General features: G+C 36.7%; 3 protein-coding genes across 6 annotated transcripts; 2 read left to right on the plus strand and 1 right to left on the minus strand.

The window, feature by feature from the left end:
• Positions 1–698: 698 nt before the first annotated feature.
• On the minus strand, positions 699–29,523 carry LOC117328177. The gene is made up of 7 exons (XM_033885588.1): positions 29,290–29,523; positions 26,248–26,382; positions 24,629–24,704; positions 21,051–21,099; positions 18,360–18,444; positions 16,793–16,851; positions 699–1,121 (listed from the first exon to the last, which is right to left on the minus strand). Exons 1-7 carry the CDS (start codon positions 29,468–29,470, stop codon positions 732–734), a joined length of 975 nt encoding a protein of 324 aa, XP_033741479.1. The 5' UTR covers positions 29,471–29,523; the 3' UTR covers positions 699–731.
• A 40-nt stretch (positions 29,524–29,563) lies between these two features.
• LOC117328178 (parkin coregulated gene protein homolog) lies at positions 29,564–34,978 on the plus strand. The gene is made up of 5 exons (XM_033885589.1): positions 29,564–29,810; positions 31,920–32,063; positions 32,218–32,389; positions 33,005–33,154; positions 33,926–34,978. Exons 1-5 carry the CDS (start codon positions 29,718–29,720, stop codon positions 34,084–34,086), a joined length of 720 nt encoding a protein of 239 aa, XP_033741480.1. The 5' UTR covers positions 29,564–29,717; the 3' UTR covers positions 34,087–34,978.
• A 15,928-nt stretch (positions 34,979–50,906) lies between these two features.
• Positions 50,907–71,031, plus strand: LOC117328179 (cathepsin L1-like). Of its 4 annotated transcripts, none has more exons than XM_033885590.1 (10): positions 50,907–51,012; positions 56,954–57,170; positions 61,737–61,876; positions 62,224–62,382; positions 64,240–64,272; positions 64,493–64,684; positions 65,143–65,311; positions 67,197–67,302; positions 68,595–68,710; positions 69,721–71,031. In XM_033885590.1, exons 2-9 carry the CDS (start codon positions 56,978–56,980, stop codon positions 68,692–68,694), a joined length of 1,092 nt encoding a protein of 363 aa, XP_033741481.1. In that variant the 5' UTR covers positions 50,907–51,012; positions 56,954–56,977; the 3' UTR covers positions 68,695–68,710; positions 69,721–71,031. The 4 variants fall into 4 exon arrangements, with proteins under 4 accessions (XP_033741481.1, XP_033741484.1, XP_033741483.1 ...); XM_033885593.1 differs by lacking the exon at positions 50,907–51,012 and adding an exon at positions 51,027–51,232; XM_033885592.1 differs by lacking the exon at positions 50,907–51,012 and adding an exon at positions 52,825–52,846.
• The last annotated feature ends 44,646 nt before the right edge of the window (positions 71,032–115,677 follow it).

Below are 115,677 nucleotides of genomic sequence, written 5' to 3' on the forward strand. Positions count from 1 at the left end.
TCAAAATTGTACCTTCTAACCAAAGTACCCACCAAAGCTGTACCTACTAACCAAAGTACACATCAAAGTTGTACCTTCTAACCAAAGTACACATCAAAATTGTACCTTTTTACCAAAGTACCCACCAAAGTTGTACCTTCTAACCAAAGTACACATCAAAGTTGTACCTTCTTACCAAAGTACCCACCAAAGTTGTACCTTCTAACCAAAGTACACATCAAAGTTGTACCTTTTTACCAAAGTATCCACCAAAATTGTACCTTTTTACCAAAAGTACCAACCAAAATTGTACCTCTTTACCAAATTATCCACCAAAGTTGTACCTTCTTACCAAAGTACCCACCAAAATTGTACCTTCTTACCAAAGTACCCATCAAAGTTGTACCTTCTTACCAAAGTACACATCAAAGTTGTATCTTTTTACCAAAGTACTCACCAAAATTGTACCTTCTTACCAAAGTACCCATCAAAGTTGTACCTTCTTACCAAAGTACACATCAAAGTTATATCTTTTTACCAAAGTACACACCAAAATTGTACCTTCTTACCAAAGTACCAACCAAAGTTGTACCTTCTAACAGAACCAACCAAAGTTGTACCTTCTAACAGAACCAACCAAAGTTTTACCTTCTAACAAAGTACCAACCAAAGTTGTACCTTCTAACCAACATTTTTCCTTCCGACAAGAATATTCTATAAACAGTTTCTTAGTCTTTATTTTCATTCAAGGCTTACATTTTATCTAGACCAAGCTTAGAACGTCTTTTTACTTCAACCATTTTCAACAATTCTTCCCTGTTAATATCAAACTTTGTCAAATCCTTTTCAATTTCTTGCATTGTTTTTGCCTTTTCTTCCAAAAATAGTATTTTCTCTGCATCCAATCTTGCCTTCAGTTCATCCAGTTTTTGGGCCTTCATTTTGAAAGCCTCTTCTCTAGCCAATCTTTTTCTGCGGCCATACTTTGTCTCCTTAAAATTATACATAGATGGTGGTACATATTTGATTTCCAGTTCCTTCATTAGCCACAAAAACCTTTCATAATCTTCTGAACGCAGTCGTCTCAATTCCCGTTTCCTTTTTGCAATTTTTTCCACAACAAATCTCTTGGCTTGCATATCCTATAAGAAAAGAAAATAACCCTGGTGTTATCCTTTGATGTTCCAACATAGCATCTTATCAAGTACTACCTAAACTTGCCTACGCTTCTTATTAGTACATAAAATAAACACAAACATTTATAACAACAGGTATCTGTATACAACACTGACTATGGTTTTACTGTATATAATACAGACTATGGTTTTACTGTATATAACACTGACTATGGTTTTACTGTATATAAAACAGACTATGGTTTTACTGTATATAACACTGACTATGGTTTTACTGTATATAATACTGACTATGGTTTTACTGTATATAACACTATGGTTTTACTGTATATAACACTGACTATACTTTTACTGTATACAACACTTACTATGGTTTTACTGTATATAACACTGACTATGGTTTTACTGTATATAACACTGACTATGGTTTTACTGTATACAACACTGACTATGGTTTTACTGTATATAACACTGACTATGGTTTTACTGTATACAACACTGACTAAGGTTTTACTGTATATAACACTGACTATGGGTTTACTGTATATAACACTGACTATGGTTTTACTGTATACAACACTGACTAAGGTTTTACTGTATATAACACTGACTATGGGTTTACTGTATATAACACTGACTATGGTTTTACTGTATACAACAATGACTATGGTTTTACTGTATATAACACTGACTATGGTTTTACTGTATATAACACTGACTATGGTTTTACTGTATACAACAATGACTATAGTTTTACTGTATATAACACTGACCATGGTTTTACTGTATATAACACTGACTATAGTTTTACTGTATACAACACTGACTATGGTTTTACTGTATATAACACTGACCATGGTTTTACTGTATATAACACTGACTATAGTTTTACTGTATATAACACTGACTATGGTTTTACTGTATATAACACTGACCATGGTTTTACTGTATATAACACTGACTATGGTTTTACTGTATACAACACTGACCATGGTTTTACTGTATACAACACTGACTATGGTTTTACTGTATATAACACTGACTATAGTTTTACTGTATATAACACTGACTATGGTTTTACTGTATATAACACTGACTATGGTTTTACTGTATACAACACTGACTAAGGTTTTACTGTATATAACACTGACTATGGGTTTACTGTATATAACACTGACTATGGTTTTACTGTATACAACAATGACTATGGTTTTACTGTATATAACACTGACTATGGTTTTACTGTATACAACACTGACTATGGTTTTACTGTATACAACACTGACTATGGTTTTACTGTATATAACACTGACTATGGTTTTACTGTATACAACACTGACTATGGTTTTACTATATACAACACTGACTATGGTTTTACTGTATATAACACTGACTATGGTTTAACTGTATATAACACTATAGTTTTACTATATATAACACTGACTATGGTTTTACTGTATACAACACTGACTATGGTTTTACTGTATACAACACTGGTTTTACTGTATACAACACTGTTTATACACAACACACCAAAACAGTATGAAAGTCAAAAATTTATTGAATGGAACCAAAAACTTGTTCAGGCTCATATTAAATATTATCTAAAGGTTTTGGCATTCTTAGGGGCTGCTCATTCTTACAACTAAATAACATCAACTAACAATATTACATAATAAATTTTTACTCGCTACTCAAAAGATACACCTAAACAATTAAGATACTAATTATACTATAGGGGCATGCAACCCCCAAGCTAGAGCGATCATAGCTTAGCTAGCTATGACTAATAGAGAGGAGAGAAACCTAGCTTGAGCGACCTCAAGCCACAGAGTAAGCAGTTGGTAGCTAAAAAGCAGGCAGTTCTGCTAAGACTGTTTCAGATGGGGCGACCCCCGAGCTTGGGCGATCCCAAGCATATCATCTACATAAGAAATAAATACACAAAATATGATATAATGAATTGGGGGCAAGAAATTCCCCGAATTTAAAAGCGCTAATATCACGGCGTGATAAATTCATTACTGTGAGTGATATCCTCTAACTATTCCTTACTAAGAAGAGCAGCCCAAAATAAAAATAAAAATGTGACAGCTTGCATTGTAACAAAATAAAGCTTATAATTAACCAACACAGATGTACAAAAAGGTGCTGCGAGCCGGCTGCCCCAACCTGAATCAGGGAGGTAGGTTTATCCAATGCTCAGACCAGCTTGCCAGGTGTTGTCTCACCATGAGGCCTTACTTACCCCTAAACAAATGAGCCCGAAACAAGTAAAAAAGACATGTAATAAATATAAATATTATAAGTAAACACATATAATAAAAACAACATATACACATGAAAAGTACAGGCAATCAAAACAAAACAACAGTATATAAATATTAAAAGGTAATTATAATATAATATAAACAATTATACACAAACCACAGTAAAGAAAACTGCAAATTATCAAAGGTGGAGGTGGGGCGGATGGTGGATGATGAATAAAACACTGCTGCTACAAATAATCACGCTGCTTGAAAATGAATGCAGGTGGCGCTATCCCCTGACGTATTTCCATTGGTCAAGAACATCACGTGATCAAAGGCGCGAGGTTAGAAATAGATATTTACTAACATGAAGACTGTGACGGGGTTTTTAAATGTTGTGTACAAACAACTATTTAGTAAACAAAATATCATTTTATACACAACACACCAAAACAGTATGAAAGTCAAAAATTTATTGAATGGAACCAAAAACTTGTTCAGGCTCATATTAAATATTATCTAAAGGTTTTGGCATTCTTAGGGGCTGCTCATTCTTACAACTAAATAACATCAACTAACAATATTACATAATAAATTTTTACTCGCTACTCAAAAGATACACCTAAACAATTAAGATACTAATTATACTATAGGGGCATGCAACCCCCAAGCTAGAGCGATCATAGCTTAGCTAGCTATGACTAATAGAGAGGAGAGAAACCTAGCTTGAGCGACCTCAAGCCACAGAGTAAGCAGTTGGTAGCTAAAAAGCAGGCAGTTCTGCTAAGACTGTTTCAGATGGGGCGACCCCCGAGCTTGGGCGATCCCAAGCATATCATCTACATAAGAAATAAATACACAAAATATGATATAATGAATTGGGGGCAAGAAATTCCCCGAATTTAAAAGCCAAATCGAAGAGGTTACAATAAAGTAACCGAATGAGAGCCCCCAAGAAAGAAATTATGTGCAAGAAGGATATGACAATGTAATATTTTTAAGAATGTAGATAAAGTGAATCGATGATGAACTAGAAAATTATTGATTATAATCAGTACAACTAAGCACAAATTTGCCTATAGAAATTAATGCACCGTATTACATATATACACACATAATTATCATATGCTCTAAAATGAGACATTAAGAAGTTAAATGTGGTCAGTGGCACAGTAACTGGTATAAAGCTTGCAGATAAACCAAGTAATGACAAGAGTTCAAATGATTGAAAGGTTATATCACGTATGGAATAAAGCTGAAAAAGAGAGGAAAAACATACCTAATACTATAAAGTGAGATAGTATTTAAAGGAGCACTAGATTCTGCGTCTGTGAATGAGACAGATGCAAGAACTACATCCTTCTGATGGAGGTCTAATTAAGGAAACAGTGCCAATGATAAAGTGTTAAGGATGATAATTAGGTACTGGGAACGCACCCTGAAGATGTAAGAGGATAACAAGCTCCGTATGTCAACTATATCTACTAATAATAGACAAAGAAAGGGTTGCAGATGTCCTAAGAAAGTCAACAAACTGGTTGCCAAGACTAAGGAACTTACATACACAGAACAGGTAGTTATAATGAACCTGCCAACACTCAAACTGATTACGATGCATAAAAGGAGATACGATTAAAGTTATAAGTACTTAATGCAATAAGGATACTGAATGTAGTACAGGGCTTATACAGCTAACTTAAATAAACAAGATGTGAGTATTCCGAGAAACACCCAGAGAAGAGACTTGACTCTGTCGGACTCCAGAGAAGCAGCTTGACTCCAGGTATTTCACAGTGAAGAAAGAATTGAGTACTCAAAACTAAAGAAGGGGCTTGACTCTACTGAACAGCAGAAATACAATAAGGATACTGAATGGTGTACAGGGCTTAAACAGCTAACTTAAATTAACAAGACTTGAGTATTTGGAGAAACACCCAGAGAAGAAACTTGGCTCTGATGAACTCCAGAGAAGCAACTTGACTCCAGGTATTTCACGGTGAAGAAAGAAAATGGAGTACTCGAAACTTATAGAAGGAGCTTGACTCTACTGAACCGCAGAGAAGCAACTTGACTCTAAAATGCCTGACTTAGAGAAGAAGCTTGACTCTACTTGACAGCAGAGAAGCAACTTGACTCTAAAATGCTTGACTTAGAGAAGAAGCTTGACTCTACTTGACAGCAGAGAAGCAACTTGACTCTAAAATGCCTGACTTAGAGAAGAAGCTTGACTCTACTTGACAGCAGAGAAGCAACTTGACTCTAAATCATTCATACTGAAAGGTCCTACTAGAGAAGAAGCTTGACCCTACTGAGCCATAGAGAAGCGACTTGACTCTAGTACCCCTGTAGTGACAAACTTGACTCCTATGTGCTACTGAGAATACCCTTGGCTCAGAGTCGCAGTGACTCATGAGAAGAGACTTGACTCGCAGACACAGCTGAGAAGACCCTTGACTCTTGAGTTGTGATTACTCATGAGAAGAGTTTTGACTCATGATTGGAGAAGCGATGACATGACTGCATAAACTAACGAATCAAAACACAGCGAAGTAGTAGCTGGTGGCATGACAAACTTGACTCCTAAGTGCTACTGAGAAGACCCTTGGCTCTGAGGCTCAGTGACTCGTGAGAAGAGACTTGACTCGCAGACACAGCTGAGAAGAGTTTTGATTCTGAGTGTGATTACTCATGAGAAGAGTTTTGACTCATGATTGGAGAAGCAAAGACCTGACTACGTAAGCTAACGAATCAAAACACAGCGAAGTAGTAGGTAGCTAGTGCGGGACACTCTTGACTAAGTGCTACTGAGAAGACTACATACTTGAGTCGCAGTGACTCATGAGAAGAGACTTGACTCGCAGACACAGCTGAGAAAACCCTTGACTCTTGAGTTGTGATTACTCATGAGAAGAGTTTTGACTCATGATTGGAGAAGCGATGACATGACTGCATAAACTAACGAATCAAAACACAGCGAAGTAGTAGCTGGTGGCATGACAAACTTGACTCCTAAGTGCTACTGAGACGACCCTTGGCTCTGAGTCTCAGTGACTCGTGAGAAGAGACTTGACTCGCAGACACAGCTGAGAAGAGTTTTGACTCTGAGTGTGATTACTCATGAGAAGAGTTTTGACTCATGATTGGAGAAGCAAGACCTGACTACGTAAGCTAACGAATCAAAACACAGCGAAGTAGTAGGTAGCTAGTGCGGGACACTCTTGAATAAGTGCTACTGAGAAGACTACATACTTTGAGTCGCAGTGACTCATGAGAAGAGACTTGACTCGCAGACACAGCTGAGAAAACCCTTGACTCTTGAGTTGTGATTACTCATGAGAAGAGTTTTGACTCATGATTGGAGAAGCGATGACATGACTGCATAAACTAACGAATCAAAACACAGCGAAGTAGTAGCTGGTGGCATGACAAACTTGACTCCTAAGTGCTACTGAGAAGACCCTTGGCTCTGAGTCTCAGTGACTCGTGAGAAGAAACTTGACTCGCAGACACAGCTGAGAAGACCCTTGACTTCGAGTTATGACAACTCAAGAGAAGAGTGACTTGATTGTGGTTGAAGACATGACCTGATTACCCACAAAATAAACAAATAAAACATGGCATAGGTTGGTGGCTATTGTAAGGAAAAACTTCACTTCTTATGGCTGCTGAGAAGATCCTAGACTTTAAGTTGTGATTACTCATGAGATGAGTGACTTGACTCGTAATAGAAGAGGCTTGATCTGACTGATAACTAATTAAACCTAGTACATGATAATAACAATCTAGTAACAGACTAAATAAAGTGAGGAAGAAACATCATCTCTATATATATCTATGACAAAGCTCTCCTTAACAGTTGCATAATATATTCCGCACAAGTATAAACAAGAATCTGTGACAAGTACAAGGAAAACAATAATGCTAGATACAGATAAAAGGTGTGACAGCTATGCCGTAAACCAATTATTTAGAAATATCTGTGACAAGTACATAGAAAACAGTAACGCTAGATACAGATAGAAGGTGTGAACGCGAAGATATAAATGTTTACTAGAGTAACAAGTATCGAGAATGCTCCTCTGATATCCACGCTGTAACCAAAGTCTGGTCAGGTACAACAAGTCAAAATAGACAGATTGATGAGTAATCTCACCGCTGAAAAGTCCAAGACAACTGAGTTGGAAGCATAGTAAGCTGATGCTACGATTTCCACTTTATCTGCATGTCGCTATCATCGGGAGATGGAAACGCATAATGTAGTTCGGTGAGTTTCCGAGTCGTCTGTATGTAGTTATCAAAGTTGTTCGTTGATTATCCGAGGAGTCTGCATGTCGTAATCGTCGGGAGATTGAAATTCCGACTAGTTAAGTTGTTCGGTTAGTTCCGAGTACACTGCATGTCGTAATATCGCGAGATGGAAATCTAGACTAATAATGTTGTACGTGTAGTTCCTTAATTATTTTTCCTTAAATCAGATAATTACCCCTACAAAATTAACCGTAAATGCCAAAGAAGACGATGCAATGCCCTACAGTGTTTGACAAGACATGGGCGCTGCCATCTTGAATCCCGCACGGAATCCTGGGATCGCGCACCAAGCTGCTGGTAGTGACGCGTTCCTGACCTGCTTGGCCGCCATGTTAGATGACCCGAGACGGTTTACAAACTGATGTCTTTCGATTTCCACTAGCACGAATAAGTCACACACAAAGTTAGATCCCGATAGCAAAGAAAACACATTGTGGTTGCATAAAGACTGTTAGGATCCAAATAGGAAAAACACAGCTCGATGACGAATGACATTCGTCAATGTAAACTAAAGGAAATGTCCTCGACACACGTCGATAAAAATGTAAACAAACACAACACACGTGTAAATACCGTTATTGGTGTGTACTACTGTCGTAGGAGACGACAACTCCAGGCAAAACACTCGTAAGTTCAAAAGTCAATAGGAGTTGTTGCGACGAAAGTAAACAATAGGAGAAAATAATGATGAATAAAACACTGCTGCTACAAATAATCACGCTGCTTGAAAATGAATGCAGGTGGCGCTATCCCCTGACGTATTTCCATTGGTCAAGAACATCACGTGATCAAAGGCGCAAGGTTAGAAATAGATATTTACTAACATGAAGACTGTGACGGGGTTTTTAAATGTTGTGTACAAACAACTATTTAGTAAACAAAATATCATACTATGGTTTTACTGTATATAACACTATAGTTTTACTATATACAACACTGACTATGGTTTTACTGTATACAACACTGACTATGGTTTTACTGTATACAACACTGGTTTTACTGTATACAACACTGACTATGGTTTTACTGTATACAACACTGACTATGGTTTTACTGAATATAACACTGACTATGGTTTTACTGTATATAACACTGACTAAGGTTTTACTGTATATAACACTGACTATGGGTTTACTGTATATAACACTGACTATGGTTTTACTGTATACAACACTGACTATGGTTTTACTGTATATAACACTGACTATGGTTTTACTGTATATAACACTGACTATGGTTTTACTGTATACAACACTGACTATGGTTTTACTGTATACAACACTGACTATGGTTTTACTGTATATAACATTGACTATGGTTTTACTGTATACAACACTGACTATGGTTTTACTGTATATAACACTGACTATGGTTTTACTGTATATAACACTGACTATGGTTTTACTGTATATAACACTGACTATGGTTTTACTGTATACAACACTAACTATGGTTTTACTGTATACAACACTGACTATGGTTTTACTGTATATAACACTGACTATGGTTTTACTGTATACAACAATGACTATAGTTTTACTGTATACAACACTGACTATAGTTTTACTGTATATAACACTATGGTTTTACTGTATATAACACTGACTATGGTTTTACCGTATACAACACTGACTATGGTTTTACTGTATATAACACTGACTATGGTTTTACCGTATACAACACTGACTATGGTTTTACTGTATACAACACTGACTATGGTTTTACTGTATATAACAATGACTATGGTTTTACTGTATACAACAATGACTATGGTTTTACTGTATACAACAATGACTATGGTTTTACTGTATATAACACTATGGTTTTACGGTATATAATACTGACTATGGTTTTACTGTATAAAATACTGACGATGGTTTTACTGTATATAACACTGACTATGGTTTTACTGTATATAATACTGACTATGGTTTTACTATATATAACACTGACTATGGTTTTACTATATATAACACTGACTATGGTTGTACTGTATATAACACTGACTATAGTTTTACTGTATACAACACTGACTATGATTTTACTGTATATAACAATGACTATGGTTTTAACTGTATATAACACTGACTATGGTTTTACTGTATACAACACTTACTATGGTTTTACTGTATACAACAATGACTATGGTTTTACTGTATACAACACTGACTATGGTTTTACTATATACAACACTGACTATGGTTTTACTGTATATAACACTGACTATGGTTTTACTGTATATAACACTGACTATAGTTTTACTATATACAACACTGACTATGGTTTTACTGTATATAACACTGACTATGGTTTTACTGTATATAACACTTTGGTTTTACTGTATACAACACTGACTATGGTTTTACTGTATATAACACTGACTATAGTTTTACTTATACAACACTGACTATGGTTTTACTGTATATAACACTGACTATGGTTTTACTGTATATAACACTGACTATAGTTTTACTGTATATAACATTGACTATGGTTTTACTATATACAACACTGACTATGGTTTTACTGTATATAACACTGACTATGGTTTTACTGTATACAACACTGACTATGGTTTTACTGTATATAACACTGACTATGGTTTTACTATATACAACACTGAGTATGGTTTTACTGTATATAACACTAACTATGGTTTTACTGTATATAACACTGACTATGGTTTTACTGTATACAACACTGACTATGGTTTTACTGTATATAACACTGACTATGGTTTTACTGTATATAACACTGACTATGGTTTTACTGTATACAACACTGACTAAGGTTTTACTGTATATAAACACTGACAATGGTTTTACTATATACAACAATGACTATAGTTTTTTTCTGTATACAACACTGACTATGGTTTTACTGTATACAACAATGACTATGGTTTTACTGTATACAACACTGACTATGGTTTTACTGTATATAACACTGACTATGGTTTTACTGTATATAACACTGACCATGGTTTTACTGTATATAAACACTGACAATGGTTTTACTATATACAACAATGACTATAGTTTTTTTCTGTATACAACACTGACTATGGCTTTACTGTATATAACACTGACTATGGTTTTATTGTATATAACACTGGTTTTACTGTATATAACACTGACTATGGTTTTACTGTATACAACACTGACTATGGTTTTACTGTATACAACACTGACTATGGTTTTACTGTATATAACACTGACTATGGTTTTACTGTATACAACACTGGTTTTACTGTATACAACACTGACTATGGTTTTACTGTATACAACACTGGTTTTACTGTATATAACATTGACTATGGTTTTACTGTATACAACACTGACTATGGTTTTACTGTATATAACACTGACTATAGTTTTACTGTATACAACACTGACTATGGTTTTACTGTATACAACACTGACTATGGTTTTACTGTATACAACACTGACTATGGTTTTACTGTATATAACACTGACTATGGTTTTACTGTATACAACACTGACTATGGTTTTACTGTATACAACACTGACTATGGTTTTACTGTATACAACACTGACTATGGTTTTACTGTATACAACACTGACTATGGTTTTACTGTATATAACACTGACTATGGTTTTACTGTATACAACACTGGTTTTACTGTATACAACACTGACTATGGTTTTACTGTATACAACACTGGTTTTACTGTATATAACATTGACTATGGTTTTACTGTATACAACACTGACTATGGTTTTACTGTATACAACACTGACTATGGTTTTACTGTATACAACACTTACTATGGTTTTACTGTATACAACACTGGTTTTACTGTATATAACACTGACTATGGTTTTACTGTATATAACACTGACTATGGTTTTACTGTATACAACACTGACTATGGTTTTATTGTATATAACACTGGTTTTACTGTATATAACACTGACTATGGTTTTACTGTATACAACACTGACTATGGTTTTATTGTATATAACACTGGTTTTACTGTATATAACACTGACTATGGTTTTACTGTATACAACACTGACTATGGTTTTACTGTATATAACAATGACTATGGTTTTACTGTATATAACACTGACTGGTTTTACTGTATATAACACTGACTATGGTTTTACCTTATATAACACTGACTATGGTTTTACTGTATACAACACTGACTATGGTTTTACTGTATATAACACTATAGTTTTACTGTATACAACACTGACTATGGTTTTACTGTATATAACACTGACTATGGTTTTACTGTATACAACACTGACTATGGTTTTACTGTATACAACACTGACTATGGTTTTACTGTATATAACACTAACTATGGTTTTACTGTATATAACACTGACTATGGTTTTACTGTATACAACACTGACTATGGTTTTACTGTATATAACACTGACTATGGTTTTACTGTATATAACACTGACTATGGTTTTACTGTATACAACACTGACTAAGGTTTTACTGTATATAAACACTGACAATGGTTTTACTATATACAACAATGACTATAGTTTTTTTCTGTATACAACACTGACTATGGTTTTACTGTATACAACAATGACTATGGTTTTACTGTATACAACACTGACTATGGTTTTACTGTATATAACACTGACTATGGTTTTACTGTATATAACACTGACCATGGTTTTACTGTATATAAACACTGACAATGGTTTTACTATATACAACAATGACTATAGTTTTTTTCTGTATACAACACTGACTATGGCTTTACTGTATATAACACTGACTATGGTTTTATTGTATATAACACTGGTTTTACTGTATATAACACTGACTATGGTTTTACTGTATACAACACTGACTATGGTTTTACTGTATACAACACTGACTATGGTTTTACTGTATATAACACTGACTATGGTTTTACTGTATACAACACTGGTTTTACTGTATACAACACTGACTATGGTTTTACTGTATACAACACTGGTTTTACTGTATATAACATTGACTATGGTTTTACTGTATACAACACTGACTATGGTTTTACTGTATATAACACTGACTATAGTTTTACTGTATACAACACTGACTATGGTTTTACTGTATACAACACTGACTATGGTTTTACTGTATACAACACTGACTATGGTTTTACTGTATATAACACTGACTATGGTTTTACTGTATACAACACTGACTATGGTTTTACTGTATACAACACTGACTATGGTTTTACTGTATACAACACTGACTATGGTTTTACTGTATACAACACTGACTATGGTTTTACTGTATATAACACTGACTATGGTTTTACTGTATACAACACTGGTTTTACTGTATACAACACTGACTATGGTTTTACTGTATACAACACTGACTATGGTTTTACTGTATACAACACTGACTATGGTTTTACTGTATACAACACTTACTATGGTTTTACTGTATACAACACTGGTTTTACTGTATATAACACTGACTATGGTTTTACTGTATATAACACTGACTATGGTTTTACTGTATACAACACTGACTATGGTTTTATTGTATATAACACTGGTTTTACTGTATATAACACTGACTATGGTTTTACTGTATACAACACTGACTATGGTTTTATTGTATATAACACTGGTTTTACTGTATATAACACTGACTATGGTGTTACTGTATACAACACTGACTATGGTTTTACTGTATATAACAATGACTATGGTTTTACTGTATATAACACTGACTGGTTTTACTGTATATAACACTGACTATGGTTTTACCTTATATAACACTGACTATGGTTTTACTGTATACAACACTGACTATGGTTTTACTGTATATAACACTATAGTTTTACTGTATACAACACTGACTATGGTTTTACTGTATATAACACTGACTATGGTTTTACTGTATACAACACTGACTATGGTTTTACTGTATACAACACTGACTATGGTTTTACTGTATATAACACTGACTATGGTTTTACTATATACAACACTGAGTATGGTTTTACTGTATATAACACTAACTATGGTTTTACTGTATATAACACTGACTATGGTTTTACTGTATACAACACTGACTATGGTTTTACTGTATATAACACTGACTATGGTTTTACTGTATATAACACTGACTATGGTTTTACTGTATACAACACTGACTATGGTTTTACTGTATATAAACACTGACAATGGTTTTACTATATACAACAATGACTATAGTTTTTTTCTGTATACAACACTGACTATGGTTTTACTGTATACAACAATGACTATGGTTTTACTGTATACAACACTGACTATGGTTTTACTGTATATAACACTGACTATGGTTTTACTGTATATAACACTGACCATGGTTTTACTGTATATAAACACTGACAATGGTTTTACTATATACAACAATGACTATAGTTTTTTTCTGTATACAACACTGACTATGGCTTTACTGTATATAACACTGACTATGGTTTTATTGTATATAACACTGGTTTTACTGTATATAACACTGACTATGGTTTTACTGTATACAACACTGACTATGGTTTTACTGTATACAACACTGACTATGGTTTTACTGTATATAACACTGACTATGGTTTTACTGTATACAACACTGGTTTTACTGTATACAACACTGACTATGGTTTTACTGTATACAACACTGGTTTTACTGTATATAACATTGACTATGGTTTTACTGTATACAACACTGACTATGGTTTTACTGTATATAACACTGACTATAGTTTTACTGTATACAACACTGACTATGGTTTTACTGTATACAACACTGACTATGGTTTTACTGTATACAACACTGACTATGGTTTTACTGTATATAACACTGACTATGGTTTTACTGTATACAACACTGACTATGGTTTTACTGTATACAACACTGACTATGGTTTTACTGTATACAACACTGACTATGGTTTTACTGTATACAACACTGACTATGGTTTTACTGTATATAACACTGACTATGGTTTTACTGTATACAACACTGGTTTTACTGTATACAACACTGACTATGGTTTTACTGTATACAACACTGGTTTTACTGTATATAACATTGACTATGGTTTTACTGTATACAACACTGACTATGGTTTTACTGTATACAACACTGACTATGGTTTTACTGTATACAACACTTACTATGGTTTTACTGTATACAACACTGGTTTTACTGTATATAACACTGACTATGGTTTTACTGTATATAACACTGACTATGGTTTTACTGTATACAACACTGACTATGGTTTTATTGTATATAACACTGGTTTTACTGTATATAACACTGACTATGGTTTTACTGTATACAACACTGACTATGGTTTTATTGTATATAACACTGGTTTTACTGTATATAACACTGACTATGGTTTTACTGTATACAACACTGACTATGGTTTTACTGTATATAACAATGACTATGGTTTTACTGTATATAACACTGACTGGTTTTACTGTATATAACACTGACTATGGTTTTACCTTATATAACACTGACTATGGTTTTACTGTATACAACACTGACTATGGTTTTACTGTATACAACACTGACAATGGTTTTACTGTATATAACACTGACTATGGTTTTACTGTATATAACAATGACTATGGTTTTACTGTATACAACACTGACTATGGTTTTAAATATCAACCATGATCATTTAGATTGTACAGGTTGGTGATAGACACTACCAGGTTGGTACCTTTAAGGGGACTGCATGAATCATTCTCGACACCTTATAATGCCATTTACTACAGCACAAATTAATTGGCTGCCTCCGAACATTTCAACAATTCAGCAGTCATTACAACTTTGTTTTGACACAGAGATACAATATCCGACAGGTTATTGCTCTTTGTACTTCTCTTGACCAGAGGAAAGCTAAGCTATTCTTTGACAAACAAGAGGCCCATGGGACCTGTATCGCTCACCTGGTTGGATTAGGCCAAATGTCAAAATAATGTTCATGTTCAATTCGTTTTATTTGTAAATCTCAACCAATGCTATATATGGTTATAGTGTGGGGGTCCCAACTGCTTTAAAGATTTATGAAGTTCAGACTCTCTAAGGTCTGAAAGACCTCATGACTTGTTTTTAGAACATGCATTCATTACTTTATGACTAGTGGAAATTTAGATGAATTACATTTATTTCCCTTGTTGGGCCCCGTCCCTTTGGCCCTTTGGGGGTCAGAGTCACCATTTATGCAAAATCTGTTCCCCTTTCCCAAAGGATGTTTCTGACCGAAATTGAGTTCAAATCCATTCATAACTTTATGACAAGTAGCGATTTAAAGGAATTACCTCTATTTCCCCTTTTGGACCCCACCCATTTGGCCCCTGGGGGTCAGAGTCACCATTTATTCAAAATCTGTTCCCCTTCCCCCAAGGATGCTTCTGACCAAATTGGGTTCAAATCCATTCATAACTTTATGACTAGTAGCGATTTAAAGGATTTACCTCTATTTCCCCTATTTGGCCCCGCCCCTTTGGCCCCTCAGGGGTCAGAGTCACCATTTATGCAAAATCTGTTCCCCTTCCCCCAAGGATGTTTGTGACTGAATTTGGTAAAAATCCAATAAGAACTTTTTGACTAGTAGCGATTTGAAACAAATGTTGACAGACGGACGACGCGCCATGACATAAGCTCACCGGACCTTTGGTCCAGGTGAGCTAATAAAAAATAAAATGTTGCTTTCCTGCCAGTTTACAGCTTATATACACAAACTTACTCCATTGCTTCATTTTAACACCAATTCGCATCCTTGGTTTGTGTAAGGACACACATAGCTGTATAGTTGTTTTGTGCTCTTCACAGCTCAACATACACTGTTGTCATAGTTAGGATATCAATGTATACTGGCACCAAGGTTCAATGTCGGACTTACTGCATGGTCTACATCAACACAAGTCAATCAAGAGAATCTATATATATCAAAATATTCTGTTCTTCATTATCAACCATACTTAATATGTTAGAAATTGCATACTTATGTGTATACATATATCTCTTAATGTAGGTACCCTAATATAAAACTCAGAAGAACAAATCAAGTCATATTCAAAGACAATAGTTTTCCAATGAAGAAAAAAGGAAACATACCCTTGGAAAGTTTTGTAGGTGGTGAATGGTTGCTCTAATCTGTAAAGTCATGTTAGCAACTGAAACAGACATATCAAAGTAGCCATCATATATCTACATACATGTATAATGTGTTAAATCTCAATCATTAAATTGATTCTGTTCTTTCTATTGCACTAAAAAGTTTGTGTCCAATATTGTGAGGACTTGATAATTTGTACTCCATGAAATTCTACTGTAACCTTTTATTAATTATGACTGTAATAGATTTGCTTGTGTGAAATTTAATAAATACCATAGTTGAGCTCTTTCTGTAGATTTCAACAGAAAACATGTGGTTTAAAATGCAGCCATCTTTGTGGCTAACCAATAATACAACAGTCCTATTGGACAAAATGCTCAGCTGAACGACAAATCAGAAAATTACCTAAAGTGAGACACATTGTATGTAGAGATTTTTCTTTAAACAACATGATACAGTAATGAGGTCAATCATCCTTTATTTTCTTGTCTTATCTTTGACACTGTGTGTGGCATGTGCTTTGTTTTATTCACTAATGTCACGTTGACACCTGTTCGTCTGTCCATGTCACTTTGACATCTGTCTTTCTGTTAACATCTCTTTGACATCTGTCTTTCTATTAATGTCTATTTAACACCAGTTCTTCTGTCAATGCCTCTTTGACATCTGTCCTTTTCTTGATATCTCATTGACACCTGTCCTTCTGTTGACATCTCTTTGACACCTGTCCATCTGTCCATGACTACTCTTTGACACCTATCCATCTGTCCATGACTACTCTTTGACATCAGTCTTTTTGTCAGTGTCTCTTTGACATCAGTCTTTTTGTCAGTGTCTCTTTGACATCAGTCTTTTTGTTAGTGTCTCTTTGACATCTGTCTTTCTGTCAGTGTCTCTTTGACACCTGTCCTTCTGTCAGTGTCTCTTTGACATCTGTCTTCCTGTCAGTGTCTCTTTGACATCTGTCTTTCTGTCAATGTCTCTTTGACACCTATCTTTCTGTCAATGTCTCTTTGACACCTGTCCTTCTGTCAGTGTCTCTTTGACATCTGTCTTTCTGTCAATGTCTCTTTGACATCTGTCTTTCTGTCAATGTCTCTTTGACACCTGTCCTTCTGTCAGTGTCTCTTTGACACCTGTCCTTCTGTCAGTGTCTCTTTGACATCTATCTTTCTGTCAGTGTCTCTTTGACACCTGTCCTTCTGTCACTGTCTCTTTGACATCTATCTTTCTGTCAGTGTCTCTTTGACACCTGTCTTTCTGTCAATGTTTTTTTGACATCTGTCCTGTCATTATCTCTTTGACATTTGTTCTTCTGTCAATTTCACTTTGACATCTGTCCTTTTGTTAATTTCTCAATGACACCTGTCCTGTTAATGTCCCTTTGACATCTGTCTGTCTGTCCATGACTCTTTGACATCTGTCTGTCTGTCCATGACTCTTTGACACATGTCCTTCTGTCAATGTCTCTTTGACACATGTCCTTCTGTCAATGTTTCTTTGACTTTGATTAATGTGATAGAATCAAACATGTGAAAGAGAAAAACCATGCATTACAGAACTTACCAATCATTTCTCGTCTATGCTCTACTCCACAGACTTTATGTATTGTATCTTTCATTGCAAATATTCTGTGAAACCTTTTCTGTAACTGTAAAAAGAAACATTCCTCTATAATGAAACCTCATCTGTAACTATGAAAAAAACATTCCTCTATAATGAAACCTCATCTAGACTGTAACTGTGAAAAAAACATTCCTCTATAACGAAACCTCTTCTGTAACTGTAAAAAAAACGCATTCCCCTATGGTGAAACCTCTTCTGTGACATAACCACATTCCCCTATGGTGAAACCTCTTCTGTGACATAACCACATTCCCCAATTGTGAAACCGCTTCTGTAACAACAAGAGGCCCAATGGGCCTGCATCGCTCACCTGGCTCTACAACAACTTTGTAGTTAATCTAGGAGATTTCTGCAGATACTATGCTGATTACCACTTTATTCAGATATCAGAATAGGCTAGGTTTATTCATTTCATACTATTGATTTAATATCAGGTTTGGAGTCTCTTGGCTATCGAGAAATCATTGTTTAAAGATCTAAACCTATTTGACCCCTGTGACCTTTACTGTAGGTCGAAGTTATTAATTTTACTTGGTAGCCCTTCACCTCAGCATGCTTCAGGCCTAATATCAAATCCCTGGGCCTCTTGGGTATTGAGGAGAAAATGTTTGAAGATTTTAGCCTATATGACCCTTGTGACCTTGAATGAAGGTCAAGGTTATCCATTTGAACAAACTTGGGAGCCCTTAACCCCAGCATGCTACAGACCTAATATCCAAGTCCCTCAGCCTCTTGGTTATTGAGAAGAAGTTGTTTAAATATTTTAGCTTATTTGACCTATGTGACCTTAAATGAAGGTCAAGGCTATTTATTTGACCAACCTTGGTAGCCCTTCATCCAAGCATGCTACTTGACCAATATCAGGTCTCTGGGCCAGTTGGTTATTTAGACAAGAGGCCCAGAGGGCCTGTATCGCTCACCTGGATTTCATGATATATGAAACAAGAATGATATTAAATATGTTTGTCACTGGTATTGCTATGTCAATATATCATAGGCATTTTATATGGGTATGTGAGGTATGCCAAAAAATGCATTAATTCATGAAATGAAATTGACTTTTGGCGCAACCCCTTAGGGATGATACCACACAAATGTGAGTGATATATATCCATTGTTTAGTTTCAGAAAAGAAGTTGTTTAAACCAATTGACCCCTTTTGACCCCGCCCTCTGTACCCGGGAGGTCAGTTCCTTCCTTTATAAAATTTTGAATCCTTACCAAAAAGAATGCTACCAGTCAAATATGAGCTGTTTCAGAGAAGAAGTTGTTCCTATCAATTTAGCCAAATTGACCCCTTTCGGCCCCACCCTCAGCCCCTTGGTGGGGTCAACCCTAAAATTTGTACAATTTTGAATCCCAACCCCATGACCATGCTACCATACAAATGTGAGTGATATCCATTGATTAGGTTCAGAGAAGTTGTTTATATCAATTTAACTAAATTGACCCCTTTTGGCCCCGCCCCTCAGCCCCAAGGGGGTGGGCCCCATCATTTGTTTCAGAGAAAAAGTTGTTTATGTCAAATCTGCCAAATTGACCCCTCTTGGCCCCACCCCTCAGGCCCCCTTGGGGTCAGCCTCACCATTTGTACAATTTTGAATCCCCACCCCATAGTGATGCTCACAGTCAAATATGAGCAATATCAATTGCTTGGTTTCAGAAGAAAAGTTGTTCATATCAATTTAGCTAAATTGACCCCTCTTGGCCCCACCCCTCAGGCCCCCTTGGGGTCAGCCTCACCATTTGTACAATTTTGAATCCCCACCCTATAGTGATGCTACCAGACAAATATGAGCAATATCCATTGCTCGCTTTCAGAGAAGAAGTTGTTTATATCAATATAGCCCAATTGACCTTATTTGGCCCCGCCCATCAGGCCCCCAGGGGGTCAGCCCCATCATTTGTACAATTTTGAATCCCCATCCTATAGTGATGCTACCAGGCAAATATGAGCGATATCAATTGCTTGGTTTCAGAGAAGAAGTCATTAATATTAATATAGGTATATTGACCCATTTTGGCCCCGCCCCTCAGGCCCCCAGGGTGTCAGCCAAACCATTTGTACAATTTTTAATCCTCACCCTATAGTGATGCTACCAGGCAAATAGGAGCGATATCCTTTGCTTGGTTTCAGAGAAGAAGTCGTTTATATTAATAGAGCCAAATTGACTCGGACCAGGTGAGTTAAAAAAGTTATTTGAAGATTTTAGCCTATTTGACCCATATGACCTTGAAGTAGGTCAAGGTCATCCGTTTGAACAAACTTGGTAACCTTTTATCCAAGCATGCTATAGGCCCAATATCAGTACCCTGTGCCTTCTGGTTATTGAGAAGAAGTCAATTGAATGAAAATTAAAGTTTACGCATGACAAGAGATAAGCATGATGATGGATCAGAGGACCTAAAACAATATGAGTAATGATCTATTACTAGGTACATAGTTTAAAAAATGTATAAGTCAGAAAGATATTGAGCATTAATATCTGGATTCTGACAAGTCAATTTTGTCCACTTCTGCCAAATCCTCCCTAAAAACTGGCCAATTATTCCTTTGTTAAACATGATTAGTTTGGAAAAAGTCCACTCTATATGACTGATTGAAGCTATAGTAATAAATCAGCTCCTTACCCGATCAGCAAACTCAATGGAACAGAGCTTCTGGACAACTTCAGGTGCACTGGAAACAAAAACAGTTAAAATAACAATGCAGATCTACAAAAATTCTAAAATACAAAAAAATACAATACAAACAAAATTCTTGAATACCTTCAAAGGAACTCTTTTGAGTGACAATTTGCATGTATTTTTAATGTATACGGAAATGTAATAATAGAAGACCAAGGATGCCTTCATTAGAAAGGGTGATGTAGTAAAGTAGGGATTGTACAATAATACAGAATATTATACAACACCTTTGGATCCTATACAATAATACAGAATATATACAATACCATTGGATCCTTATACAGAATACAGTGCACTCTGTCCAAACCGGACTCTGTCCAATCTGGATATTTGCCAAAACCGGCCAAATAATTTGGTCCTGAAAATTCCCTTCTTTATTTATAGTAAATAAACTCTGCATAATCCGGACTCTGTCTATTCTGTAATACGGCCATATATTTTGGTCCCTTTCCTTCTGTATACTAGTAAATCTACTCTGTATAAACCGGCGTCGGTCCCATTGATGTTTCCCTGGTAGCTTCAGGGGCTCCCGGTGAGTGTTTATACAGTTGTAATTGCCGCACAGGTATATTATTGATTGACCATCAAACGTCATTGTTCACAGGTAGCTACGGCTGGATAATCACCTAAACAGTTGTTAGGTACAATAAAGAATGCATTTTTGTCAATTTATGCCAATAATGTTACGTGTTTGTAAATGTATCGTAGTTAAGAAATGTTTCATGCTGGCTGGCTTCCCCTTCGCGGACCTCACTACACGAACGTACCCGGATGAGGAAGTCGGAGATGATGGTGACGACATTCCTTTTGTATTACTCCGTTTCTATTATCAACAAACATGGATCTCACGACAGCCGCCAACATTAAGGACCAATAAGAAATTGAAGCTAATTCCTCAAATTGGGAATCTGCACTTGTAGAAAGTGTCAGATCGGTTGATTGTTCGGACTCGGTCGAAGGCCTCTTATATATATTAAAACAAACAACAAACGTACACATAGTGTCATATTGCCAGTGTTGAATTATTCAATTTAAAGTTTGTATATATGCATGAATAATGCACAATAACATCTTCTTTGTAATATATCTTTTATTATTATTATTTTTATTTTTGCATTCAACGAAGATATCAAGTAGAATCTCTACAATCCAAAACTCTCTACAAACCGGCTTTATTTTGTGGTCCCAAAGGTGTCCGGTTTAGACAGAGTGCACTGTACATGTATATACAACACCATTGGATCCTATACAGAATATATACAACACCATTGGATCCTTATACAGAATATATACAACACCATTGGATCCTTATACAGAATATATACAACACCATATTGGATCCTATACAGAATATATACAACACCATTGGATCCTTATACAGAATATATACAACACCATTGGATCCTTATACAGAATATATACAACCCCATTGGATCCTTTACAGAATATATACAACACCATTGGATCCTTATACAGAATATATACAACACCATTGGATCCTTATACAGAATATATACAACACCATTGGATCCTTATACAGAATATATACAACACCATTGGATCCTTATACAGAATATATACAACACCATTGGATCCTTATACAGAATATATACAACACCATTGGATCCTTATACAGAATATATACAGTTATGTGATCGCACAACGTTCCACGATGTGCGCACGATGTGCGATATGTGCGATACGGATCGTGCAGGAAAATGTACACACGATGGCGATTGGAACGGTACATGTGCGATATGTATCGTGGTCGATATAAAATGAGGAACGCGTCATCTAATTATTTAAACGTGTGGAACGATTGTAAAAGATATACAACGATCAACATTTTACGAGGCAGCTAATTACCATATTTTTGGTGAAATATATGCAATAATTATTAGGAATGAAACTAAATACTGATGTATAGTTAAATAAGTTATCTAAATGATTATTAAAGGACTTTATATAATTTGCTCGGACGTCGTCGAGGACACCACTAGGCCTTGGCGAGTCGAAGAAATGTGTATTCAGCGAGATTATATACAGGCTATTTTATACATGTAGAACTAAACAACAGATAATTATATATAAAACGACTTGTTTTGAATAGAAACATTTCTGTTGTTTTTAAAAATACATAATATATGTAATTTATGTATTAAGTAAGATAAATAATATCGTAGTGATGTCCGTCTACCATTCTGGTACATGTACATGTAGATGTATCACCAGGCCGTCGAAAACATCACGAATACTTGCGAGACAAAATGACGGTACACTGCTTAAATGGCAAAAATTAACAGGTCATACATGTTCCATGAATGAAAACAATTGCTTGCAGCACGTATATATAAAAGCGTCCATCTTATATCATAATTTTAATTTTTTCTTATATCTTTTCGTATAACTAGTTATTCCATAATATTTATAACCCTATCGTTAGCTGTGCGGTTTACATCGCACAGTTGTACGGTTTGTATCGCACATTGCACATTTGTGCGCACGATGTCTGCACATTTGTGCGCACGATGTCTGCACGGTGTGCGCATGATGTTTTTGGAACTTTGTGCGATCACACAACTGTACAACACCATTGGATCCTATACAATAATACAGAATATACACAACACCACTGGGTCCTATACAATAATACAGAATATACATAATACCATTGGACGCTATACAACAAAAGGCCCAGAGGGCCTCCATTGCTTACCTGGATGTTTCAGTAATAATGGCAAAATAAACTAATTTAAGTTATACTAGGTATTTCAAATATTTCCTACTTTTAAACTGCCTCTGCCAACAATGATTCAAACAGGTGGACCAAATCCTGTTATTCTCATAAACATTCCCCTGGGTCTGCTTTGTCCCACCCTAACAGGGTCACATAGATTTTCTTTACCCAGTTAAGACAAGTAGGGATTAAGGGTTTACCTCAATTTCCCCTATTGGGTCATGCTCCACCAGCCCCAGGGTAGCTGCTATACCCTCCATTTATACAACCTTTGATTTCCTTTGCCAAATAATGCTCCCGACCAAATTTCATCAAAATCCATTCAGGCATTCAGGACAAGTAGGGATTTAAAGGAAATGTTGACGGAAGACGGATGCTGCATCACGGCCAGTTGAGTTAATTATAGAGAGGTTAAGCAATTCTATGTAAATAGGTGTGCATGACATCATCGATTTATGGCTTTGCATCTGCTACACATAGCAACAACATTTAGTATAGTGTTTACAAGCCCAAATGTGTAGACGATTGAGTTTGAACAACAGATTTTTCGCAATATGGTTTTTTCTTGGTTAAGTTACCAAATTGAATGTTCAAAATAGATGCTTATAACAAACCTTCATACACATACACGAATATGTCTTAACATTATTTTCCTAACTTCTTGATAATGTAAAAGTGCATGTGTAGCCTACACATGTACACCTACACATAACGTTGCTTAACCTCTCTACTACTGGACGCCATACAATAAATAGCCATGTCATGTTTGGTAGTTGTAACTTACTCTTTTAGTTCTTCAACACTATTGAACACAAACAGGGTATCTTTGGGGTTCAGTTTCCGTAGTGGGGCAAGCTCACCTGTATATCAAAACAAACATCTCAAAAGGTAAACAAACCTGGTTAAGGTACTTATGCAATGCAAAGAGTTAATAAAGGTGTATAAATAATAAGGGCACTTAATCTGAACAAAAATAGGTAAAAAATGTACTGTACGCCACTGATCTGACTGTACACCACTGATCTGACTGTACTGTACGCCACTGATCTGACTGTACTGTACACCACTGATCTGACTGTACTGTACACCACTGATCTGACTGTACTGTACACCACTGATCTGACTGTACTGTACACCACTGATCTGACTGTACTGTACACCACTGATCTGACTGTACTGTGCACCACTGATCTGACTGTACTGTACACAACTGATCTGACTGTAATGTACGCCACTGATCTGACTGTACTGTACACCACTGATCTGACTGTACTGTACACCATTGATCTGACTGTACTGTACACCACTGATCTGACTATACTGTACACCACTGATCTGACTATACTGTACACCACTGATCTGACTGTACTGTACACCACTGATCTGACTGTACTGTACACCACTGATCTGACTGTACTGTACACCACTGATCTGACTGTACTGTACACCACTGATCTGACTGTACTGTACACCACTGATCTGACTGTACTGTACACCACTGATCTGACTGTACTGTACACCACTGATCTGACTGTACTGTACACCACTGATCTGACTGTACACCATTGATCTGACTGTACTGTACACCATTGATCTGACTGTACTGTACACTAATGATCTGACTGTACTGTACACTAATGATCTGAATGTACTGTACACTATTGAAGGAACTTACACCAAAACTTTATGCTGATGCTATACCATCTTATTCTGATGGACATGAAATAAGGATATCTACAACTGTATATCAAACATACCAATCGAATGTCTGTGTCACTAAATTGTAGCAGATTTATAAACATTAAATAACTCTGGCCCATCAATAGGGGGCCTGAGGGATGGGGCCAAAAAGGGTCAAATTGACTAAAACTTCAAAAATCTTCTTCTTTACTCTCAGATATGGTTACCAAAATCGTGAATTTCATGACCCTTGGGTCTCACGTTTGCCCCTGGGGAGGGGGTAAACTTTACTATAGTTTATATTGGGAAATCAGATTTCGCCTATTATTTGTTGGATTTGTATTGGAATTCATTCTAACCTGGTTAACATTATCAGCATGGGATAACAGTTTGATGGTATGCACATGTTGGCCCTGACGGCCGGGCCAAAAAGGGTCAAAGTGACTGAAATTTCAAAAATCTTCTCCTCAAGACCCAAATAAGGTAGAATCAAATACTCTTTATAGATGGAAGGTAACTAATCATTATATTATGTGTATGTATTGCAGGTAGCAGTCATCCTTTGATTGAGTAGTAATAAAGCCATCTTGACAAAGGAAGGTGTTGATCTTCATTTAGAAGGGTCTTAAGGTGGTTTACTTAAATTGTGAATTTCATGACCCTGACATTAAATAACTCTGGCCCATCAATATGCATATATTTGAATCAATGAAACTGAATTACCAGAATAATCAAATTTGTCTATTTTTCCTTTGACAGTGTGTGGATCTCTGATAGGTTCATATTCAATCTTCTCTTGGCACTTTAACTTCCTGTCAATAGTAATGTTTCTTGCTTGTAGCATGGTGGGTATGTTGTCTGAAAATAAAACAAAAACAGACAATTACTTTTAGTAAGCATTGATAAATATTCTTGAGCGACACCAGAGTCGGAGAATTCCACGCATTCATATCGTAGTGCGCTCTGGCCATACACCTGACATGGTGTCAGGGCCAGAGGAAACTCCTGCTATGTGATCTAGTAAATGGTAGAATGTGAGACTTCAGTTATTGCTAGATGGTGTGAAAAGGGAGGTAATTGCAATGTCTAAATTCGCCATGACAGTTGGTAATATATTTGAAATAAGTCTTTATGCTTAGTGTCACAGTAAGGAAGGAGGCCACCAGTTCTCTATGACTTATAAGGTATTTTCTCATTTCTTAGGTTAAGTGAAATACTTGTTCTTTCATCTGTAAAACGTAATGATCGCCAATATCCCGTACCCGAGCGTGGTACGTTCGTTTGAGTTTTTGATTTTTTGAACCAGAAAATAAAAGTCTATGCTGAATTAAAGCTCATATATCAAGGTATTTTAAGTGAATTTTTCAAGCTTCTAAATGCCAGCAGAGAAAAGTGATTAATATTTTTATAAAATCACACAAACTTACCTCCCTTCGTGGTATAGCCTTTTCCAGAAAACTATATTTACATCTACGTTTATGTTGTTAATTAGCATGAAGTATTTTTAACAAACAAATCATGATATACAAACATATCTGATCATATTATGCTACCTTATGTACTTTGTTGACCGTAATTTTACCACATATAAGTAACGATAAAAAACAGTTTTAAGTTTATTTGATCAACACCAGAGAAACACACTATACTGTAGTAGTTATTTCCCTTCCGTTACTAAACACTCTATAAAAGCTTCGCGTAAATTGCAAATTGGGGTCTCACTAATATAATGACAAGAGCCGACAAGAAAGTTAGAATTACCGACAAGAAAGGAAATGAACGATAAAATAGTTTATTTTTATTGATTATCACAATGTTCAAAATTATTTATTATTTTCTATTTTGGATTGTTTTGTTGTCTGATGTAATGGTGGTGGCGGGAAATATTGTGCCAACAAGAAAAATAGATCTGCCGACAAGAGGCTGGAATTACTGACAAGAAGCCGATAAGAAAGAAAATTAAAGACAAAATAGTTGCTTTTTTATTTATTTATTAATACAATGTTTGATTTGCTTATTTTTTTCTATTTTGATTGTTTTGTTGGCTGGTGTAATGGTGGTGACAGGAAAAATTGAGCCGACTAGAAAAATAGATCTACCGACAAGAGGATGGAATTACTGACAAGAAGGAAAATAAAAGATAAAACACATTTTATTTATTAATACTTTGTTTGATTTGTTTATTTATTAGTAGAACGTCGTAGGTTGTAAAAATTCATTTAAATAAAACAATAAAGCAAAAGTATATTAACTCTCTATAAAAATAAAAGATCAAAAAAATAAAATAAAAATGGGCTCTAAAGTAGAACTGCGTCCACATTGCAGAGCCTGGTATACGTAACATTCTAACAGATTGGTGAATTGGCTAAAAGTTCTACAGGTATTTTTTTTTCCCTGTTCAAGTTATTTCCCTTGTATTAAAGAACTTGCATGTAGCTTGTGTTGTACATGTTTTTACATTCACATTTTGTTCAAAATGGCGTCCGTGAATTTCACCTAGGTTCATTCCGGCCACCACTTTTGCACCGAATTTGTAATGAATATTAATAAAAATTATATCAGCTTAAAGCCCACAAGATTATCTTGTCTAGAGTGTTTCCCGAACAGAAATCGGTAATAAAAGAGTTATGGGCCAATAAAGATGTGAAAGAGTACTAAATTCTCCGTTTGTTGGTGATTCCCGAACAAAATTCTGTTCAGTATCATTTTTATTTCATATGGGTTCATTCCGGCCACCAATTTTACTTCTAATTTTTGATACTGTTAAACTTAATGGTAGAGATGTCTCGGAAACCCCCCCCCTTTTCCCCCAATATACTTAGAGTTCAAAAACTTTCTCAGTAACCGGAAAAAGGAAGTCACGACAAGATCCAGTGTTGCGCAAGACTGTATTCAAAGTCACATTCTCGGGAGATTACAAAATATCAAGATTTTTAAAATATGCAAATGTTCGACTTCACACTAGTTAGAATTTGTTAATAAAATTTATCACGAACAAGTTCTTAATTTTTTATATTCAAAACGTAACGGTATAATTTTCGACGAAAATATTTCCGGTGTTTTACGACTGCAGCTCCGGTCCGTTCGAGTTGCATACAAGTTTACCAAATATAGCACATAAAATAAAGAGGACTTCTGGATTTTTTTTGTTGTCGTCTGCTGCTCATCTGCGAGATCTGCTGTCCAGTCACCTTGTCATCGCTTAATCAGTCTATTTTAAGACTTATTCTACGATTAGTTTTTGTAGTAAGTTATCTAAATCCTAATTCTTGTTGATATATACTTTATTACAAACCAGTGTATAGATCTGTTGGCAATATATTCATTTTGTAACGTGGGATTTACTATTCTAGTACACTAGATTATGTGTGCTTGTTTCTCGAATTCCATGGGCACCGGGATTGCTGCGCTCTCACATTGGCCATGCCTAAAATTATATTATCATTTTAAAGCTGATAATATAAATCAACCCTTTTACTGCTGGTGTCCGAACAAAAATCCATTCAGTAATAACGGAGATATGTCCTAATATATATAAAATATTATGAAAAATCTCTTCACGCCTGAGTGCATTCCGGGTTTTGTCCTCACCCGGATAATTAGTGCGACCGTGTTTCGATGTCAAAACAATGAAACATGATAAGAATCGTTACAGTGTTGCATTAAGTAGATTACAACGTATATATGAGCGGGGGAATTATAGTGATGTTTTCAAATGATTTGAGCAGCTTGATGAACATAGGTTATCGGTAGGGGCCTACTTACAGTTTGCTTTGGTGAGATGGAGGTCAAACCGCGCATTTTGGAAAGTTGAAAACGATAGTGAGTATTCATTAATACGCCAAAACTGACATCGATACGTCACAAAATGTTGTAACTCTATGTTTCGCACAGATGGTCTCAATATATTGGCAAAACATCTGGAAAGTATCTGAATATTCGTCATTCTTTCTTCTAATAGCACCAACACACATTACAGCGGAAGTGCCGACATTTTAAAACGGAAGCGGAAGCTGTAGTGTTACCCTAACAACACTGACGTTTCATCCGGGTCTGTGTTTGTTGCCTAACAACCACACATGCTGTGGAGTCTATGATCAACATTGGTTTTGCAAGTAGCTAACAGGCTATAAAGTGTTCAAGACATTGCTGTGAGTAAAACTTAAGCCGAGAGGCTCATCATTAATATAAAGATGTCACAAACAAAGATAATTGCGAAGCCACAAAAGGACAGGAAGGAAAGAAACGACGCTTTTACAACCAAGGCAATGAAAAAGGGATGCCAGGTAAGTTCAGGCATGGAAATGAAACGACGTAATAATAATGTGTGATTTAAGATTTTACATCATGTTGTTGATATTGTAATAAACTAAAACCAAATGTGGTGATAATTAACGTCATTATGCTTGTTATTATATCAAATAATGTATAAGTCTATAGAATAGATGCACATAGTTTTATCTAAAACAGACACAGGCTTACTTGCACATCATACTGAGAAAAAAAAAGAAGAAATATCAGTATTCCAAATATATTTTTTCATGTGGACTGGATAAAAACTATCATGTGTTGATGTAATATCAATAGATACAACTGTAGCTATAGATTGAGAAAAACAAATCCACAAAATTGGGTAACTATGCTGGTAAACAAACCATTTAACTCAATGTATCACTGTCAAAGCTAAGTCTTATATTGGATAACATTAATAAAAAGGACATCCATTAAGAAAGAAATTGTTAATCAAATGCAAACCTAACATGCAGTGTTATTTTCATATTCAAATTGGTGTTTATTTTCAGGAGGCAATATGTTTACATTCTATTAGTAAGCTAGTATTTTTAAAGACCATTTAAGGTTAAGTGTGTCACCAATAGTTCTAAGCTTACCTAATATTTGCCAAATAAGTAAAACCCTGGTTTGTAAAACTGTGTCCAGTAAGAAAAAACATGCATAATACGGGTAGAAATGTTTGACATTTTAATGTTATTTAAGGGTAAACCTTGAGTTATTTTAATTATGAATAAACGATATAGAGTAGTATTCAAAAAGGGCTGTTCAAGGGTTGTCTTCTGCTCTGAAAAGAAGAATATTACTTCCATGCTCGTGGAATCACTCAGAATCCATGACACCATATTTTACTGTGATGGTCACTGACCAGGGGACTAAAAATTGTTTTTCTTGTCCTACCATTTTTAGCTCACCTGGACCAAAGGTCCGGTGAGCTTATGCCATGGTGCGGCGTCCGTCGTCCGTCAACATTTGCTTCAAATCGCTACTAGTCAAAAAGTTCTTATTTGATTTTGACCAAATTTGGTCAGAAACATCCTTGGCGGAAGCGGATGAGATTTGCATAAATGGTGACTCTGACCCCCAAGGGGCCTGAGGGGCGGGGCCCAATAGGGGAAATTGAGGCTATTCCTTTAAATCGCTACTAGTCATACAGTTATGAATGGATTTAAACCCAATTTAGTCAGACACATCCTTGGGGGAAGGGGAACAGATTTTGCATAAACGGTGACTTTGACCCCCAAGGGGCCAAAGGGGCGGGGCCTACTAGGGAAACAGAGGTAATTCCTTTAAGTCGCTACTAGTCATACAGTTATGAATGGATTTAAACCCAATTTAGTCAGACACATCCTTGGGGGAAGGGGAACAGATTTTGAATAAATGGTGACTCTGACCCCCAAGGGGCCAAAGGGGCGGGGCCTAATAGGAAAATAGAGGTAAATTCCTTTAAATCACTATAAAGTTATGAAAGGATTTGAACACAATTTTGTCAGAAACATTCTTGGGGCAAGGGGAACAGATTTTGCATAAATGGTGACTCTGACACCCAAGGGGCCAAAATGGCGGGGCCCCATAGGGGAAATAGAGGTAATTCCTTTAAATCGCTACTAGTCATAAAGTTATGAATGAATTTAAACCCAATTTGGTCAGAAACATCGTTAGGGTAAGGGGAACAGATTTTGCATAAATGGTGACTCTGACCCCCGTGGGGCCAAAGAGGCGGGGCCCCATAGAGGAAATAGAGGTAATTCCTTCAAATCGCTACTAGTCATAAAGTTATGAATGGATGTTCTAAAAACAATTCTTGAGGTCTTCCAGACCCTTAGAGAGTCTGGACTTCGTTATTTCTTTAATGCAGTTGGGATCCCATACCATAACCATATATAGCGTTGTTTGAGATTGACAAATAAAACGAATTGAACATGAACATTATTTTGACATTTGGTCTAATCCAACCAGGTGAGCGATACAGGCCCCATGGGCCTCTTGTTTAATGATTTAAAAGTGGCATTTTCAGCTAAGGTGCTTAAAAGTTACAGTTTCTTAATTGTAGATGATTTCAATGTTAGTTGCTGTCAATTATCTATTTATTTCTCTTATTTCAGACAAATGTTGGCTTTCCTCCACCGGCTGGTGCTTTTTGGGAAAGACACAGCTCAAAACCTACTTCATTTCGTAAGTTCTATGAGAGAGGAGACTTCCCAATAGCATTAGAACATGACACAAAGGGCAATAAGATCGCGTGGAAGGTAAGTACTATTCATTTATATTGAAAATTATAACAAGTATGACCAGTGTAATACCGTTTGTGGAAATGACTATGACACAAATGGTGATGACATGATGTAATATTCCTGCAATCTTATCACAATACCTTATTGCATAATACTTATCTCTTTTCAGGTCGAGATTGAAAAACTAGACTATCACCATTACCTTCCCCTGTTTTTTGATGGATTACGTGAGACGTCTCATCCTCACGAGTTCTTTTCCAGACAAGGAGTTCATGATATGTTGGAGCATGGAGGCTCAAAAATACTGCCTGTTATTCCTCAGCTTATCATTCCTATCAAAAGTAAGAAGCTTAAGATTTTACTTAATGACACTTATTTTGTGAAGCAGCGATTCTTTTAAAGATATTTTTGCAAGTGAATCATGGACTTGATTTTTGAAGTATTATTACTCGTATAAATCATGTGAGACCTGAGACAGTATTTGACCAGTCATGCTGGAATTAAGAGCTACAAAATTTACTTAACTGAAAACCTGGCCTCCTCTTATATTTGAATAAAGTGGAAATCAGCTTAGCATCTATATAATATAAATGACATAAATCAACTTAAATCAACAAGCATTAAAAGCAGGTGAGCGATACAGGCACATTGGGTCTCTTGTTAGAATTTAGACAAGTCTCGCAGGTAAAGAGGATCATATTTTTTCTTGTAATCACACTTTACATTAACATAAGTTGTATATTTATTTGAAGTATGTCTGTAATGTGAAAACATTCAAACTTCATGTACTTTTGTAATATTCTTTGCCACATTTCTTATCATTACTGTTGTGAACAAAATTTGGTTAACTGTTTGATGGATTCACATAATATAATGAAAATTGCATACATAAGATTTATTGTACACTGAGTGTATGTAATCACTGTGTTTATTTAACACTGTCTCTTGTTTCACAGTGGCCTTGAACACAAGAGGTCCATCAGTTGTATGTACCACATTGAAAGTGCTACAGCATTTAGTTGTGTCAGCAGACATGGTCGGCGAAGCACTTGTGCCTTACTACAGACAGATCATGCCAATCCTCAATATATTCAAAAACAAAAATGGTAAGTCTTCATCTGGTAAGAAATTTATAGAGATTAAGAAAAAGATTTTACTTAAAGAGGCTTTACCAGCAGACGGACCGGTAAACGGCACATCTCCGATCACTAAATAAACTTCAGTACACGTTTCTATGTGACAAAATTAGAGGCTTTCCGACTTTATTTCTTGAAAACAATTACAGAATATGTATTTAAAAGACGTTTTAAAACTCAACCTGAGAGGGAAATGTATGGAATATAACGGCAAATCTTCTTTGTAAATTGCCGCTGCCTTTGAAGTTATCACTGTGCGGCACTGTGCACGTGCTTGTTTCTTTTATGTGTCAATCAAATTAGACTCCACTTGATAGCGGGGACTTATTGCGGGTTGCGATTAAATAAATAATATTTAAAAAATGAGGTTTTAATATCACTTTTCAGCGTTTTTTATAAGGAAAATAAAATGAAAAACTCAACAATTCCAACAATCTGTCATGTGTAAAAAATCTTTTTCTATTAGCCAATTTTTCTGATCTCTCTGCGGGCAAGCCTCTTTAACTTGAACATGGCATTGGTTTTTTGTTTTGTTTTACAAGATACATGACAGAAGATTTAGGTAATTGGTGGGAGATATACTCCATGTAATATGATAACTTTCAGTACGCAGACTACATGTTTAATCTAGCCACATAATGAAGCATATATTATAAAACTCAGGGTTTCTCAACTTTTTAGAACCTTTTATAGTCAAAGTTTGAAGAAAACTTAGCTTGAAAATGACTTTGTTCTTTGCAGTGAACTCTGGTGACGGTATTGACTACAGTCAACAGAAGAGGGAAAACGTGGGAGATCTTATCCAAGAAACACTGGAATCCTTTGAGAGACACGGTGGAGAGGATGCTTTTATTAATATCAAATACATGGTTCCAACATATGAATCCTGTATGCTAAATTGATTGGTTTCAACTGTACAAACATAAAATAAATACCTGTTATATATGGAAGACATTTGATAGCGTTGCAAACTTCTTACAAAGGCTTTTGAGTCTACTTGACTCAGTGAAGTTTACATGGATACTTTAACATACCAAGTGTCAAAGATCCTTCCAAGTTTCTACTCTACTGTTCAGGAAAAAGGCAAAACTTTTAAAGACAACTAGTCGTTAGGAATATGTTTGTGGAAAGATCTTACTGTGATATAACAAGCATCGTTTTGTTTGCCAGAGAAGTTTGTGCAAAATCTAAAATGGATGTTTTATGATGAACACTTAGCCAAAGTTTCGCCTTCACCCTGTGGTATTATTTGTGTTGATTCATAGACAGAGTATGTCCTCTTTGTTTTCAGTTCAGGGTTGTACAGTTAAACAGAATTGTATCATCATTCAGATCATGCTACTGTGAAGTCGAAGTCCTGCTTTATTTTGTATATAAAACTGTAAATATCTACAAGAGTTTCTTGTCATCAAATGCATTCAAATACTTTTGACAAGTAAGTTATGTACTTGAAAACATTTGTTGACAAATTATTTTGATAATAATTTAAAGTTTCATTGATCTTAAAGGCATCAGCACATGTTGTATAGAAGTTCATATATTTATATATATAACTTCAACCTCTTCTGTAAAGTTAATTAGATAATTCTGTACTTCTCTCTTTGTTCACACCTAGACGTTGAGCTCCCACTTACAAATCAGGAACACTTGGAGTGGTGTGAACAGATGCAATTGTTATGTCATGTTCATGTGTTGACACCGCCATACTCATCATAGGACATGAATGTATGATACTTAGTACAGACAAGCTTGCTGGTGATACAATTGATGGTATATTAAACATTTATTAATATGTCTCTGGTGTTCTGTATCATTCAGGTATTTGTCAACAACTGCTGCTATATCCAACCATTTGAAACTGGTGCACTGATCAGTAAATGACATGCCATTGATAATCATGTTAGAAGACATCTTAAGATAATGTCACTCTGTTAAAAGGCTTTTAATGGTAATGATATCCCTGTTAAAGGCTCTGATTGTAAATGGTATCCCCGTGTAAGACTTTGACTGGTAATGGTATCCCTGTGTAAGACTGACTGGTAATGGTATCCCTGTGTAAGACTGACTGGCAATGGTATCCCTGTGTAAGACTTTGAATAGTAATGGTATCCCTGTGTAAGACTGACTGGTAATGGTATCCCTGTGTAAGACTGACTGGTAATGATATCCCTGTGTAAGACTGACTGTTAATGGTATCCCTGTGTAAGACTTTGACTGGTAATGGTATCCCTGTGTAAGACTTTGACTGGTAATGGTATCCCCGTGTAAGACTTTGACTGGTAATGGTATCCCTGTGTAAGACTTTGACTGGTAATGGAATCCCTGTGTAAGACTGACTGGTAATGGTATCCCTGTGTAAGACTGACTGGTAATGGTATCCCTGTGTAAGACTTTGACTGGTAATGGTATCCCTGTGTAAGACTTTGACTGGTAATGGTATCCCCGTGTAAGACTTTGAATGGTAATGGTATCCCTGTGTAAGACTGACTGGTAATGGTATCCCTGTGTAAGACTTTGACTGGTAATGGTATCCCTGTGTAAGACTTTGAATGGTAATGGTATCCCTGTGTAAGACTTTGAATGGTAATGGTATCCCTGTGTAAGACTGAATGGTAATGGTATCCATGTGTAAGACTTTGACTGGTAATGGTATCCCTGTGTAAGACTTTGACTGGTAATGGTATCCCTGTGTAAGACTTTGACTGGTAATGGTATCCCTGTGTAAGACTTTGACTGGTAACGGTATCCCTGTGTAAGACTGACTGGTAATGGTATCCCTGTGTAAGACTTTGACTGGTAATGGTATCCCTGTGTAAGACTTTGACTGGTAACGGTATCCCTGTGTAAGACTTTGACTGGTAACGGTATCCCTGTGTAAGACTGACTGGTAACGGTATCCCTGTGTAAGGCTTTGACTGGTAATGGTATCCCTGTGTAAGACTTTGACTGGTAATGGTATCCCTGTGTAAGACTGACTGGTAATGGTATCCCTGTGTAAGACTTTGACTGGTAATGGTATCCCTGTGTAAGACTTTGACTGGTAACGGTATCCCTGTGTAAGACTTTGACTGGTAATGGTATCCCTGTGTAAGACTGAATGGTAATGGTATCCATGTGTAAGACTTTGACTAGTAATGGTATCCCTGTGTAAGACTTTGACTGGTAATGGTATCCCTGTGTAAGACTTTGACTGGTAACGGTATCCCTGTGTAAGACTTTGACTGGTAACGGTATCCCTGTGTAAGACTGACTGGTAACGGTATCCCTGTGTAAGGCTTTGACTGGTAATGGTATCCCTGTGTAAGACTTTGACTGGTAATGGTATCCCTGTGTAAGACTTTGACTGGTAATGGTATCCCTGTGTAAGACTTTGAATAGTAATGGTATCCCTGTGTAAGACTGACTGGTAATGGTATCCCTGTGTAAGACTGACTGGTAATGATATCCCTGTGTAAGACTGACTGTTAATGGTATCCCTGTGTAAGACTTTGACTGGTAATGGTATCCCTGTGTAAGACTTTGACTGGTAATGGTATCCCCGTGTAAGACTTTGAATGGTAATGGTATCCCTGTGTAAGACTTTGAATGGTAATGGTATCCCTGTGTAAGACTGACTGGTAATGGTATCCCTTTGTAAGACTGACTGTTAATGGTATCCCTGTGTAAGACTTTGACTGGTAATGGAATCCCTGTGTAAGACTGACTGGTAATGGTATCCCTGTGTAAGACTGTCTGGTAATGGTATCCCTGTGTAAGACTTTGACTGGTAATGGTATCCCTGTGTAAGACTTTGAATGGTAATGGTATCCCTGTGTAAGACTTTGAATGGTAATGGTATCCCTGTGTAAGACTGAATGGTAATGGTATCCATGTGTAAGACTTTGACTGGTAATGGTATCCCTGTGTAAGACTTTGACTGGTAATGTTATCCCTGTGTAAGACTTTGACTGGTAATGGTATCCCTGTGTAAGACTTTGACTGGTAACGGTATCCCTGTGTAAGACTGACTGGTAACGGTATCCCTGTGTAAGGCTTTGACTGGTAATGGTATCCCTGTGTAAGACTTTGACTGGTAATGGTATCCCTGTGTAAGACTTTGACTGGTAATGGTATCCCTGTGTAAGACTTTGACTGGTAATGGTATCCCTGTGTAAGACTGACTGGTAATGGTATCCCTGTGTAAGACTGACTGGTAATGGTATCCCTGTGTAAGACTTTGACTGGTAATGGTATCCCTGTGTAAGACTTTGACTGGTAACGGTATCCCTGTGTAAGACTTTGACTGGTAACGGTATCCCTGTGTAAGACTGACTGGTAACGGTATCCCTGTGTAAGGCTTTGACTGGTAATGGTATCCCTGTGTAAGACTTTGACTGGTAATGGTATCCCTGTGTAAGACTGACTGGTAATGGTATCCCTGTGTAAGACTTTGACTGGTAATGGTATCCCTGTGTAAGACTTTGACTGGTAACGGTATCCCTGTGTAAGACTTTGACTGGTAACGGTATCCCTGTGTAAGACTGACTGGTAACGGTATCCCTGTGTAAGGCTTTGACTGGTAACGGTATCCCTGTGTAAGACTTTGACTGGTAACGGTATCCCTGTGTAAGACTGACTGGTAATGGTATCCCTGTGTAAGACTTTGACTGGTAATGGTATCCCTGTGTAAGACTTTGACTGGTAATGGTATCCCTGTGTAAGACTTTGACTGGTAATGGTATCCCTGTGTAAGACTTTGAATAGTAATGGTATCCCTGTGTAAGACTGACTGGTAATGGTATCCCTGTGTAAGACTTGACTGGTAATGATATCCCTGTGTAAGACTGACTGTTAATGGTATCCCTGTGTAAGACTTTGACTGGTAACGGTATCCCTGTGTAAGACTTTGACTGGTAATGGTATCCCCGTGTAAGACTTTGAATGGTAATGGTATCCCTGTGTAAGACTTTGAATGGTAATGGTATCCCTGTGTAAGACTGACTGGTAATGGTATCCCTTTGTAAGACTGACTGTTAATGGTATCCCTGTGTAAGACTTTGACTGGTAATGGTATCCCTGTGTAAGACTTTGACTGGTAATGGTATCCCTGTGTAAGACTTTGACTGGTAATGGTATCCCTGTGTAAGACTGACTGGTAATGGTATCCCTGTGTAAGACTTTGATTGGTAATGGTATCCCTGTGTAAGACTTTGACTGGTAATGGTATCCCTGTGTAAGACTTTGAATCGTAATGGTATCCCTGTGTAAGACTTTGACTGGTAATGGTATCCCTGTGTAAGACTGACTGGTAATGGTATCCCTGTGTAAGACTTTGACTGGTAATGGTATCCCTGTGTAAGACTTTGACTGGTAATGGTATCCCTGTGTAAGACTTTGACTGGTAATGGTATCCCTGTGTAAGACTTTGACTGGTAATGGTATCCCTGTGTAAGACTTTGACTGGTAATGGTATCCCTGTGTAAGACTGACTGGTAATGGTATCCCTGTGTAAGACTGACTGGTAATGGTATCCCTGTGTAAGACTGACTGGTAATGGTATCCCTGTGTAAGACTTTGACTGGTAATGGTATCCCCGTGTAAGACTTTGACTGGTAATGGTATCCCTGTGTAAGACTTTGACTGGTAATGGTATCCCTGTGTAAGACTTTGACTGGTAATGGTATCCCCGTGTAAGACTTTGACTGGTAATGGTATCCCTGTGTAAGACTTTGACTGGTAATGGTATCCCAGTGTAAGACTTTCAATGATAATGGTATCCCTGTGTAAGACTTTGACTGGTAATGGTATCCCTGTGTAAGACTGACTGGTAATGGTATCCCTGTGTAAGACTTTGACTGGTAATGTTAATCCCTGTGTAAGACTTTGACTGGTAATGGTATCCCCGTGTAAGACTTTGACTGGTAATGGTATCCCTGTGTAAGACTGACTGGTAATGGTATCCCTGTGTAAGACTTTGACTGGTAATGGTATCCCTGTGTAAGACTTTGACTGGTAATGGTATCCCTGTGTAAGACTTTGACTGGTAATGGTATCCCTGTGTAAGACTTTGACTGGTAATGGTATCCCCGTGTAAGACTTTGACTGGTAATGGTATCCCTGTGTAAGACTTTGACTGGTAACGGTATCCCTGTGTAAGACTTTGACTGGTAACGGTATCCCTGTGTAAGACTTTGACTGGTAATGGTATCCCTGTGTAAGACTTTGACTGGTAATGGTATCCTAACTTTCATATAATTATACTTATAATTATAGATGGAATTAATACGTCATTACATTACATTACTTAACTTACATAATAATTATAGATGGTATTAATACGTTTCGTTACATTACTCCCCCACTTAAGATTATTATTTCATAAAGAATAATCCACAAAATATTAAGAATAACGAAACGTCAAACATCAAGTTCGTTTCCCTAATCATTATAACCAAATCACAAACATGGTTACAGTTTTTATAGTTAATGTCGCATGAAATTTTTCCGGTTCATTGTCCTTGAACTTGAACAGTTGTTTTTAGAATCTTCACAGGAAGTTTCACTTCATCAATGTTATATTTAGTCCAACAGAACAGTTCAACGTCCATAGTCGAATCAGTGTCCCCTCCCAATCACTGGTGGAAATCGAGTAACTGGTACTGTAATATCGACATTGCGCCAATTAAAGTGTACGTCCATGTCTGGGATAATTAATCGTTAATTGGAGACTTCTGTAAACTTTGATATAATAGTTACATTGTTAATTCACAAGGTCAATGTCAATCTTCAAGTTCCATGCCGTGGTAATAGTTACATAATATACACACAAATTGTTAATTCACAAGGTCAATGTCAATCTTCAAGTTCCATGCCGTGGTAATAGTTACATAATATACACACATTGTTAATTCACAAGGTCAATGTCAATCTTCAAGTTCCATGCCGTGGTAATAGTTACATAATATACACACATTGTTAATTCACAAAGTCAATGTCAATCTTCAAGTTCCATGCCGTGGTAATAGTTACATAATATACACACATTGTTAATTCACAAGGTCAATGTCAATCTTCAAGTTCCATGCCGTGGTAATAGTTACATAATATACACACATTGTTAATTCACAAGGTCAATGTCAATCTTCAAGTTCCATGCCGTGGTAATAGTTACATATTATACACACATTGTTAATTCACAAGGTCAATGTCAATCTTCAAGTTCCATGTCGTGGTAATAGTTACATAATATACACACATCGTTAATTCACAAGGTCAATGTCAATCTTCAAGTTCCATGCCGTGGTAATAGTTACATAATATACACACATCGTTAATTCACAAGGTCAATGTCAATCTTCAAGTTCCATGCCGTGGTAATAGTTACATAATACACACACACATTGTTAATTCACAAGGTCAATTTCAATCCCCAAGTTCCATGCCGTGGGTCGTTACCGGACCCCTGGTCTCGGATGCCCGGTGAAGGCGAAGGTTATCCATCCTAACCAGTTTCATCGGCGCGTAACAGGAACGTAGTTGGGTAGAGACGTCCACGGTCTGTCGTGGATGCCAAAGATGCAGAGGTCGCTGTAATAGGTGGTTCGATGATCGCTGCTGCATCAGGGGCAGTCGGTAATCTCGGCGACGAGTACAGGAGTGGTGACGTAGTAGACTCAGTGGCGGAATGTAGGGCCGTCATCTGGTGACCAGGTGAAGAGTCTGCTTTACTCCTGTTGATCCTTACTTTGGCTAACCAGTGTTTCTTATATTTTTGAATATGTTTCCCACATTGACAGTATATTAACAGAACCAATCCCAACCCTGCTAAGATTGCACCAATAGCAACTACTATCCAATTTGGGAAGGGTTGATCAATTTTAATCTGACGTAAACTACGCAATCGACTTATTAAATTGCCCATAGGTATCTGCTTTATGGCTTTTAAATCCCGGGGTAATTGAATACTAATAAAATTAGGCACAGCTCGATGAAAAGGTTCCCAAATAGCCCCACTCGACAGATTCGAATAGATTTGGAGCACTTCCCTGATAGGTTGTTTCGGGGTATACCGACTAGTTTGATGGTAGAACTCTAACAAAGTCAAATAGTCGCTATGAGCCGAACAAGAAACTTTCAAATTGATGATTCCCACGGGTGGTTGAACTATTACGGTTGCTTGATGAGTTACAGTGCTTGTCGCTGCTTTAAAGCAGGATATTGCCAAGCGTATCTCAAATTGTGTTGACACTACCTAGGTACCTTCAGCGAAGTACTCTGCCATTGGCAGTAAGGTATTTGGTTTCACAACCGCGTGACAGTTAGCTTTAATTTTCGTGGGGTCCCTCATAAATAAACTTATTACACATAAATTACTGAGATTAGTTGGGTAGACAGGACTCTTTATACTACAAAAACTCATTGCTGGGTTTGAACAGTGTTGTATGTCTTCTGGCTTTAATAGTGCTCGACATTCACAGCCAATGCCGAGTATTCTAAGTCAAAATGAGTCACCATGCCCATGCTCTCCCTAGTGGTCGCATTCATTGAAAGACTAGGCAAGGGTAAATTATGAGCATGATAAATTGAAAAACGTCCATTAATATCTAGGAGAGGTATGGATATAACCGTTAAGAGACGGCCAGCGTCGAGGATAGCTGTACAGGTAAAGAGTTTATAAAATGACCCGTGGAATATGGACCCCATTGAAAACTGACCCCATCACAATTACGATTTCGTAATTAAACCCGCCCTGTCTACGCGATTGATATGGCCGAACCGACCACACCAAATGTCAAGGGCACTAGGTCAACGTTCAAGGTCAAGCGATGAGTTATTCATTGATCGATTTCCCTTACGTGAGGCACCGTCAGGATGATATCACTAGCCAACGAGAGAACGTTTGAATGTCATGTAGCTCGACATATGACATTCAACATTCAATAATGTAATATTATACAGCTCGACATTCAACATTCAAATGTAATCGTTAGCAAACGAGGCGACATTTGAAGGTTAATCTAGTCCTCCGCCACCCACTAAGAAAAACCACAAAAAATCAAAATGCTCTAGACTAGGATATAGGGCAAACTACATATACAGTACTATAACTGATTCGTATGTGTCCCTGAATTCAGGGCTTTTCATGTTCAACTTGGTTGGAATCAGGTCATCACGAATCTACGCGTGCTTCACGCTCCACTCGGTGGAAATCACGTGATCACGCTTCATTCTTGTAGTCTGTGCCGCGGGAAACTGCATTTCCCTGCGATTACTATGAGAAGTAAGACGTACCTCAAACGGATAAAAACATCTAACGACAAACAACGAAACTTTAGAAGACTACGTATACACGTTAGGGAAAGGCTTGCTGTTTTTCAAGTCTTGAAAACATAGTCTGAGAGTTCTTAACCCGCAAACAGAAACGTAAGAACACGCACGACGAACGCCGTGGTAATAAAGTATCGCAAAACTACCAATCGTTCGAACGAGTATCAATTGGATTCGTATGAGTGTAACGTCCGCTCTCCATGAACACGGGACGTGAAAGTTCGTTTTGGGATGGTTGTGGTGCGATAAACATAATTCAACACAGGATATAAAGTTTACTTATATTTATTAATCCACACGAAAATCCCGAAGGTACAATATAATCCAATGAAGTTTCATCCATCTTCCACACTATCGCCGGCGCATTCACACTTAACAGTTCACACACATTTAAACAAATCTAAGTCTACATATTTACATCCTAAATATGTACATCCAAACGGAACTAAGTCCGTTTAGACTGAAAACTACTGGAGAACTGCTTATGCTGATTGATTGATTGATTGATGGGGCTTAACGTCTTTGTTCCGGTTATAACCGAGCCTAGGACACTCAACTGCTTATGCAAAACGCGCAAGTCTTTTTATATCCCCTGCGAGTTAATTAATATGTATTATTTTGACGATGTGGTCAATTGACCTTTACCCCGAAATATGGGCGTCTCTAAACCCCTATAACGTCATTTCTAATTAAAGCCCTAGGCACTGACCACTGGTCCCACGGACCGTGTGCAACATATCCGTGACTGACTTTCAGGTGCTACCGTTTGGTTAAACGGGTTGATTAACTACTAATCTAAGGGAAGCAACTCGCATAGATTTGGCTGACTATAGCGTACAGCTTTAACTACTCTAGGTAACTTTGAACGCATAACATATAAAACTTGTCTATTTCCTAGTTCACTACATGAGGAAGGTAGCACATGCATGCATGTTGCAACGGAATCTCCAAAACAACTGTTATTTGCACAGGTGGACAGAAAATGGCAAGCTGAGATGTATATACGCGCCCGGACGAAACGGCTCCGATGAGAAGCGACGGAAATTGTCTATTTAGGGATTCAGTTGCGTGTTATTTGGGGTAGTCATACCATGTGTTGAAAAGATATTAAATTATTGATTACATGAAACATACACACATACACCAACGAAACCCAAATAGGAAAACCACAGGCGCTTGCATAGAAAATGCGATTTTCAGAAAAAAAATAAAAATTATATGACAGTGGTATGTGTAATCTGTTGCATAGAAAATGCGATTTTCAAAAAAAAAAAAAAAAATATGACAGTGGTATGTGTAATCTGTTACGCTCAAGGTTGGCAACTCCGCCACGAGCGAAACGGCAGACCATCACACTTCAATCGACTAAAAAAACACTTTTATTCAAACTGACACGGCGCACACTATATGCGGGGTTCAAAGGTCGTGCGATTATATGATCGTCAGTCGTCAGGTGTACTTTTGGGGGTCATCTCGGCATACTTTATTTTACAGGTGCATGCACAGGACGTCGTTTGCGATATCACGGACTAATAAGATAAAATGTTTTCAATGCCATGCAGTGATGATATCGTCCTTTCCTTTTCTTCAACTGCATCATTTCGGTAGTTGTTGAACTTCGTTTTCAATCAAAAAGATTGCATATAACGGTGCTCAATAACTTGTTCAAGACAGGGCCGGGACATTATACGTAAACCATGAACAAGCAGTATCAGTTGAAATTTCTCGAAGGTTAAAATTTGGATGGGGTAATAGCTGATAGTTGTTTGATATTTTGATTTTTTATTGTACTTGCCATCTATTTAGGGCTATGCCTATCTTCAATTAAAAAAAAAATGGACCCCTACATGACTAGTTAAAAATATATAGACCACACACAATACCGATAAGAATAAGAGGTTGTTCTGGGTATTCTGGCGTTAGCCCTAAAATACTATAAAAGTCTGGCGTTGACACAAAATAACCACTACTGCCCCTCAAGTATTCTCTTTTCTTTCTCGTTTCAATTCAGTTTCATAATTCTGTAAGCACTTCAGCCAGCTTGATTATTATCAGAGTAGCGTTTGATGCTTACACACGCCTTGAGCTTAACAGATTACACATACCACTGTCATATCAATCTTTTTTTTTTTTTTTTTTTAAATCGCCTTTTCTATGCAAGCGCCTGTGGGAAAACTTTGCACTTAGAACACGAAAACTGAAATATTGGCCATGACAACAAAACTGAACACATATGTTTACATATATTGTGAATACGGAGAGGATGGCACATGTTCATGGTTTCTATATGATCCTCTTGGAGATCACTGCAATGCTGCTGAAGGTAAAAACCTTTACATTAAAAACATGCACGGACATTTTGAACACGTTATTTCTGTCGCTAGGCGTTACAAGTCTGAGGACCAATCATTTGCCTCAAAGGTCATAAACAACTGGAGTTTACCGCAAATAATACGGGAGCTGCGAGATTGTGAAAATGACGTAAAATTACGTGGGTTGAGTACGATCCGCCCAGATTGTCCCACCTTCCGGCGATTGTGACGTCATATTTTGGTGAAATATCGTACTCAAACCACGCAATTTTACGTCATTTTCACTTTATAAAAATTCCCGTATTAAACAACCAAGTCCGAATATCCTACGGCCTGAGAGCGCTTAAACAATATCAAAATTATCCATCGGAACAAAATGTGTGGACGAATGTACAAGACACTTATGTAATTCCAATACCTACCCAGAAGAGGGCGCTTACAGGGAGAGAAGCGATCAAAGAACATCTGTATTTTATGTGAAATGGAGTATATCGGTCAAGCTTGTGTTGAACAGTCAATCTGCCTTTTAACTTCAACGACACGATCCCTTTTCAACGGCATTCAGAGACTTTTAAGTAACGCCTTTTGTCCGCCGTCGTCCGTCGTGCACGGTCAATAAACAATTAACATTTTATGATTTTCAACACTTCATTTCCAAAACCGCTGAACCAAATTCAATGAAATTTGGCAGGAAATTTCCATGGCCGAAGGTCAACCAAATTGTGAATTAATAGAATCTTTCATCCCCTTGGGGGTGAGACAGGAGAATCTCAACACGAGGGGAAGATTCTTAAGTTGCCAAACACAAGCTTGCCGAGTGTTTGGCAGCTTAATTATCTTACCCCGAGGGTTGAGATTCCCCTGTCTCACTTCCATGGGGTGAATGATTATTTTTCTCTTATCCTGTTTACCCTCTTTTGTGTCTAATATTGATGTTACATCCATGCAAGGAAATGTTGACGTGACGTTTTTTTACGTGATTGAATTGTCATATGCGACGTGACGGCATTGTACTGTTATCGTGACGTCATGGTATTGTTGACGTGACGAAATACAATTGTTGAGAACGTGAAATATACAGCACGTGTAGCTTGTCTTTTCCCTAGGGTGAGATTAATAGATTCTCCCATACTTCACAGGGTTATCCGGCGGTTGCTAGGGAAAAGATTAATAGAATCTAAAACGCGGGAAATATGCACACATTTCCATTCATCCATTTCACGTGGGGTGACGTCACTCACTCATCACTGTCCGACTTAGTCCGAAGGGTTCTGATGTTAATATCGCCTTTCAAGCTGCCTTGTGGCGATTTAACATCAGAACTCGACCCACACAGAAAACGAGCAATTTTTCCGACCCACCCTCATGTCGGCGTTTGAACAATATTTCCCCTTATTCCCTTCAACCTGGCACATAAAATGTATACATCGATTAAAAGGTAAGATATTATTTTATTAGCTTACATACATATTTTACTCACTGGTCATCGTTCACTATATATATCCGTCAACAATCTTTTCAAACCTGTTTTCAGCATAGTTTTGAAAATGGCCGCCATCGTCAGGACACAAGATCTCGCGAGATTTCAATGTAAACAGATCGGACAAAAGTCCCTTGTGACGAGTTTGGGTCACGTGATTAGCTATGGTGGTAGCTTTGAAGTTCTCTGAAAACGAGATGGCAAAGTATGCGGACGGATATATTTAGTGAACAATGACCAGTGAGTAATATATGTATGCAAGCTAATAAAATTGTATCTTACCTTTTAATTGATGTATACATTTTATGTGTCAGATTGAGGGGAAATGGAGTAAATGTTGTTCAAACGCCGACCTGAGGGTAGGTCGGGAAAATTGCTCATTTTCTGTATGTAAGAAGTTCTGACGTACATTATCTACGTAGTAAGATCGTAAGAAAATTCGGACTATGTCCGACTCGGAGTAAATCACACGAGGTCGCTTTGAAATCGACTTTGTGTTGTCATTATGGCTGTGGAAATGGATGTTAAATGTTCTCCCACTGATTGTGGATCCATAAAACACCGATCTCGTGACATCGGACGGAGTTGGGCACAAGGAAATGCTGTTGTGGGATCTTTTTACTTGTGACAGTTGAACAATTTTGTCGCGATCGGTGCAGGTAGGTGCACTTGTGCTCTCAGTTTCAGTTGTAGGCCTACAGTTGGGGGATTCATTTGTATTTGAAAGAATGGCAGATATTTTTTGTTTTTGGAAACTGTTCAGTTGTCTGTAGTTGTTTAAAGACTGGGGATTTTTGTATTATTGTGTACACAATTTGTTTGTTGACGTAGCAGACGACGTAATGTAAACAAAAAAATTAGTTCCGGTAGTACTTCCGGTGAAGAAAGTGAGCGCGTGCAATCTGTCACACCCTAGGGTATGACAGATTGCACGCGCTAAAAAAGACAGAGAAATCTTGTACACTCAAAACGGGAGACAAATCAGTGAAAGGTGGGAGAAAAATCGATCCTACACAGGGTGGGTAAAGACAGTCGGCACGCGCTATATGACGCTGCTAACAATAACGTAACGTCATCATTTTACGTTGAGTAACCATGTCGTAAATGATGACGTCATCAATTTTGACGCACATTCCAAGGAGCATTGAAAATGACCCGATGAAAAACTTTCATAAAAACTTCTACAGTAAACTCCACATTTCACGAAGTCGGATTTAACGATATACCGCATTTCACGAAGTCTTTAAAAATCCCCTACTGAGCCTCTATATAAACCTTTGTAAATTAATCCTGTATTCACGAAGTCGCTATGTACGAACTATCGCTTTGTGCGATATGGTCTAGGGGTCCCCACAGGATAATTTACCTGTATGTACGAACTGTGAAAACAACTCATTAACCCTACCCGATATAAATCGCTGTAAAAACAAGTCACTGTTCATTTGTTTGTCACTTTATACACGAAGGAGGTGTCAAAATGGCTACTCCGAAAGTGTGACGATCAACGAGGATATTGTCACCACTGAACAAACAACACAGTGATGTTATTGAGGAAATAAAAAACAAAATGGATAACAAATCGGAAGACTCTGAGTCGGACAGCGATAGTGATACCGGGGTTGAATTGAAAATTCCTACTCTCGTAGAGTTCGTGGACAGTGTTGACAAAATAAAAATGTTCGTAGAGTCACGCGAGAATGTCGATGAAACAATGTTTGCGTGTATCACCAAACTTTCTGACTTTGCTGACAAGTGTCATTATTCTTCAAAACAGAAACAAATGACTGACTTTTTTACGAAAGTATGAAAAAAAAATGTTCGATGATCGCTCGCCGGTATATTTTCCTGTGTAACTGATACGTACACGTGTACTGTATATAGGCTAATGTACACATGATTCAATGCATGCGTTTAGCTTACGTTGTGCTAATAACAATTTGTAAATAATAATTAAAATGTAGCACAAGTTTAACAAAATGTCCAGTGATTGTTGTTTTTAAATACTGATCATACAGTTAGTGTTTACACATTTACGCTAGGCCTAGCTAGCCAGCTGGTGAACGGTATATATATCGAGACTAATTTTAGACAGGGAGGACTAGTCGTGTTTCACGAAGTCCGGTTTCTACGAAGTTGTTTTCATGGTCCGACTGACTTCTTGAAAACCGGAGTTTGTATTATCTTTCACCCCCTTGGGGGTGAGACAGGGAATCTCAACCCGAGGGGAAGATTCTTAAGTTGCTAAACACGAGTCTTGCACAATAAGAATTATATGCGAAGGCATTAGAAGACTACTTTAATTCTGAAAAGACTTTCTTTCAGTCCAAGTATCCAAACCAGCTTAGGTACATGTTTTCATTGTAAGATGAAACCCATCTCACTGTACGGCAGTGAATTATTGGAAGCCTTTAATCATTTTAGCAAAAGAATTATGTAATTAAGAACGATTCCGCTTTTGTGACAAATTGTGAATTAAATTCTACTAGAGGATATGTTTCTACAGGAGAAATGTTCCAGCTCATATCAGCGTTGATTTTAACACATCTTGAATACCTAGAAGCTTACAATGGCCTGCTGCTTGGTGCCTTTTCAGGTTAAAAGACATTTATTACATGCAGGTAAATCCTCTTGTAGGCAAATCAGAGACCTATATAACTAAAATAAGAGACCTATATATAGCTAGTATATAGGTCTCGGAGAAAAACTAAAATCAGAGACCTATATATAGCTAGTATAGGCCTCGGAGAAAAACTAAAATCAGAGATATATATGATAGCTAGTATATATATATAGGTCTCGGAGAAAAGCTAAAATCAGAGATATATATGATAGCTAGTATATATATATAGGCCTCGGAGAAAAACTAAAATCAGAGATATATGATAGCTAGTATATAGGTCTCGGAGAAAAAACTAAAATCAGAGATATATATGATAGCTAGTATATATATATATAGGTCTCGGAGAAAAACTAAAATCAGAGACCTATAAAGATAGTATAGGCCTCTGAGAAAAACTAAAATCAGAGATATATGATAGCTAGTATAGGCCTCGGAGATAAAATAAAACCAGATACCTATATAGCTAGTATATATAGGTCTCGGAGATAAACTAAAATCAGAGACCTATACTGCAGTATAGCTAGTATAGGTCTCGGAGAAAAACTAAAATCAGAGACCTATACTGCAGTATAGCTAGTATAGGTCTCGGAGAAAAACTAAAATCAGAGACCTATATAGCTAGTATATATAGGTCTCGGAGATAAACTAAAACCAGAGACCTATATATAGCTAGTATAGGTCTCGGAGAAAAACTAAAACCAGCCTCGCCTTGCTTCACTCCTTGGTAACTTTATTAATCAATCTAATGTTTAATACTAGGTAGCTTATTTCTGATTGGTCTGAAATCACTTCCTAGTAAACATATATAGTTCGACTGATAACCATGGCTTTGTAGTGGATTTAGTTGTAGAGCATGTCTATTGTGCGGAACACCATGATATGGAATGCAGGATTAGACCACAGGCGCTTGCATAGAAAATGAGAATTTAAAAAAAATGATATCAGTGGTATATGTACTGTGTAATACAGAAGTTGAGCTTAACAGATTACACATACCACTGTCAAATAAAAAAAATTGAAAATCACATTTTCTATGCAAGCGCCCCTGTGGATTAGACCTATATTATTTTATATATATAGCGATCCATTTAGTAGTTTAAGTGATATCAGCTACATGTATTTGTATGAATTAAATGACAAGTGGTATCACTCACAGGCCGTACTTGTGGTAGGAGTGTGATTTTACATTGAATATGGTGAGCAAGAAGAGAATAAATTGTTCTACAATGTATATGAATCAGGTGTTAAGGTCACAGGTCATGATCACTGCGTGAGTTGTTAATTCTATAAACTGTTAAACATCTGATTGCTATATGAAGCGATATTAATTCTCGTCTTCCTCATTCAATGAAAAAACAGTCCTGTCACATGGCCTTGGCACGAAGCCCATATTATATGTATTATGCGAGTAATATCAAAAATGTTTATTATTTATTTTGTCCTTTCTGTTTTTTCTTTTTTAGATTTTGTTTTATTTATGTCCTTATTCCACCTACCTATAATGAAACATCTAGTTTGGTTGAGTCAGAGACGTATATATCGTACATAAATGTATGTATACGTCTCTGGTTGAGGTTAAGTGTGGGTGTATTAATGTGAATGTTTGTTTTTATTCATGCATGATGATGCCTTCTATAAACAAAATTTGAAAATGAATAAAAAATAAATAAAAATATATACAGTAAATTCGTGCTTCCATTCAGAGACCTATATACTAAATTTAATGTAGATCTAGGTCTCTGTTCCATCCGATCATATATTTTTTTTACCGTTCTTAACAGGCCTAACGTTAGCTGCCTAATAAAAATACTGTCGCTACTATATTCTAATAGGAGTTGTTTCCCTTGACCTTGTGCTTTTTGTACAGGATTTAATCTAAACCTGTACTCATTTTAGAAAATCATAACATAATGTTTATTCACATAAATTGAAATGATAAAATAAAGGGGGGAGTCAATTTTCGTTTATATAGGCCTAAGTAGGCCACTGTGTGCATCAGAGGCATTGTTTTGTTTATCTGACGTCACTTCCGTGAAATCACATGATAAACAATCATATGACTTGCAACAGAGAACAGGAATTTCCACGAAAAACACGGTGAAGATAACAGGTAAGTAGATACACTAGATCTGGAAACAAACAAGTATATAGGTATATTTTGCTTTATTTGAAGGTTGTCTATTCGATGTTCAAATTTCTATACCTCAGTAGAAATCTAGGCTTAGTTTATAAAGAGTTCAAATTCAAGGCTTGTGTTTCGTAACTGACTCAAGTGACTGGGTACAGTTGGAAATACCACGGCGTCATTGTTCATCTCGCCCCATTGTAAGGTAACTGGTTGTTTTAAATAAACGAAATATACCTACAATTAACAATAGGTGCAGCTTTACTCTCCAAAAGATAAACTTGATAATAGCCTCAGTAATTTCAAATAATTTAGTCCAGGAACTACGTACACTACTTTAGTATTCAGATTTGTTTTCCTTTTGTTCATTTCAATTTACATGTAGGCCTAGCTTATTAAACGCCCAAAAGTTACTAGATTCTATATTTCTTTTAACTCTCGATAGGCTTATTGAACTGTCGTGATGCACGGAGAGCTTTTGTGTGGCCTGGGTTACCTCTGTCTGGTCTCGGGCTTGCCTGCGTGGTAAACACATCAGCATGCGCGCACCAGTTCAATCTTAGGAAACAAAGTTGAAGTTTTGTTACAACTTTTTAGCTACATGTGCATTCGCACAAGCTAACACTCTTTTCTCTAATTATCAAACTGTCGTATATATTGATGAGTTCATTGTCATAACAACTGATGTCATGGTCATGGGTCACTGACACTAATCATGATCATGTGTCATCATCACATAGATGTACTGTCTCTGTTCGATTGTGCATTAGTACGTACTAGGCCATAGAAAAAAAATTAGGCCATTGACTTAAGAGTCAAGAGTGACTAGTTATAGGATACTGCCATGTATTCCAGGCCAAATACTCCAAATTTCCTAATTTGAATGTTTTGTTAACAGATTTCCTTGACAGCTGGCTGTTCACTATATATGATAGAGTGAACTCAGAAAATCTTACTTTGGGGAGTACCATGGTTTTAATAGAAAACTTTTGAAACAAATCTCTACATTTCATATTAATTTCTCCTCGTCAGCTTAAGAAAAGTAAGGAGGATGCCTTTTGTCTAATATACTGTAGTGGGAATCTAAGAAAAGTCCTTAAATTGACAAATTGGTGGTAAATACCTATCCTAGTATATACATAAACTTCCTATTTGGAAAATAATAGGACCATATTAACATTTTCAAACAATCTGAAGAAAAAAAAACTAAACAATTATATATATATATATAGAGTTCTAAGCAAAAGTTAAAAGGCAATTTTTTTCCTTTTAGGCATGTGATTATTTATATTGTTGGTGTTTCATGCAATGTACATCACTTGCTAAGAGGATTTTATTTTAAATAATAGGTGTATAGTCATGACAGAAGTGTTCTGAATATCTTAAAGGATAAGCTGTGCTGTAATTTTGTCTAAGATTGAAAACACAAGAGCCATGTTACAACCAAACATTTATACAATCAGTATTATGCAATTTGTTGTACACAAATCTAGTCTGAAGGTTAATACCGCAATCAGACACTAGATTTGTGTTTGGAACTTTTTTTCAGTAATTCATTTATTTCCTCATATGACGGTTTGAAATCCCATTACCTTTTAAATGCCTCTGGCAGCAAGCACTGGAATAGGTAGTAGACAGGCTTTGTTCATTAGTCACGTGATTTCCCTAGTCATGTGAAGATATTATGTGACAGGTGTACCAAATCACGGGATTGCCTACACTCTTATGAGTCACTGTATATTAAGTACTTTGTATAAATAAAGTATCTGTAAAACTCCTTTTATATGTTTACAACTCTGGTTCCAGAGGAGACAGACTGGTGAGATTTTCATTGTTATGACATCATTAATAATTGTACCCCTGATATGATAATTTTCTCTGGTGTGAGCTGTTCGTACACAGTAGTATAATATTATGCTGCAACTAGGCTATTTATGTCTATATGGTACTGGCCAACTTCCACAATTTGAAGAAGAAATGCCAGAGAGGAGTACAAATGGAGATTTTCTTTTAAGATAATAGCTTGATAAAATAGTTGGCTCTACTTGATGATGTAAATGAGTCTGTGGTTAGTGATGGAGACAACGTCTGGTGGTAGTTTTGCTAGCCAGGGTTTTGGAATGGTGTACACTAGCTGTATTTGAAATATAGAGAGCTGGTGATCATACCTGGAATATCTGGAATATCAGATTTCATTATAGCAACTTTGTTGTAACTTGGTCTGATGTCTCGGCATCTCTTCATCTGTCTGCTAATTATACTGTCCTCGGACTGATGTACATTGTTATAAAACACAGTTGATGTAAATTATACTGTAATCAGGCTGATGTGCATTGTTATAAAACACCAGCTAATTATACTGTCCTCGGACTGATGTACCTTGTTATATATAAAACACCAGCTAATTATACTGTCCTCGGACTGATGTACATTGTTATAAAACACCAGCTAATTATACTGTCCTCGGACTGATGTACATTGTTATAAAACACCAACTAATTATACTGTCCTCGGACTGATGTACATTGTTATAAAACACCAGCTAATTATACTGTTCTCGGACTGATGTACATTGTTATAAAACACAGTTGATGTAAATTATAGTGTACCCATGATCAGACTGATGTATAAATCTCTGATGTAAACTTCGGTGTAGGAAAGAGATCGATCTAGACCTGTCTGTGTAAATCATTACTGACAGTGTACTGAGGTGTGGGTAGGGGTCCTGTCTGTGTAAATCATTACTGGCGATGTACTGGGGTGTGGGTAGGGGTCCTGTCTGTGTAAATCATTACTGGCGGTGTACTGAGGTGTGGGTAGGGGTCCTGTCTGTGTAAATCATTACTGGCGATGTACTGAGGTGTGGGTAGGGGACCTGTCTGTGTAAATCATTACTGGCAGTGTACTGGGGTGTGGGTAGGGGACCTGTCTATGTAACTCATTACTGGCGGTGTACTGAGGTGTGGGTAGGGGACCTGTCTGTGTAACTCATTACTGGCGATGTACTGAGGTGTGGGTAGGGGTCCTGTCTGTGTAAATCATTACTGGCGGTGTACTGGGATGTGGGTAGGGGTCCTGTCTGTGTAACTCATTACTGGCGGTGTACTGAGGTGTGGGTAGGGGACCTGTCTGTGTAAATCATTACTGGCGATGTACTGGGGTGTGGGTAGGGGACCTGTTTGTGTAAATCATTACTGGCGGTGTACTGGGGTGTGGGTAGGGGTCCTGTCTGTGTAACTCATTACTGGCGGTGTACTGAGGTGTGGGTAGGGGTCCTGTCAGTGTAAATCATTACTGGCGATGTACTGGGGTGTGGGTAGGGGTCCTGTCTGTGTAAATCATTACTGGCGATGTATTGGGGTGTGGGTAGGGGTCCTGTCTGTGTAAATCATTACTGGCGGTGTACTGGGGTGTGGGTAGGGGACCTGTCTGTGTAAATCATTACTGACAGTGAACTGAGGTGTGGGTAGGGGACCTGTCTGTGTAAATCATTACTGGCGGTGTACTGGGGTGGGTAGGGGACCTGTCTGTGTAAATCATTACTGGCGGTGTACTGGGGTGTGGGTAGGGGTCCTGTCTTTGTAAATCATTACTGGCAGTGTACTGGGGTGGCTAGGGGACCTGTCTGTGTAAATCATTACTGGCGGTGTACTGGGGTGGGTATACGTAGGGGACCTGTCTGTGTAAATTATTACTGGCGATGTACTGGGGTTTGGGTAGGGGACCTGTCTGTGTAAATCATTACTGGCGATGTACTGGGGTGTGGGTAGGGGTCCTGTCTGTGTAACTCATTACTGGCGGTGTACTGAGGTGTGGGTAGGGGACCTGTCTGTGTAAATCATTACTGGCGATGTACTGGGGTGTGGGTAGGGGACCTGTTTGTGTAAATCATTACTGGCGGTGTACTGGGGTGTGGGTAGGGGTCCTGTCTGTGTAACTCATTACTGGCGGTGTACTGAGGTGTGGGTAGGGGTCCTGTCAGTGTAAATCATTACTGGCGATGTACTGGGGTGTGGGTAGGGGACCTGTCTGTGTAAATCATTACTGGCAGTGTACTGGGGTGTGGGTAGGGGACCTGTCTGTGTAAATCATTACTGGCGATGTACTGAGGTGTGGGTAGGGATCCTGTCTGTTTAAATCATTACTGGATATGTACTGGGGTGTGGGTAGGGGTCCTGTCTGTAAATCATTACTGGCTGTGTACTGGGGTGGGTATAAGTAGGGGACCTGTCCGTGTAAATCATTACTGGCGGTGTACTGGGGTTTGGGTAGGGGGTCCTGTCTGTGTAAATCATTACTGGCGATGTACTGGGGTGTGGGTAGGGGACCTGTCTGTGTAAATCATTACTGACAGTGTACTGAGGTGTGGGTAGGGGACCTGTCTGTGTAAATCATTACTGGCGGTGTACTGGGGTGGGTAGGGGACCTGTCTGTGTAAACCATTACTGGCGGTGTACTGAGGTGTGGGTAGGGGTCCTGTCTGTGTAAATCATTACTGGCAGTGTACTGGGGTGGCTAGGGGACCTGTCTGTGTAAACCATTACTGGCGGTGTACTGGGGTGTGGGTAGGGGTCCTGTCTTTGTAAATCATTACTGGCAGTGTACTGAGGTGTGGGTAGGGGTCCTGTCTGTGTAAATCATTACTGGCGGTGTACTGGGGTGGGTATACGTAGGGGACCTGTTTGTGTAAATCATTACTGGCGGTGTACTGGGGTGTGGGTAGGGGTCCTGTCTGTGTAAATCATTACTGGCTGTGTACTGGGGTGTGGGTAGGGGACCTGTTTGTGTAAATCATTACTGGCGGTGTACTGGGGTGTGGGTAGGGGTCCTGTCTTTGTAAATCATTACTGGCAGTGTACTGAGGTGTGGGTAGGGGTCCTGTCTGTGTAAATCATTACTGGCGGTGTACTGGGGTGGGTATACGTATACGTAGGGGACCTGTTTGTGTAAATCATTACTGGCGGTGTACTGGGGTGTGGGTAGGGGTCCTGTCTGTGTAAATCATTACTGGCTGTGTACTGAGGTGTGGGTAGGGGACCTGTTTGTGTAAATCATTACTGGCGATGTACTGGGGTGTGGGTAGGGGTCCTGTCTGTGTAACTCATTACTGGCGGTGTACTGAGGTGTGGGTAGGGGTCCTGTCAGTGTAAATCATTACTGGCTGTGTACTGAGGTGTGGGTAGGGGTCCTGTCTGTGTAACTCATTACTGGCGATGTACTGGGGTGTGGGTAGGGGTCCTGTCTGTGTAACTCATTACTGGCGATGTACTGGGGTGTGGGTAGGGGTCCTGTCTGTGTAAATCATTACTGGCTGTGTACTGAGGTGTGGGTAGGGGTCCTGTCTGTGTAAATCATTACTGGCGATGTACTGGGGTGTGGGTAGGGGTCCTGTCTGTGTAACTCATTACTGGCGGTGTACTGGGGTGTGGGTAGGGGTCCTGTCTGTGTAAATCATTACTAGCTGTGTACTGGGGTGGGTAGGGGACCTGTCTGTGTAAATCATTACTAAATATGTACTGGGATGTGGGTAGGGGTCGGATAGCTTGGTGATGGCTCTTTAAACACCCAGTGCCTAGTACAAGTTTGGATTTATTATCAGTATAAAGCTCTGGTTTATAATAGTCAATTAGCATGTGTCCTAACAATGTCAGCTGACGAAGGATCATGGGGTTTGATGTCAAGTGACCACTCTCTATGGTAATAAGATGTATGTACTTGATGTGTGTGGTATATAAGTGATGGATCATTGTCAAACATTATTTTGGCCAGTAAAGATTTATGTAGGTATAGCTGTAAGTATTGGGTGTTATATACAGTAATTTCAGGATGTGTAAACTATATGTTTGTTGATTTTGTATATGTTGGACACATATTGATATTTTTGGATAAAATTGAAATACTTATACTTTTTGTTATGATTTTACAGAAAGCTTGAGTATACCTCCTAAGGATGATGTACACCTTTGTGTTAATGGCCTCCATGGCCGCAGTCAGCCTCGCTGCTCCAAACTATGTCCAATGGTTTGATATGGAACCTGCAAAGACCATTTACAAACCTAAACCCCACCTGTTGGGCCGTGAACAGGCCAGAGTTGAATTTGTAGATTATGTCACAGAATTCAGCAACTTCAAACAGTCTTTCGGTAAGTTTTCTTTTCTTATAAAATTTAAAAGCTTGTAGATATATACATTGCTTAAATCTTAGGACTTGTTAATTATTTTCAGTGATATTTAAATGCATTGAAGCCTAAATTTAAATGTTTGAGAAAAGCTTCAGTTGTCATTTATTATTTTTAGTGGTATTTATATGCGTTGAAGCCTACATTTAAATGTTTGAGAAAAGCTTCAGTTAATTGTCATTTATTATTTTCAGTGATATTTATATGCGTTGAAGCCTACATTTAAATGTTTGAGAAAAGCTTCAGTTTTCATTTATTATTTTTAATGGTATTTATATGCGTTGAAGCCTACATTTAAATGTTTGAGAAAAGCTTCAGTTGTCATTTATTATTTTCAGTGATATTTATATGCGTTGAAGCCTACATTTAAATGTTTGAGAAAAGCTTCAGTTGTCATTTATTATTTTTAATGGTATTTATATGCGTTGCTCGAAGCCTACATTTAAATGTTTGAGAAAAGCTTCAGTTGTCATTTATTATTTTTAGTGGTATTTATATGCGTTGCTCGAAGCCTACATTTAAATGTTTGAGAAAAGCTTCAGTTGTCATTTATTATTTTCAGTGATATTTATATGCGTTGAAGCCTACATTTAAATGTTTGAGAAAAGCTTCAGTTGTCATTTATTATTTTTAATGGTATTTATATGCGTTGAAGCCTACATTTAAATGTTTGAGAAAAGCTTCAGTTGTCATTTATTATTTTTAGTGATATTTATATGCGTTGAAGCCTACATTTAAATGTTTGAGAAAAGCTTCAATTGTCATTTATTATTTTCAGTGATATTTATATGCGTTGAAGCCTACATTTAAATGTTTGAGAAAAGCTTCAGTTGTCTGGTAATGACCAACCAAGGTGAACACAAAATATATTTTACACAGCATAATTCGCTAGTCACATGTTGTACGTGACATCATGGTCACATGTTCAGGTTGACATCATGGTCACATGTTCAGGTCGACATCAGGTGTCATATTTTAGTTGACATCACTTCATCAGGTAACATGTTTTAGTTGACATCAGGGTAGGGCACATATTTAGTTGACATCAGGTGACATGTTAGTTGACATCAGGTGACATATGTCTTAGTTGACATCAGGTCACATGTTTCTTCGACATCAGGTCACATGATCTAGTTTTATTGAATGACAGGATGTGGGTAGGGTGTACTGATGACTTGACATGGAATGCTACTGATGCGTCATAGCGCAGGAACACAAGCTTTAATTCTACACTCGAGTCTCAATTGGCGGATGTGATCATGTGTAATGTCAAGTGCTTTAGACTTCGTGTGCTCATTAAAGTTTTTCTAAAAAAATAGTTCAATTATAAAATTTCAGCACTATATACATGTATACATACATGTTCATTGGAATCAAAGATAAATTTTATGATGTAGCTGTATGGTCTTACATTTGATTATGTAGGATATTTACTGGGTGTGAAACGAACACTGATATATGTATTCTGTGGTGTTTGAGTTATAACAAAAATATTTTCCCACGGCTAACACAAATTGTGTTGCCTATAAATATACTACTGGTAAATGTTTTGTTGCAATTTTTAAGGAAGTACTGTAAAGCTATCATGTCTGCTCTCAATAACCTGGTAAAATGTAACAGACAAAAAGATTTTATTTGACTAAATGATTTCAACATGTACAGGAAGCAAAAGCAAGCTTAAGCTTATTCTTAACTGTTGGGTCTTATGCCTAAACTGAGTAGATACAGGACCAGACACGTCCTAAGCTGTATTGTCTTCCACCTACACTGTAGATAGGACCAGACACGTGCTAAGCTGTATTGTCTTCCACCTACACTCTGTAGATAGGACCAGACACGTGCTAAGCTGTACACCTACACTCTGTAGATAGGACCAGACACATGCTAAGCTGTACACCTACACTCTGTAGATAGGACCAGACACATGCTAAGCTGTACACCTACACTCAGTAGATAGGACCAGACACGTGCTAAGCTGTACACCTACACTCTGTAGATAGGACCAGACACGTGCTAAGATGTATTGTCTTACACCTACACTCTGTAGATAGGACCAGACACGTGCTAAGCTGTATTGTCTTACACCTACACTCAATAGATAGGACCAGACACGTGCTAAGTTGTATTTTCCTACACCTACACTCAGTAGATAGGACCAGACACGTGCTAAGCTGTATTGTCTTACACCTACACTCAGTAGATAGGACCAGACACGTGCTAAGCTGTATTGTCTTACACCTACACTCTGTAGATAGGACCAGACACGTGCTAAGCTGTATTGTCTTACACCTACACTCAATAGATAGGACCAGACACGTGCTAAGTTGTATTTTCCTACACCTACACTCAGTAGATAGGACCAGACACGTGCTAAGCTGTATTGTCTTACACCTACACTCTGTAGATAGGACAAGACACGTGCTAAGCTGTACACCTACACTCAGTAGATAGGACCAGACACGTGTTAAGTTGTATTTTCCTACACCTACACTCAGTAGATAGGACCAGACACGTGCTAAGCTGTACACCTACACTCAGTAGATAGGACCAGACACGTGCTAAGCTGTATTGTCTTACACCTACACTCAGTAGATAGGACCAGACACGTGTTAAGTTGTATTTTCCTACACCTACACTCTGTAGATAGGACCAGACACGTGCTAAGCTATACACCTACACTCAGTAGATAGGACCAGACACATGCTAAGCTGTATTGTTTTACGCCTACACTCAGTAGATAGGACCAGACACGTGCTAAGCTGTATTGTCTTACACCTACACTCAGTAGATAGGACCAGACACGTGCTAAGCTGTATTGTCTTCCACCTACACTCAGTAGATAGGACCAGACATGTGCTAAGCTGTACACCTACACTCAGTAGATAGGACCAGACATGTGCTAAGCTGTATTGTCTTACACCTACACTGTAGATAGGACCAGACACGTGCTAAGCTGTACACCTACACTCAGTAGATAGGACCAGACACGTGCTAAGCTGTACACCTACACTCAGTAGATAGGACCAGACACATGCTAAGCTGTATTGTCTTACACCTACACTCAGTAGATAGGACCAGACACGTGCTAAGCTGTATTGTCTTACACCTACACTCAGTAGATAGGACCAGACACGTGCTAAGCTGTACACCTACACTCTGTAGATAGGACCAGACACATGCTAAGCTGTATTGTCTTACACCTACACTGTAGATAGGACCAGACACGTGCTAAGCTGTATTGTCTTACACCTACACTCAGTAGATAGGACCAGACACGTGCTAAGCTGTATTGTCTTACACCTACACTCTGTAGATAGGACCAGACACATGCTAAGCTGTATTGTCTTACACCTACACTCAGTAGATAGGACCAGACACATGCTAAGCTGTATTGTCTTACACCTACACTCAGTAGATAGGACCAGACACGTGCTAAGCTGTACACCTACACTCAGTAGATAGGACCAGACACGTGCTAAGCTGTATTGTCTTACACCTACACTCAGTAGATAGGACCAGACACGTGCTAAGCTGTACACCTACACTCAGTAGATAGGACCAGACACGTGCTAAGCTGTACACCTACACTCAGTAGATAGGACCAGACACGTGCTAAGCTGTACACCTACACTCAGGACCAGACATGTGCTAAGTTGTATTGTCTTACACCTACACTCTGTAGATAGGACCAGACACGTGCTAAGCTGTATTGTCTTACACCTACACTCTGTAGATAGGACCAGACACGTGCTAAGCTGTACACCTACACTCAGGACCAGACACGTGCTAAGCTGTATTGTCTTACACCTACACTCTGTAGATAGGACCAGACACGTGCTAAGCTGTATTGTCTTACACCTACACTCTGTAGATAGGACCAGACACGTGCTAAGCTGTATTGTCTTACACCTACACTCAGTAGATAGGACCAGACACATGCTAAGCTGTATTGTCTTACACCTACACTCAGTAGATAGGACCAGACACGTGCTAAGCTGTACACCTACACTCAGTAGATAGGACCAGACACGTGCTAAGCTGTATTGTCTTACACCTACACTCAGTAGATAGGACCAGACACGTGCTAAGCTGTACACCTACACTCAGTAGATAGGACCAGACACGTGCTAAGCTGTACACCTACACTCAGTAGATAGGACCAGACACGTGCTAAGCTGTACACCTACACTCAGGACCAGACATGTGCTAAGTTGTATTGTCTTACACCTACACTCTGTAGATAGGACCAGACACGTGCTAAGCTGTACACCTACACTCAGTAGATAGGACCAGACATGTGCTAAGCTGTATTGTCTTACACCTACACTCAGTAGATAGGACCAGACACGTGCTAAGCTGTATTGTCTTACACCTACACTCTGTAGATAGGACCAGACACGTGCTAAGCTGTATTGTCTTACACCTACACTCTGTAGATAGGACCAGACAGTTAATAACTTCTGACTAGATTTGATGTGGATATGTAAGAAGTATTTCTGTCATTCTGATGCAGAATCATTGTTTTCACAGGTAGGATGTATGGAACAGAAGAGGAGAAGTCACGATACAATACCTTTGTCAAGAATCTTGATGTTATTCGTGAACACAACAAGAAATTCCACAGGGGAGAGAAGTCCTTCTATTTGGGTATCAACAACTTTACTGACATGGTATGTTCTGAGCATGCCTTCGAAATCTCTGGTGTACATATACTCTATACACTAGTTGGCCTATTTCACTTAGTTTTAATTCTCCTACTTTACTTCCTCAAAGTTTTTAATTTGTGTGTATATGTATTCATCCTCAAAAATATAAATTCATATCTTTTTTTTAACTGAGTAAGAGAAAAAGATATATCAAATAAGACTTGGTTTTCCAAGTAGGTATTTTAATGCTTCCTTCAAAAACAAAAAACAATAACGAAAAAAGAACGGAACAAAAAGCAATGAAATTGCTGTAAGCATGTAATTGCTTTATAAATGCAGGATACATGACTTGTTTAAATTTGTTATTTCAGGAACTTGAAGACTTTGTTAAGTACAATGGACTCTTAAAAAGGAAGCCTGAAAATGTAAAAACTTCTGACTGTGGAAAATTCATGGAGCCCCACTTCTTAACTTTGCCAGAAGAGGTTGACTGGAGGAAAGAAGGATATGTCACTGGGGTCAAAAACCAGGTTGGTATTTTATCAGGGTCATTTCAAGGTTAGATTTATATACAGTCAATACATGTGATTCACTAAAGCTACACATCAAACTCAAACACCAGTTCAGCAAATTAAAGCATACATCTCAAAGAGAGCGATATGAACTTCGGTATAAGGTGGTATACCACATGTCTCTGATATTTTAGAGTTGTATGTGTTGTACCCAGCATGTAATTTTTAGGTACTGTGAATTACACACAGCCACCATAGGCGATCTTCACCAAATTTCGCAAGAACAAATTAATTTGGAACTCTCGGGGGAATCAAAATGTTGCTTATATCTATGATCAAATTCCGATGAGTTCAGGATGGGACCAGAAATAATTCTTCCTAAAAAACGCTAACAACATACTAGACAGTAATATCTCCTTCTGCGAATTATTTGTTTGTGATTAAGTAATATAATTCATGCATTTATATGTTTGAAGACATTTGCTTAAGATAGATAAACTATAGAAAACCGTTTGAATTGTACATAAATGACCTGTTTATCCAAATTAATTATGCTTGCTTCCTGGTTTGTGTGATTGAAATTTCTGATTCTTTTTACATTAGACACCTAAAATGATTGGTTTGTCATTTCTTAGAAATAGGCCACACAAAAATGGCCGTGCTGGTTGAATGATTATGAGGCAAAAAATGTTAGCAACAGAGATGCTGATAGCAATTAATTATAGTATATATATATAATAAGTGGTTGCATGTTTTAAATCAGTCAATATTAAAATGTTTGTACAAAGTATATTACATGAACGTGTGATTTAACAAGTCACTGTAACAGATAAGGTAAGCCCATTCATCGGGAACAAATTAAATTTCTGAGACCAGTTTCTCGAAAGTTGTCAAATAACTAATATAATCATGATACAGATCAGTTGATACACAAAAGCAGTAAATTGGGTACGAAAATATACAGAGAGTATAATTCACTGGAATCTTGTACATAGGGAATTACAATTTGTTTTATCAAGAAACATGACAGTCATCATAGATTAATTGATCTAGGAATTTAACTTAATTATAGAATGCCAATTCAAGTGGGGTTTAAAAACGTAGTTCATCACTGTTCATCACAACTTTAATGCTTCCACAGCCTTTTAAAAGTAAATAAAATTACTTAAAACAGAGATGCATACATGTATATGATTTACTATATATATATGTGATATATACGTCTCTGCTTTAAATGACATATGATAATCATCAGTAAAACATTCAGGAATGCAATTAGCCTGTATAAAAAAGAATTTAGAAAGTCTTCATATTTCCTGCAATTTTAAATGTATATATATATATACTACTTGCTTTTCCCTTTTATTTCGATCCCTCAGGTATAGCATCTACATATGAGTGACCTTGGTACTTTGATTTAAGATGTGTTTTATGTACACTTTATTGAGCAACCTGAGGATTACTTAACACTGTGTATTATGTACACTGTATTATGTACATGGTATAATGTACACTGTATTATGTACACTGTGTATAATGTACACTGTATTATGTACACTGTGTATAATGTACACAGTGTATTATATGTATACATACATTATGTACACTGTGTATTACATACGTATACACTTTGTATTATGTTCACTGTATATTATATGTTCACTGTGTATAATGAACATTGTGTATTATGTTCACTGTGTATTATGTTCACTGTGTATAATGAACATTGTGTATTATGTACACTTTGCATTATGTTCACTGTGTATTATGTTCACTGTGAATTATGTATTTTGTGTAGTATGTACACTACATGTAATGTATTTTGGACACTGTATGTATACAACCAATATTGACGACTTGCTGAACATTTTACAGGGGCAGTGTGGTTCCTGTTGGTCCTTCAGTAGTGTGAGTATCTATTCCTTAATCCATTTACAGAGTCTCACAGTCACTGTAAAATATCTCGCTATAGTTCCAATATTTATTTCTGGAGATGATGGTACTTGATGTTTAGCACAAGTGTGATATATGTTTCTGTAGTGGTTGTACAAACAGATCTGACACAAATTTTTCACATTTATATGAGTGATATAACACACCATATAAATCTTTGTCTCTAAATTTTCAGACTGGTGCTCTTGAAGGTCAGCATTTCCGAAGCAGGAAAGATTTGGTGTCCCTCAGTGAACAACAGCTTGTAGACTGCTCTGATGACTATGGCAATAATGGATGTAATGGTGGCCTCATGGACCAGGCTTTTGACTATATCCGAGATATTGGTGGTCTAGAGTCAGAAGTAGAGTACCCATACAAGGCTAAGGTCAGTTTTTCTCAGTGGAGGTTGATTATTTGGAAACAGCATTTGTTTTCAAAAGGAAATTAACAACTATAAGGGACAAATTAACAACTTGACCATGCACGCGGTGGCCGAGTGGTTAAGGTGTCCCAACACTTTAACACTAGCCCTCCACCTATGGGTTGCGAGTTCGAAACCTACGTTCGGCAGTTGCCAGGTACTGACCGTAGGCTGGTGTTTTTTCTCCGGGTACTCCAGCTTTCCTTCATCTCCAAAACCTGGCACATCCTTAAATGACCCTGGCTGTTAATAGGACGTTAAACAAAAAAACAAACAATGCATGTAGTTCCCTCCTGACAGTATTACATCTCACAGATCCAATAAGATATAGCAATATGTCCTCTGAGTGTTTATCTCCGCTGACTGTTTACACTTTTATTTGGCCCTAGAGACCTAAGTTCTGCTTTGATCGGTTATTTCAGGATGAAAGGAAATGCCACTTCAACAAGACTGAGGTAAAGGCCAAATGCACTGGATGTATGGATATTGAAAGTGGAGATGAGGATCAACTAAAGAAGGCTGTTGCCTCCATTGGTCCAATTTCTGTTGCTATTGATGCCAGTCACCAGTCCTTCCAGCTTTATAAAGGAGGTACAATGATCACACACTCGCTTTCAATAAACAGTTTATTGGCTTCTGTTTCACCTGGGAGTATATGTCTTAGTAACACCTGGGAGTATATGTCTTAGTAACACCTGGGAGTATATGTCTTAGTAACACCTGGGAGTATATGTCTTAGTAACACCTGGGAGTATATGTCTTAGTAACACCTGGGAGTATATGTCTTAGTAACACCTGGGAGTATATGTCTTAGTAACACCTGAGTGTAAATGTTATCAGTCACAACTGAGTGTAAAGGTAACATTAACACCTGAGTGTGAACTATCAGTCATACCTACATGTAAAGTTATCAGTCACACCTGAGTGTAAAGCTATTAGTCATACCTTAGTGTAAAGCTATCAGTCATACCTGAGTGTAAAGCTATCAGTCATACCGTAGTGTAAAGCTATCAGTCATACCTACATGTAAAGCTATCGGTCATACCTTAGTGTAAAGTTATCAGTCATACCTACATGTAAAGCTATCAGTCATACCTACATGTAAAGCTATCAGTCATACCTTAGTGTAAAGTATCAGTCACACCTGAGTGTAAAGTTATCAGTCATACCTACATGTAAAGCTATCAGTCATACCTTAGTGTAAAGCTATCAGTCATACCTTAGTGTAAAGTTATCAGTCATACCTACATGTAAAGCTATCAGTCATACCTACATGTAAAGCTATCAGTCATACCTACATGTAAAGCTATCAGTCATACCTTAGTGTAATGTATCAGTCAGACCTTAGTGTAAAGCTATCAGTCACACCTTAGTGTAAAGCTATCAGTCATACCGTAGTGTAAAGCTATCAGTCATACAGTAGTGTAAAGCTATCAGTCGCACCTGAGTGTAAAGCTATCAGTCACACCTGAGTGTAAAGCTATCAGTCATACCGTAGTGTAAAGCTATCAGTCATACCTGAGTGTAAAGCTATCAGTCACACCGTAGTGTAAAGCTATCAGTCATACCTTAGTATAAAGCTATCAGTCATACCGTAGTATAAAGCTATCAGTCATACCGTAGTGTAAAGTTATCAGTCATACCCTAGTGTAAAGCTATCAGTCACACCTTAGTGTAAAGCTATTAGTCATACCTTAGTGTAAAGTATCAGTCACACCTTAGTGTAAAGCTATCAGTCATACCGTAGTGTAAAGCTATCAGTCATACCTTAGTGTAATGTTATCAGTCATACCTTAGTGTAAAGCTATCAGTCATAACTTAGTGTAAAGCTATCAGTCATACCTTAGTGTAAAGCTATCAGTCACACCTGAGTGTGAACTATCAGTCATACCTACATGTAAAGCTTTCAGTCATACCGTAGTGTAAAGCTATCAGTCATACCGTAGTGTAAAGCTATCAGTCATACCGTAGTGTAAAGCTATTAGTCATACCTTAGTGTGAAGTATCAGTCATACCTTAGTGTAAAGCTATCAGTCATACCGTAGTGTAAAGCTATCAGTCATACCTACATGTAAAGCTATCAGTCATACCTTAGTGTAAAGTTATCAGTCATACCTACATGTAAAGCTATCAGTCATACCGTAGTGTAAAGTTATCAGTCATACCGTAGTGTAAAGTTATCAGTCATACCTACATGTAAAGCTATCAGTCACACCTGAGTGTGAACTATCAGTCATAACTTAGTGTAAAGTTATCAGTCATACCTGAGTGTGAACTATCAGTCATAACTTAGTGTAAAGCTATCAGTCGCACCTGAGTGTAAAGCTATCAGTCACACCTGAGTGTAAAGTTATCAGTCATACCTGAGTGTGAACTATCAGTCATACCTGAGTGTGAACTATCAGTCATACCGTAGTGTAAAGCTATCAGTCATACCTACCTGTTGAGGTAATATATTGTTTTTTGTTGTGTACAGGTGTCTATACAGAGGCGGAATGCAGCAGTGACCAACTTGACCATGGTGTACTGACAGTGGGATATGGGAGTGAAGATGGCAATGACTTCTGGATTGTCAAGAACAGGTACAGTCATTATACCTACTCTAACTGTACCTAGTTACACTTGGCAACTTCGGTCTTGAATACGGATATTTTTGTCATCTTGATATAAAAAAAATTTCAAAGGTCTTTATGGTAATTAAGGGATAAAGATCTGTCAAAGGGCATATGTCAGTGTGAAAGGGTGAATATAACTGTCAAATAGTAAATGTTACTGTGTCAAGTGGTTAATGTTACTGTGTCAAATGGTAAATGTAATTGTGTCAAATGGTAATTGTTACTGTCAAATGGTAAATGAAACTGTCGAATGGTAAATGTTATTGTCAAATGGTAAATGTAACTGTCGAATGGTAAATGTTCCTGTCAAATGGTAAATGTCACTGTCAAATGGTAAATGTAATTGTGTCAAATGGTAATTGTTACTGTCAAATGGTAAATGAAACTGTCGAATGGTAAATGTTACTGTCAAATGGTAAATGTAACTGTCAAATAGTATATGTCACTGTGTCAAGTGGTTAATGTTACTGTGTCAAATGGTAAATGTAATTGTGTCAAATGGTTAATGTAATTGTGTCAAATGGTAATTGTAACTGTCGAATGGTAAATGTAACTGTCAAATGGTAAATGTTACTGTCAAATGGTAATTGTAACTGTCAAATGGTAAATGTAATTGTGTCGAATGGTAAATGTTACTGTCAAATGGTAAATGTAATTGTGTCGAATGGTAAATGTTACTGTCAAATGGTAAATGTCACCGTGTCAAATGGTAAATGTTACTGTCAAATGGTAAATGTAACTGTCAAATGGTATATGTCACTGTGTCAAATGGTAAATGTCATTGTGTCAAATGGTAAATGTCACTGTGTCAAATGGTAAATGTCACTGTGTCAAAGGGTAAATGTCACTGTGTCAAATGGTAAATGTCACTGTGTCAAAGGGTAAATGTCACTGTGTCAAATGGTAAATGTCACTGTGTCAAATGGTAAATGTCACTGTGTCAAATGGTAAATGTCATTGTGTCAAATGGTAAATGTCATTGTGTCAAATGGTAAATGTCATTGTGTCAAAGGGTAATTTTTACTGTGTTAAATGGTAAATGTCACTGTGTCAAATGGTAAATGTCACTGTGTCAAATGGTAAATGTCACTGTGTCAAATGGTAAATGTCACTGTGTCAAATGGTAAATGTCACTATGTTAAGTGGTAAATGCAATTGTGTCAAATGGTAAATGTAACTGTCAATAGGTACATGGCACTATTTGTAATGCTGTTTTGTAATTGGTGTTCCTGTGTTGAATCTGTCCTGTTGACTTACAGCTGGGATGTTGTGTGGGGAGATGAGGGCTACATCAAGATGGCAAGGAACCAGGACAACATGTGTGGTATAGCCACTCAGGCCAGCTACCCATTAGTGTGAACACCCTGCTGAACTGGTAGGTACCATTGTCATAGTCGCACATGTTTGAGGATAGTATTAACTGGTAGGTCCCATTGTCATTGTCACACGTGTTTGAGGATGGTATTAACTGGTAGGTAACTTCCCATTGTCATAGTCACACGTGTTTGAGGATGGTATGAACTGGTAGGTAACTTCCCATTGTCATAGTCACACGTGTTTGAGATGGTATGAACTGGTAGGTAACTTCCCATTGTCATAGTCACACGTGTTTGAGATGGTATGAACTGGTAGGTAACTTCCCATTGTCATAGTCACACGTGTTTGAGATGGTATGAACTGGTAGATAACTTCCCATTGTCATAGTCACACGTGTTTGAGGATGGTATGAACTGGTAGGTAACTTCCCATTGTCATAGTCACACGTGTTTGAGATGGTATGAACTGGTAGGTAACTTCCCATTGTCATAGTCACACGTGTTTGAGATAGTATGAACTGGTAGGTAACTTTTCATTGTCATAGTCACAAGTGATTTAGGATGGTATGAACTGGTAGGTAACTTTTCATTGTCATAGTCACAAGTGATTTAGGATGGTATGAACTGGTAGGTAACTTCCCATTGTCATAGTCACACGTGTTTGGGATGGTATGAACTGGTAGGTAACTTCCCATTGTCATAGTCACACGTGTTTGAGGATGGTATGAACTGGTAGGTAACTTCCCATTGTCATAGTCACACGTGTTTGAGGAGGGTAGACAAGGATGGTAGACACATGATTATTTTGCATTACAGGAAATAGACTCTTGAGGTCTGTGGCAAAACTTGCAATGTCTGCTATTTAATAGCTTAAAAAAGAAATATAGTTTCTCTAAGAGATTTCAAAAATTAGAAATGGTTCAATATCTTCCTGCAGAGTTAAATACATATTAGGCTTAATGCCAATCGTGTATTTTTTAAAGTGGGATAATTCCAGATTTCTGTACAAATCATTAATATTCCATTGTCTGTGTGGTTTTCTTTCAAATGTTGTATCTTCACATTTCAGATTGAACAACTTCTAGGACCCTTTAGACCAAGAGAGCTGTTGAAAAGGAGAGGGGACATAACTCTTACGAGAGTACTAAAATCAGAATAACTAAGTTTTAGAAATCATTAGAAGTCAATGATGATATTTGTTTAAGTGTTCTTAATCTTTGAAAATGTTATATTAATATCAAGCATCTAAAAATACAGAATCCTAGTAAGTGGAGATTATATGTATCTGTTATAACTCTTTGTGGGGTTTACATGGGGAACTTCAGGAAATATGTAGCCATTCCTTATTAGGAATGTCAAAAAGAACACCATTATATCTTAGAGGCAACTGTATTTATACACTTGTGACCACTCTCCTCAATATCAGCAATGTGTGACTATATTTGTGTCATAAATCAGCCTATGAGAGGACGTGTATGCAAGACAGTGTGAGTGTGGGGGATGTTCTGTATCAGAATTTGATGATTCAGGAATATTTCATATGTTGTTGGATCTGCAATATTATATTTTTTGTTTACATTTATTCTTTGAGAAGAAAACAAATATTGATCTGGATTATTTGCAAATTTTTATTGTCATGATCTGAAAATGTGTATAGTAGTTGTGTGGTACTACAATACAAAACACATTCCACGGTCTTCCTTTTGTGTATCATAATTTATACCTGTGGTAATTTATTGTAGTTTCAAAAATGATCCTATTTCGATTCAGGTGTTGAGAACATTATCTGTTGTGTCATTCAATAATCTATGTTTAATGTTTTAATAGCTTTGTGATACTTTGATATGTTTATGACAAGAGTAGTAGTAGTCCCTTTGTGTGTGCATATCATTGAGTGCCTTCAACAAGAAGGGGGACAACTCTGGTTCATGTAATTAACCACACTTGTTAAATGAGTTTGGTACCATCAATAAAGCTGGTGTAAAATAAGGAAACGTTTTGGAATCTTGGCCTGTTTTGGTATTCTATAATGCTTATTATAATTATAGTACTAAATGTATGAATACATGTTTTTACTTTGCATATATAATACATGCAGTAAAAGTTCAAAACAAAACTTATTTAAATATGAATTATTTAATCAGTGTGGACATTCCAACCAATTTACCTTTCTGAAACTCAGAACAACTCCCGGTGGTCCAGCTGTAGAAATGTTCAGTATTTATACTTGTAGATGAAATAAAAAAATGACTTAACTTGTATGAATGGCTAGGCTATAGCTGGGACCGGCCGGTGGGTCTTTGATTGTGAACTTATTTTTACATGAATATGATGGACAGTTAAATGATGTAAAATTAAATAAACTGTTTGTTTTTTTCTATGCATGTGTTAACTTGATTTATATACCTACCATAATGACTGAGGTATTTATATACCTACCATAAGGACTGAGGTATTTATATATCTACCATACAGACTGAGGTATTTATATATCTACCATACAGACCGAGGTATTTATATATCTACCATACAGACTGAGGTATTTATATATCTACCATACAGACCGAGGTATTTATATATCTACCATACAGACTGAGGTATTGATATATCTACCATACAGACTGAGGTATTTATATACCTACCATAAGGACTGAGGTATTTATATATCTACCATAAGGACTGAGGTATTTATATATCTACCATACAGACCGAGGTATTTATATACCTACCATCAGGACTGAGGTATTTATATATCTACCATACAGACCGAGGTATTTATATACCTACCATACAGACCGAGGTATTTATATATCTACCATAAGGACTGAGGTATTTATATATCTACCATACAGACCGAGGTATTTATATATCTACCATACAGACTGAGGTATTTATATATCTACCATACAGACCGAGGTATTTATATATCTACTATACAGACTGAGGTATTTATATATCTACCATACAGACTGAGGTATTTATATATCTACCATACAGACTGAGGTATTTATATATCTACCATAAGGACTGAGGTATTTATATATCTACCATAAGGACTGAGGTATTTATATATCTACCATATAGACCTGAGGTATTTATATATCTACCATACAGACCGAGGTATTTATATATCTACCATAAGGACTGAGGTATTTATATATCTACCATACAGACTGAGGTATTTATATATCTACCATACAGACTGAGGTATTTATATATCTACCATACAGACCGAGGTATTTATATATCTACCATAAGGACTGAGGTATTTATATATCTACCATACAGACCGAGGTATTTATATATCTACCATATAGACTGAGGTATTTATATACCTACCGTAAGGACTGAGGTATTTATATATCTACCATAAGGACTGAGGTATTTATATATCTACCATACAGACCGAGGTATTTATATACCTACCATACAGACCGAGGTATTTATATACGTACCATATAGACTGAGATATTTATATATCTACCATACAGACTAAGGTATTTATATATCTACCATACAGACTGAGGTATTTATATATCTACCGTAAGGACTGAGGTATTTATATATCTACCATACAGACTGAGGTATTTATATATCTACCATACAGACCGAGGTATTTATATACCTACCATACAGACTGAGGTATTTATATATCTACCATACAGACCGAGGTATTTATATACCTACCATACAGACCGAGGTATTTATATACGTACCATATAGACTGAGATATTTATATATCTACCATACAGACTAAGGTATTTATATATCTACCATACAGACTGAGGTATTTATATATCTACCGTAAGGACTGAGGTATTTATATATCTACCATACAGACTGAGGTATTTATATATCTACCATACAGACCGAGGTATTTATATACCTACCATACAGACTGAGGTATTTATATATCTACCATACAGACCGAGGTATTTATATATCTACCATAAGGACTGAGGTATTTATATATCTACCATAAGGACTGAGGTATTTATATACCTACCATACAGACTGAGGTATTTATATATCTACCATATAGACTGAGGTATTTATATATCTACCATACAGACTGAGGTATTTATATACCTACCATACAGACTGAGGTATTTATATACCTACCATACAGACTGAGGTATTTATATATCTACCATACAGACTGAGGTATTTATATATCTACCATAAGGACTGAGGTATTTATATATCTACCATACAGACTGAGGTATTTATATATCTACCATACAGACCGAGGTATTTATATATCTACCATAGAGACTGAGGTATTTATATATCTACCATACAGACCGAGGTATTTATATACCTACCATACAGACTGAGGTATTTATATATCTACCATACAGACTGAGGTATTTATATATCTACCATAATGACTGAGATATTTATATATCTACCATAAGGACTGAGGTATTTATATATCTACCATACAGACTGAGGTATTTATATATCTACCATACAGACTGAGGTATTTATATATCTACCATAGGGACTGAGGTATTTATATATCTACCATACAGACTGAGGTATTTATATATCTACCATAAGGACTGAGGTATTTATATATCTACCATAAGGACTGAGGTATTTATATATCTACCATAAGGACTGAGATATTTATATATCTACCATAAGGACTGAGGTATTTATATATCTACCATAAGGACTGAGGTATTTATATATCTACCATAAGGACTGAGGTATTTATATATCTACCATAAGGACTGAGGTATTTATATATCTACCATAAGGACTGAGGTATTTATATATCTACCATACAGACAGGTATTTATATACCTACCATAAGGACTGAGGTATTTATATACCTACCATACAGACTGAGATATTTATATATCTACCATAAGGACTGAGGTATTTATATATCTACCATACAGACTGAGGTATTTATATATCTACCATACAGACTGAGGTATTTATATATCTACCATAGGGACTGAGGTATTTATATATCTACCATACAGACTGAGGTATTTATATATCTACCATAAGGACTGAGGTATTTATATATCTACCATAAGGACTGAGGTATTTATATATCTACCATAAGGACTGAGATATTTATATATCTACCATAAGGACTGAGGTATTTATATATCTACCATAAGGACTGAGGTATTTATATATCTACCATAAGGACTGAGGTATTTATATATCTACCATAAGGACTGAGGTATTTATATATCTACCATAAGGACTGAGGTATTTATATATCTACCATACAGACAGGTATTTATATACCTACCATAAGGACTGAGGTATTTATATACCTACCGTAAGGACTGAGGTATTTATATACCTACCATACAGACTAAGGTATTTATATATCTACCATAAGGACTGAGGTATTTATATATATACCATAAGGACTGAGGTATTTATATATCTACCATAAGGACTGAGGTATTTATATATCTACCATACAGACCGAGGTATTTATATATCTACCATACAGACTGAGGTATTTATATATCTACCATAAGGACTGAGATATTTATATATCTACCATAAGGACTGAGGTATTTATATATCTACCATACAGACTGAGGTATTTATATATCTACCATACAGACTGAGGTATTTATATATCTACCATACAGACCGAGGTATTTATATATCTACCATACAGACTGAGGTATTTATATATCTACCATAAGGACTGAGATATTTATATATCTACCATAAGGACTGAGGTATTTATATATCTACCATACAGACTGAGGTATTTATATATCTACCATACAGACTGAGGTATTTATATACCTACCATACAGACCGAGGTATTTATATATCTACCATACAGACCGAGGTATTTATATATCTACCATAAGGACTGAGGTATTTATATATCTACCATAAGGACTGAGGTATTTATATATCTACCATAAGGACTGAGGTATTTATATATCTACCATAAGGACTGAGGTATTTATATATCTACCATACAGACTGAGGTATTTATATATCTACCATACAGACTGAGGTATTTATATATCTACCATACAGACCGAGGTATTTATATATCTACCATAAGGACTGAGGTATTTATATATCTACCATAAGGACTGAGGTATTTATATATCTACCATAAGGACTGAGGTATTTATATATCTACCATAAGGACTGAGGTATTTATATATCTACCATACAGACCGAGGTATTTATATATCTACCATAAGGACTGAGGTATTTATATATCTACCATAAGGACTGAGGTATTTATATATCTACCATACAGACCGAGGTATTTATATATCTACCATAAGGACTGAGGTATTTATATATCTACCATAAGGACTGAGGTATTTATATATCTACCATAAGGACTGAGGTATTTATATATCTACCATAAGGACTGAGGTATTTATATATCTACCATACAGACCGAGGTATTTATATATCTACCATAAGGACTGAGGTATTTATATATCTACCATAAGGACTGAGGTATTTATATATCTACCATAAGGACTGAGGTATTTATATATCTACCATAAGGACTGAGGTATTTATATATCTACCATACAGACCGAGGTATTTATATATCTACCATACAGACCGAGGTATTTATATATCTACCATAAGGACTGAGGTATTTATATATCTACCATAAGGACTGAGGTATTTATATATCTACCATACAGACTGAGGTATTTATATACCTACCATATAGACTGAGGTATTTATATACCTACCATAAAGACTGAGGTATTGATATATCTACCATAAGGACTGAGGTATTTATATATCTACCATACAGACTGAGGTATTTATATACCTACCATAAGGACTGAGGTATTTATATATCTACCATACAGACCGAGGTATTTATATATCTACCATATAGACTGAGGTATTTATATATCTACCATAAGGACTGAGGTATTTATATATCTACCATAAGGACTGAGGTATTTATATATCTACCATACAGACTGAGGTATTTATATATCTACCATACAGACTGAGGTATTTATATACCTACCATAAGGACTGAGGTATTTATATATCTACCATACAGACTGAGGTATTTATATATCTACCATACAGACTGAGGTATTTATATACCTACCATAAGGACTGAGGTATTTATATATCTACCATAAGGACTGAGGTATTTATATATCTACCATACAGACTGAGGTATTTATATATCTACCATACAGACTGAGGTATTTATATATCTACCATAAGGACTGAGGTATTTATATATCTACCATAAGGACTGAGGTATTTATATATCTACCATACAGACTGAGGTATTTATATACCTACCATACAGACTGAGGTATTTATATACCTACCATATAGACCGAGGTATTTATATATCTACCATAAGGACTGAGATATTTATATACCTACCATACAGACTGAGGTATTTATATATCTACCATAAGGACCGAGGTATTTATATACCTACCATAAGGACTGAGGTATTTATATATCTACCATAAGGACTGAGATATTTATATACCTACCATACAGACTGAGGTATTTATATATCTATCATACGGACTGAGGTATTTATATATCTACCATACAGACTGAGGTATTTATATATCTACCGTAAGGACTGAGGTATTTATATATCTACCATATAGACTGATGTGTTTATATATCTACCATAAGGACTGAGGTATTTATATACCTACCATAGAGACTGACGTATTTATATATCTACCATACAGACTGAGGTATTTATATATCTACCATAAGGACTGAGGTATTTATATATCTACCATAAGGACTGAGGTATTTATATACCTACCATAAGGACTGAGGTATTTATATATCTACCATACAGACCGAGGTATTTATATATCTACCATACAGACCGAGGTATTTATATATCTACCATACAGACCGAGGTATTTATATATCTACCATAAGGACTGAGGTATTTATATATCTACCATAAGGACTGAGGTATTTATATATCTACCATACAGACTGAGGTATTTATATACCTACCATATAGACTGAGGTATTTATATACCTACCATAAAGACTGAGGTATTGATATATCTACCATAAGGACTGAGGTATTTATATATCTACCATAAGGACTGAGATATTTATATACCTACCATACAGACCGAGGTATTTATATACCTACCATACAGACTGAGGTATTTATATATCTACCATAATGACTGAGGTATTTATATACCTACCATACAGACTGAGGTATTTATATATCTATCATACGGACTGAGGTATATATATATCTACCATAATGACTGAGGTATTTATATATCTACCATACAGACTGAGGTATTTATATATCTACCATAAGGACTGAGGTATTTATATATATACCATAAGGACTGAGGTATTTATATATCTACCATACAGACTGAGGTATTTATATATCTACCATAAGGACTGAGGTATTTATATACCTACCATACAGACTGAGGTATTTATATATCTACCGTAAGGACTGAGGTATTTATATATCTACCATAAGGACTGAGGTATTTATATATCTACCATAGAGACTGAGGTATTTATATATCTACCATAAGGACTGAGGTATTTATATATCTACCATACAGACCGAGGTATTTATATATCTACCATAAGGACTGAGGTATTTATATATCTACCATAAGGACTGAGGTATTTATATATCTACCATACAGACCGAGGTATTTATATATCTACCATAAGGACTGAGGTATTTATATATCTACCATACAGACCGAGGTATTTATATATCTACCATAAGGACTGAGGTATTTATATATCTACCATAGAGACTGAGGTATTTATATATCTACCATAAGGACTGAGGTATTTATATATCTACCATAAGGACTGAGGTATTTATATATCTACCATACAGACTGAGGTATTTATATTTCTACCATAAGGACTGAGGTATTTATATATCTACCATACAGACTGAGGTATTTATATATCTACCATACAGACCGAGGTATTTATATATCTACCATACAGACTGAGGTATTTATATATCTACCATACAGACCGAGGTATTTATATATCTACCATAAGGACTGAGGTATTTATATACCTACCATACAGACTGAGGTATTTATATATCTACCATACAGACTGAGGTATTTATATATCTACCATAAGGACTGAGGTATTTATATACCTACCATACAGACTGAGGTATTTATATATCTACCGTAAGGACTGAGGTATTTATATATCTACCATAAGGACTGAGGTATTTATATATCTACCATACAGACCGAGGTATTTATATATCTACCATACAGACTGAGGTATTTATATATCTACCATACAGACCGAGGTATTTATATATCTACCATAAGGACTGAGGTATTTATATATCTACCATACAGACCGAGGTATTTATATATCTACCATACAGACTGAGGTATTTATATATCTACCATAAGGACTGAGGTATTTATATATCTACCATACAGACTGAGGTATTTATATATCTACCATACAGACTGAGGTATTTACATATCTACCATACAGACTGAGGTATTTATATATCTACCATAAGGACTGAGGTATTTATATACCTACCATACAGACTGAGGTATTTATATATCTACCGTAAGGACTGAGGTATTATATATCTACCATAAGGACTGAGGTATTTATATATCTACCATAAGGACTGAGGTATTTATATATCTACCATACAGACCGAGGTATTTATATATCTACCATACAGACTGAGGTATTTATATATCTACCATACAGACCGAGGTATTTATATATCTACCATAAGGACTGAGGTATTTATATATCTACCATACAGACCGAGGTATTTATATATCTACCATACAGACTGAGGTATTTATATATCTACCATAAGGACTGAGGTATTTATATATCTACCATACAGACTGAGGTATTTATATATCTACCATACAGACTGAGGTATTTACATATCTACCATAAGGACTGAGGTATTTATATATCTACCATCAGGACTGAGGTATTTATATATCTACCATACAGACTGAGGTATTTATATATCTACCATACAGACTGAGGTATTTATATATCTACCATAATGACTGAGGTATTTATATATCTACCATAAGGACTGAGGTATTTATATATCTACCATAAGGACTGAGGTATTTATATATCTACCATAAGGACTGAGGTATCTATATATCTACCATACAGACCGAGGTATTTATATATCTACCATACAGACCGAGGTATTTATATACCTACCATACAGACTGATGTATTTATATATCTACCATACAGACTGAGGTATTTATATATCTACCATAAGGACTGAGGTATTTATATATCTACCATAGAGACTGAGGTATTTATATATCTACCATACAGACCGAGGTATTTATATACCTACCATACAGACCGAGGTATTTATATATCTACCGTAAGGACTGAGGTATTTATATATCTACCGTAAGGACTGAGGTATTTATATATCTACCATACAGACTGAGGTATTTATATATCTACCATATAGACTGAGGTATTTATATATCTACCATAAGGACTGAGGTATTTATATATCTACCATAGAGACTGAGGTATTTATATATCTACCATAAGGACTGAGGTATTTATATATCTACCATAAGGACTGAGGTATTTATATATCTACCATAAGGACTGAGGTATTTATATATCTACCATAAGGACTGAGGTATTTATATACCTACCATAAGGACTGAGGTATTTATATATCTACCATAGAGACTGAGGTATTTATATATCTACCATAAGGACTGAGGTATTTATATATCTACCATAAGGACTGAGGTATTTATATACCTACCATAAGGACTGAGGTATTTATATATCTACCATAAGGACTGAGGTATTTATATACCTACCATAAGGACTGAGGTATTTATATATCTACCATAAGGACTGAGGTATTTATATATCTACCATAAGGACTGAGGTATTTATATATCTACCATACAGACCGAGGTATTTATATATCTACCGTAAGGACTGAGGTATTTATATATCTACCGTAAGGACTGAGGTATTTATATATCTACCATACAGACTGAGGTATTTATATATCTACCATATAGACTGAGGTATTTATATATCTACCATAAGGACTGAGGTATTTATATATCTACCATAGAGACTGAGGTATTTATATATCTACCATAAGGACTGAGGTATTTATATATCTACCATAAGGACTGAGGTATTTATATACCTACCATAAGGACTGAGGTATTTATATATCTACCATACAGACTGAGGTATTTATATATCTACCATACAGACTGAGGTATTTATATATCTACCATACAGACTGAGGTATTTATATATCTACCATAAGGACTGAGGTATTTATATATCTACCATACAGACCGAGGTATTTATATATCTACCATAAGGACTGAGGTATTTATATATCTACCATACAGACCGAGGTATTTATATATCTACCATAAGGACTGAGGTATTTATATATCTACCATAAGGACTGAGGTATTTATATATCTACCATACAGACCGAGGTATTTATATATCTACCATACAGACTGAGGTATTTATATATCTACCATAAGGACTAAGGTATTTATATACCTACCATAAGGACTGAGGTATTTATATATCTACCATAAGGACTGAGGTATTTATATATCTACCATAAGGACTAAGGTATTTATATATCTACCATACAGACCGAGGTATTTATATATCTACCATAAGGACTGAGGTATTTATATATTTACCATAAGGACTGAGGTATTTATATATCTACCATAAGGACTGAGGTATTTATATATCTACCATACAGACTGAGGTATTTATATATCTACCATACAGACCGAGGTATTTATATATTTACCATAAGGACTGAGGTATTTATATATTTACCATAAGGACTGAGGTATTTATATATCTACCATAAGGACTGAGGTATTTATATATCTACCATACAGACTGAGGTATTTATATATCTACCATACAGACCGAGGTATTTATATATCTACCATAAGGACTGAGGTATTTATATATCTACCATAAGGACTGAGGTATTTATATATCTACCATAAGGACTAAGGTATTTATATATCTACCATACAGACTGAGGTATTTATATATCTACTATACAGACTGAGGTATTTATATATCTACCATAAGGACTGAGGTATTTATATATCTACCATAAGGACTAAGGTATTTATATACCTACCATAAGGACTGAGGTATTTATATACCTACCATAAGGACTGAGGTATTTATATATCTACCATACAGACTGAGGTATTTATATACCTACCATAAGGACTGAGGTATTTACATATCTACCATACAGACTGAGGTATTTATATATCTACCATAAGGACTGAGGTATTTATATAACTACCATACAGACCGAGGTATTTATATATCTACCATAAGGACTGAGGTATTTATATATCTACCATAAGGACTGAGGTATTTATATATCTACCATACAGACTGAGGTATTTATATATCTACCATATAGACTGAGGTATTTATATATCTACCATACAGACTGAGGTATTTATATATCTACCATACAGACTGAGGTATTTATATATCTACCATACAGTCTGAGGTATTTATATATCTACCATCAGGACTGATGTATTTATATACCTACCATAAGGACTGAGGTATTTATATATCTACCATACAGACTGAGGTATTTATATATCTACCATAATGACTGAGATATTTATATATCTACCATAAGGACTAAGGTATTTATATACCTACCATAAGGACTGAGGTATTTATATACCTACCATAAGGACTGAGGTATTTATATACCTACCATAAGGACTAAGGTATTTATATACCTACCATAAGGACTGAGGTATTTATATACCTGCCATAAGGACTGAGGTATTGATATACCTACCATTAGGACTGAGGTATTTATATACCTACCATAAGGACTGAGGTATTTATATATCTACCATACAGACTGAGGTATTTATATATCTACCATACAGACTGATGTATTTATATACCTACCATATAGACCGAGGTATTTATATATCTACCATAAGGACTGAGGTATTTATATATCTACCATAAGGACTGAGGTATTTATATATCTACCATAAGGACTGAGGTATCTATATATCTACCATAAGGACTGGTGTATTTATATATCTACCATACAGACCGAGGTATTTATATACCTACCATACAGACCGAGGTATTTATATATCTACCATAAGGACCGAGGTATTTATATATCTACCATAAGGACTGAGGTATTTATATATCTACCATACAGACTGAGGTATTTATATATCTACCATACAGACTGAGGTATTTATATATATACCATAAGGACTGAGGTATTTATATATCTACCATAAGGACTGAGGTATTTATATATCTACCATACAGACTGAGGTATTTATATATCTACCATACAGACTGAGGTATTTATATATCTACCATAGAGACTGAGGTATTTATATATCTACCATAAGGACTGAGGTATTTATATATCTACCATACAGACTGAGGTTTTTATATATCTACCATAAGGACTGAGGTATTTATATATCTACCATACAGACTGAGGTTTTTATATATCTACCATAAGGACTGAGGTATTTATATATCTACCATACAGACTGAGGTATTTATATATCTACCATACAGACTGAGGTATTTATATATCTACCATAAGGACTGAGGTATTTATATACCTACCATACAGACCGAGGTATTTATATATCTACCATAAGGACTGATGTATTTATATACCTACCATACAGACCGAGGTATTTATATATCTACCATAAGGACTGATGTATTTATATACCTACCATACAGACCGAGGTATTTATATATCTACCATAAGGACTGATGTATTTATATACCTACCATACAGACCGAGGTATTTATATATCTACCATAAGGACTGATGTATTTATATATCTACCATACAGACTGAGGTATTTATATATCTACCATACAGACTGAGGTATTTATATATCTACCATAAGGACTGAGGTATTTATATATCTACCATACAGACCGAGGTATTTATATATCTACCATACAGACTGAGGTATTTATATATCTACCATACAGACTGAGGTATTTATATACCTACCATACAGACCGAGGTATTTATATATCTACCATAATGACTGAGGTATTTATATATCTACCATAATGACTGAGGTATTTATATATCTACCATAAGGACTGAGGTATTTATATATCTATAATAAGGACTGAGGTATTTATATATCTACCATAAGGACTGAGGTATTTATATATCTATAATAAGGACTGAGGTATTTATATATCTACCATACAGACCGAGGTATTTATATATCTACCATACAGACCGAGGTATTTATATCTCTACCATAAGGACTGAGGTATTTATATATCTACCATACAGACTGAGGTTTTTATATATCTACCATACAGACTGAGGTATTTATATATCTACCATACAGACCGAGGTATTTATATATCTACCATAAGGACTGAGGTATTTATATATCTACCATACAGACTGAGGTATTTATATATCTACCATAAGGACTAGGTATTTATATACCTACCATAAGGACTGAGGTATTTATATATCTACCATAAGGACTGAGGTATTTATATATCTACCATACAGACTGAGGTATTTATATATCTACCATACAGACTGAGGTATTTATATATCTACCATACAGACCAAGGTATTTATATATCTACCATAAGGACTAGGTATTTATATACCTACCATAAGGACTAGGTATTTATATACCTACCATAAGGACTGAGGTATTTATATATCTACCATACAGACCGAGGTATTTATATATCTACCATATAGACTGAGGTATTTATATATCTACCATACAGACTGAGGTATTTATATATCTACCATATAGACTAAGGTATTTATATATCTACCATACAGACCGAGGTATTTATATATCTACCATAAGGACTGAGGTATTTATATACCTACCATAAGGACTGAGGTATTTATATATCTACCATAAGGACTGAGGTATTTATATATCTACCATAAGGACTGAGGTATTTATATATATACCATAAGGACTGAGGTATTTATATATCTACCATAAGGACCGAGGTATTTATATATCTACCATACAGACTGAGGTATTTATATATATACCATAAGGACTGAGGTATTTATATATCTACCATACAGACTGAGGTATTTATATATATACCATAAGGACTGAGGTATTTATATACCTACCATAACGACTGAGGTATTTATATATCTACCATACAGACTGAGGTATTTATATATCTACCATAAGGACTGAGGTATTTATATATCTACCATACAGACTGAGGTATTTATATATCTACCATACAGACTGAGGTATTTATATATATACCATAACGACTGAGGTATTTATATATCTACCATACAGACTGAGGTATTTATATATCTACCATAAGGACTGAGGTATTTATATATCTACCATACAGACTGAGGTATTTATATATCTACCATAAGGACTGAGGTATTTATATATCTACCTTAATGACTGAGGTATTTATATATCTACCATAAGGACTGAGGACTGAGGTATTTATATACCTACCATAAGGACTGAGGTATTGATATACCTACCATAAGGACTGAGGTATTTATATACCTACCATACAGACCGAGGTATTTATATATCTACCATAAGGACTGAGGTATTTATATATCTACCATACAGACTGAGGTATTTATATATCTACCATACAGACTGAGGTATTTATATATCTACCATACAGACTGAGGTATTTATATACCTACCATAGAGACTGAGGTATTTATATATCTACCATACAGACTGAGGTATTTATATACCTACCATAGAGACTGAGGTATTTATATATCTACCATACAGACTGAGGTATTTATATACCTACCATAGAGACTGAGGTATTTATATATCTACCATACAGACCGAGGTATTTATATATCTACCATACAGACTGAGGTATTTATATATCTACCATAAGGACTGAGGTATTTATATACCTACCATAGAGACTGAGGTATTTATATATCTACCATACAGACTGAGGTATTTATATATCTACCATAGAGACTGAGGTATTTATATATCTACCATACAGACTGATGCATTTATATATCTACCATACAGACCGAGGTATTTATATATCTACCATACAGACCGAGGTATTTATATATCTACCATAAGGACTGAGGTATTTATATATCTACCATACAGACCGAGGTATTTATATATCTACCATACAGACTGAGGTATTTATATATCTACCATACAGACTGAGGTATTTATATATCTACCATACAGACTGAGGTATTTATATATCTACCATACAGACTGAGGTATTTATATATCTACCATAAGGACAGGTATTTATATATCTACCATACAGACAGGTAATTATATATCTACCAGAGACTGAGGTATTTATATATCTACCATAAGGACTGAGGTATTTATATATCTACCATACAGACCGAGGTATTTATATATCTACCATACAGACCGAGGTATTTATATATCTACCATAAGGACTGAGGTATTTATATATCTACCCTCCAGACTGAGGTATTTATATATCTACCATACAGACAGGTATTTATATATCTACCATACAGACTGAGGTATTTATATAGCTACCATACAGACCGAGGTATTTATATATCTACCATACAGACCGAGGTATTTATATACCTACCATAAGGACTGAGGTATTTATATATCTACCATAAGGACTGAGGTATTGATATATCTACCATAAGGACTGAGGTATTTATATATCTACCATAAGGACTGGGGTATTTATATATCTACCATAAGGACTGAGGTATTTATATACCTACCATAAGGACTGAGGTATTTATATATCTACCATAAGGACTGAGGTATTTATATACCTACCATACAGACTGAGGTATTTATATACCTACCATACAGACTGAGGTATTTATATACCTACCATACAGACTGAGGTATTTATATACCTACCATACAGACTGAGGTATTTATATACCTACCATACAGACTGAGGTATTTATATACCTACCATACAGACTGAGGTATTTATATACCTACCATACAGACTGAGGTATTTATATACCTACCATACAGACTGAGGTATTTATATATCTACCATACAGACTGAGGTATTTATATACCTACCATACAGACTGATGCATTTATATATCTACCATACAGACCGAGGTATTTATATATCTACCATACAGACCGAGGTATTTATATATCTACCATACAGACTGTGGTATTTATATATCTACCATAAGGACTGAGGTATTGATATATCTACCATAAGGACTGAGGTATTTATATATCTACCATAAGGACTGAGGTATTTATATACCTACCATAAGGACTGAGGTATTTATATATCTACCATACAGACTGAGGTATTTATATACCTACCATACAGACCGAGGTATTTATATATCTACCATAAGGACTGAGGTATTTATATATCTACCATAAGGACTGAGGTATTTATATATCTACCATAAGGACTGAGGTATTTATATACCTACCATACAGACTGAGGTATTGATATACCTACCATGAGGACTGAGGTATTTATATATCTACCATACAGACTGAGGTATTAATATATCTACCATACAGACCGAGGTATTTATATATCTACCATACAGACTGAGGTATTTATATACCTACCATGAGGACTGAGGTATTTATTTATCTACCATACAGACTGAGGTATTTATATATCTACCATAAGGACTGGGGTATTTATATACCTACCTTAATAACTGAGGTATTTATATATCTACCATAAGGACTGGGGTATTTATATACCTACCTTAATAACTGAGGTATTTATATATCTACCATAAGGACTGAGGTATTTATATATCTACCATACAGACAGGTAATTATATATCTACCATACAGACCGAGGTATTTATATATCTACCATACAGACTGAGGTATTTATATATCTACCATAAGGACTGAGGTATTTATATATCTACCATACAGACTGATGCATTTATATATCTACCATACAGACCGAGGTATTTATATATCTACCATCAGGACTGAGGTATTTATATATCTACCCTCCAGACTGAGGTATTTATATATCTACCATAAGGACTGGGGTATTTATATATCTACCATAAGGACTGAGGTATTTATATACCTACCATAAGGACTGAGGTATTTATATATCTACCATAAGGACTGAGGTATTTATATACCTACCATACAGACTGAGGTATTTATATACCTACCATACAGACTGAGGTATTTATATACCTACCATACAGACTGAGGTATTTATATACCTACCATAAGGACTGAGGTATTTATATATCTACCATACAGACTGAGGTTTTAATATATCTACCATACAGACCGAGGTATTTATATATCTACCATACAGACTGAGGTATTTATATACCTACCATGAGGACTGAGGTATTTATTTATCTACCATACAGACTGAGGTATTTATGTATCTACCATAAGGACTGAGGTATTTATATATCTACCATAAGGACTGAGGTATTTATATATCTACCATACAGACTGAGGTATTTATATATCTACCATAAGGACTGGGGTATTTATATACCTACCTTAATAACTGAGGTATTTATATATCTACCATAAGGACTGAGGTATTTATATATCTACCATAAGGACTGAGGTATTTATATATCTACCATACAGACTGAGGTATTTATATATCTACCATACAGACCGAGGTATTTATATATCTACCATACAGACTGAGGTATTTATATATCTACCATAAGGACTGAGGTATTTATATATCTACCTTAATGACTGAGGTATTTATATATCTACCATAAGGACTGAGGTATTTATATACCTACCATAAGGACTGAGGTATTGATATACCTACCATAAGGACTGAGGTATTTATATACCTACCATACAGACCGAGGTATTGATATATCTACCATAAGGACTGAGGTATTTATATATCTACCATACAGACCGAGGTATTTATATATCTACCATACAGACTGAGGTATTTATATATCTACCATAAGGACAGGTATTTATATATCTACCATACAGACAGGTAATTATATATCTACCAGAGACTGAGGTATTTATATATCTACCATAAGGACTGAGGTATTTATATATCTACCATACAGACCGAGGTATTTATATATCTACCATACAGACCGAGGTATTTATATATCTACCATAAGGACTGAGGTATTTATATATCTACCCTCCAGACTGAGGTATTTATATATCTACCATACAGACAGGTATTTATATATCTACCATAAGGACTGAGGTATTTATATATCTACCCTCCAGACTGAGGTATTTATATATCTACCATAAGGACTAAGGTATTTATATACCTACCATACAGACAGGTATTTATATACCTACCATAAGGACTGAGGTATTGATATATCTACCATAAGGACTGAGGTATTTATATATCTACCATACAGACCGAGGTATTTATATATCTACCATAAGGACTGAGGTATTTATATATCTACCATAAGGACTGAGGTATTTATATATCTACCATAAGGACTGGGGTATTTATATATCTACCATAAGGACTGAGGTATTTATATACCTACCATAAGGACTGAGGTATTTATATATCTACCATAAGGACTGAGGTATTTATATACCTACCATACAGACTGAGGTATTTATATACCTACCATACAGACTGAGGTATTTATATACCTACCATACAGACTGAGGTATTTATATACCTACCATAAGGACTGAGGTATTTATATATCTACCATACAGACTGAGGTATTAATATATCTACCATACAGACCGAGGTATTTATATATCTACCATACAGACTGAGGTATTTATATACCTACCATGAGGACTGAGGTATTTATTTATCTACCATACAGACTGAGGTATTTATGTATCTACCATAAGGACTGAGGTATTGATATATCTACCATAAGGACTGAGGTATTTATATATCTACCATACAGACTGAGGTATTGATATACCTACCATATAGACTGAGGTATTTATATACCTACCATAAGGACTGAGGTATTTATATACCTACCATAAGGACTGAGGTATTGATATATCTACCATAAGGACTGGGGTATTGATATATCTACCATAAGGACTGGGGTATTGATATATCTACCATAAGGACTGGGGTATTGATATATCTACCATAAGGACTGAGGTATTTATATATCTACCATAAGGACTGGGGTATTTATATACCTACCTTAATAACTGAGGTATTTATATATCTACCATAAGGACTGAGGTATTTATATATCTACCATACAGACTGATGCATTTATATATCTACCATACAAACCGAGGTATTTATATATCTACCATAAGGACTGAGGTATTTATATATCTACCCTCCAGACTGAGGTATTTATATATCTACCATACAGACAGGTATTTATATATCTACCATAAGGACTGAGGTATTTATATATCTACCATAAGGACTGAGGTATTGATATATCTACCATAAGGACTGAGGTATTTATATATCTACCATAAGGACTGGGGTATTTATATATCTACCATAAGGACTGAGGTATTTATATACCTACCATAAGGACTGAGGTATTTATATATCTACCATAAGGACTGAGGTATTTATATACCTACCATACAGACTGAGGTATTTATATACCTACCATACAGACTGAGGTATTTATATACCTACCATACAGACTGAGGTATTTATATACCTACCATAAGGACTGAGGTATTTATATATCTACCATACAGACTGAGGTATTAATATATCTACCATACAGACCGAGGTATTTATATATCTACCATACAGACTGAGGTATTTATATACCTACCATGAGGACTGAGGTATTTATTTATCTACCATACAGACTGAGGTATTTATGTATGTACCATAAGGACTGAGGTATTGATATATCTACCATAAGGACTGAGGTATTTATATATCTACCATAAGGACTGGGGTATTTATATACCTACCTTAATAACTGAGGTATTTATATATCTACCATAAGGACTGAGGTATTTATATATCTACCATACAGACTGAGGTATTTATATATCTACCATAAGGACTGAGGTATTTATATACCTACCATAAGGACTGAGGTATTGATATACCTACCATAAGGACTGAGGTATTTATATACCTACCATACAGACCGAGGTATTTATATATCTACCATAAGGACTGAGGTATTTATATATCTACCATACAGACTGAGGTATTTATATATCTACCATACAGACTGAGGTATTTATATATCTACCATACAGACTGAGGTATTTATATACCTACCATAGAGACTGAGGTATTTATATATCTACCATACAGACTGAGGTATTTATATACCTACCATAGAGACTGAGGTATTTATATATCTACCATACAGACTGAGGTATTTATATACCTACCATAGAGACTGAGGTATTTATATATCTACCATACAGACCGAGGTATTTATATATCTACCATACAGACTGAGGTATTTATATATCTACCATAAGGACTGAGGTATTTATATACCTACCATAGAGACTGAGGTATTTATATATCTACCATACAGACTGAGGTATTTATATATCTACCATAGAGACTGAGGTATTTATATATCTACCATACAGACTGATGCATTTATATATCTACCATACAGACCGAGGTATTTATATATCTACCATACAGACCGAGGTATTTATATATCTACCATAAGGACTGAGGTATTTATATATCTACCATACAGACCGAGGTATTTATATATCTACCATACAGACTGAGGTATTTATATATCTACCATACAGACTGAGGTATTTATATATCTACCATACAGACTGAGGTATTTATATATCTACCATACAGACTGAGGTATTTATATATCTACCATAAGGACAGGTATTTATATATCTACCATACAGACAGGTAATTATATATCTACCAGAGACTGAGGTATTTATATATCTACCATAAGGACTGAGGTATTTATATATCTACCATACAGACCGAGGTATTTATATATCTACCATACAGAACGAGGTATTTATATATCTACCATAAGGACTGAGGTATTTATATATCTACCCTCCAGACTGAGGTATTTATATATCTACCATACAGACAGGTATTTATATATCTACCATAAGGACTGAGGTATTTATATATCTACCATACAGACTGAGGTATTTATATACCTACCATACAGACTGAGGTATTTATATATCTACCATAAGGACTGAGGTATTGATATATCTACCATAAGGACTGAGGTATTTATATATCTACCATACAGACTGAGGTATTTATATATCTACCATAAGGACTGAGGTATTTATATATCTACCATACAGACCGAGGTATTTATATATCTACCATAAGGACTGAGGTATTGATATATCTACCATCAGGACTGAGGTATTTATATATCTACCATAAGGACTGAGGTATTTATATATCTACCATAAGGACTGGGGTATTTATATATCTACCATAAGGACTGAGGTATTTATATACCTACCATAAGGACTGAGGTATTTATATATCTACCATAAGGACTGAGGTATTTATATACCTACCATACAGACTGAGGTATTTATATACCTACCATACAGACTGAGGTATTTATATACCTACCATACAGACTGAGGTATTTATATACCTACCATACAGACTGAGGTATTTATATACCTACCATACAGACTGAGGTATTTATATACCTACCATACAGACTGAGGTATTTATATACCTACCATACAGACTGAGGTATTTATATACCTACCATACAGACTGAGGTATTTATATACCTACCATACAGACTGAGGTATTTATATACCTACCATAAGGACTGAGGTATTTATATATCTACCATACAGACTGAGGTATTAATATATCTACCATACAGACTGAGGTATTTATATATCTACCATAAGGACTGAGGTATTGATATATCTACCATAAGGACTGAGGTATTTATATATCTACCATAAGGACTGGGGTATTTATATACCTACCTTAATAACTGAGGTATTTATATATCTACCATAAGGACTGAGGTATTTATATATCTACCATACAGACTGAGGTATTTATATATCTACCATAAGGACTGAGGTATTTATATATCTACCTTAATGACTGAGGTATTTATATATCTACCATAAGGACTGAGGTATTTATATACCTACCATACAGACCGAGGTATTTATATATCTACCATAAGGACTGAGGTATTTATATATCTACCATAAGGACTGAGGTATTTATATATCTACCATACAGACTGAGGTATTTATATATCTACCATACAGACTGAGGTATTTATATACCTACCATAAGGACTGAGGTATTGATATACCTACCATAAGGACTGAGGTATTTATATACCTACCATACAGACCGAGGTATTTATATATCTACCATAAGGACTGAGGTATTTATATATCTACCATACAGACTGAGGTATTTATATATCTACCATACAGACTGAGGTATTTATATATCTACCATACAGACTGAGGTATTTATATACCTACCATAGAGACTGAGGTATTTATATATCTACCATACAGACTGAGGTATTTATATACCTACCATAGAGACTGAGGTATTTATATATCTACCATACAGACTGAGGTATTTATATACCTACCATAGAGACTGAGGTATTTATATACCTACCATAGAGACTGAGGTATTTATATATCTACCATACAGACTGAGGTATTTATATATCTACCATAGAGACTGAGGTATTTATATATCTACCATACAGACTGATGCATTTATATATCTACCATACAGACCGAGGTATTTATATATCTACCATACAGACCGAGGTATTTATATATCTACCATAAGGACTGAGGTATTTATATATCTACCATACAGACCGAGGTATTTATATATCTACCATACAGACTGAGGTATTTATATATCTACCATACAGACTGAGGTATTTATATATCTACCATACAGACTGAGGTATTTATATATCTACCATACAGACCGAGGTATTTATATATCTACCATACAGACCGAGGTATTTATATATCTACCATACAGACTGAGGTATTTATATATCTACCATACAGACTGAGGTATTTATATATCTACCATAGAGACTGAGGTATTTATATATCTACCATACAGACTGAGGTATTTATATATCTACCATACAGACCGAGGTATTTATATACCTACCATAAGGACTGAGGTATTTATATATCTACCATACAGACCGAGGTATTTCTATATCTACCATACAGACTGAGGTATTTATATATCTACCATAAGGACTGAGGTATTTATATACCTACCATAAGGACTGAGGTACCAGGTATTTATATACCTACCGTAAGGACAGGTATTTATATATCTACCATATAGACTGAGGTATTTATATATCTACCATACAGACAGGTAATTATATATCTACCAGAGACTGAGGTATTTATATATCTACCATAAGGACTGAGGTATTTATATATCTACCATACAGACAGGTATTTATATATCTACCATAAGGACCGAGGTATTTATATATCTACCATAAGGACTGAGGTATTTATATATCTACCATACAGACAGGTATTTATATAGCTACCATACAGACCGAGGTATTTATATATCTACCATAAGGACTGAGGTATTTATATATCTACCATACAGACTGAGGTATTTATATATCTACCATAAGGACTGAGGTATTTATATATCTACCTTAATGACTGAGGTATTTATATATCTACCATAAGGACTGAGGTATTTATATACCTACCATAAGGACTGAGGTATTGATATACCTACCATAAGGACTGAGGTATTTATATACCTACCATACAGACCGAGGTATTTATATATCTACCATAAGGACTGAGGTATTTATATATCTACCATACAGACTGAGGTATTTATATATCTACCATACAGACTGAGGTATTTATATATCTACCATACAGACTGAGGTATTTATATACCTACCATAGAGACTGAGGTATTTATATATCTACCATACAGACTGAGGTATTTATATACCTACCATAGAGACTGAGGTATTTATATATCTACCATACAGACTGAGGTATTTATATACCTACCATAGAGACTGAGGTATTTATATATCTACCATACAGACCGAGGTATTTATATATCTACCATACAGACTGAGGTATTTATATATCTACCATAAGGACTGAGGTATTTATATACCTACCATAGAGACTGAGGTATTTATATATCTACCATACAGACTGAGGTATTTATATATCTACCATAGAGACTGAGGTATTTATATATCTACCATACAGACTGATGCATTTATATATCTACCATACAGACCGAGGTATTTATATATCTACCATACAGACCGAGGTATTTATATATCTACCATAAGGACTGAGGTATTTATATATCTACCATACAGACCGAGGTATTTATATATCTACCATACAGACTGAGGTATTTATATATCTACCATACAGACTGAGGTATTTATATATCTACCATACAGACTGAGGTATTTATATATCTACCATACAGACCGAGGTATTTATATATCTACCATACAGACCGAGGTATTTATATATCTACCATACAGACTGAGGTATTTATATATCTACCATACAGACTGAGGTATTTATATATCTACCATAGAGACTGAGGTATTTATATATCTACCATACAGACTGAGGTATTTATATATCTACCATACAGACCGAGGTATTTATATACCTACCATAAGGACTGAGGTATTTATATATCTACCATACAGACCGAGGTATTTCTATATCTACCATACAGACTGAGGTATTTATATATCTACCATAAGGACTGAGGTATTTATATACCTACCATAAGGACTGAGGTACCAGGTATTTATATACCTACCGTAAGGACAGGTATTTATATATCTACCATATAGACTGAGGTATTTATATATCTACCATACAGACAGGTAATTATATATCTACCAGAGACTGAGGTATTTATATATCTACCATAAGGACTGAGGTATTTATATATCTACCATACAGACAGGTATTTATATATCTACCATAAGGACCGAGGTATTTATATATGTACCATAAGGACTGAGGTATTTATATATCTACCATACAGACAGGTATTTATATAGCTACCATACAGACCGAGGTATTTATATATCTACCATACAGACAGGTATTTATATATCTACCATAAGGACTGAGGTATTTATATATCTACCATACAGACCGAGGTATTTATATATCTACCATACAGACAGGTATTTATATATCTACCATAAGGACTGAGGTATTTATATATCTACCATAAGGACTGAGGTATTTATATATCTACCATACAGACCGAGGTATTTATATATCTACCATACAGACCGAGGTATTTATATATCTACCATACAGACCGAGGTATTTATATACCTACCATAAGGACTGAGGTATTTATATATCTACCATAAGGACTGAGGTATTGATATATCTACCATACAGACTGAGGTATTTATATATCTACCATAATGACTGATGTATTTATATATCTACCATAAGGACTGAGGTATTTATATACCTACCATACAGACTGAGGTATTTATATATCTACCATACAGACTGAGGTATTTATATATCTACCATACAGACTGAGGTATTTATATATCTACCATAAGGACTGAGGTATTTATATACCTACCATAAGGACTGAGGTATTTATATACCTACCATAAGGACTGAGGTATTTATATACCTACCATACAGACCGAGGTATTTATATATCTACCATAAGGACTGAGGTATTTATATATCTACCATACAGACTGAGGTATTGACATATCTACCATAAGGACTGAGGTATTTATATATAACACCATAAGGACTGAGGTATTTATATATCTACCATAAGGACTGAGGTATTTATATACCTACCATAAGGACTGAGGTATTTATATACCTACCATAAGGACTGAGGTATTTATATACCTACCATACAGACTGAGGTATTTATATACCTACCATACAGACTGAGGTATTTATATATCTACCATACAGACTGAGGTATTTATATACCTACCATACAGACTGAGGTATTTATATATCTACCATACAGACTGAGGTATTTATATATCTACCATAAGGACTGAGGTATTTATATACCTACCATAAGGACTGAGGTATTTATATACCTACCATACAGACTGAGGTATTTATATACCTACCATACAGACTGAGGTATTTATATATCTACCATACAGACTGAGGTATTTATATATCTACCATAAGGACTGAGGTATTTATATATCTACCATACAGACTGAGGTATTTATATATCTACCATAAGGACTGAGGTATTTATATATCTACCATACAGACTGAGGTATTTATATATCTACCATAAGGACTGAGGTATTTATATATCTACCATACAGACTGAGGTATTTATATATCTACCATACAGACTGAGGTATTTATATATCTACCATAAGGACTGAGGTATTTATATATCTACCATACAGACCGAGGTATTTATATATCTACCATACAGACCGAGGTATTTATATATCTACCTTAAGGACTGAGGTATTTATATATCTACCAGAAGGACTGAGGTATTTATATACCTACCATAAGGACTGAGGTATTTATATATCTACCATAAGGACTGAGGTATTTATATATCTACCATAAGGACTGATGTATTTATATACCTACCATACAGACTGAGGTATTCATATATCTACCATATAGACTGAGGTATTTATATATCTACCATATAGACTGAGGTATTTATATACCTACCATAAGGACCGAGGTATTTATATACCTACCATAGAGACTGAAGTAAATATATTCTTTATCTTACCACCAAAGAAGACAGAAACAAGTCGTCAAAGATTGGCTAGCTTTATTGACCTCAGGATGCTTATCTCAAGATCACTTGCATATATACGAAAGCAATCCCGTACCGCTCAAAATGTACATATGTATGACAATATACGGACTCCAGCATAAGTCTTAACATCAGAGACGATTTTGCCAAAAAGTCTCAATCACAATCATCAGTAATACTACGGGGAAGGAGGTCGGGCTTTCAGCAAGAAGAGACCGATGGGCCTTAACGGTCATACGACTCTAAAGACTGTTGTACTACAGTAGTACATATGTACATACCAAGTTGCAAGAACAGTGGCTCTGTTGGCCATGACAGCCATCGTGGATTTTGGACCGACCAGAAAAATAACCACACTTGGCCATGACCATCTCAGGATCACTGAAGCTATGCATGAGCTGAATCCCACAGGTGGCACTTGAGAAGAAGTTTGAAAAAGGTGTTGTTCAGGAAAGCCATGATTGTGCAGTCATGTAACAAAATTGTTGCCGTGCCTGCCATGTCAAAGTTTTTACTAGGCTGAAAAATAGCAACACTTTGTTGGATCCCCTCCTTAAAATCCTCACCAATTTCCAGTTCAATGGCGCCAGTGGAGCTGGAGAAGAAGTTAGAAATATGTTGTTTTTTTCAAGATGGCTGCCATGGCGATAATCTTGGATTTCGGATCGACCAAATCTGGTAAGTTAAAGCTGAATACCACTGGTAGAACTTTTTGAAATGTGAAAGGTTTACGCACGGCGGACGGCGAACGGCGAACGAAGACGGACGAAGCACGATGACTCAAAATGTTGCAGCACAGCAAGTAGTAGACACCAACTAAACTAATTGACAAGCATACTGGGTAAAGCAATACATGTTCCCTACCTGTCATCGCTAATAAGTCGAAATTTCGAGTTATTATCTCGAAATTTCGAGTTATTAAGTCGAAATTTCGAGTTAAGTCGAAATTTCGAGTTATTATCTCGAAATTTCGAGTTAGTAAGTCGAAATTTCGAGTTATTAAGTCAAAATTTCGAGTTATTATCTCGAAATTTCGAGTTAGTAAGTCGAAATTTAGAGTTATTATCTTATCGTCGGTATCCCATGGTTACGGCCCAGTTGCTCACGTGTACCCTGTGCAGTGTAACGTGGGTTACCGACGATGTAGGATCTGTATCGTCGGTATCCCATGGTCACGGCCCAGTTGCTCACGTGTACCCTGTGCAGTGTAACGTGGGTTACCGACGATGTAGGATCTGTATCGTCGGTATCCCATGGTCACGGTCCAGTTGCTCACGTGTACCCTGTGCAGTGTAACGTGGGTTACCGACGATGTAGGATCTGTATCGTCGGTATCCCATGGTCACGGCCCAGTTGCTCACGTGTACCCTGTGCAGTGTAACGTGGGTTACCGACGATGTAGGATCTGTATCGTCGGTATCCCATGGTCACGGCCCAGTTGCTCACGTGTACCCTGTGCAGTGTAACGTGGGTTACCGACGATGTAGGATCTGTATCGTCGGTATCCCATGGTCACGGCCCAGTTGCTCACGTGTACCCTGTGCAGTGTAACGTGGGTTACCGACGATGTAGGATCTGTATCGTCGGTATCCCATGGTCACGGCCCAGTTGCTCACGTGTACCCTGTGCAGTGTAACGTGGGTTACCGACGATGTAGGATCTGTATCGTCGGTATCCCATGGTCACGGCCCAGTTGCTCACGTGTACCCTGTGCAGTGTAACGTGGGTTACCGACGATGTAGGATCTGTATCGTCGGTATCCCATGGTCACGGCCCAGTTGCTCACGTGTACCCTGTGCAGTGTAACGTGGGTTACCGACGATGTAGGATCTGTATCGTCGGTATCCCATGGTCACGGCCCAGTTGCTCACGTGTACCCTGTGCAGTGTAACGTGGGTTACCGACGATGTAGGATCTGTATCGTCGGTATCCCATGGTCACGGTCCAGTTGCTCACGTGTACCCTGTGCAGTGTAACGTGGGTTACCGACGATGTAGGATCTGTATCGTCGGTATCCCATGGTCACGGCCCAGTTGCTCACGTGTACCCTGTGCAGTGTAACGTGGGTTACCGACGATGTAGGATCTGTATCGTCGGTATCCCATGGTCACGGCCAAGTTGCTCACGTGTACCCTGTGCAGTGTAACGTGGGTTACCGACGATGTAGGATCTGTATCGTCGGTATCCCATGGTCACGGTCCAGTTGCTCACGTGTACCCTGTGCAGTGTAACGTGGGTTACCGACGATGTAGGATCTGTATCGTCGGTATCCCATGGTCACGGCCCAGTTGCTCACGTGTACGCTGTACAGTGTAACGTGGGTTACCGACGATGTAGGATCTGTATCGTCGGTGTCCCATGGTCACGGCCCAGTTGCTCACGTGTACGCTGTGCAGTGTAACGTGGGTTACCGACGATGTAGGATCTGTATCGTCGGTGTCCCATGGTCACGGCCCAGTTGCTCACGTGTACCCTGTGCAGTGTAACGTGGGTTACCGAAGATGTAGGATCTGTATCGTCGGTGTCCCATGGTCACGGCCCAGTTGCTCACGTGTACCCTGTGCAGTGTAACGTGGGTTACCGACGATGTAGGATCTGTATCGTCGGTATCCCATGGTCACGGCCCAGTTGCTCACGTGTACCCTGTGCAGTGTAACGTGGGTTACCGACGATGTAGGATCTGTATCGTCGGTATCCCATGGTCACGGCCCAGTTGCTCACGTGTACGCTGTGCAGTGTAACGTGGGTTACCGACGATGTAGGATCTGTATCGTCGGTATCCCATGGTCACGGCCCAGTTGCTCACGTGTACGCTGTGCAGTGTAACGTGGGTTACCGACGATGTAGGATCTGTATCGTCGGTATCCCATGGTTACGGCCCAGTTGCTCACGTGTACCCTGTGCAATGTAACGTGGGTTACCGACGATGTAGGATCTGTATCGTCGGTATCCCATGGTCACGGCCCAGTTGCTCACGTGTACCCTGTGCAGTGTAACGTGGGTTACCGACGATTTAGGATCTGTATCGTCGGTATCCCATGGTCACGGTCCAGTTGCTCACGTGTACGCTGTGGAGTGTAACGTGGGTTACCGACGATGTAGGATCTGTATCGTTGGTATCCCATGGTCACGGCCCAGTTGCTCACGTGTACCCTGTGCAGTGTAACGTGGGTTACCGACGATGTAGGATCTGTCGCGTATAACGAAGTGTTGTCTTGGTTTATTTTTTTTAAATAGGCTACGAAAAAGTAGATGTATCTATAGGTTATTTTCTATAAACCTGTGAAATTTAAATGAAGTTCATTGAAAGATATATCAAAATGCATGAAATATCAATCATTAAAATTAGACTCTTTTAAAACTCAGTTTTTGTCTTTGGTTAGATTTAAGTTTTCTATCCATTCATGTTTTTGAAAAAAAATGTTCAAAAACAGCGAAAGGTTCATGATACCTGGTAGATCTAGCGAGTAGCCTAATCACGTATCTTACGTTAGGAGTTTTGAGTTCAGTTTTTCACAGCCCCGGCCTAATGGAAACCTATATCAGATTCTCCTCTTATAAAAGGAACCGTTGGAAATAACATAAAATAGGGTTTTTTGTGATGTCACCTAATCCTCTTAGGAGGGTACTTTTGTTAACTATACTGTAACATTGTACGTTGTCAATTACATAATTCATGTTATTTGTTTAAAACGCTGTTTAGTGTTTATGTGGACATTAGATAGGGACCCTGTCTATTAGGACGGATCAATTCTCGGTTAAGGTACAAATGTATTAATATAATGGCTCGAAGTCGTCATAATGAGTACTGTCGTAATATAATGACTCGAAGTCGTCATAATGAGTACTGTCGTAATATAATGGCTCGAAGTCGTCATAATGAGTACTGTCGTAATATAATGGCTCGAAGTCGTCATAATGAGTACTGTCGTAATATAATGGCTCGAAATCGTCATAATGAGTACTGTCGTAATATAATGGCTCGAAGTCGTCATAATGAGTACTGTCGTAATATAATGGTTCGAAGTCGTCATAATGAGTACTGTCGTAATATAATGGTTCGAAGTCGTCATAATGAGAACTGTAATATAATGGCTCGATGTCGTCATAATGAGTACTGTCGTAATATAATAGCTCGAAGTCGTCATAATGAGTACTGTCGTAATAAAATGGCTCGAAGTCGACATAATGAGTACTGTCGTAATATGATGGCTCGAAGTCGTCATAATGAGTACTGTCGTAATATAATGGCTCAAAGTCGTCATAATGAGTACTGTCGTAATATAATGGCTCGAAGTCGTCATAATGAGTACTGTCGTAATATAATGGCTCAAAGTCGTCATAATGAGTACTGTCGTAATGTAATGGCTCGAAGTCGTCAAAATGAGTACCGTCGTAATATAATGGCTCGAAGTCGTCATAATGAGTACTGTCGTAACATAATGGCTCGAAGTCGTCATAATGAGTACTGTCGTAATATAATGGCTCGAAGTCGTCATAATGAGTACTGTCGTAATATAATGGCTCGAAGTCGTCATAATGAGTACTGTCGTAATATAATGGCTCGAAGTCGTCATAATGAGTACTGTCGTAATATAATGGCTCGAAGTCGTCATAATGAGTACCGTCGTAATATAATGGCTCGAAGTCGTCATAATGAGTACCGTCGTAATATAATGGCTCGAAGTCGTCATAATGAGTACCGTCGTAATATAATGGCTCGAAGTCGTCATAATGAGTACCGTCGTAATATAATGGCTCGAAGTCGTCATAATGAGTACCGTCGTAATATAATGGCTCGAAGTCGTCATAATGAGTACCGTCGTAATATAATGGCTCGAAGTCGTCATAATGAGTACTGTCGTAATATAATGGCTCGATGTCGTCATAATGAGTGTCGTAATATAATGGCTCGAAGTCGTCATAATGAGTACTGTCGTAATATAATGGCTCGAAGTCGTCCTAATTACTGTCGTAATATAATGGCTCGAAGTCGTCATAATGAGTACTGTCTTACTCTCACAATTACCATTACACAACGCCTAAGAGCATACAGAGTAAACAGAAACAATGCTTTATAATTTTCTCTTCTTTAAAATTTCTTTCGAAACATTCGTTTACGTATTCCATTTACTTACCGGCACGGTATGTTTTTTCCTACCTTCCTGCTGAGCCATAATGCAACCACACACAGTATTCGACTTTGGACCTTGCGCAAAAACTGCTCTCTTTCATTTTCCGCCATTGCCAGATGATGATGATGATGATGATGATGATTTTTTTTTGTTGATCTTGTATTGACGTTCCTGATTGGTTAAAAGCATGAACAAAAGCAAAAGTTGCTTTTGATTTTTTAACGGGTTATTTTTTTATTGTACGAAGTAACACATCACTTTTGTTTTTTAGAGAAACGGATTTCCAGATGGCAAGGAACCGAACGGAGAAAGCAAATCATGGCACAGGATGTGACAAACTTCACAAATAGCAGAGTGTCATGAAAACAGCGAATAGTGCAAACTTCTGCTATATGCATTGGGATAGTTTAGTTGAATTGTTTATTCAGTTGACAGTCAATACCCCCACCCCACCCTTCCGACCGCAAAAGCAGACAACACAGTAACGTCTGTATCAATGTAGCAGAGCTGATGAGACGGGTGGGAAGAACGGCGACTGAGGTGGCAGCAAAGAATTCAGAGTGAACTGCTGCCAACACTGACGTGGACACCGAGTCTGTCGCTCAAGTATCGGTTATACAGCAACAGCACAAACTTATTCAGGACGCAGCTAACATAGTCCTGTGAAACTGATGGATGCCAGCAATATTTGCTGTTTTCACTGATAGTTCTGTTTTCAAGCAAACACAAAATACGCTGACCCTTAATGTATCTGTGCTCCCTCGTTTGTGACCCTTAATGTATCTGTGCTCCCTCGTTTGTGACCCTAAATGTATCTGTGCCCCCTCGTTTGTGACCCTAAATGTATCTGTGCTCCCTCGTTTGTGACCCTAAATGTATCTGTGCTCCCTCGTTTGTGACCCTAAATGTATCTGTGCCTCCTCGTTTGTGACCCTTAATGTATCTGTGCTCCCTCGTTTGTGACCCTAAATGCTTCTGTGTCCAATCGTTTGCTGACCTTACCCTGAATGTATCTGTGCCCCCTCGTTTGTGACCCTTAATGTATCTGTGCTCCCTCGTTTGTGACCCTAAATGTATCTGTGCCTCCTCGTTTGTGACCCTTAATGTATCTGTGCTCCCTCGTTTGTGACCCTGAATGTATCTGTGCCCCCTCGTTCGTGACCCTAAATGTATCTGTGCTCCCTCGTTTGTGACCCTGAATGTATCTGTGCCCCCTCGTTCGTGACCCTAAATGTATCTGTGCCCCCTCGTTCGTGACCCTAAATGTATCTGTGCCCCCTCGTTCGTGACCATAAATGTATCTGTGCCTCCTCGTTCGTGACCCTAAATGTTTCTGTGTCCACTCGTTTGCTACTACATTTGTTTGTATATCTCCTCGTTTAGTCAATTTTTGGTTAAGATGTAACACTTTTAATAAGCACTAAAATATGCTGATGATGCGACACATACGAAAAGACGTATAACCCAACAAAATTTAATTGAACTATTTTTGTTTACATTCACTGCATCCGAGAGTTGCACTGTCACATATACTGCTCAAGCATCGATAATCCGATAGCCTCATTCAAGAGCTATATTTATTGACCAACTGGATGCACAGACGTTGTATGACCTTGAGATAACCTTCAGTGTTAATCAACAAGTAAGTTGTAAGTTGTTTCAAGCTATCTGGGCCTCAGTAGAAACAGAAGTCGCACCGGAACCTGTATGGCTAAATATCTGCATCCCGATTAAGGTTTCTGAGAGTTGTATCGTTGCTGCACGGAATGTACCACCGTAAACTACAAGTATAACACCCTACCCACTCCGAAGATTTACCACCTGCTTATAGGGAATTACATGTAGTAACATGACAACACAGCACCTTGATTTTGTCTCAGTTTTCTTCATTTAGTAATAATCACAGAAGATAGATCCGGTAACCGGTTCAGATTTCCGGAAATTATAAAAATCAAATTTAAATTTAACAAATCATTTCTAAATCATTATATTGCATTTGAAAACGACAATAACTGTAATTACCGTAGCAGATATCATTTTAAATTTTAAAAACAAAATTGCGGTCTACAGATAATTATGTGGCGGCCGCCAGATAAAATATTTTCGCATGCCATGAAAAACATACTCCAATGTGAGCCGAATACGCTTCCGTAACTGACAGCCTGGAGAAAACAGTTTCTCAGAATCAGGATCCAATTATTACCGGAAATCATCAACACTGTCGAAGTCAAAAGTTGTTTACATGACATTTTTAGCTCACCTGGACCGAAGGTCCGGTGAGCTTATGTCATGGCGCGGCGTCCGTCCGTCCGTCCGTCGTCCGTCAACATTTGCTTCAAATCGCTACTAGTCAAAACGTTCTTTCATCCTTGGCAGAAGGGGATCAGATTTTGCATAAATGGTGACTCTGACCCCCAAGGGGCTAAAGGGGCGGGGCCCAATAGGGGAAATAGAGGTAATTTCTTTAAATCGCTACTAGTCCTAAAGTTATGAATGGATTTGAACCCAATTTGGTCAGAAACATCCTTGGGGGAAGGGGAACAGATTTTGCATAAATGGTGATTCTGACCCCCAAGGGGCCAAATGAGCAGGCCCAGCCCAATAGGGGAAATAGAGGTAATTCTTTTAAATCGCTACTAGTCATAAAGTTATGAATGGATTTGAACCCAATTTAGTCAGAAACATCTTTGGGGGAAGGGGAACAGATTTTGCATAAATGGTGACTCTGACCCCCGAGGGGCCTAAGGGGCGGGGCCCTATAGGGTAAATAGAGGTAATTCCTTTAAATCGCTACAAGTCATTAAGTTATGAATGGATTTAACCCAATTTGGTCAGAAACATCTTGGGGGAAGCGAAACAGATTTTGCATTAGGGAAATAAACGTTATTCATTTAAATCGCTACTAGTCATAAAGTGATGAATGCATGTTCTAAAAACAATTCTTGAGGTCTTTCAGACCCTTTAGAGAACCTGGACTTCGTTATTTCTTTAAAGCAGTTGGGATCCCCACACTATAACTATATATAGCATTGTTTGAGATTGACAAATAAAACAAATTGAACATGAACATTATTTTGACATTTGATCTAATCCAACCAGGTGAGCGATACAGGCCCCATGGGCCTCTTGTTGTTTTAGCATTCGTTTGCTTAGTTCCCTTTCCTCTCGTTTTCGTTCCTCTTCACGCTGTTGCTCTTGTTTCCTCTTCTTTCTGACGTTTTTTTTTTCTCCATTGATTTGTATTCATTTTTTTACTATTTGTCATTTACATCAGGCATATAGCTCCAGAAACATTTTTATTCGCTTCAACTACAGTGTAAGTAAATTAACTTGATTTAGCCTTTTACATATCGTAATAGATTCGCCGAACTACAAAACTGATATTTATCATCAATCTGATACGTAACCAGGTGCTAATTATATTCTATGTTACAATGGGATTAAAGCTTGTATCTGATTCATTTGTGACTGTTCTGGTAAATAAATATAAACACAAATAAATCTAAAAAAGATACAATCTTATAAATGATGAATTACCAATTTGATTTTAAATATACGGGTTATTTTAGTTATATTCCACTGCATATTTTAATTCTGATTGATCAATTACAACACAAAAAATGAAAAACGTGCCGGTGAGTGTACTCGAACACGTATTCAATTGGATAACAAATTCGCGGAACTATCACTTTATCTTATCTTTTTTAACCATTAGACAACCGTAGAAATAGTTTAGCCAGGGGTCGATAACACCCTGCGATTATGATTTCGTCAGGGTATTATCGACCATCCCATTTTTTCTTGTAGCCGCCCTGACTATCAGACTTTCTGTTTGTGCATAGTAAAAAAACACTTTCATTTTCCCTTTCCTGTTAAATTCTCCCGTAACGTTACGTTGCTTTGAAAGACCCGCGCTAGCAACTTTCAACAATGTCATCCATTAGGAATTGAAAGGCTCTCAGAAATCTAAGGAAACCTCTAGTTATTTCGAAGGCAGTATTCTGAGTGATGGAAGCGATTGAATGACAAGACAACGCTTTTAACTAGGCCTACTTTCATCATGTTTAATAAGACAAATGGTCGATAATACCCCAGTGTGCTCCAATGTTTAAGAAATATGCATTGGTATCCGGGAAGATGGCGGCCTCTTTTCCATTTTGGTGCGATGACCAACAAAACAATGTGTCGGTCTGTGCGAGATTTTCTCTGAGACACAGAGAAGACATTTTAATGGAGACTCCAACACATTAGTTAAGTGCCCATCCCAAAATAGTGACATCTCTGTCAACAAGATCCACAGGAGACTAGCTATGACTAGATATCAAGCATCCCTCGTTGGCCTACAACAATTACACACTTCTGAAGTTGTACACGCTTGTGTTTACCATGATAACAAAGATACGGGACAAACACACCGATACATTCTCACCTTAGTCCCACATAACCCGGAAGTACCCAGTGTCACATGGAATGTTGCTAAGTCTTGCTTGTAAATTGTTTCACCCTTTACCGTAATCTGTTTACAGTGGAATATAAATACAGTCCAATATAAGGATTAAAGGATTAAAATCTAAAGATGTCCGGCAACCGGGTATCGAGCACGGGATGTAGCTTCAGTGCGAGATAGGGGAGACTTCTGTTTTTTTATCTCCCGTAAATAAGCAGCTTCACACCGGAATTTTACATCCTATACTGTTATCGCCCGTGTCAAGACCGGACACCTTCACTTTCAAAAGAAATTGATTCTAAAACAACTAGTTACACATGGAATGGAGGTGTAGGGGCCAACAAGAGGGATTCACAAGCTACCGTCATTTGTCCTATTTATACACTGATAAAAAGATAACGGGACAATTGATAAGTTCGTTGCATTTACGAAAAATAATTTGAAATAATAAAACGGAAAGGTTAACAATATGAAACAATATCAGATTCTTTTATAATATTGGGCCTATTTAAAATAAAAGAAACAAAATATAACACAGACCCGCCGATTTATCTGCCTTTACTTGTGAATCTGATAAAAACCTGATGAAGAACTGATTACTTCGACATGCAAACAAAAACGAAATTCTAACTCAAAATCGAAAACACTCACGAGCAGCATACAACGCACGAGCAACACGTATATTTATATGGGGACAATTGAAAAAGAATAGAGAGTATAAAATCTGGGGTTCCGGATGAGTAAGCGTCTTTTGCTTATACAAAATGTAGGTCTAATCTGGGTCATACACCGAAACATAGGTCTAATCCGGGTCATACACCGAAAATAAAGGTCTAATCCGGGTCATACACCGAAAATAAAGGTCTAATCCGGGTCATACACCGAAAATAAAGGTCTAATCCGGGTCATACACCGAAAATAAAAGTCTAATCCAGGTCATACACCGAAAAGGGGAGCTGGGATAGTGATTAAGCATCTGTTTTATTTTACACAAGGAAATGGAATATTTCGAAATAAGATCATTGTCGACCATAAAACTTTCCCGTAGTCTTCATGAATTTGATTTTCCCCCGTTAGCAGGCGACATCTGTTACGTAAATCAGGATAATGAGTACAAGCCCTTGGGTATCGAATGAAATGGGGCTGGTTTGCTTAATTTTGTTACCTAAAGAAAATTTTTATTCTTGGTGGAACTTCCAACAGGCTATTGACAAACACATGTGAAAAAAGTGTATTCTTCACTTGGTCGGCTTAGTTTTGTTTTCATACGATGCAGATTTCATCGAAGAGGTTATCAGAACAGGAATAAAGACATTTCAAATATTTCTTTTTCACGTCTAGTGTATGATGGTATTTTTTCTTTACCAAACAACGTATTGGCTCAGTCGATCGGATGTACCCTAAATAAAATCCAGGACACTACAGACTCCTCCATCACGTTATGAACAGAGACAACTTACCACTAAACAGTAGGATGGGCATGGCGATTTCGATTTCCATGTAGTAATTTATCCGTGTCAAGATACTAGCCTACCTGTTTTTGCGTCCAATGGTGCTCAACTGTCACTGTTAATTCGATATTTAAGTGCTTGTTCCTGATGTAACGATTTCAAAGATGGATGTCGGCTGTTAAAGCGAAAGTTTCCATGGATTGTCTCCGTTGTAACTTCCACGATTCGACGACATGACATTACCTTGAATTGACATAGTTTCAAACACAGTGATGTCGTCAATAAAGCAGAAGATGACTTACTTTCCCTTATGTATTTTGTTCTTGTTTTCATTAGAAGTAGAGTTATGATTTTGTTTCCTTGTTCCAGCGCTTATGTAAGGTACCGTACTCAACAAGAGGACTAAACGTTCCTCTTGTCATCAAGCTATCAGTACCACACGTGTATAAGAAATGACATGTTGAAATCCCAATCCAATCTTTACTTAACAATATGAATTACGTTGCAAGTAAAGAGGTTGATGACTCGAGTTCCTCTATTTCAAGTTCTACAGGGTACATCCGATCGATATGCATATGGTCAATGTGTTTTGTTATTTAAATACGATATTGCCGATATATCTATTGATGGAATTGAATGACTTTGCATGGCCCTTCAATATAATCTGCGTCATTAGAGTTTAACTCGTATTCCATAAATGTATAACTTGAATTAGAAATAAAATATGAATAGCGGATATATTGTAGTATAAGGGATCGTGTTATCTGTGAAGCGGGTGATGAAATAGCGCCCGGTTGGGAGTCCTATCATTACTGTCTGGCCTTCTCAGGTCAAATAGGGCCCAACATGTTCAAGTACTTCTGGCTAAAACAACACCTCTATTATTGTAATCACACTATACACGTTTGATAAGAGAGCTGCTGCCCGATAACCAGCCAGCACACTACCCGAGATTGGAGCAGCTGGGTGCATCAGGCGGACTTATCCTACGGTAATCATATACATCATAATTAAGCAATATTCATTTTATTTTATATCATTTAAAGTTGCTACCTGTCATGCATCAAGGTCCTCATATTTTTCTAGATTATATTACATTTTGTTTGGAGGAATACATACTCCAGGATATGTCTGTTTTAATGTTATTGTGAGTCCCACATACTTCGCCAGTTGTAGTTCCTTATTGTACATATGATGATAGTAATACTCTTAGGTCAAACAATTGGATAATTAAATTCATTGATTTATGTTGCATGTTATTTGATAATTACAATGAAGTGGTAACGTCCTTTGACGAGTTACTTATTATCCAAGGACAATTTGGCCATTTTAATGGACTTTTAAAGTCTTTGGTGAATTACTAATTCTATAAGGACCACTTGACAATTATAATGGACTGGTAATGTACTTTGATCAATTACTTAAAACTCCAAGGACCATTTGACCATTTTAATGTACAGGTAATTTTATTTGAGGAACTACTTATACTCTTAGACTTTGGCAAGTTTACTCATAGTTTATATTTTATGTTACCTGATATAGTAACGATATTTCATTAAATATTTCATTAGATTGAAAGGCTTCCAGACCTGCTTATGGTTCCGCTATGTAGTGGAATGCTACTGTTAATTTATTCTTAACACTATCTTTATAATTAAAATGTAAATTGATTAATGTTAAGAGCTTTGACAAGACTGGTTCTTGATTTATTTTGTGAATACTTTGCTTTAATTCTTTTATATAAATTAATTAAATAAATAAATATCTTTAATGAACTTTAATAATCCGTCCAGACTAGAATTTATAATGCTCCTAATCTATATACTTGGTACTATAGCTATATCAATTGGCTGTTTATTGTTATACATCAATATATATAGGCTGAAAAAAGAAGAAAAAAGAAAAAGGTTGTAAATCTTTTTTATCTTGCTGGGTTTTTTGTTTTGTTTTTTGTATTGTTTTTCTTTTTTTTCTTTTTTCTTTTTGCAACATTCATTGTCGATATTCCAAGGAGAAAAAATAAATATTTTAAACATTGTGATAATTATTATTCCCTGTTATTATCTTAAATAACAATTAAATATCAGTCTTGACTGCATGGCTCAACATGATTTTTTGCAGGATTGTTAAAACACAAATAGATTTTCAAAATAACAAAATAACGCCAATTAGAAATATGGATTTGGACTACATCTAAACCTTTATTATTGATATGATTGAAAAGATGGATTTTGTCATCAGATTTCAATTGTTATCCTAGGAAAACGACCCTATGTAAAAATGCTGAGCCCAAATGCAGAAGCGTTTCAGATAGAAAATTTACTAGGCCTAAAAACCACAGACAGGACAGAAGAGGAAATAGTTACAGGAGACACGGTGAGGAACATATGTCTTTCGTCCAGTGGCGGCATACAGTGTATTCACCCGGCCAGACTGACAGCTCATGGTAAGGCTCTCTTTAACGGAATCATTTGTTATATTCTAATGGTGGTAACTGAGTAAATGTACAATGTACAATTATTCAATAATGAAGCTGCTTTAATGTATAAACATTTTTGTCGTCATATCGAACTGGTTTCTAATTTTCGAAACTCCTCGAGTGATAATTAATGTCTTCAATAGAAATATACATATACATAAGAAATAATAGCAATGTGATAGATATCTAACAACATTGTGTGATAGACATATAACAAATTGTTGTGATAGATATATAACAAAATGTTGTAGAATGTAATAACAATGGTGATAGATAGTTTAGTTGAATTGTTTATTCAGTTGACAGTCAATACCCCCACCCCACCCTTCCGACCGCAAAAGCAGACAACACAGTAACGTCTGTATCAATGTAGCAGAGCTGATGAGACGGGTGGGAAGAACGGCGACTGAGGTGGCAGCAAAGAATTCAGAGTGAACTGCTGCCAACACTGACGTGGACACCGAGTCTGTCGCTCAAGTATCGGTTATACAGCAACAGCACAAACTTATTCAGGACGCAGCTAACATAGTCCTGTGAAACTGATGGATGCCAGCAATATTTGCTGTTTTCACTGATAGTTCTGTTTTCAAGCAAACACAAAATACGCTGACCCTTAATGTATCTGTGCTCCCTCGTTTGTGACCCTTAATGTATCTGTGCTCCCTCGTTTGTGACCCTAAATGTATCTGTGCCCCCCTCGTTTGTGACCCTAATGTATCTGTGCTCCCTCGTTTGTGACCCTAAATGTATCTGTGCTCCCTCGTTTGTGACCCTAAATGTATCTGTGCCTCCTCGTTTGTGACCCTTAATGTATCTGTGCTCCCTCGTTTGTGACCCTAAATGCTTCTGTGTCCAATCGTTTGCTGACCTTACCCTGAATGTATCTGTGCCCCCTCGTTTGGTGACCCTTAATGTATCTGTGCTCCCTCGTTTGTGACCCTAAATGTATCTGTGCCTCCTCGTTTGTGACCCTTAATGTATCTGTGCTCCCTCGTTTGTGACCCTGAATGTATCTGTGCCCCTCGTTCGTGACCCTAAATGTATCTGTGCTCCCTCGTTTGTGACCCTGAATGTATCTGTGCCCCCTCGTTCGTGACCCTAAATGTATCTGTGCCCCCTCGTTCGTGACCCTAAATGTATCTGTGCCCCCTCGTTCGTGACCATAAATGTATCTGTGCCTCCTCGTTCGTGACCCTAAATGTTTCTGTGTCCACTCGTTTGCTACTACATTTGTTTGTATATCTCCTCGTTTAGTCAATTTTTGGTTAAGATGTAACACTTTTAATAAGCACTAAAATATGCTGATGATGCGACACATACGAAAAGACGTATAACCCAACAAAATTTAATTGAACTATTTTTGTTTACATTCACTGCATCCGAGAGTTGCACTGTCACATATACTGCTCAAGCATCGATAATCCGATAGCCTCATTCAAGAGCTATATTTATTGACCAACTGGATGCACAGACGTTGTATGACCTTGAGATAACCTTCAGTGTTAATCAACAAGTAAGTTGTAAGTTGTTTCAAGCTATCTGGGCCTCAGTAGAAACAGAAGTCGCACCGGAACCTGTATGGCTAAATATCTGCATCCCGATTAAGGTTTCTGAGAGTTGTATCGTTGCTGCACGGAATGTACCACCGTAAACTACAAGTATAACACCCTACCCACTCCGAAGATTTACCACCTGCTTATAGGGAATTACATGTAGTAACATGACAACACAGCACCTTGATTTTGTCTCAGTTTTCTTCATTTAGTAATAATCACAGAAGATAGATCCGGTAACCGGTTCAGATTTCCGGAAATTATAAAAATCAAATTTAAATTTAACAAATCATTTCTAAATCATTATATTGCATTTGAAAACGACAATAACTGTAATTACCGTAGCAGATATCATTTTAAATTTTAAAAACAAAATTGCGGTCTACAGATAATTATGTGGCGGCCGCCAGATAAAATATTTTCGCATGCCATGAAAAACATACTCCAATGTGAGCCGAATACGCTTCCGTAACTGACAGCCTGGAGAAAACAGTTTCTCAGAATCAGGATCCAATTATTACCGGAAATCATCAACACTGTCGAAGTCAAAAGTTGTTTACATGACATTTTTAGCTCACCTGGACCGAAGGTCCGGTGAGCTTATGTCATGGCGCGGCGTCCGTCCGTCCGTCCGTCGTCCGTCAACATTTGCTTCAAATCGCTACTAGTCAAAACGTTCTTTCATCCTTGGCAGAAGGGGATCAGATTTTGCATAAATGGTGACTCTGACCCCCAAGGGGCTAAAGGGGCGGGGCCCAATAGGGGAAATAGAGGTAATTTCTTTAAATCGCTACTAGTCCTAAAGTTATGAATGGATTTGAACCCAATTTGGTCAGAAACATCCTTGGGGGAAGGGGAACAGATTTTGCATAAATGGTGATTCTGACCCCCAAGGGGCCAAATGAGCAGGCCCAGCCCAATAGGGGAAATAGAGGTAATTCTTTTAAATCGCTACTAGTCATAAAGTTATGAATGGATTTGAACCCAATTTAGTCAGAAACATCTTTGGGGGAAGGGGAACAGATTTTGCATAAATGGTGACTCTGACCCCCGAGGGGCCTAAGGGGCGGGGCCCTATAGGGTAAATAGAGGTAATTCCTTTAAATCGCTACAAGTCATTAAGTTATGAATGGATTTTAACCCAATTTGGTCAGAAACATCTTGGGGGAAGCGAAACAGATTTTGCATTAGGGAAATAAACGTTATTCATTTAAATCGCTACTAGTCATAAAGTGATGAATGCATGTTCTAAAAACAATTCTTGAGGTCTTTCAGACCCTTTAGAGAACCTGGACTTCGTTATTTCTTTAAAGCAGTTGGGATCCCCACACTATAACTATATATAGCATTGTTTGAGATTGACAAATAAAACAAATTGAACATGAACATTATTTTGACATTTGATCTAATCCAACCAGGTGAGCGATACAGGCCCCATGGGCCTCTTGTTGTTTTAGCATTCGTTTGCTTAGTTCCCTTTCCTCTCGTTTTCGTTCCTCTTCACGCTGTTGCTCTTGTTTCCTCTTCTTTCTGACGTTTTTTTTTTCTCCATTGATTTGTATTCATTTTTTTACTATTTGTCATTTACATCAGGCATATAGCTCCAGAAACATTTTTATTCGCTTCAACTACAGTGTAAGTAAATTAACTTGATTTAGCCTTTTACATATCGTAATAGATTCGCCGAACTACAAAACTGATATTTATCATCAATCTGATACGTAACCAGGTGCTAATTATATTCTATGTTACAATGGGATTAAAGCTTGTATCTGATTCATTTGTGACTGTTCTGGTAAATAAATATAAACACAAATAAATCTAAAAAAGATACAATCTTATAAATGATGAATTACCAATTTGATTTTAAATATACGGGTTATTTTAGTTATATTCCACTGCATATTTTAATTCTGATTGATCAATTACAACACAAAAAATGAAAAACGTGCCGGTGAGTGTACTCGAACACGTATTCAATTGGATAACAAATTCGCGGAACTATCACTTTATCTTATCTTTTTTAACCATTAGACAACCGTAGAAATAGTTTAGCCAGGGGTCGATAACACCCTGCGATTATGATTTCGTCAGGGTATTATCGACCATCCCATTTTTTCTTGTAGCCGCCCTGACTATCAGACTTTCTGTTTGTGCATAGTAAAAAAACACTTTCATTTTCCCTTTCCTGTTAAATTCTCCCGTAACGTTACGTTGCTTTGAAAGACCCGCGCTAGCAACTTTCAACAATGTCATCCATTAGGAATTGAAAGGCTCTCAGAAATCTAAGGAAACCTCTAGTTATTTCGAAGGCAGTATTCTGAGTGATGGAAGCGATTGAATGACAAGACAACGCTTTTAACTAGGCCTACTTTCATCATGTTTAATAAGACAAATGGTCGATAATACCCCAGTGTGCTCCAATGTTTAAGAAATATGCATTGGTATCCGGGAAGATGGCGGCCTCTTTTCCATTTTGGTGCGATGACCAACAAAACAATGTGTCGGTCTGTGCGAGATTTTCTCTGAGACACAGAGAAGACATTTTAATGGAGACTCCAACACATTAGTTAAGTGCCCATCCCAAAATAGTGACATCTCTGTCAACAAGATCCACAGGAGACTAGCTATGACTAGATATCAAGCATCCCTCGTTGGCCTACAACAATTACACACTTCTGAAGTTGTACACGCTTGTGTTTACCATGATAACAAAGATACGGGACAAACACACCGATACATTCTCACCTTAGTCCCACATAACCCGGAAGTACCCAGTGTCACATGGAATGTTGCTAAGTCTTGCTTGTAAATTGTTTCACCCTTTACCGTAATCTGTTTACAGTGGAATATAAATACAGTCCAATATAAGGATTAAAGGATTAAAATCTAAAGATGTCCGGCAACCGGGTATCGAGCACGGGATGTAGCTTCAGTGCGAGATAGGGGAGACTTCTGTTTTTTTATCTCCCGTAAATAAGCAGCTTCACACCGGAATTTTACATCCTATACTGTTATCGCCCGTGTCAAGACCGGACACCTTCACTTTCAAAAGAAATTGATTCTAAAACAACTAGTTACACATGGAATGGAGGTGTAGGGGCCAACAAGAGGGATTCACAAGCTACCGTCATTTGTCCTATTTATACACTGATAAAAAGATAACGGGACAATTGATAAGTTCGTTGCATTTACGAAAAATAATTTGAAATAATAAAACGGAAAGGTTAACAATATGAAACAATATCAGATTCTTTTATAATATTGGGCCTATTTAAAATAAAAGAAACAAAATATAACACAGACCCGCCGATTTATCTGCCTTTACTTGTGAATCTGATAAAAACCTGATGAAGAACTGATTACTTCGACATGCAAACAAAAACGAAATTCTAACTCAAAATCGAAAACACTCACGAGCAGCATACAACGCACGAGCAACACGTATATTTATATGGGGACAATTGAAAAAGAATAGAGAGTATAAAATCTGGGGTTCCGGATGAGTAAGCGTCTTTTGCTTATACAAAATGTAGGTCTAATCTGGGTCATACACCGAAACATAGGTCTAATCCGGGTCATACACCGAAAATAAAGGTCTAATCCGGGTCATACACCGAAAATAAAGGTCTAATCCGGGTCATACACCGAAAATAAAGGTCTAATCCGGGTCATACACCGAAAATAAAAGTCTAATCCAGGTCATACACCGAAAAGGGGAGCTGGGATAGTGATTAAGCATCTGTTTTATTTTACACAAGGAAATGGAATATTTCGAAATAAGATCATTGTCGACCATAAAACTTTCCCGTAGTCTTCATGAATTTGATTTTCCCCCGTTAGCAGGCGACATCTGTTACGTAAATCAGGATAATGAGTACAAGCCCTTGGGTATCGAATGAAATGGGGCTGGTTTGCTTAATTTTGTTACCTAAAGAAAATTTTTATTCTTGGTGGAACTTCCAACAGGCTATTGACAAACACATGTGAAAAAGTGTATTCTTCACTTGGTCGGCTTAGTTTTGTTTTCATACGAT

This window comes from Pecten maximus, chromosome 5, assembly GCF_902652985.1.
Source record: "Pecten maximus chromosome 5, xPecMax1.1, whole genome shotgun sequence".
Classification (NCBI taxonomy): Eukaryota; Metazoa; Mollusca; class Bivalvia; order Pectinida; family Pectinidae; genus Pecten; species Pecten maximus.

Bases quoted from the DNA above. Each gene is read 5' to 3' on its own strand.
- LOC117328178 (XM_033885589.1), top strand. From the start codon at position 29,718: ATGTCACAAACAAAGATAATTGCGAAGCCACAAAAGGACAGGAAGGAA. The intron at 29,811-31,919 runs GTAAGTTCAGGC...CTCTTATTTCAG, and splicing joins CAATGAAAAAGGGATGCCAG to ACAAATGTTGGCTTTCCTCC. The intron at 32,064-32,217 runs GTAAGTACTATT...ATCTCTTTTCAG, and splicing joins GCAATAAGATCGCGTGGAAG to GTCGAGATTGAAAAACTAGA.
- LOC117328177 (XM_033885588.1), bottom strand. From the start codon at position 29,470: ATGACGAATATTCAGATACTTTCCAGATGTTTTGCCAATATATTGAGA. The intron at 26,383-29,289 runs GTAAGTAGGCCC...TTTTATTTTCAG, and splicing joins CCATCTCACCAAAGCAAACT to ACAACATACCCACCATGCTA. The intron at 16,852-18,359 runs GTAAGTTCTGTA...TGTCTGTTTCAG, and splicing joins GCATAGACGAGAAATGATTG to TTGCTAACATGACTTTACAG.
- LOC117328179 (XM_033885590.1), top strand. From the start codon at position 56,978: ATGATGTACACCTTTGTGTTAATGGCCTCCATGGCCGCAGTCAGCCTC. The intron at 57,171-61,736 runs GTAAGTTTTCTT...TTGTTTTCACAG, and splicing joins CAACTTCAAACAGTCTTTCG to GTAGGATGTATGGAACAGAA. The intron at 67,303-68,594 runs GTACAGTCATTA...GTTGACTTACAG, and splicing joins TTCTGGATTGTCAAGAACAG to CTGGGATGTTGTGTGGGGAG.